Raw genomic sequence first — 127,309 nt, forward strand, 5'->3', positions numbered from 1 at the left:
GTTTTGTTTTAAAATGTTTGAGACTTTTTTTGACAGTATCAAGGTGATTTTTCAATCAAAAGTTCATAATCTAAATTGACCTTAGATATTGTGACTAACTGTCTGCTGTGATTTCAATTCCCTTTAGTTGCAAACTCCAGCCTTCAGGCATTGGAGGAGACCAAAACCAAACAGTGCAGTGTAGTGTTTGCAAATACTATTTGCCCCAGGTTGGGCTGATAGATGGTTGGTTTCCTCTGTGGGAGAAACTCAAGTTCAAATCCAGTCTGTCACATCAGCGCACCTTGCTCTATAGGCTGCATTATTCATTGCAATCTCTGCATTATTCATCTCACTTAGCATCACATTTTGTCACTTGGTTCATTTATAGAGAACCCCTTAAAGTTGCTGTAATCATAATAATAACAGTTATTACTATCTCATCCTTTTTTGGATATGAGGACTGAGGCCCCAGTGGACTCTCGCTGCCTCACCTACTCCTGTCTCTGTGGTTTTGAGGCGTTTGTGTGGCATGCTGGTTTTATCTCAGAGCTGTGACACCTGAACCAAGACTCTGACCTGGGGCCAAACAGTGCCTCCGGTGTCCCTCAGGGCACCACAACTGCTGTCAGCTCTGTGTTTGAACAGTACCTCTGCACAAACTACTGCTGAAATCTGTCTAGTGAAGACATCTTCATGACATTTAGCAAAAACAGAGGGAATTCAGTGATGCGTGGACTGAAAGCCACAACTGGTAGTGGACTATCTTGGTCGGGGTTACAAGGCAGTGTGCCAAGTGCATGAGCCATCTTTTGGCCAAGACTTGATGTTCATGGTCTCAGTGAGCAGCAGGCAGTCTCACCTGCCCTGGTTGTGGTGCTGCAAGCCTGGCACAGACTGAACAACACCAGACTGGAGGTCAGCCAGAGTAAGGTTTAACGAGACTGAAGCCACACCAAAGGCTGGCATATCTGTCCTCACTTCAGAGCACCTGTGCCACACTGTCAGCGTGATGAGAGCTGAAGTTGCCTCAAAACAGCCCTTCTTCCTGTAATTACTCCAACACTTGGTTTGTTATCACACAAATAATTTGCCTTCCTGAAACATTTGAAATATCTGCTTTTGTCTGAGCTGAGATGCCTTGAATGACAATACAGTGGTGTTTTATGTGTGAAGGTGCGATTTTTAATCAACAACACCAAATATTTCTTAATAATTGGCTTTAATCCCAGGAATATAAGCTATCTGTGTGGTCGGAAAACAACTCAGGAAGGATGGTGATTGAAATAAAGTCAGAAGAGTTGGGTGTTACTGCATGCCATGCCCCCCCCCCCCACCCTTCTTCTTTAAGGGAGAGAGTGCAAGAGGAAGTTACAGTTAGGCGCAAACACAAATGTCTGCCACAACTATGGCCGGTAAATACAGTGGTTACTGAGACTTAATCTGTGTATGAAGTGGACTTTGGAAGGAAGACAGTGTGCAGGAGAGTCTGGTCCCAATAACAATTGGTCTTGGATATATACCACTGTGTATATGGTACTGAAAGTCTGTGTGGTTTCCTCCCTCATCCTTAAGGAGTCCAGTTTATAGTGTAAGTCAGATGTGTGACAATATGTTCTAACATTAGATGAATGTGGGTCTAGATTAAAAATATGAATCGGTTAAAATAATTAATAATTTGAAGAATAAAATGATCCGATGCATAAAAACTGTGCGCAACAAGGGCGCACAGTGCGCGCAATGCACAGATATTAGTGCAGGTTTATTTTCACGTTTTTCTGAGGTTTGGCAGTATTGAGTAATGTCAAACCAAAAGGCTAACTCCGTTATGGTCGCTTAGATTTCTGTAGCCTGTGATTAACTTAAATGGTGCGAAGCTCTCCAAAGTTGTCTCCGTGCGTATATATAGGCTGTTAAACGGGAGAAACTACAGGTTGGAAGCTATTCTGACTTTAAATTCACAAATCTAATCATTTGTACAGTGAATACACTCTTCATAATGTGGATTCATTTATTTGGTGGAGACGAGGTCACAGCAAAATCATCCAACAAAGGCGTGCGCAGTGCGCGTCCACGAGCAGTTTTATTCTCCCGGGAAATGCATTCTGTGCGGAAAGTTATCCCAGACGCAGTTCAATTACCGCACACACACACACACACACACACACACACTGAAATCACTTCACCTGACTACACTGCTTCAGATTTGAGCCCCGCACTGAGCAAGTGCTCCTGTCTGTCCTGCCTTTCCTGTGAAATCTGGAAAATGGGAGGGTGAAAAAAAGACGGTTTATAATTGATGTTTTCCCATGGAACAGCCCCTCCTCCCCGCAACACAGGCTAACCCTCAGGTGGAAGAAATCTTTTAAGATTTTTTTGTGGGATAACATCAGGAGGGTTTGTCTAGGCGAGCCAATCAAATCCCTCCCCTGCTATAGATCGGTGCTATAATACAAAGCAGTAAAAGCGGTCGCCTCACACAAGCGGCTGCAGCTCGACTAGAGATCCCGTGGCTTTTAATTCCCTCACTACTTTTTTTAACCCTCCTTCGATGTGCCCCGTTATTACCATTTGTCTGACGCGTTCATTTCCGCACCTGCCACAGTAGAGACCAGGCGAAGGCGAAGTAGAGGAGGAGACAAGGACATTGCGAGAGCCGGGAGAGGCAGACGGTAGAGATAGCAGCGGCGACTCGTTTGAGATCTTAAAGGACAAAAAAAAATGCTGCTCTGGACCAGAATCGTATTGGTCGGTCTCATCTGCTTGTCCTTGGTGTCCTCTGGGATGGGATGCGGACCGGGCAGGGGCTACGGCAGGAGAAAACACCCGAAGAAGCTGACACCTCTTGCGTACAAGCAGTTCATCCCCAACGTGGCGGAGAAGACCCTCGGGGCAAGCGGCAGATACGAAGGCAAGATCACAAGAAACTCCGAGCGATTTAAAGAACTGACTCCCAATTATAACACAGACATCATATTCAAGGATGAGGAGAACACCGGTGCCGACAGGCTAATGACTCAGGTAAGGAGACAGAATAACCTTTTTTCTCCTACTGCCCGTCTCCTAACGCACCATCACTGCGCACTGCAACAACCTCCTTGTCAGACTGATTGCGCACCTTAAGTGAAGTCTGTTTTACCCGCTGCTGAACTCTTCACACTGAGCCTTTTAACTTCACTGTAAAAGCAGATGCGCTTTATGCACCAGCACGGGAGTTTTTCAAAGGCTGCAGGCTTGAAGCTAATGTAGAAATCCAGCGGGAGAAGTGATGTGCAGGCGGACAGTCAGGACACTCGGCCTTCATGATTGTGACAGTGTATTTAAAATATTAATGTGCCCCTCTCCTCATATCTATATTTGTATCTTTGTGAGGCTCTATTTGTTGTTTCACAGGCGCACACTCATGTCACATTACAATTCGTGGAGGCATCCAGTATTTGTTGCCTATTTACGCCTAACATTGCAGCTTGTTTTAAGCGCCTTTTCTTTATTCCAGCCCTGAATAGAGAGAGATGGGGATGCGCACCGCTTCAAACAGTCGGGCTTATTCAGGCATGGCGTGGCTCATTCAGACATTTTCTCGCACAGGCTGCTGTAATTTAGCCTCTCGCATGGTGTGCATCAGTGCATGAAAACAGTGACATGTCTTTGAGAGTGTTCTGAACACTATCAGGACTTCATAAATGGGTGGGACTCGGTCAATTATAGGAGCAAGGCGCACAGGGGGTGATGGTGCCTCACTTGCATGGATGATGACATCTTTTTTTTTAATACTCCATCCTCATGTAGGCAGTTAGTTATCAAAGCTCATAGCTCGGTCTGTGCAGATAAGACGAGGCTCACAATACATCGCAGTGATGGAGCCTTGGTTTCTTTCCAGGCTGCAGGATGCCGCGTCTCTTCAGCATGACTTTTAGCACTCAGATGCTGGTGAATTATTAAAAGCGCTTGGGTGATATTGGCTCAGTAATAATAAAATGCCGGTGGTGATGGTGGCGGTGGTGCTGGTGGCGATGAAGCCAAGGCGCGCGCCGGAGTCCCTGAACCCGTGCCTCGCACCATGCATGAGCACGAGCTCCGATGAAATATTCACTGTGCGTGCGGTCTCGGCGTCCCTCTCAGCCCTGCCCACATCTCCTCTGCCATACACCTATAGCTTCTCATACACACAGAGATCATGGAATTACAGGCGCGTGGGGATGCGATGCCCAAACTGGGGTTCAGGGACCCCCCGCGGATCCTCGAGGAGGCTCCAGGGCCACCGGCAAAAATGGGGGATAGTTCGATTTCATTATTTTATTCATATGTGAGGATACTGGGTAACATGTGTCTGCGAGGCTTTCAATCTGAGTAAAACACCCCACCTGCTGTATAAACAGCTGTGTTTACAGGTCTTTGTAAAATCATACAGAGGAGGCGGGAGTCCCTCAGATAAAATGTGATTATACGGGGCATCTGTGGCTGAAGTTAGTCTATTCAGGGGCCTCAAAATTACATGTTGGGAGCTGCTTTGTGTTTCACAGATTTATAAAAAAGGCTCAGTAGTTATGGCTTCTTTCTGGTTCATCGTCCGCTCTCCATTCAGCATCCAAGCGTTTACAGAAAACACGACAACCGGCTCCAAATGTGACACGTACATGAAAGGGCTTTTTCGGCACCCCTCACTGGGCCTGAAACGCAATTTGAACTTATGACCTTTGGTCAGCGGGCGGCCGCAGTAAGTTAAAACAGGTGAGATTGCTCTTATCGCACATGACATTGTAAAGCCATCAAATTAGGGCATGTACATTTAAAACAAGACTGTAGCTGTTTTGAAGGCTGCTCTGCCAGTGGCATTAAGCGTTATCACATGGGGATTTACGCTGTGCCAACGGGCTTTGCGCTGTTCCACGGCTTTACGCATGAACATTTTTACGCACGGAGTTTTACGCACGAATACAGTGGACTTGTTATGTTGCGTTTTAGAAAATAGATATATCCATACTTGAAACAAGGCGCGTACATGCAGTGGCTCCTTTAGGTGTGTGCAATAAATGAATTAATCAATCAGTTCACTGAGGTCCAGCCAAGACTATAATATTTGATACTTGAAGGAGCGCTCCAACAAGCATCTAGTCTCCTCACTATAAAGACACAGATGACTCCCAGGAAAGTTGCCAACAGAGGCGTTTAAAGACATTTACAGATAGTGTTTCCAGGAGTCACGGGGCCTGAGATGAACCAACATGATCTAATCCACAAATTATAGCTTCGTGTTCAAGTCATAAAATATTATTTGTATCAAAATAAATGGAGATTTTCTCTTGTGCTGCAGTGAGAATGTGCAGTCTTTACATTTCAACTTGTTTCCAGTGAAGTTTGGTTTGTTTCTAGATTTTTTTCTTGAGACAACTTAATAAATTTAAAGAAAATACAGGATTTCGTCTGTTAAATTACGTCATCCACACTGGCAAATGTTACTTTTCACGTTTAAGAAAAGCTCCAATACTCGATTTTTTGCAGCGTAGCTCTGTTAGGAGTCTGCAGTCTCTCCCCACAGTGCAAACGCGTCGGGAAAAAAAGATGAGCTGGCGGCTTGTTTGCACTGACAGGTAGCTGATAAGTGTTTCCTCTAACCAAATCATTTGTGAAAAGATTAAGAGGGAGGCTGTTGAACAACTTTACCCCGAGCACAAAGCGCCGGTCTAGGGCGCCCTGCTGGGCTTCACGGTGGCTGAGCAGAATTTGGCTTGATTTGCGGCACACGACCTAATGAATTAATAAATAGGTTAAGCTTTACGGCTCTTGACTCCGACAATCCCACTCAGAATGTGGGAGTTTTTTTTGGGGGGCCCGTTTTTTTATTCAACACATTCTACAAGTGTGATATCCTCATAAAACACCCACTGATATATGTGGAAGACCCTTTTTTCCTTTTTTGTTATACGAGTTTTGGGGTCTATGTGAACATTCCTGCTGTAGACACACACAAGCTGTCCATAAAGAGTAAAGGGACACACATAGACGCCTCTCTGTGCGCCCATACCATCCCTGGATATTTCACAAGTCTGTCAGTCAGCAGCCAAAACACCTCGATTTAAGGAGGCATGTCACGTTTCCAAGACTTTGCAGGAGAGGAATAATGAAAGTTTCCCTCCGCGGCTGGACTGAAAAGACTCTTTGTGATGTTTTATTTGACATATTGGTTGAGTGTCGAGAATAGTTGTCTTGGAGAAGGCCAAGCATCTTCATTGAGAGCGCGGAGAGGTTGGGGTGCGACGATTTATTTATAGGAGCGACTCCAGATATTTTAAGGCGGGCCAGCTGCTCCTGAAGATCACCTTCATATCATCTGCATATCAATTATTGATTTAAAGAAAACAGACAAGTTGCAACCAACAAAAGGACTCGCTCATTTCATGGCCTAATACAAACTCATGAATTTATAATGTATGCATGTTGTGTTCAACGCAACACTTTTTGATAGAAAGGGATGCTGTTCCAAGACCATAGACCCATATGTTATAGGCCAGTGAAGCGAATGCGGTGCCTTATCAATATTTCATCGGCAGCTTTCTTATCCGAGATGTGCCCTCTGACGCTGCTGCTCACTGAGAAATGTAAACTCAGAGATGCAGTTCAGTCCCAGTGTTTCATCTCAGCTGGGAGGAATCAGGGGAGTCAGGTGGGGATGGAGAGGAGAGGTGTGGGCGAGGCCTCAGTGAGTTTGTTATCACTCTAATGGGCAGCAGAGATCAAGCAAACAAACCAGATATCTACTAAGACGCGCAATTTCTGTGGGAAAGAGGGAAAAAAATGCCATGTGTGCTGTCTAATTTTTATTTCTCTTACCAAAAGATGATGTAATTTTGTCAATTTCGAGCACCTGCTCCTCTTGGCACTAGAAACTGTGTCAATATAAGAAAGGCTTTGGTGGCAAATGCTGCTCTAAAATCAGATTTTCCCACATTTTACACCCCTGGCACAGCCTATATATGTGCAAGCTTTGACCCAACAGGTGACTAATTGGTCTTATGTCTCCCCCCTTGCAGAGATGTAAAGACAAGTTGAACTCTCTGGCCATCTCAGTGATGAATCAGTGGCCCGGGGTGAAGCTGCGGGTCACCGAGGGCTGGGACGAAGACGGACACCACTTCGAGGAGTCGCTCCACTACGAGGGCAGAGCCGTGGACATCACCACCTCGGACAGAGACAAGAGCAAATACGGCACTCTGTCCAGGCTGGCGGTGGAAGCCGGATTCGACTGGGTCTACTATGAATCCAAAGCCCACATCCACTGCTCTGTGAAAGCAGGTACGGCTGCGAGATGAGAGCAAATATTGTGTCCAAGGAAAATCTGTCATGCGCACTGTGGTGAGAATAATCACCGGTGCGCGTTTCCCATCAGGCAAGATTGTAATCTAAATGAGCAGGTGCAGCCCTGCTTTATCTTTTAGGAAACTTTCCTTCAGCTGTTTGTGAATGAAACCTGAACTAGATTAGATGTGACGAAAGTGCCAAAAGACAGAAACAAAGAGGATGCTTATCAAGTGTCCAAAAACCTGATATGAGGGTCCAATCAGCTGCAACATTTAGAAGCTCCAAGACAGAAATGTAAGAGTTGAAATGCAACAAAATGTGTTTTAAGATCTGTTTATTCGTTTCGGTTGCAAAGCTATAAACTGCACGACTATCAATAAAACCAAAATTAGCATTTAGTTACCTTTTGATCACAAGAACGTGCAGTCAGACCTACTAAATCTGCCTCCTATCAGGGTATTAATCATCCATCCTGGCACCTGTTTTTGGCATTTTATATATTGTAAATATTGAATTGCACCTTTTATCTAGTTTTATATTTTGCACCCCTGTTATTTAATCTTTTGCATATTGCACTCTTCATATCTGCACTCTTACAACTTCATGCAGCTGCTGCGCATTAATTACCCTCGGGATTAATAAAGTTTTTTTTATCTTATCTTATCATTATTTGTCTAATTGGAATGCAGAGTATAGCCTAACCATTAATTCTGCATTATGAAACATATATCTGTAAACGATATGTGGGCAGATCCCAGCCTGTGGCGTTATGAGCATTTCTCATTCAGCTTATTTCTTGATCTTACATCGCCCCACACTGTCTCCTGGTGGGAACCACGACCATAATCTAACAAGACTCCTCTGTGTGACCTAGAAAAAGAAAATCATTTTGTTCTCTGGATTTTTTGCACACCGGTGGAGGGCAAAATAAAATGCTTGGAAGTTGTGACGTTTTTAGGTAATTAGGTGGAATTTTGGATAGGGTCATATAATGGAAAAAGCGAGAATAATTCATTGTTTAAGGTGTTTATTCGGATTTTATTTGTCTCAGCTTTTAGATTTAGTTTTTAATATTTAGGACAAGCTCTATTTTGGCTCATTTTTGGGGCTAAAATAATAGTACAGGCCTCCACTGAGCTAAAGGACACCTATGGCGCGTAGAAACCATTTCTTCACACTGATTGATGAACCGTGGCGCTTTGCCTTTAGCTCAGACTTTATTGATAAATCCCTTACTTATCATTCAACACACACGTTTTGAGATCACAGTATGGGCCAGGCCGACGTGTCATTAGAGGTCATGCGACTTTACCAAAAGGATTTGGCTGAACAATGTTGAATTGGTTGGGGTAAATCTGGTTTTCAGTTGTCACCTTATTTCATGCTGGGGAATCTTAAAAGAAGATTAAAAGCCCCCAAATTCTGAGTAGGAAACCCCCTTTTTTTTCCTCTGTGTGCAGGACAGTGTGATCCTAGAGACTGGTATGTGAAGAGCTCCACCAAGGCCAAAATTATTGTCATCAAGCCTGACAACAAAGCAGGGAGAGGTGGTAGAAAGAGGGGACATTGATGTTGCACAACAGAAAGCATTTAAGAGTCCGGGCCCTCATTTAAATTCAAATCTACAACTCGAGAGGCTTGGAAAAGTGGCTCCGCTGGGTAAATAGTAGTTGTGAGTCGCCTATTTGTGTGAATTGTCACATAGAGGTTTCTGCACCTGAGTAAATATGGGAAGAGTAGCTGGGAAAGGCGTAAGTGTTCTTTACCGAGAGTAGCTCGATCCACAAGCTGATTTAGAATAACAATGCCTGCTCTTTATTGGGTTTTTTAATTAAGAATAGATGAGCCAAGGCTTTCAGTTTTTCTCGTCTCAGACAACGTGGGCCAAGCCAATACGCATTTGGCTCGGAGGAGCAGACAGGCATCATTATGCAAAATGCATATGGCCCACCATGATGTGTGTAGGCAGGAAAAATACAAACACGAGCAAAAAAAGGAGGTTTTTGAATGGGCTTTTGACTGAGGAGACAGTCCTGAGCTGTATTGTCTCAAAGCAGCTGTGATTTATTATTTTGTAAGTCATAAAAGTGTTTAAATACTGGGACATTTTACGCGTCTTGAATGCGTTTAAAAATATTTTTCCAGGGGGGTTTACCACAGTGATAAACATGTAGTGATGGTTTAAAAGCTGCATATTGTATTTTAACAGCACAATCTCTCATTTTAACAGAGAACTCAGTGGCAGCAAAGTCAGGTGGCTGCTTCCCAGGATCCTCCACTGTCATCCTTCAGGATGGTACCAAGAAGGCGGTCAAAGACCTCCAAACCGGCGACAGGGTCCTGGCAGCAGATGACGATGGAAACCCGATTTACACCGACTTCATCATGTTCATAGATCAAGACTCTACAACCAGGAGGCTCTTCTATGTGATCGAAACCGACTCGGGAGAGAAAATCACTCTCACCGCCGCGCACCTCCTCTTCGTCGGCCACAACACCACAGAGGAGGAGCGCATGTCGGCGATCTTCGCCAGTGAAGTCCAGTCCGGACAGACGGTGTTCGTGTTTGACACCGAGCGAAGTCGACTCGAGCCTGTGAGCGTAAAACGGATTTACACGCAAGAGCACGAGGGCTCCTTTGCGCCGGTGACCGTGCAGGGAACCGTCGTGGTGGACCAGGTCCTTGCGTCCTGTTACGCAGTGATCGAAGACCACGACCTGGCGCACTGGGCCCTGGCACCCGTCAGGCTCGCCCACTGGGTGTCCTCGTTGCTTTTCAGTTCCCAGCCTCGAGTCAGTGCAAAGAACGACGGAGTGCACTGGTACTCCAAGATCCTTTATCAATTAGGAACATGGCTCTTGGACAGCCACTCGATCCATCCACTTGGGATGTCAGTATACCCGAGTTGAAAACTCAACCACAGGAGCAGAGTGAGACTTTTAAAATGTAGGACACACGAACTATTCAATAGATTAAAAAAAATAAAATAATAATAATAATTAAAAAACGAACGAACAAACAAACAAGACAAAGGCCCCAGCGGAGTTGGGATATTTATTTCAGTGACTTTTCCATGTGTCCCCTTTCAAAGAATGAATGGAGCCTTAAAAAGTTTCTCTTTGAATAATTTATTCTCATGTGAACTCGCTGCTGTCACACAAATGGATTCTGAAACGGTGTGAGCAGCAAATTGTGCATAATCTATTTTTGTATATCTCAAATGCAAAAAAAAAGACAGAAAAAATGAAGAAAAAAATGAAAAAGAAAAAATATCGCAAAGAGAAAGAAGACCATGTAGAGAGGAGCTAACTTTGACAGGTTGTAATGTTCATATGTGCATATATGTGCAACTGACTGTTATATTTTGGGGAGAACAAACTTCGCGGGGTTCCATAAATTATATTTTTATACACAGAATTGTAAATTAGATTTTGACAGATCGCTACCGAATCACATTTCGTTATTTGAAATAGTGTAAGATATGAGAATATATTTTAATTTAAATACAGTAGTTGGGAAAGTATTGGAAAAATCTTGTACTGCTTTGGTTTATTAAGAATTTTATTATTTTGGAAACTGTTCGTTTAAGTTGTCGGAGAGGGACAGATATTCTGCCTCATGTCTGCATTCTCTGCTTTTTTTTGTTTGTTTTTGTTGTGTTTCTATTTTTCTGTTTTCTTCTGAGAAAAATATTAAATGCAGATTCTGACAATTCAGTAACAGTTAAAGTAGTACTGAAACAGTTTCGTTAAATAAATTAATAAGTAACTCCTGTAAATGTACTAAAATGTATTTTTCTTTTCATATTTTGTAATAGGGAAATAGTTTTATAGAAATGACCTGCGGCAGATGCAAAGTTTGGATAGTCTATATAGCCAGACCATACCAGTTAACTTTCATAACAGGGCGATGCGTCAAAAATGTCTAGAGTTTATTATTTATATGTTTATTACAAAATGAGATAAAGAAAATCTTCAAACTTGGAGTTGTTACATGTGTTTGTCTGAGTGAACTTCACACAAAGAGGAACATTTGAAACATTATGACGGCCCAATTAAGTGTAATCCTGTAATGATATTTTCACTTTGGTCTGTTTGTGTTTTATAACAAACAAAGCATTCATTCTGGATGGTTATAATTAACACATAACAATTGTTTTACATGGTAATTCAATGAGCTTAGTCTTCTGGGAGAGCTATGGCAAATCACTTCGCCCTGTTTGCTACCTTTTACAAAATGGAGAAAATATTGCGCTTTGAACTACCTTTTGCATGCTTGCGAAATGTTGAGAGCCCATGTCAAATTTAACGAGGTTTGCCCTCCGCAAATAACTCCTAACTTGCAGACAAATTAAACAGAAGTGTGTTTGTTGGCCCTCAATGTGCTTCTCGGTGTCTGCTGGTTGGGGTCAGATTGCTCCATCAGTGACTGACAGTCCGGTCCAGAAGAAGAGACACAGTCATTGTCTAAATCACAGCTTAGTAAAACATTTGTCAGTCTTAACAAGTCGCTATAATCCTCCAGTATTTTCACAGGGACTTATAGTGTGCGTGGATCACTTGATAGTGAGGTTATAGTGATGTATTCTTGTCCTCTTGTGGTGTTAGGTGGCTGCATATATTTCTGAAATTGATTACAGCATCATTTTATCCCAGGAACTGTGTAATTAAGTTGTGTAAGTGCGACACCATGTGGTCAAACGGTGGTAGTGCTGATTGGCAATGCATGAAAATGCTGATATTCCACTGCAGGGAGTTAGAAATACTTTTATATGAAGTATGACACACAGAAAGAAGCAGCAAGTGCTATTTATGAGTTATGTAAATTCATTCAAGGGCAGATGTATGGGGCCACAGAGCAAACTGAAGTGGCCTCATATTTAGTTTTGATGCATCAAACTTAATAAATGTATTTGTAGTGAGAAGCAAAAGTACAAATGAATTCCCAAAACACATGAAACTACAAATGAATGTGAATCTATTATTATTCAATCAAAACCACAAAAATGATCCTTCGCCCAACTGATCAAGGGTAAAAGGGGCCACTGAACCTGAGTTTCTGAACACTGTAGCAACATGAGCAGGAATTCCATTTCCTTCTCCGAGGTCGCCCACATTGTGTTGTATTGTTGATACTGTGAGGTGGAAACTTTGGGGAGGGACAAAGCGGGCCCATCTCTGCCGGCGCTGTGACCTTGGGTCCCTGACAGATACAAAAGCGTCCGTGCAGGGCAGCATTCCTCAGAGCAGGTAAACAGAGCCTCCTCTAATCCCTCTGGGGGCCCTCAGTCTGCTGGAGCTCAACAACGGCTTTTACAAATGTTGACATTTGCAAACATGAACAGTCTGGCATTCTGGAAAACAAAACTCCCCGTTTCTAAGAGAGTGCTGCAAATGGCAGCGGCCTGTTCCTTTCCAGGCAACATTTACTCCTCTGTGGCAGCAACCAGCAGAGTGCTGAAGATGTAGAGGTGGTAAGTTGGAGGGAAATATATTTTACAGGGATCTGGTCCCACACATCTTCACTAGAGCCTGCTTTCATACTATCGGTAAACAGAGACCTGAACTATGCAAAACTCACCATAGATAGATGGACAAATTGCTAGAAAGATTATCTGGTAGGTAGTTGGACAGAAGTAAAGATGGATAGATCTTCCAAACATGATAATACATATTTTTACTCAAAGAAAAACAATCAGGGCTGCGGGATGGAGTAACAATGTATGACAATTAGAACTCTTCAATCAAATCAATCAGTATGAACTGTTCCTGCTCTCTATGAAGAAGACCAGTTGGAACCTTAAGTGTACATGCTCTCAAATCTCTTAGATTTAAACATCACAATCACAAGACTCAACATTTTGGTATTTTTTAAAAATGATTTCTCAGATACTGACCTTTAATTTCATGGGAAGATGACATGAAGTCAACAAAAAATACCTTGAGGGGGTTTCCAGATTAATTTTAGTGGTCGCAAGATAATTCATGGGATAGAAAAGGACAACATTGTTCTACGACACAAAATGTTCATCCCTTGCACTACACTGGATAAGGTCCTGAAAAGGTCAAAGTAACAGTCCAGCCAAGAGGTTTTATCACTCTTTGGTTGAACTGTTCACAACTAAAAATACCCTGAACCAGTGACGAGGGGTCCCAAGCAGATACCGGTGCATTTAAAGGGATCACCTCCTGAAAAATTAAGAATCACTGCTTCAGATGATACCCAGTTCGGTCTGACTAAAGGACCTTGGTGGGTTCGACATGAAAGGAAGTAGTTTTGACCTTCTTTGCAGACACTTTCAATTTCACAATAAAGACAAACTCAGTGCCATAACTGTGTTTATCAAAAAGTTTATTTTTCTCCAGTTTCTTCTCAATTTTAACACATTCCATCTCTTTAAGAATTATTCACTTTTTTAGAAAACATTTCTTTAGTAAATCACAGTGTACAGCTTAAGAACATGAAACATGATTGATATCGGAACTTTCCAACACAGAACATTATGTTTCATCATGTCATACATCAAATTGTGAAAACACACAACAGGATGGATTGTCAACAGTTTCAGCCAAAACTCGAGATTGGATTTTCATTCAGTCATTATTTGGTGCACCGTACTGTTCGGGATGAGGAAACCACTGTAGTGTCTTTTTTTTTTCTCAAAATCCAACCAAACAATGCATGTCAAGAAGCTGGGATGACCTTTGGTGCAGTGAAAGCCATAAAGCGGCTTTAGAGTTACGTGTCTGCTCTGTGAACCCGGCTGTCGTCACAGAGATGGAAACCTCCATCCAACTGGGCTAAAGAAACAATGGTAATCCAGGTAGGCCACCCTGCTTGATACAGAAGTCTTAAGTTCAACAACAGCAGCAGCATCGAGGAAAAGATGGGCGACTGTCAAATACATGTAAGTTAGAAGAACAGCCGTGGCAGGAAAAGCAGTAATGGAAGGAAATGTGGCAGACCAAGTGAATGCGACATCTATTTAGTGAGGGAAGTTAGCTCAAGTAAAATCTTCCTTCCAAGGCCGGACTCTGCATCACTGTAAAGGAACCGTGAGTGTTAAGTGAGTGAGTTAAAGCACGTAAAGTGACATAGAAGTATCGTGGTTTAAGCCGATCAATGGCTCCTCTCACCAGCACGCTGTTGAAAAATTAGTGTTAATACTAGAGCTCACGGTATTGTGTGCCCTACAGTGCCACCCAAAACCAAACTACAACCTCAAACAGCCCACTGTGATTCACCCAGGAGCACCACAAGTCAGTGTTTGACCATGCCAACAGTTTTGGATGCTTTTGCTCAACCAGTTTGTTCCTCTCATGTAATCGATACTTCGACTTTTAAGATCTAATGGTTTCATTAGAATCACAATTTTAAGCAACTGATTTCCTCAAAGATAAATACAAGGCAAATAAACACACTTAAAGGTGCTGTCTACTGGTACAAAAAATATTCACCTGGTGTATCGTAAACTTAAATAAAACAAGGTGCAGCTATTACTTGAACTCAATAAAGACAACAACTGGAGATGGCATACTTTATCTTCTTTGTTGTTTAGCACAACTTAAGGGGAATTAGCTTATAAAACCTGATTAAGAACTTTCAGTTTGGTGATGTGTCATACAACACCATACAACATGCAGCAAAAGAATTATTTTTCATACCAGCATGACAGCAAAGCCTTTGAGAAATCAGTCTTCAAAACAGTAGCAAGTAGGGGTGGGCGATATGGCCAAAACCTTCTATCACAATATATATAGTTTTCTATCACAGTAGCAGTATATGTAATGATAAATGGTCGAAAAATAACCATACTGAACTTCATCATGTCATTATTTTCTTCTTTTATTTAGAACTTCCATACAAACAAAAAACTGCCTCACATGAGACAACACTCCTTAACAAAACCAAATTTCTTTCAAAAGAGAAGGTTTAAGGTTCTTGAGAACAATAATTCTAAGTCTTACAGTTTTCTGGATTTACAACTTTGCTCTCCTCCTTCATGTCTGTCCAAATCACATTACCTTCGAAGCTAACAGATTTGCTAGATTGCAAGATCATGGGATAATCCCAAGTACACGGAACAGTCCAGCCCCTGATATGCCACAAAGCCTGCCATGAATAGCACCCATAGTTGACACAGTATTGCCAAAGTTCTACCAGTGGACACATTTCTACCGTTGCATGATAAATATACCATAATATCGCCCATCCCTAGTAGCAAGTGGTTTCAAATGATCTGCTAGGGTTTCCAAAGTTAACCTTAAATCCTTACATTAGAGGAACAAACTATAAACAACCCAACTCAAATTTCAGATGTTGGAGCTTTTCATAAGCACCTAAACACATCAAGGAACCAATAATATAAACCACATTATCATGCAACAATAACATAACTTTGACAAAAAGGAAAGCCAATTAGCTGCATGAGGTGGCCTGCCAATTTTAAGTAAACTGAGTAAGTGCTTCCATGAACTAAAACCAACAGCTGACTTTAAGGTGGGAAAAGTTGTAGTTATAATTTGCAAAGCAGTCAGTAGTAAATTAAAACACATTCATAACCCAATTTGTTGATTGCTGAAACATGCTAAACCCTTGGCATGGTCTTTAAAGTTTTCTTTGGGGGCTAGCAACCAGGCTGACGACAGCTTGTGACCTGAGGAGAAACAAAGAATGAAATCATTATTTCAGCTGGTCTGCAAAGTCTCAGCACCCCGGAACAGCAAATGGACCTGTTGGAATAAAAGTTTTAAGTTAGTGTTGTGTTGAACCCAACCCAGCTAGTGTTGCGGATCTGACCCATAGCTAGCATAAACATTGTGATGCTACCAGCCATAATGAAGGCTTATGCAAGCACAAGAAAGCCTCACAGAAACAGATGAGCCTTTCTCAATCAAATATTAAATACCCTACTGCAACCACATGAGCTGATGTGATTGAAAAAAGCATCCTGCTAGTTAAGTAGCCTGTTGTAAATCAGGCCATAGTTTAGCACCATTTTCCTCAATGAGAAATACTATGAGAAATAGAACAATATGTCCAAATGTTCAAGGTACATATTTGTACAAAATCCTTAAAATTAAGGTACAAAAAGATTCAATATGAATCTGCTCTGTCATTACAAGACCAGCTGTCTTGTAGCAATATAACTATCACTGGCATTGCCTGTACTTTTTCAAATCCACAGGATTTACCACAGCACTAAAAATCAAGTTAAACCCACAACACAAAAGACATTAAATGCACATTGTTAGGGAACAAAAATCTCTACATCAGTTCAACTCAAAACAAAAGGAACAAAACATGAAGAAGTCAGTTTAGAGCAACTGTACAACATACAAAAAAGACTTAAAACCAAGAAACCTCAAGTTTTACAAGAAGAAAAGAGAAAATTTAGGAGTTTAGATATCTTCAGACACCCCATCTGTCCCAATACTTCTGATACCTTAAGCATGTTGAGAACTGTGACCTTTACTGTCAAGAATCACGCATGTGAAGCTTCATTTAATACTGAGTGGATTCTGACTTATTTTAAGTAATAGCTAATTTAAGGGAAATACCACTAAATTTATGAATTTGATTCACACATGCAGTCAGAGACAGAGGCCAATAGCTACTTGTGAACATGAACAACTCTTGCCGAAGTCTTAAAATCAGAGAACAAAGGACTTAACCTGTGATGTCATCCACATGCACAGCCAGGAGTTGATTTACTAACAGCTGAATGTCTAAATGTTAACCCTCCAAATTATCTCTGTATTGGTCAAATCCAGTGTTTAAAATGCAGCTACATATACTTTGTCCATTGCGTCACCTCTAACATGTCAGGGCTGTAGGGAGCTGAACATTAGTATGACATCACAGTTAAATGGGCAGGACAAAAAGTCTTGTGTTTCTGGCTATGAAGCAAATAATCTGCCAAAATTCAGTGGCATCCCCCTAGATCTATATGAGGTAGAATTTCTTGCCATACAAAGTGTCTTAAGATATATGTGATATGTTGCAAGTTGAATACCCAGGGACTTACAGAGTATGTAAAGTATAAAATCATAAAATGCAGCACAAATAAGAGCGATTATTCATCGTAAAGGCACCGGACACATGGACATCACACACAACCACACATTTTTGGGCTAAAGTTTAACCGGCTTCACATACCTGCATGTTCACGGTATATTGGCCATGTTTTTATTTTTCCCTCAAAGTTTTTTGTCAAATCTCTTTTCTAAACAGAAAAATGGTCCAGTTATTGTTCATTCTGGCGCTAAATTAGAAACAAAACACTAGTAACTTGATTTATGTCTGGAGTCATCAGCATATCTTTACATATAAAAATGTTTAACTTGATACAATAGATAAGATTAACTCAAAAAAAAAAAAAAATTCAACAGGATAAATATTGAGAGAAGGTTCATGGCTACTTATGTACATGATCACTACATAGATAATGGTTGCCCCCTCCACTTCCTGTGTCACAGTCCTGTGAGTAATGTACAAAAGGTTCATGTCTGAACTTCAACTACGAGTAAACGACGCCTAAACATTTAAAAGAAGTTTCCGTGTATCAAACTTTAAACTCGCAATAGACAAAAATGTTGTCCGACAAAGAAAGAAAACAAAAATCATGGAATTATGGGAAAAGTAAATGAGCCTAACTTGCTCCATTTAGTTTAATAATGATGTCTCGTGAAATCAAACTGAGAGCCAGACAAGTAAGTATTTAGAAAACTTATGGATTTCAGTGATGTGGTCGCACTCCCCAAACAAGGGCACATGCTCAGAAAATTAAAATAAAATGATGCCTGGGAGATAGTACAAGTGTCACTTACAGTTTCTCACAGAAATGTATTTTCAGTAGGACTTCAATATCAATATGACTGATATGATATGAAGGATGTATTTAATATAATAAGGGGAATTAAAGTTATCGGGCAAAGTAATGAGGTGAATTTAACTTTTTTGCTTTACTGCCGAACATCTATGTTGTCAACTCAGTGTGATTGCAAATCGTTCAAAGTGCTATTCCAGGTACGCCATGCAGCTCAGTGATAAGGCACCAAATTATCTACTCATAGTCACACAGATTCGGATCACTTACACCTGAACGGAGGAAGCCTAATGTAAATCCCAGCAAAAATGTACAGAAATGTATCCTGGAGGAGAATTGTGAGTAATTCTCACTGACATAGCAAATATATAAATCTCAAAACAAAAAAGCTCAAAAAAACATTACATATACATTCCCTCAAAGCACACTCAATACAGATTAGAAACCTAAATCTAACTTCTCCATAATCAGACAACATGCAGCCTAAAAAAATAAACATCCAAAATGCAAGGAGGGGTAATCCAAAACGGATTCCAGGGAACAGTTAAAAGATCTAATAACACTTACAACAAGGAGCAATGCCAAACGCTCAACCTAAACAACACAATCTGTCCCAGACGCAGCACTGAAACTGAAAAGCGTCACAAAATCTACAAAAGAGTCACAGCATTAACAATTCCTAAAACCACTGAGAATTAAAAAAACTTTTATTTATTATCCGACATCTGATGCCAATATGGTCCCAGCCAGTCTAATGGTAAATCATCCATCTCTGTGCCTGTATGCAAGTTCTCCACTAGGTAGGGCCATTCACCCAAAAACTGCTTGCAGACTGTCCTCTGCCTAAAAGCGGGCTTGAGTTGGAAAAATGAAGCACCATTAGTGATGAAATACTGCCATCTACAGAGGGGCAGACACACTGCTATATGAGTAGACCACAGTCTGCCACAACCATTTCCTGCACCTTAGCCAAACAGCGAGTCGCAGATAATAATCAACTACAATGAAGTAGTCACATCAGAACTACAAAGTGTTCGTTTTGTTTTATAAATGAATCTAATTAAAGAGGGGAGCAACCATTATCCCATTATAAATTCTACTTAGTGTCCATGTAAGACGCACAAAACATTCTTCACAAACTACATCAAAGTAGGATTCACTGTCCAGTGTCTCTCCAGTGCCATTTTACAACAATGGACAATTGGTAGACAGAGTCAAACAATGGCATGCTTCGCAGCTACGGTCTTTATTGTCACTGTTCCAAGTTGAAAGAGATGAATGATGCTTCTGTGCAGAGTCGTCGACTGTGTGTGACCCCCAAAGGGCTGAAGAAAAACTCCTAAGCCAGGTTGGAGCTGTGCACGTGAGGCTCCCACGCTGGGACAAAGTGACTTCTTTTAACAGGACTCCCTGGCTCTATCACGCTCCTCATCCGTCAATCAGCGACACATCAATGTGCGACAAATCAATCATGTGCCTGTGTAGTAATTGTGATAATAATGTTTGAGCTGTTGTCTCAGGAGAAAGACACTAATAAACACTTATTTTGTGCTGCGTACAATCTGTACAACAGCGCAAATCCATGACCACCACTATGGCAAGATGTAGGCTACCAACCACAGTAATGTAATCAGTTAATTGGTATGTCTATAAAGATGATAAAAAGAGGGAGGAATATTGATTACCTGTGGAAGCTCATTTGAAAACTCGCTGCATGCTGGGGACTGGAAAATTTGGCGATTGCTTTCCTCTGCTGGGGCATCATTTTGAACATCTGCGATAAACAGAAATAGTAAAATACATATTGAGTACAGCTAGATTCTCCCCTTATCCACAAGAGGGAGTGGGGGTGGTGCAGGGAAATCCATTCATTCATTCACTTTCTCTACCTACCTAATAACTACGACAGAGGGCGCTATGGGATCACACTACGAAATGTCACCCCTTTGGTGGGTGCAAGAACATATCTATGTTTTAAGTTTTCATCATGATGCACATACAAATTTTGATACTCTTTATACAAACAAGATGCTTTGCACAAGCATATTAAATCAGAAGAAAGGTATTTGAATACAATAAATACGCAAGTATCAAGCTGCGATACCTACCTCGATGGGGCCAATAGACCTGAGAAGATTCTGCAGCTGAACGTCAGTTGTGGATGAGGAGAGGCCCTCTATGGACACAGTGCATCGTTCGCTCTCTGCTCCTCTTTGGCTCTGTCTGGTGGACACTGGACGACCTCGACCCATCGGACCACCCCCTCTACCTCGGCCCCGGCCTGACACGACAACCTACACCGACGCGAGAGAAATTGCCCACATGTGGTGAAAAAAATTCGGGGAAGGGTTAAGAGAAAGACGGCAGGCGAAAACACAGACTGAGCCTTTCGCTGCTTACACAGGCATGTTGATGTTTTAATCTTGCATCCAACCATGTGGAGAGGAGCTATACTGTTTCTCAGCACAAAGGAAAATTTAAAAACGCTATGTGTTTTCCTCTCGCACCTCTCAGACATGCCAAGCTTTCACATGATTGACTTATCATATTTCTACATAGAACATCAACGTCAGAACATGATGCATGTGGCATGGCATATCTTCATTTGTGCTTGAGAGTGAGAGGTATGTTTCTTCAGCTGCAGAGGAAGAGGAGGGGGAGGGAGAGACCCCGAAAAGAGAGAAGAGGAGGTAGAGGGAATATGTGTGTGTGTGTGTGTGTGTGTGTGTGTGTGTTGGGGGCGGGGGAGCATAAAGGGAGAGGAGCCATGCAAGCGTTATGGTGACTGCCTTACCCTGTCAGCGTCAGTGAGTATGGTAACTGTGACAGCAGCCTGGTGGTGACAGGCGTGCAGAGAGGCCAGGGGACCTTGTGTAGCCCCCCGTGTTACACTGCTTTCAGCTTGTCAATACTCCTGCACCTGGCATACTGTCCTGTCTTATTACCACTGCTGCTCGATTGGTAAGTCTACTGAATGCCAGGGTAGCGCCAGCGGCATGGGACAACTTTACAGGAGACATTTCAGCTTCTTTCATTTCAGAGCTGCCATTACCCACACTCTGCACTATTAATACACATATTTTGGGTGAGGCGGTTGCTGATGTCCAACACACAGAAGAAGGCATGAGCTCGTTTATGACATACCCTGTTTTGCTGCGGGTTGCCCATGACCCCTCGGCCAACCTGTGGTGTTCCGCCTGGTCCCTGTTGCTGCTGCCCTGTCATGGTAACCTTCCTTTGGTTGAGCGGCGTTGCCGGCCAGGTGCCTTGTTGCTGCACTGGGCTGCTGGCTGGCACTGGCCCCTTTCCACTCTGGATGGGGATGATGGAGGACAACATTTATTTAGCATCTCACACAAGATTCCAGCCTTTATCTCCATCTATATGCAGGCATCACAAACTCCTATTCACATTAAGCATTTAGGCAAAGTGTTTATGGAAAACAGGCAGCAATGCAAACCCTTATCTACAAAGCAAAGGGGAAAAGTGCCAGAAAAGTGGCGCTGGATCACTATCAGACATGCTGTGGGGAATAAAGATCAACCCAACAAGGTGATGGTCTCATTATCAAATAAAGTCACAGCTCAACTCTGTTGACATGCGGGGAAGAATTGAAGGTCGTCTCTTCCCCGACTCTGCGGAGAGATGTGACAGATCAATACAGGGGAAGAAAAGAGGCGATATCTCTGACCTGTCCCCAGTTGAGAGTAAATGGATTAATCCCTCCTATAGAAATCACAGCTCCTGATTGCACCCATCAAATGCTAAGCTGCATTACACTGGAACGACAGCAGCTCGATGTGTACCCCATCCCCCTCACACCCCCCCTCCTTCCCAGCTTTTGTGTCTTGCGCTGCTTTGTATTATCCCTGATGAAAATATAATTTGCCTCTTATCTGTGTGCCTAAGCCATACAAATCCAAATCCTCAAAAGTGGCAACTTTCTTACACAGGTATTATGTTGCTCCCCCCGTTCAACCAAAAAAGATTAATTACAAGGGTCTTGGATTGGCATTCTTTTGTTGCCTCGCACCTGAGAGATGGGTTGATGGAAAACAGCAAGCGAGGGATGACAGAGAGGAAGAGAGAGAGCAAGAAAAAAAAAGAAGGGAGGAGATAACATTGTCAAGCGCTCGTTGATGACAGCAGAACAATGTGGAAGAGGGAGCATCTCGGCAATCTTCTTTTCACTACAGCTATAGGCCTTAGCTGCTTCTTTCTGTTTCCATCTCTCTTTCTCCACCTCACATCCCACTCCCCTTTTTTCTCCAAGATGCCGTACATCAGATAGCTCTGCGCAGGTTTCGCACTGACACCCAGTTATCTTCATCTGCAGCCAGCCTGCGATTTTGGCTCTGTGGCTTGATCCTCTGGGATGGAGTCGGAAAGCGGCTTATTTCAAATACTATCACATCCCACCAACATGTCTCATCAGTGACAAGTATGAATGTTTAACATGCATGCCTTTGTGGTTTTTCAATAAAGATTAATGTGTAATTAAGGCCACAGCAGTAACTTATCAAGTGAGTATAAAATAGCCGGCAGTGGTTATTCTGGACTTGTTGGTGTTACTGTCATTCTTGTTTTACCATCTCCAGGCATCTATCTTTAAGAGAATACTCTTCTGCCCTTAAAAGAGGATATCAACCTTTAAGAGCAGTGATGAGGTGTCCCTAACTCTACGGATAAATGTCATACTGCTCTCTTTAATGCCTACAGCCTTTCTGTGTTCTAAAGGTAAAATGTGCATTAAGGCATTGTGTCTCAAATACCAGTTCCCAAAGCTTAAGAGCAGAAACTCTTAACAGATCAATTTTACCACAATGACACAGACATCACCTTGTCATTCCCATAGGTTAGATATCTTTTAGATTACAAAATAGACAGTGTGAGGGCAATCGGTGGCATTTCATTTTAAAAGTGTTTTCCCTTGTGGATAAAATCTGTTGAAGAGGATCAAATAAATGTCGGACCAAAACATAAAAGAAGGTGTTTGATAGAAATTAAATTCACATGCTCACCGCTCCTGAAAGTTTGACGACTCTGACTTTTTGTGGCACCTGCCCTTCAAAACTAGGATTCTTGGCCCGCTGCATCACAGTTCTTTTAGCCCCAAGTTTAGGTCCTTGAGTCTGAGCCTGAGCCTGGCCAGGGCCCACAGACGGGGTTACAGGTATGTTCTTTGGGGGGCCCTGATCAGGCTGGATCAGAGAACCAGGTCTGTTTAAGTTCTGCCCAGCACTGTTCCTTCGCTGTTGTTGTTGTTGCAGCTGCTGCCTATTTTGTTGAAGTGGTGGTTTCCACTGCTGGTTTGGACCAGGCCCAGGGGTCTGTTGCAGCTGAGTGCTACCTTTTACCATCTGCAGGCGTGTCTTGACATTGGGACGTGGTGTAGGGATCTGAGGACTGCCGTTGGGAGGGATGGGGGTGGCCTGATTAGGGTTGTTTAATGATTGATTTAATGATTGTTGTGCTCTCTGGGGCAACTGTCTCTGCTGCAGTGGCTGTGGCTGCAGCGGCTGTTTTTGTTCCTGTCGTTGCTGCTGTGGTTGTAGTGGTGGTGGTGGTGGTGGTTGTTGCTGGACAGGGTGTGGCATTTGCTGATTTTGTTGTGAGGGTTGAATCTGTGGAGGAGCTTGGCCTTGGCCCGGTGTCTGGGCGTTGAGTCTGTCCAGTAGCTCCTTCTTTCTGACGCCAGCCTGCATCTGCCGTCGCATCTCCTTTCTCTTCAGGATCTCCTCTCTCAGGCGCTTCTGCTCTTCCAACTTCAAACGGTACTGCCGGGTCTCTTCATCCTCATCGGGGTCCTGTGGCACAAAACATAAACTGCCTGTGACTGCCTGTAGGGGTGTTGTGAGCCACTGTGTCCTATTTGAACCATATTATATTGCCTGATACTCAGATGTAATCAAAGGCAAAACCCAAGAGAAAAATGCAACAGTATTGATCTGGTCTTTCCAATGAAATGAGACTGCTGTCATTAACAACCTTATGATTGGGCTTTTAATAAATGGGGGTCCTTCTCAGCACACTAATAAGCTTGGCCGAGGTTACAATTTCTGGGTCAATGGGAATTTAGCAGGAAAGAAATACTCACAGTTTACACTCCCACTTAAAAAAGATATTAAGAAAAAACATAATACACATTTATCTGAAAATTATTTGTCCATTGTGTTGCTATGACATTTTTCCATACCAATGTTTTTTTAACACAAGTGTTAAAATGCTGACCTGTGGTGCCGTGTTGGAGGGTGTGCTTGCGATTTCTTTGCTAACGACTGTCCTGCCTGCCTCTCCAGGCTGTGATTCGATCTTGGCAGCAACTTGGCCTCTTCCTCTGCCACCGTCAGGCACCAGCTGAGTGCTCTGCCCAGGACGCGCCCCCTGTGTTGCCTTGGCAACAGGCCTAACGTTGGCGGCGGGGCGGGCACTGTTCATGTTCGTGTTGCCAGGTGCTACGGGGAGCTCCCGGAGGTTGCTGTTGCGCTGTTGCATTTGCTTGGAGACAGGTGTGCTCTGATGAAAGGACAAAATACAAACATTTCATGTTGTATTTACAATCAATCTGATCTTAATATGTGCACCACATTTTAACAGGCTAGTTTTTGTTTATTGGGGAAAGATGCTGACAGAATACAGTAATCAGAATGACCCAATTTTGCTGCCTTTCATCAGTTTTAACAGAAAATAGATGAGCTGATATGTTAATCTCTCACCATCCTCTGCCTGTTGGACATGTTGCGCTGTTGGGGGTTCTGAGGGCGGGGCGTCATCTGCCTGGGGCTACCATGCGCCTGCTGTTGATGGAAGGGATTCTGTCCATGGTGCATCATGGGGCGAGGCTCACTGACATTTAGATGTTGCTGCTGATGATGGGCTAAGTCCTGCCTATGATGTTGCTGCTGCTGGTGCATGGGCTGATGGGGCGGCATGTCGTGATGTGGAAGTTGGTTGACAGGAGGGCCGTGCATTAAGCCCTGGGGAATCAGAGAATGAGAACAAACTACAGCATGAATAAACCAGCAATGTCAGAACTGTTATTTCTTTTCATTTTTTACAATAGCAATAGTATCACTTCTTATGAACACAAATCTCAACACTGAATCAGACAATTCCTGCATATAATTAACCTCCGGTATCCTCGAGTATCTACCAAGTAGTACAGCAATAGTGATTCAATCACTAGAGGGAGCTCTTGTCTATGTCTCCTGACAAAATGCCGAGGTGCCAAACAGACATGAGTCTTCTTCCTTTAACGCTTCAGTGGCAGTGAATATGATAACTAGACTAGTTTATTCATGTGTACAGTACTCTAGTCTAGTCATTGCTCTTGCCACAGCAATTTTAATAATCTAGAGCAAAGCAGATAAAAATTCATACATTCATGGCAAACAAAGCGTGTGAGTTGTCTGCCAGGCTCCTTTACAAAAAGCGTCACAGGTAAGAGGGGATGCTAGAAAAGAACATAACAACACTCTGATCGAATTACCATATTTAGGAAGCAAAGTCAAGAAACAATTGGGGAAGAACAAGAGAAATGGCACAAAACTGCTACACAACATACAGCACAAATACACAGACATCAACTGGTTAGAAAATCACTTACTCTTAGTCGTACCTGCATCCCAAACGGAACTTGTGGAGGGGGAAAAAGGTTCCCTTGCTGGCCAAACGGCTGCCGAGGGCCCATGAAGGGTCTGGGCTGGTTGGGGGGCCCACCTTGTTGATTCAAGCCGACCATCCCCTGATGACCTTGGTGGGGAGGGAGGTTGGGTCTTGGGGGTTCTCTCTGAAAAAGTCCTAGCGGACCCTGGCCCGGCTGGTTGAAGGCTGGTCCTGGGGGGCCAAAACCCATTTGGCCCTGGCTGGGCATCTGCTGCTGCTGATGGAGGTTGTGGCTGCTGTTCATCAGAGGAGTGGGGCCCTGGTGATCAAACATGTGCTGCCCTGGAAACCTCGCTGACTCTGTGTGCTCTGTGCCCACACGGGTAAGAGCAAACAATAACAACACAACAGAGATGTCAGTTTGTTTCCTTGTGAGCCAATTTCAATACATCAGTAACTTCCTCTCCAGATGTATAGTGTTACGGCGAGGGAAACAAAAACAGACAACTCTATCAAGGTGAAACGGTAAACAACAGTGTATTTAGTTCAGCATTAACACTGTGAATGGAAATCAGAAATACAGATGTTTAATGCAGTTTCCAAGGCTCATTCAGATGTATATATATACACATGCATTTAACATGAGTGCTGCTGATGGAGCAGCACCAGAAAGCTAGCAGCATACCCTGTAGGTATACCGCCAGAGGTGATGTCGAATAGGATTAAATATGCCAAGAGAGCTTTGTAACCCTCGTCCAAGGTGGGTGGGGGACTCACCTCCCATAAAGAGGGGTTCTCTGTCTTGGGGACCTTGAGGTGGCTGATTCCTAAAGGGCTCCATGTGATGAGGAGGCCGCTGGGGCTGACCGAAATTACCAGACATGTGCTGCTGGAAGTCTCCCGGTCCCTGGGAAAGCACAAAACTCATGAATTATAGGCCATACTGGGAACTCAATAATCACAAACAAATTAAACTAATGAAAAATGGGAATTTGTTGTGGAGTATTGCATCGGGCAGGGAGAGCTTGTAATTGAAAGGCTGGGGTCATTAAAAAGACGCAGAATCTTGAGTTGTAAACATCAATATGCATGCCAATATTAAAGAAACCCTTCGGCCTGAATTCGTGAGCAAACCTGCATTAATGCTACTTGGGGCTTTGTTGATAAAGCTTCTAAAAGCCTGTCTCTAACAAGGAAAGGGTATTTCAGGAGGGGATAAGTGCCCTCACCTTTGTTTCAACCGCTTCGTATGTTTGACAGCTTTCTACTCATTGCATGCACGCTACTCCCATCAATCTTCCAAGGAAAACTAGATAACAACCCTTTAATCCCTCCTTGGAATTCGAATCCCTCTCATAACTGTCTCCTTTATTCTTTTAAACATCCATCTCTGTTGAAAAATTAACCTGCTATTCAACACGTGGCACTTCCACAAATGGGCTGCTTGCCTCCTCCAAGCCTATTGTAAATTACTTAAGATGCTATCAAGGCTTAATCCATCTTTATTCCACTGCTGCGTGGCGGTATTTAGAGAGGAGAGGTGTTAGAAAGCTAGAAGGCCAGAGTCCCAAAAACTTGCTTAACAGAAAGTTAATCAAAGGGGCTTACACAGACAGGGGATCACAATGAGGGCGCAATCATACTGTTCTAAAAGGTCAGACAGGCAGGTTTGCACAATGAGGACTCTGGTGTCCATATAATACCTCTCAAATAACACAGCTCATCCTCTCGCTTTTAATCCTTGATAAACAGGCTGCGGGCTGCTCAGTATGTAACTGATGCTGGGATAGTTCTCAGCAGTGAGGGGATAACCGACACAAACAGAATGGAGAGGGGCCAAATGTCATAGTATTTAACAAAGAATGGAAATTTGAGTTTAAAGAGATGTTTTGTTGCTGGGTCTCGTGTTAACTTCTTAGGAGTTAATACCAATAAAAACTGTTGGCAACAAAGCATATTCTTTGTTTTTGGGATATGTTATTGTTCACAGGATTGTTTCAGAGCTGTGAGTGGCTGATACCATTACAAACATGCGACACAAGGAATAAAATATTTCTAAGAAAGGTGTATATAGGTAATAATAGCCCTTTTCCAGATAGTGTAGGTGGTGGCATCTTTATTTTGTGGTTAAACTGAATGTCATTATCTAAACAGATTATATATTCTAATACCTTTAATTGGTGCTGAGATTAATATTTCAAAACCAGTCTCCACCAGCAAAAATTTAATGCAGTAATACTAGAGGCTATGACCCCCCCATCCGCCCAGTCTTTTAACAATTAAATTTGATGGGATGATAATGTATGATAATCATGAGTAATCAGGTGCCCACTGGTAAATGGAATGTTGCCGGCTGGTATGTCACCTGCATTTCAAATTGTGTCCTTGGCAACAGCAGCCTAAACGCGATTGACAGCTGGGGAATCCAACATTATGCTATTCATCGGCCCAGTTGTCTGCATACCCTTCCAAGCCCACCTTCTACTGTCTGATAAGAGGCAAAACAGCTCCCTTCTACTGCGCTATCAATATCTAGCACAATCACAGACCTCAGGGAACAGGAATTGCACGATATTGACATTGAAGGTTGGAAAGGAGGTAAATAAAAATACAGTTTTCTTGACAAAGATTGACTCTATGTGAGGCTGGCTCATTTGGCAACAGGGTTGTAAATCCACATGAATGCAATTGGATGCAGCTATTTTCCAATGGCTGATTTGCATAAATCCATATAAAATGCACTTTCCAGGAGGATGTCAGTCAGTACGAGCACCACCTGATGCCTGGGCATCATTAACTAGAAGGACGGAGTAACTTAAAGCACTTTGGCCGTCTTGCTGTCGAGTCATTTCCCTCAATACAGTAATTACTTTAAAGGCATTTCCGTCATCCCTCTGATAGGTTCTTTGTGAGTGAAATAAAGGACCTTTTCTTACAGGAAATCACTGACTTAAGATCCCTTTTCTCTGACGTGAAATTCAGCCTTCGGAATATATGGTGCAAAAAGGCAAGAGGCTCACCCCAGCCCCATCAAACCACCAGCATGTTTCATTAATTCAAATACCGTTCAAAAAAGGTCTCCGTGCCTTTGGGACACAAACTTGTGGAAAGTGAATTTTAACTGGCAGTATATCCTGGTCTCACAATTCCATTATGTGCCAAGCTGGCTAGTCTGAGCCCCAGCCCATCCATGAAGAGTTGCTAACTAAGTCCCGCCACTGCAGCCTCGACCTCCAAAAGTCTACTGCCTAAAGCCCCTATCACGCATTTCCAGTTGTGCAGCCAGACGTATCGGTGTTTACAGATTTGCTTTAACAGTATTTGGCCAGGGCAGGCAGTCTAATTGCCGTAATGATATTGCCCTCACAAAAAGGGACGCTAACCGTGTGGAGAGGGAGAGAAAGTGTGGCGAAAGGGAGGGAGAGGAGCAGCTGCTACTCACAGGGAACCTCTGAGGACCCACAGCAGGTCTGGGCTGGCTCTGAGCAGGAGGCATCAAGGGCACTGCAATGAGAGAGACAGAGAGCAAGAGAGAAAGGGGGTGGGGGTGGATGGAGGAGGGGGAGAAAAATGAAAATGAGGGGCAGTAGGCACAGAGAGGGTGGTGATAGTCAAAAGGGAGGAGCCCATTAGACATCTCCATGCTAAAGGCTGTTACACAGATATACATGTTAAATTTTGTATCAGAGTCGCTCCTCACATCTTTACACAGCTGGACACGGACCAGGGAGCTCAAGAAAATATCAAATGCATGAGAATAATTTGCCAAATGCAACTGATAAAAATAAATAAGACATTTGCTGTTTGACAACATTCGGCACAATATAATTCGAAGAAATGGATTTTCATACTGCTTCAAAATAAGGGTTACTGTAATTGTATGTCAACATTTGCAACGGGAAAAAATTCAGTTGGAATCTATCACTTAAATGAATATATAAATAAATAAAAATACACAGGCATATATACAAACATATTATACACACACACATACACACACTTAATCATAACCACAGGCAATTCCTTATTTTCCAGAACACGTCTTCCTCTCAGGAGCAAAACCAAAATATCCATGCACACTTGCACAAAGTGACACATACACACACAAGCGCTAACATGCTTTGCTAACAAAATTTCAATCTTGGCCTGGACAGACAGGCCAGATAAACCCATCTCAGGGAATGAAATGGTGATGCCACCAGAAGAAAAATGGAGGATAAACCCATTACTGGCTGAGAGAGCTATTCACTTGTCATTCAACCAAACAACAAAATGACATTCTAATCCAGACACCTTTCAGGACAGTGTAAGGATAACTGCCAGACATCACATGCACCTCAGCTGAGCATCTTGCTGGTTAACTAGGGGTGCACGATTTTGGATAAAATGAAAATTATGATTTTCGTTTTCAGAATTTAAATTGTCAATTAAATAAATCTATTGCATTTTTATTTGTCTTCATGCAGACAGAACTAAAATGTGACAAATATGGGACTAGTACATCAACTTTGCACAAGACAAAGGGAACACTCATGTCATCTTAAACTGACCGATTGTAGCCAACTGCTTTACTTTAATGTTGAAGACCCAAAAAAAATAATATAAAACAGCACAGAAAATATCTGGATTTTCATCCCAGCCTTGAAAAAATGCATTCAATGTCATATTTTAATGAGCAGGCCTACAGAGATATTTTGGTGAATATACTATAAACGCACATATATTTCAATGGTTTGCAGTAACTAGTGAGAAATGTTGCTTCATATTATATGCTCGGATATGGCCTTTGAATCCAAAATCAAGTTATGATCCTTTCAAAATGTTTATAGCTCTTTATGTCTTATGATTTAAACTCAGTCTTATCATTCCTAGAGGCTATTTGTGTATCATTAGGAGAGCTTGGCTGGATGCAATACATCTCCTTGCTAATGCACAGGTGGCAATACTGCTGTCGTTTTTAAATGAGATTGCAAAATCAGTTTTAATACTATGAATGGGTCAGCACACATCAGAAAAATGCTGGAAACAAGGTAAAAATTTGTTGAAAGTGACAGAAGTTCAATAAAATGTCTGGTAAAAAGCACTTCAGTGATAGTGGATAAGCCTACCTTGTACAGAGGATGACGTGGGCCCTCTGAAATGGGGGTTAATGTGGATGTTTTTGGGCTGTGGAGGCTGCTGCTGGTGATGCTGAGGGAAATTAGGTGGCGGGGAGCTCATCATTCGTGGTGGCGGCTCCATCTGGGGCCGCAACGGCGGGGAGCGGTGAGCCATGTGCGGGGGGATGAGGGGCTGAAGGGGCTGCTGGACCAGCGGGCGCCCGTGGTCTTGGAAGGGAGGAGGTCCTCTTGGACGTGAAGGGTGGTGCTGCTGGGAGTGCATTTGCTGCTGATGAGGCTGATGAGGAAGAGGCATTCGGGAGGATGGCTGCTAATTGGAAAGAGATGGGGAAACGGAGAGGAGGGGAAAAACCAAAACAACCTGTCAAAACATATTTCTTTCTGGGAGGATTCTGATATCACTACTTGCAGCCATGGGATGACACACCAACAAGTCAATTCACAGGCAAGATGAAGATGGTATCCTAGGTAATTTAATGCAATGCTCCCTTGAAGAATTTGTAAAGTGACATAAAACTGATGGTAACCTTGGTGCGATCACTATATGTTTATTTAACTTGATCTACATCTATTTAGAAGGAGAGTCGATTATGTGCTAGCATCAGGATATATCTGCCAGGGATGCACCGACTGATAAATGAACAATAATTATATCATCAAGTGAAGTTTCAAATGAGTGCTTGATAACTGGCCAGCTTATCCATTAAAGCTATCATACAAACAAACAAACATGCCAATGACCAAATTAGTCGAGTGGTTAAACATACAGTATATTGTGAAAAGTAAACGCTCAGTAACAGCAGTCAGCAGAATGTTTGTAGTGTTGGCATGTCGTCCATCTGTCATTAAATATTCATTTCCAGCGTGAATATTTTGTTTTGAATTTTACAACTTATTACCATTGAATGAAAAACACAAAATAGTGCAAAGCTGGAGTGAAATGTCACACAGCCTTGAGGACAATTGCTCTAACACAATGGTATATTGCTGATTTATTATTCATGTACAATAGTTCTGTTTTTGTGCGCTTTTGTACAATGTAGCCTTGGTGAAATGCATAATTTCATTCAGTGATCAAATAAAAAAATAACATAAAAAATGGAAATGTGGTATCTTTAACGTCACAATTAACAGGGAGTGATTATGGCAACAACTAGACCTGGCCCAGTTCTGAAATCTGGTAACCTTCCACTGTTACTGAAGATCATCCCTACGTGTTCTTTTTATTTAGGTTGGAAGTGACTTTTCCCCTAGACCTTCAAAAGGTCTTGTATGAACTGATGAGCCATGTAAATCAAAGGATTAAATGCTTGGAGTGATATCTAATAATAAAAGCCCACAAGAAACTAAATCCTGGGCAAAGAACAAATTTAATTTCGTATAATACTGTCTAAATGGACTACTGCCAAATGATTTGCTATAATCCATATATCAACATAGATAGGGAAGAGCAGAGTGTTTTGACTTTTGTCATGCGTAAACGACCATAGCTTTGGAAGTCTTAGATATTGAAAAGAGCAGCGGCGAACAAAACACGTGAAGTACAAAGACACCCAGCCTTGTTGTGACTGTGACAAATACAGGAAGGTAAAGAGTCAAGCCATTTCAAATCATCTTATCCAGTGAAGCTCTTATGTGTTCTTTAGCTACTCTTCAACAGGAGTGGTTCAGTATTGAGTGATGCGATACGCAGTGTAGCCAAAAAGATTATCCCTTTAGTGTTCAGGTGGAGTGGTTTACCTGCATGCCCATGTTTCCCATCAGGGGGAGCCTCTGGTCATTCATTCTTCCTCTGTATCCTCCTCTAAAATCTCCCATTCCATAGGGTGGGAAGCCTCCTCTTCCTCTGCCGCCTCGCATTCCTCCTCGCATGCCTCGGCCTCCGTATCGGTTTTGTTTCTTTTGCCGTTCTTGTTCTTCAAATGCCATCAGAACTTGCTTAGCCTCCTCTGACAGTTCTAATGAGAGGTAGAGCAGGAAAACAGAGCACTCGACATTAATGTCAAGAAAAACATGGTAAAAAAAAATACAGATTTAAGTCCATAACCTTGACTGTTTATAAAGATGGATGGCATAACGGAGTCCAAAAAGTGAAGCCAAAACATCTGAATTGCCCCCCTGGTGGCTGGCTGCAGTACAGGTCATAAAAATCCATGCTAGTGAAAAGGGCCAAATAAAAATTCAAAGTACACATCAAATAAATGTTTCCCAAATATGGTCTCTGTCATTTAAGGTAGTTCTTTCCACGCTGATGCATGTTCAAGTATTCATTCTTTGGATTTTGATTGGTTTTAATAAGTTACTTGATGCTATAGTCAGGGGATATTACATCATGATTAACAGCTTTGTGTGCTCGCAATCAATGGCGCTGCTCGGGACTGGGTTGAATGGGTGTATGGCGTGATCCTGATACCACGGTTCCCATTTCTGATTGCTACTTCATAGAGTCTGGCTCCAAGTAATGTCACCAGCTTAAGACGGCAGCGCCGGTATCCTGGATATTTTGGCTTCATTTTTATGCAGCGGAAGAAAGTGGAGACGTGCTATCCATCTTTACATACATTCTATGCTTAACTGTAGTGTGAACCTATTACAGGGTGGAGCAAAAATTTAAGATGAGAAAATATTTGAGAATTCACTCTTGGTTGTTGCTTAACAAACGATAAATAACACCCAGCTAGGAGAATGTGTACCGAGTGTTTCAGGGATATCCCTCCTGCTACAGCCTGCGTTAGCCAACCGCACAACAGCGCCGTCCTTTCTTTCAGATTTGAACCGTAAACGACCAGACTCTTCATCTTCCTCGTCCTCCTCGTCTGATTCCTCCTTTGTTTCTTCTTCAGGCATGGCTTCATTTTCAACCTGAGGACATTTCCAGAGGTTAAAAACAAGACACAATTTTTACAATAGGCTCAACTTTGTGTGAATTCAGGTCAGTGTTAAACTTCGTGGTTTATAGTGCATCACAAAATCTCCTCCAAAGCTAAAGAAATAATCAGTTCATCTATTAGTTGATCAACAGAACTTTAAACACAAACAATTTTGGTAATAAATATATGGTTTAACATTGTGCCAAAATTACCAAGTTCCAGCTTCTTAAATGTGAATATTCACTGCTAGACCACATTGTGTTCTCATTTTATGCATTTGTATGTATTTTTTTTACTGATATTTCAATGTCTGTCTAAGTTACAACTAAAGCTGCCCCCTGAAAGTCAGAGATTTGAATCATCAGTCAGAGACCCCCTCAGTCGACTGAGATTGCTTCAAGTTGAGCAATCATTTTTTTGTTAGTTTGTTTGTTTTTCTTGCTAGTCAGAATGCTGTGCAGTGTACTTCTGGGGACATTTTCGTCCTCAGATTTTACTGTGGAGTTGAGTGCTCTTGACTTTGACGCTTTTTCTTCATTGCAGAGACTGGCGGACACGCAGGCAGTGGCCTGGAGGAAGAGAGGCTTTCCACCGTAAGGCCATGAGACAATATTATCTTCAATCTTCTGTTGAGAAGTGGTGAATTTACAGCCCACGGCAACGCAATACGACACAGTGTCTGACTTTTGTTTGATAACATTTCCAATCCATCGTTTGCAGTTAGCGGCATTCACCTAATATAGTAAACAAACTGTCACCCTGAACGTCCCGCTAAACCCCGTTCCAACCTTAAAACTTTGTATGGAGGAAAAAAAACAATCATTGAATATTTGTATTAAACAGCTAAATAAAGTTGTGTACAGCTCTAGTTTTGACTAATATGTTGCTACATTTATATGGTTTACACTTGAATAGTACTTTTTTTTTTTACCAAGTTGCTGGTGCATGATTTATTATTTTATTTATCAATAACAATTCAATACATTTATATCTATGTATTCATTTGTTTTGTTTTGACAAAGTTAGGAAACCAAAGTTTAAGTCAAGCTTGCTCTAGCCTTATACATAAACGAATGATCCAAGTCACACAATGAGGCATACAACTTATCAACACTGGTATCAGATCGGTTATCTTTATCAGCCGATAACCAGGGTATCGGTATCATGACTGAAAAATTCAGTTTGGTGCATCCCTAGTTTCAGTAGATTCTAAAAACAAACAAACAAACACAAAACGCGATCAAGTCATACCAACAAAAAGTGTAAAGTGTTACACAGAGGGTGTCGACGTACCTCCTCTGTGTCAAAGCCCTTGGCTGTGTCTTCCTCCTCCTCTTCCTGCTGCTCTTCTCCCCCTTCCTCCTCCTGCTCCTCCTCAGGGACTGCCTCCTGTTGGACTCCATGTTCACCCAGACGCCCATCAACATAGGAGGTTTGGTACTCATCATCCTTTAAAGATCAAATGGATAATATGTATTGATTGGTTAAAGAGGTAACAATGCTTCGTTGAGGATCAGCAATGGCCGACAGTATCTATGCCATTGCTGGAAAACAATTTCAAAGTCGATGTTGAAAATTAAAACATCTATTTATGCTATGTGATGCTGCGGATAATATATGTAAGCAAAATAGATAAATGAGTTCAACAGACACCAAGATTATATATTTTTAAATATGGGGGTGCATATTTTTATCTAATTTAGATGGCTAAAATAAATTCAAGTGGCCTTGATAATTACATATGCAATTTAAATGGACAGAAATTTTACATTTATAAACCTATAAATTTATGAAAAAATACAAAAATTATACAGAACATGAAGGCAAACATTAAAACGTTAGGGAGAGGATTTTGGGGAGACACTATGTAACCCCCCCCCAACCCAAATTACCATAACAGTGGGAGCAAGGCTTCATTACTATTCCTGACAGCATTTGAAATTCAATGAGATGTAAATGTTTGACATGATATACAGAAATGCAGGCACGGATAAAAGCACTCCTCCCCAGTTCAATGATGGTGAAAATATCATTGACTGACTCCTCGCAAATCACTCCGTTATTGGCTGCACTGTAGGTTCATGACTCCACGCCAAAAACATGCCGCAGACATAAACATTGTGGGAAACCTGTTTTTACTACTTCATGAGAAAATAACAGTTCAAGTCATGATGCAATCATTTCCAAATATACCTTTCATTCATTGCAACAACCTAACAAGCTCCTACAACTGGTATAGGAGTTGCTAGTGATTCAAACATTCTATCTGTACAACACCCTCTAACAAAAACTCACTGCTAAATAAGGTCAGACTGTAGGTCACACCATGGTGTTTGGTGTTGCGCTCCATTAACCTGCCAAACAGCAGCACATATTAATGCAGAAAGGGAAAAAAAAAAACACTCTCAGCAAACCAGATGGACGGACAGGCTGCCCCAAGGGAACACAACAGCTTAATCCTTTAAACTATTCCACATAGTACTCAATGAATACCATGGCGAGCAAAATGTCAAGGCCAGGTAGTTTAGTGACCTTGTGAACAGTTATTACACATAATACAAATACACACCTGCAGACATTTACCAAAATCCAAAATAGACGTCTATTTGTGCAGCGCACCCTCAGTAAGAAGGTCAACATCTTATCTTTGTTTGGAGAAAGGAGGTAGGCCAATATATCTCTGTCAGGTGCCAAACACCATCACACCTTGGTAAATGGACCATAACGGACATTTGCACATGGATCTGGTCTTATCTTTGATCCTCTTAGTCCTGGCTAAGAGGGAAAGGAAACGAATGAAAGGGAAACTCGCATCAATCATTAGAAAACTGTATGGGGTGTCCTCAGGAAGGTCAATAATCTTTTCACCTGCATGAGACTTTATCAGATCCAGTCTAAAGCCTGAGATAAAAGCCCCCGACATTAACCTCCGCCGATTGGCAGCACATCTCCCCGACACAAAGCAGCTTCTTACTCCCCCAAAGATACAGGGCCCAAGGTCACAATGGCACGGGGATTTGGAGGCGACAGCACAGCATTACCTCATGCCAAACAAGCTGTCAACACAAACTTTGTCAGCAAGATGGAGAAATTAACTGGCAGGAAGTGATAATGAATCTAATCCTCTCCTGCCCAAAAACGCCAACCAACATCTCCTTCTCCTGAATAGATTTTCAATCCTGACTGTCCCCTTAGCGAGACAAGAAAACTGATATTATCTCTTGGATACAATGGCGCTGGACAGAAAAGGGAGTGGGAGGAGGTGTAGGTGTAGGTGTAGGTGTGTGTGTGTGTGTGTGTGCGCGCGCACGTGCGCGCATCTGCAGGCTTTTACGTGTGAGTAAGCAAATGTGAGAACTCACTTGAAATTCACCATCTATGGGCTCATTGATTTGGATGTCTAACACTTCATCCTGGTAGCCATCGTCACCCTCAGCTACCTCTCCAGTGTAATCCATTTGGTCTTCAGGCATCTCTGAGTGGCCGTCTTGGTTGTATTCCTGCGTGTACTCCCCTCCCTGGTACCCCTCCTCCCCTCCATCCCCTTCTTCACAGCCCTCTGCGCCCAGGTTCACAACGTCATCTGTGTAGTCTGCTTCCTGCAAGTTGTCCTGCTGGTCATAGGATGTGCCCAAGCTGTATGTGGCATTGAGGCTCACATTCTGACCGCTGAAAACAAACAAATCATTGAGATTTTGCCGAAAACAGAAATGAATTATGATAGTTAAATCTGCAAAATCTGGAGCTTAACTTTGTCAGTTTATGACTGAATACATTACTTGAAAACATGGCACTTATGTCATAGCTTACCTCATATTTATATCTTCATCGTCACTTTGTAGAAGGTCATCATTCAGCTCTTCATCTGACCCTTCTGAGGGATTCTGAAACCAAAATAAATGACCATTACCGTGTGCTCTTTTGAAATTGCATTTCACTCTTGCTTAGTTGTGTGTAAGGTGTGGGGGCAGGGGACCACCTCCAACCCCAAAGGATGCACTATTCCCATGTGGTGAAGGCAATCTGGGCAGGTCAACACGGTTCTTTTTTGTCCACTGTACTTCCTCCTGCTTCACATCAACAATTCCCCCTGCAGAGGAGCCACCTGCTACAAGTCAACTGTTCCTTCTATTTTCTAAATGTTCTACCAACACCCAATGTTTTGGATATTATTTTCCGTTTCCTGCTTGAGGAGAACCCATACTGACACAGCCAACTGTTTTTTGGCACATAAAAATCAAAGTAAACAAAACAGCGAGATTTTGTTTTATCTTACCTTTTTACCTGACAGCCAGTCCTCTCCCAACAAATCCTCTTCCAAATCACTTTGAAGAAGAAAACACAACCAGTACCAGGTTAGCTGAGTCAGATAATGGTGCAGTGTTACATGTATTTACAGAGGGTGTTATTCTGCTGTAACACTTAATACAGCATTTGATACCACAGAGAAAAATTGACATTAAAGGCATAAAATGAATTTTCTTTTATTAAAGACAAATAAAACAAGGTTATAAAATTACGATGACTTGTTTTCCCGGTTAGCAGAAGAGAATAGCAGACTGTGATAAACAATAGCCCTTTTTACACTACCTGTTCAAGGCAGGTATATCGCGCCATTACGCTGCCTTGCCGTTCTGTATGTAAGGTACGAGTGCAGAATGGGGAGACAAAGACATCTCGCCTTTAAGTCGCCACAGAATGTAGTAACAACGCCAAAACGGTGTCTGTGTAAACAGGACAGGACCATGGGCAGGATGGGTGTGACATTTTGATGACATGCTATGTGTGCGACCCACCACAGGATATTTAAAAAGCATGTGAAACAGTTGGCAGTTAACTCAAAGAAGAAGAGCAGCAGTTGAAAATGTCCTCAAAAGGATGAGATCAGCCACCATGTAACAGAGATAGTAAATGATTGTTATTGCTATGTTATGCCATTGATATTGTTTATAAAATGCTGACGATGGGTATGTTATCTATGTCACACTGTAGGCAGACACTACTTGTGTTAAAAGTCACGCCCGTCATGCCTCTTTTGATTCCACCATGCTATGATGCTATTTAAAATCACACACTGGAGCAGAATGATGCCGCTGCAGTTTGATTCTATGTCAGCTGCAAAGGAAGGATAAAGACGGAACTTCATAGCAGCCCTATAGTGTGACATCTGTGTAAAAAGGGCTAATATCAATAAGAGAGCATGAGAAGGCGCTGCTGTTACAGGTATATCAGAACTGTGGAAAACTAATAACTAATTTCATAGTACAGTAATTATTTTTCTATAGGAAGAGATGAATATCATGCTCTTAATTGTGACTACTTTAACAGGCTGTGAATTACAAACACTACTGCTCTTTACTTATAGAGAAATTGGAACATGAGATGATTTACCTCTCTAGATCATCATCTTCGCCTCTCCTCCTGCGTGACCGCTCAGCACCAGGTTTGTCGAATTCATCAAAGTCAAAATCTGCAACAGAAAGGAAGTTTTGCTTACAGTGCAAGAACAGACTATGATAACAACATGTGCCATCCTCACAGGTTGATGTTACTCTGTCCTATTGGCCTGAACACTTTGATTTGTACAGGGACTATTAGTACACCAAGTTGTTGATTCAGATTGGCATGCCCCTCGTGCCAAGCTGAATCAACAACTTGTGCAGCAAGTACACAATATGCCATGTGCACCAACAGCATGGTACACACTAGAGACCAGTAAACACATCTCTCTTATGGCTTGTTATGGCTGAATCCAAATAGAAAGGTATTGTGCTATATTGCCTAAGGCAGTCCAAACATGAACCTAAAGTTCAGCCTGTGTTACAGTACAGTTGTGCAGGTCTAAGCGTTTAAAATTTTGCACTACCAGATATTTATCTATTGTTAGCTATCAACCTAATCCACAATAAGAAGTTGTTATCACAGCACCTGCCACACCTCCTGCTGTTGTTTGATCATCAGCTGATACAGATCAAAAACAATCCTTTTGGCCTCATGTGCCCCATGCATTCAGTTCTAATAGGTTTTCCCAGTCTTGCCAATACATAATATTTTGCACACTGGCTACACCAAAGGGAACACTGATACTGGGACAAAGATCAGAAAAAGAGCAACCCTGAATTCTCTTCGAGGAAAAAAATGGGAAGAATAACCAGAACGGCCACAGACATTAACAGTATACCATATAAAATGACCTACTATTGATTACTAAGACAAACTTTAACCATTTATATCCATGTATATCCTACTCCATTCACTTCAACAGAGTTATTGCAGAGAAACTGACTTTGGGATTTGATTCCTGAGTTCAGTTCCTGGGGCTGCTTGATCTGGGCATAGACCTTTTAACAGCACACATTTTGACTTATCATAGTTTGAAAAACACAAGTGTTACTACTACCAATAACAATGGCTTTATTCCAAGTGTCCCAAGAAAGATGTTGCATGGTTCTCGCATCAGGGTCTGAACACACGTGCAGGCAACAGGAAACCTCCACAATTACAAAATAAGGGTTGTGCCGTCTGAGCACTTCATGATTGGCTCCAAGGTGCAAAAACAACTTTTTTGTCCACCAGCCAAATGGTGAGTGAATATTCCAGTTTCACCAGCCATTCAATGACTACCTTAGTTTTTTTGGGCTGGTGAGTGAAGCAAATCTACCAGCCACTTTCTCATTTTACCAGCACCTGACTAGCGGATGGTGGTAATTTCATTGATTGGGTCTTGGTACCTTCAACTCAAACATTTTCTCATCTGCCACTTTTAAAAACCTGGCAATAATCAGATAACCAATAAGGGTGTAAATCACAAGTTTTAACACAATTCTTCAGTCAACAATACGATATTTGCTGATATTACAAAGTCTGCCATTAATGATGCGGCCTGTGATTGTTATGCAATGATATCAGTAAATATATTCCTTCCTTTTCCTGGCTGCATACCATTATCTGTCTGGTGCTAGGCACTAGCACTGACTGGATGTTTGGGAAGGGGGTGTGCTTGGATGGAAATATTGACACAGACTTGCCCAAAAAAACATTCAAAATAAATAATGATGACAACATGTAACAATGTCTTCATATTTCACTGACAATACTGGATCACTGATCAATGAATTGATATATCAATCCACACTGATGTATCATTACAACCCTATAACCAGTGAACACAATATTGACAAGAAAAACAAGGAAGCAAGTAGAAAACAACACACAAGCTGTACAGAGGCTAGACAAAGCCACTGTAAAAGGTTTTAACAGGAAACCACAGCATGCTGCTTTCCTGCTATTTTCTTTTCCTGTGTGCTTGTTGTGGATTTGCCAACAGTACCAGTGTGTACCAGATTGGGGCTTGCACAAGTATGGACACAATAACAGCTGTGGACACCATGCACACATCTGCAAAGGGGATTGTGCGCAGGACACACAATGACAGTTTAAACTATAAGTTACAGAGAGCCAGCATGCACAATACCAAGACCCGAGACCGAAGCAACTAAATAAAATAGAGCGATCACTATCTTTTTTTTTTTCATTTACACCTGCGCTTTTCTGCTGCCTCTGGAATATCAACATGTCTTCCACAATAAAAAAGCAGATTACTGACTGTAAGAAGAGATCAAGGATCAGGCCAAAGTATGTTGAAAACTGTTAGTCTAACATTTTAGTCTCTGCACTTGCAGCTTGGAGTTACTGAAGAACCACTCAGACATGAGAGGCTGATAAAGTGGTCCCATAACAAAAGCAGCTAGGGATATACGCCATTCTGTTGCATGAATTTTGAGGACAACAACTTGAGTGTCTGATATTTGCATCCACTTGGTAAACATCAGATGACCATACCATGCCAAATTTTGACATTCGGGTGATCAGTAACTGGTTAATTTATTATATGCATTTGAGAGAAAAGCCACTGCATGATGTAAATATTGTATTTTTTTCAAGCCAACAGTCTTAACATGTTGTAAATCACAGGCAGTGCACAGAAATGTTAGGTATATGGACATAGCTGTTTGTCACTGCCACTCTTGGTGAGCTAATGTGTTCACAGGCCTGGTGCATGTGTTTCACCACCTCAAGTTACCTGTACAGACTTAAAGTATAACTGACAGGCTATGTATCTTCTTATAGCCACTACAGTCCATTGATAACCAAAAACGACAAAGCAAATGTGGAATGAAAAACACCCCATTAACTGCGTCATATAGTGGTTCCCCTATACACACACATGCAGACCTGAGATCAGTCCCAACCGCGGCGACAAGGCCAGAAAATTAAATAAAGAAGAACACCGTACGTATAGCTAACAGCTATGTTACTTAGCACAGTTTTAAGTTGAAGCGGGTTGACTAATGGCACCAAGCATCCACCAAAGAACTGCGTGTTCTCTCTAAACGATCACCTTGTGCAGAATCGGATAGCTTCTATCAGCACTCCTGCGGCGGCTAACATTAGCTTACGATTAAACCCAAACACCTGATTTAAAGAGCCACGATTCCCTTTAAAACACCGCTTTGGCAACGTTAACACTTCCAAGAGCATCGTTAACATAATACAACAGCACGCTAGCATTACGTTACTAATGATCAATCATGTCCGTATAAAATCTTTGCTATCACTTAAACTAGCGTAAGATAACACGCAAGCTAGCTAGCTAAGTTAGCTAAATTGCATAACATATTTGCAAACGCTGCTGCTAACAACCTCAAGTCGGACATTAACGTTAGGTCTGAAAATTATTACGTTTAAGTTAGGCTGTGGCTTGGCTCTCAATAAATTTGGTTAGCTTTTGGGTAAGTCGATATATTTAATTGAATATAAACTCATAAATGTCACTAATTACGCTATCTGTAACGTTACCATAGTAATAACTTAACGGTAGCGTGCTAACGTTCGTTTTAGCTTTTTTTTTTCTGCATACAACCCAAGTGTTAAATGTTTGTTTAAGGTAAAGCTACATTAGTTGCAGTTATCTGACGTCTAAAATGTGGCCTACCGTCAATGTAGGAGTGTTTTCAAACCATTTTATCATTAGCTAGCTGTGTTAGCTAACTTAGCTACATAGCTAGCAAGCATTCTCGACAAAACCCGCTGACATTACTCACCCTGAGCGTTGGCTGACATGGTGCAAGGCGCGTCCCGCTTAGAGTCTGCCTACAAAACTGGAGTGTGCATTTAATCGTTAGTATTTCACCATTTTAACGGTACAATACGTGGGACTAGCAAGGGAACGGCTCCTATGCGGCAGTGATATCCATTCACGACCAGAATACAAACATGGCCGAGCTGTGTTTGCTGCGATGATGCATTGTGGGTGGGAAACACCAGCTCCCCCGATCGGTTTGCTGCACAAAGCGAGCTCCTTGGCAGGTCAGGTAAACACACTGGCTCATCAGTAAGTATCTGACGTGTATCTACCCTCCACAACGACATGAGTCCATTGCAAGTGTTTATTGTGGAAAATATGTGTGTTGTAGCTTACATTTAGATAGGCCATATTGTTGATTAAATATTGCCTGCATTGCCTTACCTGGCAAGAAGAAACTGACACCTATGATGACTAAGTCAATTCCTGCAAAAACTTAGAAATTCTAGTAGGCCCACAGGTGGATATATATTTGTGTGAGTATGTTTCTTAACCCCTGGGCTGAACTGGTATCACAACATATTTTTTGCATATACAGTAAATGCCTTGCACTCAAGTTTAGCATGGCCCTTGGTGTAATTGTGAGTACAGCCAGTGGCTTTATACAATATAGGATTTGCCTGATATTTTTGTCAACTCATTACTCTTCGTTTTGGTGAACTTGAGCTCAGCGGAGTGGGTGGATTCAAAGGTCTGAACCCCAGCAAATACAAGGTTATAAATACAAAGATCATTTAAAGAAATCATGGTTGCAATCTAATAATATGACAGCCATCTGCACATTCAGTATTACTTTGTTCTCTGGCTAGTTATTCTGTAGTCAGCTCAACCTCATTCAACTGCACAGTATGAAGTTGGGATCATCATCATGCAGGGTTGACTGGCACCATTTAGGGCTCATAGATGAGAAATATTGTAGGTTGTCCATACAGTGGGGTTTCTAAACTAGACAGTTTTTGTGTAGAGTTGTGTGGAGGTGACATGAGTTTGACACATCTGTATGGACATAACTCAGTCTAGTTCCACATTTACTAATAATAATAATAATAATAAAGCAATTTTATATAGCGCCTTTCAAGAAACCCAAGGTCGCTTCACAATTGCAAACAACCACAAAATCACACAGACAACCACAAAATCACATGACATGAACGAACAGAAAACACAACTAGCTGGCGAAAGCCAACAGGAAAAGGTGCCTCTTTAGAAGCAAGTTTAATTGCACAACAGATCTTTCCACGTAAACCCTAGAAACTGGTCGATTTAAAAAATATGGCAATGCTTGGTTGCAAGTTGTAGTACCATAGCAAGTATGCCATATGTAGAAATGCATGTCCTTGGTCAAATTGGCAATTCAAAATGGTGCTTAGTCTTTATTCAAGTCACTCCTTTGATTTTTCTTCCCTGTAAGGTCAAAGCCTTTTTATCTCTGAACAAGTTTTTTCCTCTTTCGTGCTTAAGTCTGGGAAAGTTGTTGTCTGAGTCTTCAGCTAGACTACAGCAGAATTCTAACCCCTAAATTCCTCCTGGGCTGACAAACGTCAACAAAGACCCTGAGAGACACCAAAGAGAGGTGAGCAGTGAACTGAAGCCTCATTGTATTGGCTCATTATGGGGTCCCGCAGTGAGGAAGAAGCTATTTTGTAGCACCACAAGGTCAATATCTGAAAGCCAGAGCGATGGAGGGGATCAGCCATGAGATTTTTAATTTGAGAAAGCGTAAAGGGGTTTTCCTAGTGAAAGACAGTGTGTGAATTCTAATGGACTGTGGGGATTGTACTGAAAAGATGTTGAGGTAGCAAATGTTTTCTTTGTCCTTAAAAGTAGTATGAAATTCAATGTATCCACAGTATCGCAAGCTCTCAGACACTTCCTTGTATGTCATGTGCTGTTATTCCTGCATTCAAGGTATCAGGCAAAATGTATAGTACTGTACAAGCTAAATCAAAAATAAAAACGACAAGGGCCCAGTGCCAGTGCAGCTCCTTTATAATATGCTTTGTAAACCTTTTAAGAGCATCATGTTTTAGCTTCCCAAGCTCACATTTTTCATGCTGTATGTACCTGCACCAGCTTATGTATCCGGTTTTCTCCTTTAATTGAATGCAGGTGCAATTCATATCAATATGTATTCCACAGCTTATTAAATATTCCCCCTAAACAGCTGTTTCCAAAGCTGTATGAGATATTTCTATGCTCCCTGGATTCACTTTCCCAGGAATTTTGATTTTACTTCCAAATAGATGTGAAAAGGGGAGCTGTCACACTCTATTATGGTGACTTCAATGATTCTGTGCCCTATCCAAATCCAGCGGTTTTCCATAACAATGCAAATTAAAGGGTGCAAAGCCGAAGGAGACAAGACTTGTTATTTTCCATCCAAAGGACAGAGGTTCTTTACAACAAACTTGTGTGTATGGCTTTAAATTTAATTCAAATGCCAACTTGGAAGTTGTTTTGTGCGAGACAATGAGTTTTTGCTGTCAATTCATGAGGGTCAGCAACTGTCTTGAGAAAGTAATACTGGAGCTGTGGAGTGTCTGGGCCTGCAATGGATTATTTTGTAAATGAAAGATTTAATCAGTTCATTTTTAAAATCATTATGAACCGTAGTTCAAGTTGGAGCAGTTTTTGTAATGAGGGTAGGTCAAGGGAATGTGCAGCCGCATGGGCCAGAACTATTATAATAATATCAGAATACAGTAAGATTTGCTTTTGGGAAATGTCTTCATGTATGGGAGACTGGGGTGTGAATCTCATATTTTTCACCGCACATTGGTCAAGGATTTGACCTTTCTATTCTGAGCGTCCTTTATGCAGAAAGTCAAGTTATTAATTTTGATATCGAAGGACAATCCTACATTGCTGTGCAGCATGTATTATGTACTGGACTTGTTCCAGTAATGTACAAAATATTACTGGACATTATAATTGCAAAGTGCTCATTCAATACATATTAGAGTTAAAAAGGTCTAACATAACATTTTTTGTACATCTGTATGCAATAAATTAGAAAATACATTTAAAATAAATACATATATTGTTTCGCTATTTGTGCAGATAAATAGATAGACACCTGGGCAGCATGCATCAGTGGAGAAATCCTGATATTCATAAAACCTATTTTATGCTTGGACCATTGCAGCTATTTCAGTCAACCTTATGTAGTCATGTGCAACAAAGTATAGGCAAAATGGGTGCAGTTGAACTGGTGGGTTTGATGAATTAAAACAAACAGCAAAGTGGCCAAAGGAAAATCTGTGTGTTTCTTTTATAACCTGAGGTGATATGCTTTTAAAATTGTATATTTAAAAACAATATTCTGATTATTTTAATTAATATGATTTAAGCCAAGTGATGTGGAATTAATTGCATAATTTATGCACATATCTGGGTTAATAATATGTCTTTGTAATAAATAATACCATGCATCTGCACTGAGTGAATAGGCTGCAGTCAGTGACCCACATCTCAGTGCAATGAACTGCTTAACTCAGACTGTTGTTTTATTCAGTGCACTGTCAACAGACTGGTGAGGAGGAGGAGGGGGCGGGGTTTATACCTATCAGCCCACTGTGATTGGATACGAGATTCGGCTCCTCTCCGCCATTGGCTGCTCGCGCTGCCACTCTGGATATATTATCGCCGCTTCCCGCGCCATTCGGCGTGCACGCGCAAGCCAAGCAGGCACGTACCCGCTTGGAGACTGTCTGGAGTCTGTCTGAAATTGATAAAATTGGAGATGGAGTTTTTACATCTGTTTGCACATTTACAAGGAAGCCGCCTGTTGGGAATGGGAATTTTTGTTGCACTCCTCCTCAAATGCCTTCGCCCGCGAGCCGCCACGCTTAGCCCCAAAATATTTTTGAGATAAACGCTGTGAAAGTTTTTTCCTCCTGCAGTCTATCAGCAGACAGCTCTTTATGCACAGGTAGGTAACGCAGGCGCCTGAGAGCAAGTTGGCTAACACACAGTGGATACTGCAGCATTACACATACGCCAACAAATATGTTTATTTGTGACCGTTAGCCGAGCGTTTTTGTTCATAACACGGGTTGCTAGCTTAAAATATAAATTATCCTTTTATACCGTAACAAACTGTAAGTGCTCCGGTTAATTCTTGCTGTTAAAATAAGGCGTATGTTGCGCATTTTCTTATTTAATACGACTCCCAAACAGTAGCTATTTTGTTTTGGAGACTTGACCTCATTCACACTACTTCAGGAGGATGCGCAGGTGACGCACCTTTGAGGCACGTGAGGTTGTTGATTAACCCCACGCGCGCTTAAGCTACCTGTTACTCAACAGGCACCTGAGGGGGGATACCTGCCTGCTGGGCTCATCAATGCTCTGTTTAACCCTTTCAGTTATACCACCTTAATTTATCACAGCACCAAACAATACCTATTATCACACGTGCAGATAACACATCTAGACTAATCGGTGTGGCCCTGAGGTGACGTTATATGAATATGAACCCTGTATGAAATGCTTCTCTCTCTTCCTGCCCTTGTGTATGCTCTGCAGGGGATCAGCCGTCAGCCCTGGAGTTCAAGAGGAGTGCACCATCCGGAAGGCAGCCTGCACCAGCTCAGAAAGGTTGGTAGAGACAGGGATAGTGTGTTGGAGTGATGTAGGGGGATGCTGCATGGGTTTATAGGTTGTGTCAGATGGTTGCATTTATTAATTTGTCATGATTACATCTCCAAACAACAATTTTGAAAACATTTTGCTTGAACTTAAAATGTTTCAACTTCTCCTAAGTAGCCTCAAACTACAACAAAACATTTTTCCACACAGAAATGTCTGCTGCCTTTCACACTTAATTTAAATCTATAGCTATGACACACATATTTAAATGTAATTTTAAATCAGGCTGCATTGCCACTGTACATTGTTTTTACACATTCTCCATGGTTGAACCCATTTAATATATTTGGAAATGTTGCAACTTTCACCATGCGAACAAAGCTTTTTTTAAGAGCTTAATCGTCTTATGAATTCCCAACCAAATTTCTGACCTTTTGTGTGTCTTGTTCATTGATTAAAAATAAGTTAAATAGCCTACACAGTGTCAGTGTGCAACAGCCCATATGTACCTGAACTGCTGCTTGCTCAGACCCGTCTAGACGCTTTTGCTCTGTCACTGCAGTTTTTCGGCAGACAGTGCAGTCATATGACTCGGGGAGCCTTTTCCTCCCTCCTCCCAGTGTCTGCTCTTTTGGGGCAAGATGGCTGCTATAGCATTGTTGTTGTCCATGACGTATATGAATTGATGTGAACAGACAAAACATGGGAGACATGGGGATACATTACACTTCAATGAAAGAGGCCACAACAGCTCCAGCTCATATTGCACACACAAGGAAGTGAACTCTTTGAGTGTTTTTTTTTTAACCTAAATTTGTTTGCGTTTAGCTGATTGCATGATTATTTAATGGCTAGTTTACATCGTTGGGTCAACACAACTCAGTAGCTGGACAGTCCAAATGTTATTATATAATTCTTGATTTCATGGACATGCATTCGACTTGTTTTTCTACCACCGCGTGTCTGTCTGTTGTTTGGAGGCTTGGTAGCCATTTTGTCTGATTCATCACTGCCAATTGGTGCCAAAGGATTCCAGGGTATCCCCAGATTTGTTGGGAGCAGCCATAATGAGCCTGCACATTATTTAAATGTTTGCAGTGGCTTCTGATTTGGACATATTTGTATTCTGAATACAGTATTTTGCAACTATAGATACGTACAGTAGGTTTCTCTATGAAAATTGCAATATCTAAAATAAAATTTAGTCTATTACCCATAACTCAGCATTTTTTTACATGTGGCGAAGCACATTGTGAAGGCAATGGTGCAAACGAGTATCATTGTATGCAATGTGAAAGTATTGTAAGCAACTGCAAAAACAGTTTATATCTTTGTTTAAGTGATTATAAGTGGTGGATTTTAGACGAATTACTGCCAGTCACTGGATTTAGATCGCATTTTTCAGCAAAAGGAAATGGGAATTTTAACAGGTTACATTTTAGATATTATTATTTACGTCTGTGTTACTTTAGCCTTGACTAAGCACTATAATAATAGCCAGTGAAACTTAGATTAATATCATAATTTCTACCACAAAAACGCTATGCAAGATGATGAAAGATAAGCCTCTTATGTTCACCAAAAGTTCAGTTTTATAAACTGTAACCTCTCACTCAGTGCATTTGTTGAACGTCACTTTTTTATATTAATTGTTTCCACCTTAAAAAAGTCATATACTCTGCCAAGCATCGAGATGTGTGTTTTAAAAAGTCAAAGCACTTTGTTCACAGTCCAGTTGCTCACTGATGGAGAGTACAGACATATTAACTTTGGCCTCTCAAAGTGCTCCCAGCCTCATTCTGACATCACAAGTTACTTTCACCCAGTGAGTGTGTGATGTTTATCTGTTTGCCATATCAGTGACCAGCCTGGACAGATCTCTTCATTCTCACCTTCTCAGTGCATACTCGTCTGCTGTCAGACAGCTCCTTTAGTCTTGTCTCATCATATTCCTTTAATGGTTTTTGAGTGCTTGTTGATTATGTTTTATGTTGTACAGAAGCACTTAAAGAATGCAGTGTCTTTGCAGGGCCTGTCCCAAACTTGATCCAGTGTCTGACAAAAAAATGATTGGAATTGCAATCAGGAAGGTAAGAAGAAATGGAAAGTGGAGTTTTAGGGTCATGCATGTTTCTTGGGGTAACTTGTTGCAATTTCGAATTGTAGTCTCTGAAATATGTATTAGCACATTATGCCGTTTTGACTATGTGGCTTTCAGCATTGTTTTAAAAACATAAAATGATGATTATCCATCAAAAAAATCAGTTTTTAGTTTTGCATGTAGTTTATCAGATGTTGGTGATCATATGTTATTTGCAGCGATACTGAGTGGATGAGGATTTGCGTGCACATTATACATTAATTGATACTACGTTTAAATAATTCCTGATTTATGTGGTTTGAATAAATATATATATATATATATATATATATATATATATATATATATATATATATATATATATATATATATATATATATATATAAAATCTATTTAAAGTAAATGCAAGAAGAACTACAGCTTGTGTTTTTTTTTTTTTACAACCATAAACTACTTTTAATTATTAGTTGCTTTGAAATCATTTCAGCCATTCTTGGGACCTATGCAGCATAGTATTTAGTTATATATTTTCACTTTATGACTGCATATTTAGCTTGAATGTGTTATAAGCTAACTCTACAAAACTAAAATTAAATGCCTGTGCTTTAGTTTTGTTTTTGTTTTTTTCTGTTTTTTATTTACCCTGTGTGTGACAGCATAATGTGTATCCAGACTATTACCAAGCCACACAGTTGTTTGATGCTGCTTTTTATTCCTTCATCCCCACAGGAGCTCCATGGTTTCCTGCAGCCTGTCATGCCTTCATGCCTTCGACGCTGGACTGTGTCCACCCAAATGGTAAGATCTGTGTTGACCTGTTCATTAAAGCACATTTGGGCACGTAAAAGTTGAGAAAAGCTATTCCTGGAATGCTTTAAGGTGCTGCAGTGAGTGAATGCGATTGCCTGGGGGAAATATCAGTCGGCTGCACAGGCCAGTATTTACAGAGGTTGAGCTCTGGCTTGCAATGCCAGTTCTACATGATGTGATGATGAGAAATGGCTAATCAAATTCAGTGCTGTCATTCACTCGTCAGTAGCAGCAGTCATTTTTTATTAACACTGATTTGTGATCTCTTCATAAGATAATCATGGATATGGATCTCGTAACTTTCACTTGAGGCTTAGCCGGAAAATGCTGATGCAAGAGGGGCTCTGAATCTTCATCCTGTTTTTCTATTGGCTCATTGTCTCCACCCACAGTGCAGTCACGAGGTCTAACATCATGATGATGTCTGGAGAAAACAGGCTTTCATCTGGGCTCTAATGCTGCCTGAGCTATAATGAAAAGATTTCTTGGGTTATTTCTGTGCACATACAGAGTAGAATTTGAGCTTGTTTCAAAGCATTGCTCCATGCAACAGCAGCACCTGCCATTGTCTGTTGTAAAACGGCGGGTTGTTTATCTCACCAGCCTCTGCTGCGTAATGACGCAGTTTCCTTTGACATTGGTGTGGCATATTTTAAATCAAGGCCTTCACTGTATTTTAAGGAGTCTCCTGGCAGCCTGCCAAAACATGGATCCATTTGCCTGTGCCCTCCTAAGAGCACAACTGCACAGCTGTGACCCTTAGCTGGTCCTAGCCATCGATAACTCCAAGCCAGCGGCGTCCATTTTAGGTTTAGGCAGTGGCGAAAGAGATGAACTATAATGTAGCTTGTGGAAAAGGAAATCTGAACTCGCAGCGTAAATCCAGTCATAAAATGGCATGATTTTTGTGGAGTAAACAAACTTTTCAGTGGTACAAATTTGCAAAGAATGCAGAACAAACGGCACATGTGAAAAATACTTGCATCATATTTTGTTTTATGGTTTATAGATTTACTTTTCGTCAGATGCAGCGCGGTTAATTTTTATTTATTTGAGCATTTTGATTTTAACATGAAATTTTTATTTTTTAATTTTCATTCTGTTTAAACAGTCTCATAAATGCTTTAGATGGAATATTTAATATTGCTAAAAATGCACGTTCATAAGGACTTAAATAAAATTTTGAAGCAGAAATTAAATTCAACGCGTATAGTAATATAAATATAATATTAACAGTATAATGTAAAATAACATGCTGCGCAAATGTTGTGCTTTTTATTTATATTTTTCATCGCAAAAATGATCCAAGCCTCATTTAAACATAAAGTGATGAGTAACAAATGCAATTTACTTTGATTAAAAAAATATTTTCAAAAGCAGTGAAAACATTATGATACGTGAAATTTTCACCAGCTGAATATTTAAAGCATTTTGTGTTCTCGACGAAGTGAAATTGTTTTACAGTAAACACAATTTACAGTAAAATAAAAGACATCAAAAGAAGGTGCACACATTAAATAAACTGCTGTTTTATTTAAACCAGATCAGACGTTGTAAACATTTAGTACAAAATTAGTTTTTCGGTACTTCACCTGGAGTAATAAACGACATTAAAATGTTTAGCAGCTATTTTATGTCTGATTTGTACGATTTTATATTATGCATATATTTCGAAATTATCTCAGCTTTGCTGTTTTTTTACAATTATGTCTGTATATATTAAATGTAATAAAATCTTTTACGCTTTTATGTATATTACGCTTACTGGGAATTAAAAAACGTATTTTAAGTGACATAAAATCCTGTATTATTTTACATTTGTAGACGCCTCTTAGTCTTAAAATGTATTTTTATATCGTCATGATAAAGTTGCACAGGATTTACAACAAATGGACTTTAAATTTAAAATCAGCTCACTGCAGCATTTATTTTAAAGCACTGTATATTGTGATGTAACTGCTGACTGACTCATTGAAAGGTTTAGGTGACCTTTGCCCTCTTAAATACTTGTTTTCGTGCACTGTTAAGAGCTGGTGTGAAAGCCAGACTGTGTTCTGATGCCACGTAACACAACAGTGGCTGTCAGTAACATATTAAGCTGGGCCTCTGCTTTGGTGCCATGAAAATAGAGAGAAAAGGCACTTTGAGTTTGTGCATGTGTTGGAGGCAGGTCAGAATCACCAAACCTGTAGATTAATGTCAGATTGAGTATTTTTTATTTTTTTATTTTATTAATTTAAACCTGTTGACCTTTGTGGATTGTGTAAAATAAGTTTACCATATTGCAAGCTGGCAGTGTGAACATGCTCACTCAAACTAGCATCTTAAAACTGTAATCGTGTTAAATAGATATCATATCGATACATCAGTTCACCTCAAATGCTTCTGATGATATGCCAGATTGTTTTTTGTTGTTTGGATCTATTTTTTTCTGCCGATTAGTCACAGCTGAGTGTGTCTCCTTTATACTGTATTCATAATGCCCTAATATTAGAATAATAACATGAGACTTGTTTACGGGGCGGTTTTTGCAAACAAACTCTGCTCAAACACCATTTTTGAGGTTTGCAATTGATCTTGGGCCACCAGTGAGATCTTTGCCTGCAGATAGCAGACCTTTGTTTATCATTAAAACAGCCACAACACACACCCCACTCACTGACTGCAGAGGTTTTGGATTTCAGGTGCAACCACAACATCAATATCAACGTCACATGAATATTAGAGCCTCATTAGGAGAGGGAAATTGCAAATGAAATTGCACAGTGCTCTATGCGTTTGTTGTCGATTGTTAAAACACTTACTTTTGAGCTGTGTGAAAGGTAAGTAAATAAGTTGATTCCTCTGACTGCAGTGTTGTGTGACCGCCGTGTGTTTGCCTGCATTTGTTTCCCCACTGTTTGTGACCCAGCCAGTCTTTAAGATGTGCACATGCAGCATGTCCGTTCCCACTCAGCTGCGTAGCATTGACAGCTTCAGCAATACTTCCTGTTTTAATTTGACTGCAAATCCACCAGTGACTTTGAAATGGAGTGTGCTCATCTATAACACCCTCATAAACGGTACAAAGAAGGCGGTGCAAGGCTCCATGCCTGCTTAAACTGAACAGCAGCCTGAACAAGCACTTACTTTCTGGGAAAGAAACTTTTGGCCTGAGATGAACTTCTGCTTTTTTACTTAACTCTTAACTTTCACTGAGTTCTCAGCACATACCGCTGGATGGAGACCTTGCAAATGAAGAGTTGTTACTTCAGTCTAAGTTACGGTTTTCCAACAAAACAGCTGCAGACATGCATTTAACATACTGTACAGTGCTTTATGAAGATTGTATTGTTCTAGAATAGCATAGTAAAATAATCTAATGCATGTATCTTTGGACTTAATTGTCTTTTTTTTTCATCTTTTACACCAAAGCTGATGGAAAAAAACCCACAGTGGTTACCGTTGGTGAGAATGAGTCAATTCACTGTCAGTTATCCAGCCCAAATCTACCTTCCTCTCAGTCGGGGTTTTAAGCAGGCGAGATCCTGCTCAGCTGTGGTGTGAAAGGTTGAACATAAAGTACATAGTGTCCTTGTAACACTATAGTTACTCTTTAGAGCTTAAACAATACAGAGCTGGTAGTTCAAAAAAGGAAAAACATTCTAAAAAATGATAAATCAGCAGATATTTGTAATTTTCTACACATTTTTAATCAAGGATTGATCAAATTCGGTTATCAAATATATGGCACAGTTGAACAAAAATGTCATTTTCCAACCAGAGTGAGTGCAAACATCTGGTCAGACTGTAATATGGCACTCTGAGAACCATATAGTAAAACAATATGTGTACATTTTTAATTGGCTCACCAATTATTTTAGCTTTTTTTGAATGCTTACATGTTGAATTTATTTTATATACTGACTAAAGAGAAACTATAAAGTCCTACATGTTTTGCCCTCAGATGAATCTCAGGTGCGAAAATAAAATTGCAGCGACTACTTTTAATGATGCAACAACCCAGTTTAGCAATAAGAGGTACAATAAGGACGTCTGCAGGTCCTTTAAAGTCTTAAAATGTCCTCAGTTAAATTATACAAATATTAGGCCTTAAAGGTCGTTAAATAGGCTTGAATTTGAATTTGTGACACAAACATTACATGCCACAAACATTTAAGGTCCACATTTCTGATGCTACAGATTATAAACTTACCACTGAACCTAATACTGTGTTTTTACTACTTTTACGTACCTGTTGGCAAAATGTGGATTTACTCAAGTCACTCTTATATTTATATTCCTACATAAAATGTACCTTTGCACAGGATCACATCAATACTTACATGTAACGCTTGAATGAGAAGATGATTTATCCAAAAATCTGTGTAAAATTTTGTTAAAAATGCTTAAAAATTGGTTAAAAAACATTAAATGTATGTGTCTGATACCTGTAGACACCCTATAGGTACAATTTAAAGTTGTGCACTTGGTTTTGTGTAAACACTGACAATATGTGACTGATAATTTTGTGTATATATACACAAAATATATCCGTACAAGGGTGTTTGTCTGTGAAAGTTATTTTTCGTTTCTCTGTCTTTATGCAACGAATATGTAAAAAAGTACTCCAACACGCCTCAGCATTAAAATTGGCCCAGTTCAGGAGCTTTACCAACTTTACCAAGAGCTTTTTCCAAGTTGGATATGTGAGACTTGAGGGTGTGCTTGCATTTTTCCCTAATTGGGGCTTATTTAAACACACCTGGACACACCTTCCACTTTGCCATTTGACCTTTAGTGAATTAAGACGCCTAGGCAGAGTTAGAGTTCGTCAACCCCGCGGTACATCATAGCGAGGGAAGGCTGCACCATGACTAATTAGTAAATCTCACTTCTCTCTAAGGTGAAAAAAATGATTTCCTTTGCAGGGAGACTGGGGGTTGATGAGTAAATACCCACCTGCTCCAAGTTGCAGTAACCTAATAAGTCTCCCTGGACTTTGAAAGTGAATATTTCATATTTCACTGATCTCTAACAGCTTTTCTGCATGTCTCATATTTGACTCTCCATAAGCCATCTAAGATGGGTAAAGGGGAAACACAGACTGCAGGGTCTCTTCCCTGCCACACAATGGCGTGGAAAGGTCAGGCCTAATGAAGTCGGGGGTGTGACCCCTAGTATTCAGTGACTTTGCATGGGCCCCCATCTTACCGCTGCAACCATGCCGGTTAATCCCTTTTTGATCCTAATTGATAGGCATTAACATGATCCTTATCCAGGAGCTGTGTTTTGTCTTCCACAGCCCTTCTCTCTGGGTGTCAGTGACACAAAGTGTGAAAGCGTTAAACCAAATGTGAAATTGATATTTTTCATGTTTGTGTGCTTAAAATGTGGCTGTGTTTCTAAACACTCACACAAAAATGCCCAGTGTTCAGTGTTTGCCCTTTGAGGCTCTTAACAGGACTTAGCACATGACCTTTAGAATCCAACTGTGATGTGAATGGTACCAGCCCATTTCCACTTTGTTTTCCTTGGAGTCCTTTTATCTTCATTGCCAGGTGATTACTGCCTTTAACTGTTAACTAATTACCCTCTTCAAGACTTTAAGTCAGGACCCATATCACTTTTATGAAAGTGCAGATGGTGCATGATCCCCGGCTCCCAAGAGCTTTATCTGAGTAACTTCTTCTGTTTACATTCTCTGATCGTCATACTGCAAACTCCCTAACCCTTAATTGAACTGGCAATTTATTTTAGTTATCAGTGTTTACTGACTCTAATGAAACCTTTTAATTTCTTCTTACAGCGGACCTGTTATTAGTTATGTTTCACTCTTGCAATTAGAAGTAGTTGTCCACTTTACTTAAATATATTAGACCTTTCGTGTTGCTACATCTATGGTATAGGGATGAGCAGTCTCTGACTCTTATAGAAAATATTTACACAATGAGATTTTTGATAAATAATCGTCTGTAATGTAAATATATTGACTAAATGGGTAAAGGCAAACAATAGAACGGTTAGAAAAATAAATTACCTCACTTTAATGCGGCCTTCAAAACCAGGAAAAGACAACACTTAACGTATTATGATATCCAAAATCTAAGACGATGATATCTATTCTCATAACATGGTAATGACATATATTTCTATTTTCTTTGTTTAAAATTCACCCTGTAACCTGTAATTGTGTAACTATGCCACTTGGCTCATAAGAAACTTTTCTTTCGTTTCTTTTCATTCATTTTAACAAATTATTTCATCATGAAATGCCTGAAACTGAATCTAGTCTGAGTGGTGAGTGAGTGGCAATAATGCAAGAGATAAATAATTAATAATTCAGGCTGTTTAGAAACACTTCATAAAATGAAGTTTGCACAAACTCAACTCTGTGTATTTTTTAACAAACCAGTTACACAGAAATCGTTTGATTTGTTGCGATGTGACTGCTGCTTGTTTTGGTAAAATATGAAGGTTCCATCAGAAATTAAGGAATAACTCGGATTATTGGGGTGAGCACAGTGAGGTTTGAGCCATGCTGGACCTAAATCTTATGATCAGTTCGTTTGATCTGAACAGTTTTGTATAATACAAAAATGTGTAGCGCTTGAGGACAACTTTCTACTTTTAAAAACCGTAGAAATTCAACAACAAATGATTTAAGTTAACAATAACCTTGTAATATTGAGCCATGTTCAGTCTTAGAATTCTAACTACATTGAGGGACAGGTCTGATATACCTTCTTCATTCATTCACACACTTAACAGTGAAAGCTTGACACCCTGCAGAGGGTTGCAGATGAACGGATGGTTGTGAATTCCCCTCCCCATACTTCCAAGATTACAGCCAGGCAGGTTGTGGAGTTTTATGTTTGTTTATAGCCAAAACACAGTATTAATAAGTAATAAGTGTTAGCATAAAAGTCAAAATAATGACGATTACTTCTTATAGGGTATGCTATAAAGTAAAAAAAAAAGTAAAATTGTAGCCCTTGCAATATTTTAAGAACTTTTTTAATGCAGACTGAGCACATTAATTGACCCAAAGCATGTTTTTTCTGTGGGTCCAAGAGATGTGCCATTTTTAAACGGGTTTGACTCGTCTGTCTACATATGATATTCAGGTGTAATTCTTAACTGCAACATGATTTTCTCAGATGTTATGAAATATTTTTATACTATCGAATTAGCCTTAAATGAGTAAATACTGCAGGCTGTTAATGAGCATTATTCATATTTAGATATACCCTTGAACTGGTGCAAAGCCACAGTAACTTTTGGTATATATCTCTTGCCTTATTTAAGACGTCTAGACATTGTTTCTGTCAGTTTCCTCATAAATGCATTTATCTAAAAATAAATAAATCAGCAGGTTTTCTAAGCCTTTATATGGCCAACCACATGTGTGATCTTTTTTTTTCTCTCAGCACTCTCAAACCTGCACAATTAAGAAGCATGTCTCTCCCTTGTGCTCAGCAGTGTGCAACAGCCCACTTTAGCTGGAAAATGCCAGGTGTCGTGTTGGTTCTTGTTGGTTTCACACAGCGACTCGAGTCCCTCCCTGGAACGCAGTTCTGAGGTCTCCATAGGATTGAGTGTTATTTCCAGCTTGTTTGTTGCAGTGAATAATGAGTACTCTGTAAGGCCTGATGACATAATTTGGAGATTGCTATGGAAAAATAACTAATTATAGAGCTATGAAACTACAGATTGGGACTACGCTTGTGTACTTCACTTGACTGGCACCACCTGCCCTCTATATGTCACACTCACTTCACTTATCCCAGAGTTGTGAAGCCGAGCTGGTGTCTGCCAGTTATGTGCAACCCCCAGCAGACACACACGCAAAGAGTCAGTAGTGGGTTTGACTGGATAATGCTTTTGTTATTTAGATTTTTATTTACCCACAAACAAAAGATTAGAAGTAGATGACGTACAGGATTGTGGAATAAGGGTTCAGTAGTAGCAACAGGAGGAGAAGTCCCTCCGGTGCTGCTGCGTTCACTGAGACAGTAGGAAAGTTGAGAAAGTCAGAGCATTGGAGAGAAAGTTCTGGAAATATTGTGTTTGTTTCAGGCGCGTAGCAGTGCATGTGGCTCACTGGATGGTATTTGTCAGATACTGCAGCTTGACCTGCAGCTGGAAGAGTTCTAGTTTTCTTGCATTTTGTCTAAAATATTTCAGTAGAATGTTTTGGGAATAGACATTTAGCAAGGCAGGAAGATGGTGTATGATCATATGCAGTGCTGTATGAGGAGCTTGCCTCAGTTCTGGCTCTGGTTGTGAATCTCTTCCCTCTGCTTTATTTTTTTTTTTTCCTCCACAGTACCTGCTTGAAAAAGTGGTAAAGTAGTTCATGAATATAAAACAGTTTTGTGTTTGTAAGATCGCCTGGGCAAGTTTTAAAGTTTTACAATTCCAGCGTTGCACTTATATAACAAGTTCAAATACATTAGGTGATTTTCTAAATAAAATTCAGCTGTGGGGATAAAAGAGCTGCAACTAACGATTATTTTCATAAGCAATAAATCTGTAGATTGTTGTCTTGAGTAATCGATTAATTGTTTAGTCTATAAAATGACAGAAAATAGTAAAAATATTCATCCTTGTTTCTCAAAGTCCAAGCTGATGTCTTTAAATGTCTCATCTTGTCAGTCCAAACCCCAAATTATTCAGTTTAATATGATATAAAACAGAAAAAAGCAGAAAATCTTCATATTTGCAGACTGAAAGCATCGTCTGCCATTTTTGCATTAAACGTTGCCTTAACATTCATCGATTATTTTACTGTCGATCGACTAGTCGTCGCAGCCTTGGTGGACAACAGGTGATGCCCATAGTGTGTGTCTGACTGCCACACATTTAAAATCATACTTAACGTCTGCACAGTCTACAAGTAAATTGTAATTTTGCAGCATTTTCACCCCCACAAACACTCTGGCTCCAGCTGCCTTGGAATTTTGTATTCTCTCCTGGTTTACAAACCTTTTTTCTGCTTTTTTTTTTTTATCAATAATTGCAAGGCCAAAAAGTACTTCTTGAGAAAACAAAGAACAAAGAAAAGCAACATCAGCCACATCATGTTTGTGTGTGTGTGTTAGAGGTTTGACTTCCAGTGCTAAAGGAACCAAAGCAGGTGCAAGTGTGCAGCATCATTACAAAGAACAGCCAACATGGCTGACAACTGACTGTCCAAGCCACGCTCGTGTGCGTCAAACGCTTGATGAGTGCAAGTCAATACAGCAAGTCTGGAGTAGTACAGAGCAGTTATGTGCCTCATCTCTGAAGTTTGGAACTTATTTTCCTCTTGAGCGTTATCCCAAGAACAACAGATGGATCACATCACCTCACCTGCTTCAGTTTCTTCTCTCCATATTATTGTTATATGAACTCTTCTCCTAGAAATGACACAGATGAAGAAATCAGATGTAAAATACTTGCAGGATGTTGCTGCATCACAGCAGGGATGAGAAGAGCTTGTCGTCATGTGTGAAGTAGGTCTTTTAAGACATTGAAGTCTGCAGTAATTTCCACTCTTCTCAGGATATAGCTGTCAAACGTCACACCAGCAGACTGTCATTCAGTTCATATTTTATGAACTGGCTTATTTATTTGTGCCATTTGACCATTTTCAGCAACTTAGATGTGCATCCTTGAGTGTGTTACTGCTCTTCTTTTGCTTATTTGCTTCTTTTCAAGCATTTCACTTTCATTATAACTTATTTATATGGATTAAAATCAGACAACTGAAAGTTTTGAGCCTGGATGTGGTTTTATAATGAAGAATGGAGCAAGTAAAGCAGGAAGAGAAAGGCAGATAATTAGGACCTGTAGATAATGAAAAGTTCGAAGGCAAACGGTTCACCAAAATTTGCTATGTCAGACCTGGGATACTGTATATTTAACGCTGAAGTAAAATTTAAGAGGATATTAAAATTACATGAAATTTTAGCACTTAAAATCAGCTTTACATAATTTCTCTGGAGTTTAAAGCTAATAAGAGAAAAATCGTCTTTAGGTGCACGAGTGTTACCTTGGATGTTCTGTGTGTCCTAGTTCTACCAGTAATATTCATACATCTCATGATTCATTAAAACGTCAATTTGTTCTGGCAATACCATTAATTTGGATTTCATAAAGCCCCCAAATCTACATTCAAAGTTTGGATGACAGGTCTATCTGAAACCTTGAACACGTATATTCATTTAAATCTGAATTATTTGCTGTAGCTGGTTATATTTACTGTAATTTAAAGAGAGTTTAAAGAGATGACCAGGCTTTCTATCATGGTTAGTGGACAGAGTAGCACATTTGCTAGACAAACCTGAGTATGCCTTGGATTTGTGGCTGTTGTTTTAGAGGTAGTTTTGTGCCTCATCGTTGTATGGCTTGTGCCAAGAGCTGAATTCAGATTTCCGGCTTCCTTGTGAAATCAGTTTTCAAAACAAAGCCGGTCCCACATGGGCAGGCTACTCAATCTAACTTTACTTCTCAATGCCGCACATTCACCTTTCTCCTGACAAAACCATTCAAGATCAAGGGCAGCATCACCTTTGCCACTAATGAGGTTGTTTATTTACCAAATTTCCTTGTGGACTGTGAGAGAAAAACAAGCCATGCATAGCAGAGCATATAATCAGCATTAGCAAAACAGAGCTCCAAATGCTCTGAGTTATACATTTTGTGACAGTAGAACGGCGCGTAGCTCACCTGAAGTACCTGCATGTCGAACATGGAAACCTTTTAAAGAGGCTGCTGAAGTGAACAGACCACGTTATTATAACCTCAAGTCGAGCTGGATTTTAAATTGGACATAATCTTCGAAAGAAAGACTGGTGATTAGCACTTTTAAGGCTTTTAGTTTAAATGTGCTAGATTCTCATTTTGATATCATTTGCTGCTTTTTATTCGTCTCATGTCAGATTTTCAAAATCCCAGATGATTATGTCAGAATACCACAACTTTAACAGCGACAATGCCTAAGTGCCCAGACCACACATCAATTATCTTATGCTAGCTAGTTACAGAGAAAGACAAGATAGCAATGAACGCTACATGAAAATAATCTCAACGCTAAAGTTACTTCATCACATTTGCCAACAATGTAAGAAATGCTGCTAATATAATGTGGAGTGTCAGTTAGAAGCATTTTCCAGCTATAATAGAGGTCTAATAATCAGCACTTTGGATTTCTGGGAGTTTTCGGGGCAACATGAGCTGCAATTAGGCCAAATAATCTGTGCCCAAACAGCAGCTGCATGGCTTGAAAAAAGCCCCAAAATGATTTGATATGTGAAAGGACCAGCCAAAAGTCATGACGCCATGTGCAAAACACTGACACACAGCTTGGACAAAGTGGACTGGGCTCAAGGTTAAACTAACCAATAGGGATGTGACAGACATGCAGCATTCAGGCTATGTGAGGCTGCAAATGCTGCTCATTGGCAGTCGACCTAATGTGGCACACCTGTGTAGCAGCAGTGTACTAAATTTAAAGTTAAAAATCCGTTTGGCCACCACAGACTTTGGCTTTTTTAGTTCTGGTTATGCCTAATGCATTATGTCTTCAATTATTTACCTATTTTATCGACTGCATTGTATTAAAAACTCAAAACTATCACATAAATTAGTGTTTTTCTTCTCATTTCCATCACAAATCTATCCACAGGGTCCACGGTGCTACAACACAGATTAGTTTAAACTCATGAAGAGCCTGTGGGCATTGATAGTTTGTAATAATAATGATGTATGTGTGGCACAGTTCTGTATTTGGTGCACAGCAGAATTCCATTTCTGCATAAATCCATCAATGATTTGCAGACCTGCTCATCAGAGCCCATGTACACTGCTTTATTTGCTGATTTAGATTGGGTTCCAATCTCTGTGTAAATGTGTGAGGCTTTACTGTATGTTTGCTTATCTGTCCAGCCATCCCATCTATTCAAACAGCGTTCCTTTCATTTAAGGCTGTGTGCTGGCTGGGCTTTTTTTTTTTTTTTTCCTGGGACCTTTTCTGTTATTTTGGGACCAGATGGCGAGGGGCACGGAAGCGCCTCTTTTGTCCGGGCGCCCCAGTGAAAAGAGGCTGTCCTCCCTAATGTAATCAGCGGCACCGGAAGGGTCCATTTTGGGCTGTGAAAGAAGACAATCGGGTCTGGACACGTCTAGATTACAGAAACGCAGAGTTCATCTCCTGACCCTGCCCCCTTTGACCAAGGCCCTGGCATGGAGGATCCTCATCTTTGATCAGTGGAGGGTGGAGGTGCTGATCCGACCTCACGAGAGCCAAAGGCCACCCCCCCCCCCTCCACCCTGTTTACCCTGCACTTGGCTGCTGCTGACACCTCCTTCCGGAAAGAGCCAGGGGGTGGTGGGTTGGTTTGGGCATGGGGGGGATACCATGACCTGTCTAGACACCGTTGCTTGTTGCCCTGGTGTTGCCAAGGGGACATAATGAACTTTGACCTCAAATGTAGTTGGTTAGGAGCCACTCTGGTCATCTAAGGAAGACATTTTTTTTCTTTTTAATTTTCAGGGTTGGGGGTGGGGAAATGAGGCGGGGGTACGGATGTGACCCACATAATACACAATCTGCTTTGAGGGACCACATGCATGACTTTGTTGGCAAAAACTTACCTTTTTTTATTTTAATAATTGGGTGACATTTTCAGTTAGGTCACAGGACGCCAGAGACCAGCTGTCAGTTCCTTTGCCTTTCACCTCAGAAACGACAATTTTACTTTCCTAAGATTTTTTTTGTTTATTTGCTTTAGTTCATCCGATCACGGTGACACTCTTGAACGGAGGACTGATTTAGTTATTTTTTTATTTGTGACATGTACAGGAAGTCATGCTGTTCTTGGTTTAAGATGGTTTTTTGATTTTGATACATTTTTTGGATGTTTTATTTCTCATGCACAGTAAGTAATCTTTGAATTTGGTGTTTATCCTTTTAAATCTTACATTCAACAGGCAGTTTGTAGCTAAAATGAAGAAAAATATTCCTGCGTTTACATGTATTTTTTAGCATGGCTGAGTAAGACTCATCTTCCTGAGCTGTTTTTATGTTGAGCCTTGTTCAGCCAAGGCAGTTTTCTACCTTTGCAGTAATTATACATTCTATTTTTTCTTATTTTATCTTCATGAAATTGTGATTTTTGCTATTTCAATAAGTGAAGGTAAAGTGTAGCGTATGTGCAGCCCTTTTCCACATGCACCTTTCTTATAATTTGTGCTTAAACATATTGGATTTACTGAAAAAATTAGAAAATATTATAAATGTAAGATTAAGGGCAGTGCAGTGCAATAAACAATAGCATAATATTTGTAAAAAACCAAATGGACACCTACGCGATGTACAGTATTGATGTACACAGAATATTTTTAATTTAAATGTGCAGATGTTACAAATGCAATGTGTCTAGTAGTGTAGGTTTTGCAAAAAATTAGGGTGAATTTGTCTGCAAATGTTTTTAAATTTTCAGAAAAACATAATTAGTATGTGTATTCTCTGATAGAAATGTTTCGCCGTGCATGCAGTAAGATGTTACTCTTATTTACCACACGTCATACTTCGCCCTACACCTAGAGTCTCTGGTTTTGGCCTGCACCACAACATAGCCCAAAGTGTGAATTGGCTTTGATGTTGAGGCTGTTCTCAGGAGTGGGTGTAGTGATTCCACCATCATGGCCGCCACTACCAACCCCGCCCTCTCGCCTGCCACTCAGGAACAGTTAAAATGGCAGCATGCAGCAAAATGAGTGAGAGGGAGAAAGGGAGAGACGCCCACTACTGTGAGCTAAGGCACGGTTGACTGAGCCGCAGCTCGCCTTGTGTGCCAACTCAAACTGAGATGATTATTTTTGGTGTATTCGGCCGTCTGAGAACAATGTAGAATCTGAAGAAGTCTAGACAGGTAGATTGGGCTGAAAGCAGTGAGGGTTAACCTCTTTTGTCAGCGCTTTATCCAAAATGAATAGTTGGTGATAGTGCTCTGTTTCCAGCCACAATTTGTCCAGATGTAGAGCTAAATGCCGCCCAGATATTCTCCCTTTAAAAGGCTGAATGTTAAAAACACAAAATCCATCCAAACAGAATTCGGGAAAACACGAGCACACTATTTTCGTAGCACAAATGCAGCCAAATAGGAAAACATCTATGCTAAATATGCTTTGTTGGATGCACTGCAACCATTACTACAATATAACGGAAACATATTTTGAACTCTTCACCCAGGTCTTTGGCCGGCTGCCATTTTATTCTCCAAATTATCGGTTGCAGTCTGGCACGGCGAATGGGCACTCACTGATTATCACAGGATTTTCTGCTCTGTAGCATCTAAGATATAAAAACAAGCTTTATTATTCATATACTGTATGTGTGCCTTAGTTGTAATGTGCCTTAGATTTGGTCGTCAACGTTTGGTTGTTGCATCATCTGTATTCTGAAGTGGTCCAGTACAGTATTTCAGTGACTATATTCATTTTTAATGTAGAAAGAACAAAGTGCTGTGATCAGTGATCATTGAAACCCTTTGCTCTTAGTCAAACAGCTCTATGTGTGCGCTTATTATGTCATCTACTTAATACCAATTAAAGGCTATACGCTACACCAACCCAACGCTGTTTCAATGAGCTAGAGACCCATTTAGAATGGATCACAGAGCGCAGATGTGTGTATGCAGTCTCAATAAAGCATCTGAAATTAAGTATTACACCCAATCATTTCAAACCTTTGCAGGTCTGGCTGCCACTTCATAACAACTCTATTGCAAGGCATCCCACATCCCAACTGCAGTGTGGAGAATTTTAAGGTAAATGTCCAAATCTTCTATTTTTGGGTCTCCCTACTCACACTGAATGACATTTTATTATTGGCTCTTGGTGTGAATGTGTGTTTTTCCCCTTCCCTCCACAGTGTAGAGAGCTGGTGGTGGACTAGGAGGAAGATGTCATGGTTTTTTGGTGATGATGTTGCTGCTGTTGATGCAGCGTCGAGCTCTCACTTTGTGCCTCTGTCAGTTATGATGCGTAACCACAAAGTGAGTGACAGGCCAGTCCCCAGGGAGAGCAGGGGGCCTGAGGTGAGTCAGATGTATCCTTGACCCTGTCGAGCTGTGTCAGCAAGCAACACAAACTCTGTAACAAAGGCCGGAGATGGCATGACTGTACATTGTACATCTTAATTTAGTATATAGAAGGAGACTGTAAGCTTCACCAAGAAGCACAACCAACTCGACGGTTTCTCTTCAAGAGATCTTGTTTTTGTTGCATAAATTCCCGCAACTTATGAATAATGAAATCATAATGCAGCATATCACATTACAGCTCATACCTTTGATACCCATGCGTGCTTTTGTTTCCTCCAGAGTACTGAGTGTTTTTAGAACCTGTCTCAAACATGAACATGGTCCTGATTTTGGTAGATATTCAACTTTGTTTACTTCAGTGCATTACAGTACAGAATTAAACACCCAATGCCACTTTAGGACTTATAAAAAGATGTCACAGAAACGTGTTATTTTTGGAAAAGGCAAGTCTTGTTTTAAAAGTGTGTTTATTATGAAAGTTTTGCCTTGGTGCGTACACGTTTTAGTTCAATTTAGCTTATATTTTAAGTTGCAACACTGTTAGAGTTGTAGGGGAATGAGGAAAGTAAAATTTTCGGTACTAAATTTATTGGGAATTTGAGAAAACCTTCATTAGGAATTTTACTGTACTTGATAAAAGGCCGAACAGGCAAAGATTCGTTAGTGTTCAACTCCAAACCTACTTCAACCCTTGTTACAGTACTCGAAGGTGATCCAACGTTACAGAGAGTGTATTGTGGTATTACAATGGAAATATGTTATGCTTTTTAAAATGAATAGCTAATCAGTGTTTAATAAAACTTTCTTCTAATCCAAATGATTAAGACACCTGTGAAGAAATTTTGGGATGCAATGTAATGTCAGTTTTATTCATACATTACTCATCTTGCTTTTGATTTGCCATATCATACATAATATCTTGGAGAGTGTGATGCATTTTACACGAACTATAGTCTCATTACTGGCTTTATTGTTATGTTTAACACTGAAACAATTAGTTGATTAGTCAAAAAGTAAATTAACCTACAACAATTCTGATAAGCAGTAAGTTTAAGTCATTAATCGAGCAAAAATGCCAAACTTTTAGCTTCTAAACTGTGAAGACTTGCTGCTCTTCTCTGTTTTATGCCATTGTAAATTTTTATTTTTGATCGCTGGTAAGACAAAACAAAAAATTTGAATATGCAATCTGATCTTCTGGAAAAATCGCGATGAGTATTTTTAAGTATTTTTTGTCATTTTATAGACTAAACGATCAATCGACTAATGATCAATGTAGAGAACAACCTAATCAGTGATGAGAATAATCATCAGTTGCAGCTCTTTTGTTAAGTGTGAACAGGAAGTTAAAAATGACAATGAACTGATGATGTTTTTATTGTTTCGTTTCGTGAGGAAGATGTGCTTCATTTGTGAAAAAGGTAACATATCAGCATATCATGAAAGTTGGTGTTAATTTTCAGCTTCAAAAGCACTTGATGTGATCTCTTGTAACAGAATTAGCAGAGTAACAGCAGTTTAATTTCACCAAAGCAGCAGTCAGAGTCATAGTAAATAAAAGTGTAACAGAAACAACTGATGCAACCTGTGTCAAAATAAGCAGATTTTTATATGAACAAAAACTCTTTATACTCTCATATGTCCCGTAATGCTCTCTTATTACGGTTACCACATTTTGACCCCCCAAAAATCCGTTCATGACACATCCACGATTCAGTCAGTGAAACCAGAAGTTCTGTTGGTCAAAGCATGTTATAAACAACTTTGTGGAATTTATTGCCAAAGATTCCACGTTTTAATTTATTCCCCAAAGCAGGAAACATCCGCTAAAGCACCCAGATATGATCGCTATATGGGAAAAAGGCACACAGAGATTTGTTTTTCCTGAATTTCGTTAAGCGAACAAAGGGAATCTTTATTGAAAAGTCTTGCATCTCTTTTCAAGGGTCGCTCAAACACGGGTGTGTGAAATGAGAGTTGCCTGGGTGTGACTTTTCCAGAAAGCATCCGCTTGCTATTGTCTGCCTAGTCAACTTCTGCAGGCCCCAGTGCCCTGACTTCCATACATGAGAGATCAAGGGTTACCAAGGTGCTTTTGAGAACGGAGGGCTCAATGTGAGAGGGGACAAACCAGTCCACAAAATACTCATTTCCTTTGCATGTTAGGTGCCCTAGTGGGGATTCAGACGGGGTCACTGACACAGCCACTGGAGTTTTTTTTTTTTTCTCCCCTCCATCGTTGTTCTTAATGAAAACTGTTGCTCGCCTTTTCACTGGCTTGCTACTGCTATCTGCTGCCTGTACAGTATGTGGCTCGATAATGTGCTGAGTTTGCCCAAAAGAAAGTTTGTTCAGACTCTGGCTGTTTATCCGGTGCCAGACAGAGGCACCTCATGTAGAAAAGGTAAAAGTAATTCTGTCCACCTCTCATTCTTGCCAGAAAGTTCAGTCACTGAGCCACAGCATTAACTTGTATTCTAACAAGATTAAAATATATTCGTCCTGGGGATTAGCATAGTTAGGTGTCCTTTTGCCTCTTTTTTTCCTGCACTGGTGCAGTGACAGTGGGCTTTGATCTGTGTTGCGAGGCAAGAGTCCTGGCTTGGACCTAGCCATTCGAGTGCCAAGTGTGAAATTGGCCTGATGTCATCCCCATTCTTCACCTTTTACATCTTTCACCACTTTAATTATGTTTCCGCCACAAAGCCTAGGCACCTCTGAGCAGATTCCACTCTGGCCGTAGGAAGCATTTAGAAACTGGGTAAATGACACAGTAGGGGAGGGGGAGGATGGTAGGAGAGGTCATAGCAGGATGGGGCCCTTTTGTGTTTAGAGGTAGACATTGATACTTTCCTGATGTATCCTGTGCTCACTTCCATTTTTACAGCATGAGAACTTTGTGAAATTGTCAGCACAAAATAACTTTTATTCCAGGCATTTTTTACAACTTCTGCATCTTGCTCCAGAGGTGTTTATTTCTCAGTGTTTTCCACCCAGATAACTGATGATTTCCACTGTCATATATTATGTTTTTACTGCAATTTAAGACTTTCCTGTTACATGGAGCGATTAGAGGCCCAAACATGGACCACGTCTGGTCACTCGACCACCTGAATCTCACTTTTGGCGATCAGACAAATTATTCTCCGATAAAAAGCTTTTGTTCCAGCAGAATGTGCCCATGCAGCCGTACAGCTCCAGCTATTGTTCATGCATTGGTGTCCCTATCTGAACTTCGGGGAGCTCCTCTGCCGGTGAATATTTTGATGAAGGTTCCTATTGATGCGCTGAATGAAGGACCAAAACAACAGGGGTATGTGTGCATGTGAGGAGGAACAGAAATGAATGAAGTGTGTGGGGATGTGTGCGTGCCAGGCAAGAATAAAATAAAACCAAGTGATAGTAAGATGTGTGTAAGTGTGTGTGTGTGAGGGAGGGAGAGAGTATGAGTTAGCGAGTGAGAAAGCTGTGTGTGGAGAATGGGTTACTGAGGGGCGGGAGGGGGGAAACCAGCCACCTGCAGCCATGACAGGCTTTGACCTTCATTGCTCTCTCTCCCTCTCTCTAGTGTCTCTCCCCTCCCTCCCTCCCCTCTCTCTCACTCTCTCCTTTCGACTCCCATTTCTGCCTTGTGATAGAAGCACAGGCTCCTTTCAGAAGCGGCGAGGAAGACTGACCGTCGTGAAGACAGTGCTGGGAGCAGCCCTATCTGCTCTAATGCTAGTCACTGGCCGTTAGACATGGCGTTCAAAGACTAGCGGTGCAAGTATGGAAATGCAGATAAGGCATTGTTGAGGAAACATGCCTGGGAATTGTTCAAGGCTTTCCCTTGCATAATGTTTGGATGCTTTCGCAAATGTTTTAATCTCAGAACCCATGAATTTGATCCTCAATGAATGTGATGCAGAGCTGCCCATAGAATGAGGGGGTGTTTGCATGGAGAGGATTGTCTTGCTATGAAAATTAATAATGTTTGTGATTGCATTTGTGGATATTTGACATCTGGCAACATTTCTTTACAACTATTTTTGTGTGTATTTCTCTTTTCTGGCGAGTAATGCATTTGTTTTTTGTAGATAATAATGCCTGCAGAAGCTCAGCATTGAGTCGCTGCTTCAGCCAGGCCTCAGTTATTTTTTCTTCTGTGTTTTAATGACAATACATATCACGTAAAGATGCCAGAGACTTGCTTGTGTATAATCTTCAAGGTTTATTTACTCTTCTTTTGCAGTTTTTCAGGAGGCAGTTAATTACACAATTAATACATGATACAAATTATGTACATTTATACCAAAGAATACTCCCAACATAAAATAAAAAATAGCATTGTATTCTACAACTCTGTGTTGTAATTTTATTTAAACATGTTCATATATAGATAGATATACGCTGATGAGTAAATTCATAATGTCGTACCAGCAGTTTTTCATAAAGGCATTAAACTTGAATAGTCTGCATTTGAAGTAATACTGCTTCTCTGATTCGGCACAGTTCTGTTTCATAAAAAGTTCACACTTGAACTTTTAAGGCAAAGTGTGTTTCTGTTTGGTGGATTTTAATTCACACACACTTTTTGCAGATACACAACAAAAACACTTTGAAAGGCAAAAAGTCCACAATTTGGTATGGATACAGTCTAAAACTTAGCTCGATCATACTCCTGTCAATAAAGACCAAAGTTTATAAACACAGTTATTTGCCCAAGTACAACAAATTGCAGCTTTCATGCAAAGGCCCCATAAACTATTTTTCATTCACAAAAAAAAAACAAAACAAAAGAAAACAAAAAGAAGTTATTGCAAGATAAACAAGCAGTGTAAACACCTCAGATATCTACTCTAAAGCAACACTGGTCATTGGATAGATTTTTTTTCTCAATATAATCTATATAAATACACATATGAAGTCCTTTCAACAACGATAAGAGATTTCCAACATTTGTAATACAGTCACTGACGGATTTGCCTTCTTTTTATGATAAATGGATATGTAATAAAACTGTATATAGAGAAAGATTTAACAAGAACATCCAATAACCTGCTTTTATAGTCTATATAATCCAGAGTGCGCAGAATGGTTGCCATCATTGTCTTTATGCTACAGAGTTGTTCTGTGACTTTATAGGCAGCATTATAGCCTTCAATTCAGTTAGCTACAAAAAACAGATTCATATTGCTAGTTAAAAACTATAATAGCTGCACTGATGCATTGGTATAACGAAGGGAATACGCACATATTTTAAAGGCTATGAGACGACCACATGCATATAAGCGAGGCCCTAACTTAGCTTTTTAGTTCAGTGGCGTGTTAGACAAAAAAAAGTCACTTCTAATAAACAGTTCCTGTGGTTTTTCTTTTTTAAAAAACGTATCAAAATTCATTGTCTGCCCAATTAGCTCTGCAACTGACACTCAAGAAAAACATTTCCTCTGTCCGCTTCTTTTTTTTTTGTTTACATTAAAACAACCAAGGAAACCGACAAGCATGGAAATAAAACTCGTGTTAGCATTTATTTAAATTCACAGTAGCCTGGATGCAGCAGAAAAATATTCTTTGGACTTCAGTTGGTTCACTTTCACTGACAGATGGAAACGTCAAGTGCCAGTTATAGTTCAGTGTAAAATGATGACAATCATGGGTAGCCTATAGAAAAATGGTGGGTGTAAGCGTTTGTACCTCCTGGTGGGGTGATGCGGGGGGGGGGCGACAAACAATGAAAACATACCTTTATACAACATCTTTTTATAGACGTGATATTGCAGAAATATCTCTCTTTTTTTAATCAATTTATGCTGGTATACTCTATACACTGGCCCTTTATTCGATGAAATTATTGCATTGTAGGCTTGACAAAACCTCCCATAGAACGAAAAATCACTATAATATTCCTATAGGAAGCTATAGAGACTTATAAATATTCCTGTAGGGACTCTTTGCAGTCCAGTGAGCTTTCTTTTTTTTTTTTTTTTTAAATTTCCTGTATGTATCTGTGTGGGTCAGCTTTATAGTGATAGTAATAGAGCTTTGTGGTATTTTTATCTGCTGTGGCAACTTTAAATATTCCTGTACTGTAGGTAGAGTTTTGCGGTGATATCTCTATAAAAATCTATCAGACTACTATAGGTTCTTTTTCGTCAGGAGGCTGCTGTGACTTCTCTGGAAATCAATCGCTGTCTGATTTTTCGTCTTTCGACGAGATGGTGGCGTGATTGTACAGTCCTTGTGCCATCAGGTGCAAGGCCAGGCTGTTTTTTGCGCCAGTGGCCTTCTTGATTTTGGCCCTCTTGTTCTGAAACCAGATCTTGATCTGGGACTCGTTCAGGCCCAGCTCCTGCGCCAGGTTCTGCCGCCTCTGCTCGGTCAGATAGCGATTTGTCTGAAACTCCGATTTTAGTCTTTGCAGCTGCTCTGCTGTGAAGGCCGTCCGTGGTCGCTTGTCCTCTTTGCTGGTCGTTTTCTTCTTTGGTTTGCGAGATCTTGGCCCTGCAGTGTGGGGGGTATATGGGGGTGAGGGGGGGTCACAGACAAACATATATTGGTTTGTTAGTATCCAAACATGCTCATAAATATGCGCAAAGAAAACATGGGTGATAATCAGGGAAACGGCATATTAACAACTTTATAAATGAAAAAACAAAGAATTTTAAGCTTCCTCATTAAAATACTAACCCCACGTAACACTAGTATTCTGATATACCTCTTCACATTTAGGATAACGCCAACATATTTACGCAAAGCTCGTGCGTAAAGTCTGTTTTCCATATGTTAAACATACTTCATCTGCAAAATCGAGAAGTAAGTAAACAAATGTTTCATCAGACATATGTTGCCATAAAGTGACCGTGTCTTTAGAAGGTTTTTGCATTTAAAAAAAATCACAAAATTAAGTTCTATTGTTCCCCTCACATCTTTTTTGTAAACTTGTAAAAAATGAGGAGCACTGGTTGTAAAATGTTGACACGTCCACTGGAAAAAAAACACACACCCAAGAATCAAAACCTCCCCTCCCTCCCTGTTTCTATGCCTCTTCCTCGCTTACACACATATACGTACATGTGTACACACACACACACACACACACACACACACACACACACACACAACGCTGACACTGTCTGTAGTAATAAGGAATTATTAACCAATAGGACAACACTTGGAAAAAAACATCACTGACACATCTCAGCCACTGTTTGGAAATACAGGATACAGTTCAATGCAGCTACTTTGCATTTTTTGTTTTCGTGGGCCTCTCGAGGAGCTCCTCAGTGGGCAAACGTGAAGAGAATGTGAGCAGCGCACATTAGATACACGTTAATTTTCCATCTGGATAGAGGCCTGTTTAGTTGAGCTTCGCACTTGTGTGTTTGGCTCCCTCCTCCAAACAGTGTGGAAAACATTAATGAAACCACATAACACAGGCCGAACCTTTATACTGATGAATCAGCGTGTGTGTGTGAGAGAGAGTGTGTGTGTGTTTCTTTTTTTTTTTCAAGCAGCCCATATAAAAACTGTGCAGCTCTACAACTCGTAGTAGTCGCCTACGCCACTCCATACAGCGTTACATAATGCATGAGAACAAGTTGTACTCCACTTTTCATACACTCTAAGAAAAAATACACCTGATGTAAACTTTTCTGCAGACTGGCAACTTACAGGTTTTGTTTCCTTATAATTAAAGATAAGAAATAATACAGAAAAACCTTCACCACTGGCTGGTAGAAACAGAAGCTATGGGAGCGTCCATTGTGAAATCAGATGCATATTTAATTCATCCCAAACACAACTCGCCTAACGCTTCTGAGCAGCAAAACAGCTACACCAATTATTATTTTGCAGACCTGCAGATTTTCTGGATGCAGCCTGTCACCGCGCTGATGTTTACTATATGTAGGACCCCAGTATTATCATATTCATAACCTGAGGAAATATACAAGAGACTGTCTGCATGGGAACATTTTAGTGCAGAAAATATCTGTGCGTAATGGTTGCGTAAAAAGGGTTTTTGTGTATTTTGGAGAGGAGTTAACATATGCAGAATTAAGTTAAGTTTTGCAGCTTAAAAGAAATATTTTTTCTTTCTTGTTTGCATTTAAAATAGGCCCACTCTCACCAAAAAGCCCCTTTTTAATTTGGTTTTATGTGGTAGCCTATTTTTCCTGCGTTGTGCAAAGACACGCTGATCGTGCAGCTACTCTACCTCAAGATGTCTGCATTAATTATTATATTTTTAAAAATCTAAATTGATTTATCTTCAGTAAAATGTCATCTTGCGCTGCGCAGCACGCTTCGCTACAGCCTACTCTACTTCGGAGAAGTCGGTCAAGGCATCCGGGGTCAGTGTTACGGGGTATTTCAGGTTACCGGGAATACGGTATAGAGTAAAACGCATGCACGGTGCCACCAACCTGAAGAAGGCCTGTCCGAGTATCTGGTGCAGTACACCCAGGCTGGCCACAGCATGGGCTGAGGGTGGGATGGGTTTGAGCTGGCTTGGGAACTGTCTGAGTCTGAGCTTAGGCACTGGTCTCCGCTCTCCCCGCGGGGTTTCAGCGGCTCCTCGGCGGCTATAGCGGGCTTCTTGGTCCCGGTAACCGTGTGTGGAGTGGAGGTCCCCTCCGCCGGCACCGTGTTCCCCACCGGCTCGGTCTGAGGGGCGTCGGGGCTGCTGTGGCTCTCCCGCGATGCCACGCTGTTCTCTTCGCGGTTTGCGCCCCCGTCCTTTTTCCGTCCGAAATCCGGCCGCAGGATGTTGTCGATGAAGAAATTGGTGACCCGGTGAGGGATCTGCAGGTTCCCCGGCGCCTGTAAGAGGGGAAGGATGGCTCTGTTGGATTCATCCGCCGACTCCTGCCGCTCCACCACATCTCTGTTGCCGTGATCATTTTCTTCCATACTGATTCACTTTCCCCGCTTTACTCTCTTTAACCCCTTTATCGCTCTCTCCGCTGCAATAAAATTCGCAAAGAACTTCAGGGGAAATTAAAATTGCAGGAAAAAAAGCTGCACGCTTGAAATAAATAAAAAAAATAAAACTCAAATACTAGTGAGTGCCTTGGACACCATGCAAAGCCTTGCGGTAGTGTCCTCTGAGAAAAGCATACTTTTTTGACATATATTCCCTCAACCTCGGGTTACAACTGAGAGCGCACAGCTAAAACATGTGCCATTTGCGCACCGTCCAATTTAGTGTTATCCGATTTCAGTGTGCTCAGTAATGCCTACACCTAAACTAAACTAAGGGTAAATAAAGAGGCTCCTAAACTGATGCTCTAATACTCTCACTCTGGAGTTTTGTTCTTATTTTCAATACGAGCCCCCCGAGTGACGTTTTCCCACCGTCCTCCCAGACACGTGCCTTGCACCAATAGGATGGCAGAAACCAGGCCACGTGACGCAGACTCCAGCGCAGTCCACAAACGCCCATCCTCGCCTTAGTAAAGGGAAAGAGTCCTGGACTGACGGAGGGAGAAGCCTAATTTAAATCCAGTGCATGCTCACAGATACCCCCCAATAATTAATCTGTGTTTATGAAACTGTAACTTAATTTTTTGGAGTTTTAGTTTGCAGAAGGGGAAACACGATGCACACCAGCTTGTCTGTGTTTATTAAAAACAATGGGAGATTGAAGCATCGGCTGTCAAAGTAGGTTGTGGGGACCCCCGGGGTTCCTCGCTTGCAGGGCAGGGAGGGATTCCCAGTAAAACAAGAAATGGTACATTTTTACGACATTTTAATGCACTATAACACATTTTCGGTGCACATAAGTTGCATTCACGACACTTTAGGACACCCTTAGTGCAATACAGTTTGATTTAAAAAACAATAACAACCAAAAATCTTCTCATTTAAACGCAAATTAGACAAAAATCCTTGCGTAAAGGGTAAAATAGACCAATGTGGATGCATTTGGGGATCCGTGACGTGCAAATCTTTGTGCAACATGTGTTAAAATATCATCTGAAAATACACCTTTGTAGACAACACTGAAAACACCATTATTAGCATGAACACTACACAATATTTGCATTAAATGTCATTATAGCACCTGTAAGGTTAGCTGGAGTCAGAGTAAGTTAAAGTCAGATTGTCCTGGCCAAGGTTAAATGCGTAAAACAGAGCAGCTGCATGTCTGTATGCTCATATTTAGAGCTAAAGCTGGAGTAACTGTATTTTGTTGTATTTAAATTAAATCTAAAAACATGCATCTTTATTTTAAACCATAGCAGCAACGCATTTACTGTTTTATCTTGTAATGTAACCACTTTATTTGCAGGATGTGCCTAATGTGACGTGTTGCTTTCAGTCGAGTCATAATTGGCAACAAAATGCATCAAAACTGAAATGTGACAGCCAAAGAGTTCCCCCCCCTGTCTGGCTCTCAAAACGCGCAGAGATGTGCCTTAAGTATTTTTGATGTTCTCATGTTCGCCTGTCGTGACGCTGCGGTCGACCAAGAACTGGGTCCATATCCCTTTAAAAGAAATCAGTGATGCAAACAAACTGTTTTGTGCACGGTGCTCAGGATACTGAGTCGCGCCAAAGACAAAACTTTGAGTAACTTTGCTGACCAGGGCTAAGTTTGCTTTTTCTCCTCCCAGGACGCCACCGGGCTGCAGGGATGGCGCAGCCGGTTCTCCGCTGGCGTTTGAACCGGGGCTGCGCGTAAAAGAAAAAAGGGGGCATCGAGGAGGACCAGAGGAGCAGCAAGACTCAGACTGAGTGAGGAGCCTTTGAACAATTCAGTTAGGGAAGTCAGACAGCTGCTTTCTTTTTATTATAACAAGCATCTGTTGTCTTTGTTTTAGTTTTTTGGGGAGTGGGAGTAACTTGGATCCATATTTCTAAAGCGCACACAGGACGTTGCTGTATAATGTGATTATTTTATGACAGATTGTTCAGATTTATTTAAGCTGTGGTGACGTTTGTCATAAAAATATGTGCTTTTTGGATGCTGTGGAGGTTGCAACAATAACCTGCTGCCCAAAACTGTTTAATTTAAACTCGAGTCTGGTATTGTCCTACGGGAAACACTCTATCCTTGACTTTTCACTTGTTAAACACAGGCTTTGTGCAAATTGCAAAGCAATTATTGTGAAGTCTTACTAGCTAAAATATTTGTTTGGGGTTAATCTTGGGTTTGCGTCCAAACGCGTATGGACACCTCATATGCGCACAAATTCACAAAATACCACATCACAGGCTTTAGGCTGACCTCTTGATAGTATTCCACTTTTCAAAGAGAATTCTTGCCTTCTGACATTGCTGCATTTTAAACAGTGTTATCCCCCAAAATCTACCTGAACACCCTTTTCTCCTCTCTCACATGGCCCCCATATCACAAAGGGCCCATCCAGGCTCTCCCGTCGGCTGCTGAAGTGAAAGTTGGGAGTGAAAGATGTAATTAGACAGGCCACTCTCATGCTGCGATTGTTTCTTACTTGTGAGGGGAAGCGCAGATTAATGTTGAGCGCTAAATAAGCAGCAGACAATGGAGGCACAGACAGGCCGCTACCGCCTGGGCTTGGCCTCTAACCTCACAGCAAAACACTCATGTCTGGAGGAAATGACACCATTTCAGCCTCTGAATTATAATACAAGCCTGTGTGCACTGCAGAAAACACACTAAAACACACCATCTATGCTTCTAATAAGCCACAGAATTGTATTTTTCTTTAAAAACTAACACATCTGGCTCTTATTCCACTTGTTTCTATTTTGAAGCGACGTTTTAAAACAAAAAAATGAGAATGATGGTTGCGGATCGGGATTTTACGCACAAGGATACCCTTTACAAGAAATGCTCCAAATAGGTGAAAGAGCAGTGTGCAGGAGTCATCTCACCCCACTGCAGCTTTTAGCAGCAAAACATGCTTTTTAATACTCAAAACTAGACCATGTGTATTTTTTGCAGTGTATACCGTACAGCACATAATCCTACTATTGTGGGGTTTTGATTCACCATTGTCTGGTGACTTTTACTGGCTTGTTTTGCTGTGTGGTGGTAAAATGTGTCCTGTTTTAGCAGAATGTTTACTCACTGATGATTTCTGTAGTTTGACATATGAGCTAGACTAACTTTTACTGGTTAGAGATGAAAACACGTTGTAGGACAGTTTGTCCTGGTTGGTGAAGGGTTAAAATAGTGTAGCATCCAATTTATTCGCATATTACCATTGTTTTTATCTCATTTTCGCAAGAAAAGTCAGGAAATAATCAACTTATATGAAGCTTTTAGTAAGTCTGTTTTTAAAAAAATATTCTTTAATATTGTGTCTGACTTTTTTTTTTGGTGGCATGCTTGCTTTGTAGTTTTATTGTCTTCCTCTTCATCGGCTATGTTGCTTTAGAAAGTGAAGCCCCCTCATATTTAGTCTTTGGATGTTTGTTTCTTAAAATATTGATTAACACAGTTGGGAAAATGGGATTTTAAAAGGAAGCTTTTATGATGGTAGCTCACCCTTGGACATAATTTTTTTGTTTTGTATCCAGGCCTGTCCAGACGCGGTGAAACTGATACATGAATGCACAGTATTTTTTATTTTTCTTGCCTGTATCATGATCAAAAACTGATGTTAAAACGTGCACACACGTGCTTAATAAGCAGGCCTCAGTTTTCTGTATTACAGACGTGTGTAGTTTTTATCCAAGGTGACTTTAAAACCTGTGCATGTGCAGGTTTTCCACATTGTGATAAAACATTATCCAGTGTTCCAACGGGCTTGTAGTTAAAGACGAGGCGACTATTATAAACCAGTTCCTGATTATTTAAAATGTCTGCCATCCTCAACACAAATGTTTCATATTCTTATTTGCTCTCATTTCCAGAGCACTCTGTCACGTAACAAATAAGCCGCCAGCAGCTGGGTCAAATCGATGATATGAAGTTTTGGGAAATTCCTGTTATCATTGCTTGTATTTGCCAACACTCGAGCACATTATCAGCAACGCAGCCTGTTATTATGGCTATTTTAAAGGTGTAAACTGCCTCATAGTTAAAGCATAGCTTGTATAAAGTGAGTATTTATCATGAATACATTCTGTTCTTGTTCAGGGAAGCAGGAAATATTGATTATTGCACATGTCAGGTTGTGCTAAATTAGTAAATGCTTCAGATTCTCATGTCTTTTCTCTTGTTTGTTTCAAGAAGCACCAGAAAGTGTGTTGTACTTTGCATTGAAGGGTTAATATTCCCTATTTTTGATTTAAAAAAAATGCTGTTCGAACGTCTGATTTTGTTTCCATGCAGCCTATAAATCCAGCAACTGGGTCTATTTCATATTCACTTATAGCTCCACACCTCCTCCCCCTCCTCCTCCCCCTCCTCCTCGCGCTCACACATATATACACACCCCTCCTACTACTATAATAAATCGCATGCATTGTGCGCATGTGCCCTGTCCTTGAGTTCCTATAACCTATTTTTTTCCTCTGTATTTTCCTTGGTAGGATTGTCTTACACGTCACCAGCGCTCAGTACTATGGAGTACTACAAAAGGTGACGCGCAGAAGGAGGATTTGTGAATGGACGCCGTGATGTGTGCCAGCTCACAGATCAGAGGGTGGTGGGACCTCTGCAGATGCACCCTGAGCCCCCTCCAACCCCACCCCTACCCCAGCAACACCCCCCCTCCTCCTCCTCCTCTTCCTCCCCTCCCTCTCCCGGCCACCATCCCTCCCTCCAGATGAATGGGGGTCTCTAAAAGATATCAGCTCTGTCACCATGCAGGGGTCGGACCAAATCCTCCAGCTTCCTGTGCCTTTCAAAACCTGAAAGCAAGTCTCTCCTATTTGATGATCCTGTATGATTTTTTTTGTTGTGCTTTTGTGGGCCTGGAAGCTCGCTGCCCCCTGTTTTTTTTTTGTTTTTTTTTTTTTCATCCCGGGTCAGCCAAGAGCATGGCAGCCGAATTAGACAAGATTAGAAGCGGGCCTAATTGCGTATAGTCTCTACTGCAAAAAGTCAAATGAGTTTAGAAAGAAAACTGAAATAAATTGTAGGATTTGGTGAGATAGTTCCACCTGTTTCCAAAGCTCCATTGTTTTCCAGGAATTTTCCAGAACGTGTAGTGTGTTGAGTGTTGGAGAAAAGTGCAGATCACAAGAAATTTAAGTGGAAAAATATAAATTTGGGTTAAAAACAAATGCAGTAAAATGATCGAATTGGTGCATTTGTGCCACTTGTGTTAAGATATGGATATTTTTGGTGCGTAAAACACGAACCCATGCGTCATTTACTGCTCATATGTTAAAGCTAATTTGGATTAACTCATAAACTGCTTCTTATTCTTCTTTAAAAGCTACAACATGATATAAAACTGAAGATTGGCTTTTTAGTTTTAAGGAAAACATGTAGTGAGGCTGTGCTCCTCAAAGTCAGATTAATTTATTTTTGCCTCTGCTGCCAAACAGCCTTCCAGATATGCTTTACCCCACTATTTATTCATCATACATCACCGTATGTAGATGATGTCTATATAATTTTTGCCTTGGTGTGGATGTGTTTACAGAGGAATCCTCTGGAGTCGCCACGCAGCGGACTTTGGGGCTGCTGGATCTTCTGGTTTCAGCCCTTTATAGGTTTTAATAACTCTTAATCCGTCTGATCGGTCTGGCGTAGATAAGTCTCATTTGAATTGGGATTGTTCTTCAGGAGCGGCTCGTATTTCTCCACAGAAGTCTCAAACAGAAGCTTAGCACAAACAACTGCACCACCCTGAGCGCAATTAAGGCCTCAGCTAAATTGGATGAAAGCTAATTGAATGCAGCTGAGCTCCCATCAGCAAACTCCTGAACGCTTCACTAATGTGAGGAAGATGTTCGGCGGGTAGTCTGTGATTTTTCCACGTTTTTTAATATTTCTTAAAGTGCCCAAAAAAGTGAAACAAAACAGCAGCACTCCTGTTTGAATTTCCACTTTATTCTGGAAGTAGAAAATATATTTTTAAAAAGTTTTCTTATCTCTCATAAAAGGAAAAATAGGTGAGGAAAAGTTCCTGCAGTGTTGGATGTAGAGTAAGAAACTTGTAAACTAGACCAACATAAAACTGTGGCAAGTTTTGAACATTTAATATTGATTTTTGGGTTTGCCCAAGTGGAAAATATAGTTTTAACAAAGTTGGTGAGCAGGTAGGTGTGTGAATCCTAAAAAATGTGAGCTAAGAGCCCGAGTTGGTCCCCGTGAGGTTTTATTCAATTTCTCAATTTTTAATTGCAAAAAAGGGAATTTGAAATCAAACTTCAAGGCTAAAATAACACACCATCCAGCTCTGACTAAAAAATAAAACAAAAATACATAGATAGACACACCCCAAAATATATCACAGTTTCAAGAGTAAACGCAACATAAAAATAATTTGGTTTTTATGGGAAATTCATGCCAAACGTGAATTGCTTTAAACCTATCCTCTGGGTTTAAATAATTTCACAATAAAATGAATAAGGTGTGCAGTGATTTTAAAACAGCCAGCCCTGAATTGTTACTTTAAGGCTTCATTAAAGGAAATAAAGGGTTACAAAAAAGAAAGAAACATATGCGCAAGGAACAGGACGCGTAAAGACGCTTAGTCATATGGAGCAGAAACATCCTCTCTCAGACCTAAAGCCTGTAACTCTGAATTAAGGTTTCACTGTTATTACCACGTCTAAATAAACATATAAAAGTCATTTGGCTGATGAGTTTTTATTTTATTTCTTAATAATATCCCCACAAGCCCCAAAGTGTCATGTTGGTGATACTCAACTGGTGTCAGGCCCGCAGTGTTTTCCACCTACTGTAGTTTTCCAGCTGCTCGCCTGGACTTTCCACGTCTTACTTGTGACCTGCACGTGGTGCCTATTTCCGTAAGGTTAATGGGTTTACATTCTCCGTCATACAGAACAAATTAGGGGGGGGGTGCGTGCAAGAGGGACAAGAGGGGTGTGTGTATGACTGGAAATGCTGCTCAACAGATCTTAAAGAAAAGCCAGTGTAATGTAAAAGTCTACCTGATGCTCACTGACCCCCGCTAACCCCCTTAAAGTTTTTGCTCCTTTGCGGGGCACCCAGGATGCTTCACGGGCTTTGGATCGTCCAAATGCCTCGTGCACCTGTCTCGAGGTCCCTATACGTGCGTTTATGAGCAAGGAGGAACAAGTGGGAGGGAGACAGGTGGAAAGCACTTGCTGCGGGATGAAGTGTTATCTGAGAGCAGGTTTACGCGTGCAGACAGAACAGTGGGATATCAGGTCACCACACCAAAATGTGTAATATTTTGAGTTTATTTCGTTTAAAGATCATGTAAATATCCTACAAATCAAAGGTGGAAGAGCATGTGGAAGCAGGGGTGCATTTTTAGGAAGTGTGTGTTAAAAGATAAGCCTGGATACACACGTGTGGAAACTAGTAGAAGACATTTATTTTAACAAAACTGACATTTTTTAACATGAATTAATGCAGGAAAGGCGCAGATTGGTGCGTAAAAATCAGTGTTTGATGCTCAAAATTTCCAAATGTTTCATAAATGTCCCTCCAAATTTTGAAAAGGAAACTAAATCTGAACAACTTTTAAAGTAGCTCAAACTTGCAGCCCTGCAACCTGTGGCCCACCATAAGGAATTATACACAGACATACATTTACAAATGTCAAACCAGCACTCCAGCTGTGATCATATCACAGCACAGATTTTTAAAAGTTAGGCATTAAAATGAAAAGTTGTCACAGAGAAAATGCCCAGCATGCCTTCGAGCTTTTCCCTCCCGTTTATTTCTGATTTCAGATCGGAGTTCACTCTAAATGTGCGAAACAATTCATGTTATGCCTCCGTGTCCAGCTTGCAACTTTAATTATAGTGGAAGGAGGTCAGTCATAAGCGGGTTTCCGACCCCTCTCCCTGTGTGGCATCGCGCCCTGCGCCGTTTCCAACTCGCCAAAATAGTGCTGGACTCCCCTGAAAGCGCCATGTGCGACTGAGTCCCTTTCACCCCGCGTGCACCTGAGTTGTTTTTACCCCCCTAGCCGCGGATATGTTGTGAATTTGTCACTTATCAGTGGGCGGGCTGTCAAAGGCCATTTTAGGCGCAATAACTTTCCCAGATGGATTTAGCCTTGCCAACTTTTTGCGCGTCTCTCAGCAGCCGAGATGAATAGGCTGCGTGCCTGTTGCTCCACAGAAATGTCTCTTACGCCTACTAATGAAGACTAATTAAAACATGACAAACATCGACCTTTAGTGCATCCTAAACAGGGCTGCGAGCACGATTGGGATTATGCAAATGAGGCCTCCATTCTTTGACAATATTCAATGTGGTGACATATTTCAGAGGTGTAGATTTCTCCTCTGTATATCCACACAACAGGTGTCTGCTTTTCATTTTTAGGAGTCTGAATGATTGAATGCTTCTTTTTCATATTTGATATTTTGATAAATATGTGTTTCATTTACACAATTTAAACCCCCAGATTTACACATAATCTTAATCAGTGAGATAATTAGCTGGATCCAGATTGACAGAGCATCTCCTCATATTTAATTCTTTTATATTTTAGAGGAAACTGAAGATGGATATTGACCTGAGGTTGTAAATTTTTAGCCTACTGTCTGCGAGTTTTGCACAAAAATGCAGAGTTTTTTTGTTGTTGTCTGCCTCTCAGGATAGATCATGCAATGGAAATGCTCAGCTTGATTTATTCCATTACCTTTTATTCAGTTCTTATTATTACCCTGGTCGATTTACAGAGTCTGATCCGGGCTGTAAGATGCACTGGGTGTGTTTAATTTACACTGGGAAGGATTTGTTTGGATGGCATGCATAATGTGCCATCACCTGAGATTTAGGCTGTCATTTTATTATTGTCCTGCGGAGGAAGAGGAGGAATCAACAGGAATGGCACACAAGGCTGAGCATGCTGACTGAACTGATAAATCCCACTGAGACACTGAACTGTTGTTTACACTGTTAAAGACGATGCTGCATCTGTAGCCTAGTTCCTGTGTTTTTTATGTAGATGTTCTGCTATTATTCCTTTGATTTAGCCCCCAAAGCAGTGGAAGAGTGGCCACAAAAAAAGGGCTGGAAACAGGCACACAAATGAGCAAATGAAGAAAAGGTGTGGAGGCATAATAGCACCCTCAGATAGGGGTACGTAGAGAAGGTGGAGTGCAGCCTGAGACTGCCATTTGAATGGGATCTGAGAGGTAATTTGAGCTAAAATGGAGTCCACTTCTGAGCCACTCACTCAGCCCCCCATGGCATCCACTGTAATTCATTATTCCTGGCCGGCACTGGGAGAGGCAATGAGTGAGGGCAGAGGACAGGAGTGGACCCAGCTCTGGTGTAATGAAGACTCAGTAGACCTAAACCACTCTCACACACACACACACAGCATGCACGCACACATACACACACTCAATCTTTCATTATATATCACAGAGAGCAGGACATTAATGCCACTGAAGACCTTTTGGCAGAGAAATAAGAGTGTGCAATGATTTTCTCCACACTCAATCCATTTCATTGACCTTTTCTATCATGCATGTGACTCGACCCCGCTCACTGCAGTGTGGATAAATATTCCAAGAATAATCTTCCTGCCACTGTTTAATAAATTATCTTTTTGAATCTGAATTTTTATGATCATCAGTGGGTTTGAGAGGCTTTAAGGAAAATCTGTATTAAAAAAAAAATACTAAAATGATTTGGAGAAGTTTTCTCCCTCTCTCGTATTCAGCATTTGCATACTTGAGCATGCATTTTTAAACACACAGAGATTTTTTAATCTCAGATCAATTAAATTCTGTCTGTGTGTTTTGTCTAAAGGCTCAGGAGATTCATGTTATCTACTGTACATTTAGTCTTAATTAAAACACTAGATGTATTTAGGTTAAACCCTCGGCATTGTTAGATCAGGCCCTGCAAGACATGTGCTGTTCTGTGTCCCTCCACTAGGGGTCCACAGAGGTCACGGTAATAATGTCCAGACAAGCTGAGAGGATAAATACTGTCATCTGGTGGTAACAAAAGCCATCACTGCTGAGCAGACGGTGCTGTTATCTCACAGTTTACTTCTCCAGAGTAACCTGTCCGGTCCTCTGCTCTGCAACAGGTCTCTGTGCCACCTGAATGCACGCAACACTAGTCACAAGATGTGTGTGTGAAAGCACCTGGGAGACTTTTAAATGTGTGTGACAGGAGCCTGACACTGCTGAGGGGCTCTATCTATCTATCTATCCATCTATCTATCTATCTATCTATCTATCTATCTATCTATCTATCTATCTATCTGTCTTTGCTCTCTGGTGTTTCTGTCTTTCTGACCTTTCTTTGTCGTGTTTTTTTTTTAAAGTTTTTTTTTATTTATTTTTTGCTCTATCTTTTTGGTTTTTCTTTCTTACTTTTTAGTCTTTCATTTATTTATTTCTTTGTTTTTTTTAATTTTCTTTTTTCTTACTTTTTTTTGTCTGTTTTTGGTCTGTCTTTCTTTTTTTGCTTACTTTTTGGTCTTTTATTTCTTTATTTTTGGTTGTCTTTGTTTTTTTGTTTTTTTCTTTTTACTTTTTTTGTCCTTGTTTTTGGTCTATATTTCTTTATTTATTTCTTTTTTTACTTTTTGGTCTTCCTTAATGTCTTACTTACTGGTCTTTTATTTCTTTCTTTTCAGTTGTCTTTCTTTTTTGTTTTTCTTTTTTTTTCTTATTTTTGCCGTTGTTTTTGGTCTTATATTTAGATCCTTTTGTTTTTATTCTTACGTAGTTTAGTTTGGTCATTTTCCAACTTATAAAATGCATATATATATATATATATATATATATATATATATATATATATATAGGTAGATAGACAATACATAAGACTTTCTTTCTTTCTTTCTTTCTTTTCTAAACCCATGAGCCATTAAATCTAAAGGCATTTCTTTATTTTTACCTAAGGTAACAGTTTCATACAGCTGTACAGGAATACTGACTTTGTATTGATGCTCTGATGTTTTCCTTTTCTGGCTGTGTCAATTGTAAATGTAAATGAAATCATAAAGAAAATGTAAAACATTTAAATCACAGGAAAAGTATTGTAGTCTAGTGTTGAGTATTAAAAAGTTTTCTGTGAACACCACACTTCTTACCCACACACATCAATAATGTATACACTTGTGTGGCTTTAGCTAACAGTCTGTTAAGTGATTCCTTCTTTTTCTGAGATATTGCCACATCAAAAAAAAATTCTCCAAACTGAATCCACTGGGGGAAGTGCTGAACTAATCCCCCAAAAAGACACAATTTTCCACTTATTTCATGAAAGACATGATTTCCCCTAAGTAGCACATACACAGTATTCTGTATCAGCCTGTCCCATCCCTGCATCAAAGCTGTGCGACTCTCAAACCCAGAACTTCATGTTTTTATGGCTGTGTCACTCTAAATGTTATACACATTTGTGTCTGACAAATTTGGGGTCTCTTCTGGAATATGAAATAAACTCCTGTGGATTTGAACAATGTTTGTCTGCACAGCGTGAGTGTACACTGACTGACCCACTGGTGGGCCTCTGCTTGTTATCTTGCAGTGACTTTTACAGAGGGCAGGTAGTGTATAGCCTGGTATATTTGGAGACTTGTTAAGTGTTAACATGGCTGTCTTCATGTTTACTGGCAGTCGACTTGATGCACCAAATTAGAGGCTCAATAGCCGCAATTTCAAAGACATAATCCAAACACAAAGGTGCTGCGAGGAGATGAAATTGAACAGTCTACCAGGAGAATCTATAGATGGCTCAAATCAATAGATCAGATGGGCCCGGGCCTGTCTCCTCGCCTTGAAGGAAGGACAGAGAGAGTTAGAGGAAGAGAAGGAGGAAGGAGGGGGGGTTCTTTTGGCAATAAGGAGGCACTCTAATGGAGTCTTTCAGTTTGCTGTGGCTGGAAATGAAAGGAGGTTGAAGCCCAGCCAATTATTTGGCCTGAGAAGAGGAGGAGACTGAAAGAGGAAGGAGAGAGAAGAAGTGGCGTGTGGCGTTGGATCGTTGGCCTGTCAGACAGAGAGGGAGATAGATAGATAAATAAATAGATAGAGAGAGCGATAGAGAGCAGATACATAGATGTATAGAGAGCCTCCCAGAACGAGGGGTTCATTCAGAGCAGCTCACAGATATTGGCCCCACTCCCAGAAATTTCCCCCAGAGCAAAAGGTTAACTGTCAGTCCCCCGCTAGGTATAAATAGAAGTCTGCCCTCCAGAAAGGCATGTTCAGAGAGGGGGTAGACAGAGGAAGGAGGGGAGCCCAGTTCCTCATGATCCCAGTGACACACAGGGGTGGGGTGGTTTCAGGGGTTTTTTTGGGGAGGAGGAGGGAGAGGGGAAGATGCAGTGGAAGACATTATAATGGCTCCAGAGACTGACAGAGGCCACGGACAAAAGAGTGTCCTCATCTATTCAACTTGGCCGTGACAGCAGACACAACAAATGCCATCAGCAGCACCCCAGAAAGCTCCGGTGCAATTGAGCTGCGGCTGCGTTTGACACCCCCCTCAAAAAATAATCAGAGAGCCATTGTTTTACTGAAGCTGCTGAGACGTGTAATTAGGCTAGTGTCTGGTAATCAAAGCAGAGTGAGTAGATGAAGCTCTGTTGCATTATGGATGTTGGTATCAGGTGTATATCACTGGATGGGAAGCTTTTAGTCGGTTATTTCAACATGTCAGTAAACTAGTTTTACCTCCCTTCACCCAGATTTGTGAGCAGTGACCACACAAATATCCTTATCAGGTGTTTTTATTTTTCACTTAAATCCATGGTAGCAAAAATGATACACGGCTAAAATATCAGACACACAAAAACTCTAAAACATCGAAACAAAAAGGTGCTTCACCACCTCCAAAAAAATAAAGCTTCCTCTTCAGTTTAACACACCTGAATGTCAGCAGATTCAACCTGAAGTGATCTGCCACAAAAACACATTAAAAAAAATAAAATTCCTTCGACGATGCAACTAATTTTTTTTTTCTACACACACAGTTTGACACAATATTTTTTTTTATGTCGTCATTGGTTTTGACTCTGAAGGCATGTAATCTCTGACACCAATCCTGCTCACAGAAAAGAAAGATGTTATTGCTTTTTTTTGAAGTATCCACACCGCATATACAACAAGTTATCTTTTTTGTTTAGCCACTGTCAGAAATAATAAGAAATAAATAAGGAGGAATAATCGGCTCATGTATATTCTGATTGCACTTAATCCTCTAGACCCCCAAACGCTAACTAACATACTGTAGGTCTAGCAATAATACCTGTCTGATCACATAGGAAAGCCATTATACACAAGCAATAATGTCATTATGTTTGTACAAATGATAAAACTAAACTGTTATAGTGACAAAAGCACTACATTCTATAATACACAGGCAATCACAGATTGCAAATCTTAAGTAATAATGTCCCGCCCTCTCCTTTAACTGCTGTATGTTCCCAAACTTTTAACACTAGCTTGAATTTGGAGTGGGAAATGTGTACGATCACAAAGACATTTAACACCTGGTCACAAATTAGACAGAATCACTGTAGGACTAGATCAGTACTGGTGGTACATTCTTAAAAAACACGGCCCACTGTGGTGGCTGTCTTTTGCTCAGCTAATAAAAAATACACAAAATGTGCACATACAGTACTGGCATTTTTTTTTTTTCGATTCAGACTTTGACGTCTTCCTTTTGCCTACTTTCTTACTAAACAATCCTCTGTATGTTTGTCTTGCACTTGTTAGACACAGACAAAACAACGTATTGAAGGTCTCAGGGTAGTTTTCCAAAAACAGAAAATGTGAACTGGCAGACAGATAAATGAGGAACCTAAATACTTAGCATTTTCACTTGTGGTATACCTAATGTCGTCATATATACAAGTGACCATCAGCCAGTACAAACTAATTGGCACTCCTGTACATACTTCTTATCTCTCTTCATTCTATCTGCCATCCTCTAATGTGTCATTTTAAAGGTACAGTGTGTAGGATTTAGTGGCATCTAGCAGTAAGGGTCGCAGATAGCAAACAAGCTGAAACTTCTTCCAATATGATTCCTTCAGTGATAATTGTTCAGGAGTTTTTTTTTGTTATTGTTTTTTTTTTTTTTTAATCGGGGGTCGAATTATCTGCAGAGGTCTCCTCCTCTACAAAAACACATGCAAGGGGTCTCATTTATGAACATTGCGTACGCACAAAATGAGGCCTGAAAATAGCGTACGTGACCACAACCATGCAAAAGTTGTGATCTATAAAAGAAGACTTGATGGGAGAAACTTTGACCCATGTTTACGAACATTTTGGAGACGGGAAATTGGCGACACAGATGGTGAAACTGTCGAATATCTTTTGGCTTTTGTCTGTATGTACGTGTCTAGTATGGATCCTACACGCTCTTTTATAAATGCGACCCTAGAGGTGATTAAAAGCAGTAAAAACACTGAATAAAGCTGTTTCACGTATTTAAATAATCAGTGTTTTCTGACACCGCCCGTCGTGAAGGGCTGCTAACTATGGTGGCCAATACTAAAATGCGAAAGGCCCCATCTTGAGCCAGCGTTTGTCCGTTCTGGGCTACTGTGGAAACATGGCGGACCCCGCCACCATGAACCCACTCCCTATGTACTGTAGATATAAACAGCTCGTTCTAAGCCACCAAAGAACACATACAGTACATTCCATTTCTGCCAATATAGCGCCCTAAATTCGACACACTGGACCTTTAAAACAAAAGTTCAGCTTAAGATGAGAGGATGGCTACCACTCATGTCTTTACAGCACATATAGACCAACACATTTCCCCTTCTGCTGGCTTTAGCAAAAAATTTACCATACAGATGTGACAGTGGCATTAATCTTCCCATCTCAATCTCTAGAGAAAAAGAAACTCCCTAACTATTCCTTCCAAATCGGGAGGCGTCATTCATTTGCAAACTCAGGCTACATTTGGTTTGGGGTCATTCAAAACTTACAAAATAAATACTTAATTTGGTTTGACTGGGAACATACATCTCCCCTGCGCCTCAGTGATGCAACTGAAGCTGCTGAATACATTTCTACTGTACGTGAGAGTGAAGACATTTTTTTTGCCCACTCATACAACATTTCCCTTTTTATGATCATAATATATTCAGGCTAAAAACAACACAAAAACAGTCTTTCCTGTTAAGACCAGGACGCATCCACACTAAAGCACACGCGCACGCTTCCACTCCATAAACTGCAGGAAAGACAGGAACTTCCAGCATGAAAATAAAATCAGTTCACTTCAAAAAAAAACAACAACAAAGAAAAAAAGAGAAGGCAAACACTGTCAATCCCGTCTAGTGAGAAGGAAGTCTTAATGCTAATGGAGTAGCGCAGAGGTGGGAGGGAGAGGTTGTTTGGCCACGAGGAGGTGCAGAGGACATGGCACGTTAGATGAGGGGATTTTCTGACCCGCACTTTGTTATGAGAACAAGGATAAAGTCAAAACAGAGTCCTTTTTCTCCTGTTATTCTCCTCGCTCTTTGTACTTGTCCGTCTTTACATTGGCTGTCCTTCGCCTGGTTTTCTGTTCTGTTCAGTCCATGTGGGGTTTCTCGACGCCACCCTGAGGGGACACAAAGAACAAGGCCGTTGTTAATAACATATTAATCAATGAATAACAGAATATCCGGAGTTACAAGCTGCTTACAGCTGATACAAAGCAGTTCAAAGTGAGTGTCTTTATTGTGCTAACACCTTTATTATGAAAGCAGTCAGGTAGATTTATGATCGTTACAGTGAACAAAGCACGATACAGAAATGCCATCAATCTATTGTCGTGTTCTGATGACAGGGGAACTGACTCTGGGAAACTTATCAGCCTCAGGTGACTCATTTTTAAGATATGAATCACACATGAATGCATCAGTTTCAGTTTCCAGTGAACTCAAAACTGACGGTTGAACTGAACCCTGTGGACAGTTTCCAGCTTTATTCAAGCAATCAGTCGCTTTTAAGTAAAGGTGGACCAGTTTCTGCTTTATGAACGAAACAGGGCAACTTTAAAGGTATAGTTGGTAGATTTTATAAAAAAAAAGACCTGTCGTATTTGCTAAAACTTTAACTATATCCTGATAGTAGTACACAAGACAGAGAAATCTGTAAAAAAAAAAATCCTATTTCTCCGCCTCCTCCTTGTCCTCCTAATGGTATTTGCAAGAATCTACAGCGTCTGAATGAAACAACCAATCAGAGCCGAGGACACCACAGATGTTTTCAGACACATATTTTAGTACAGTGGTTCCCAACTGGTCCAACCACAAGATCCAGATTTCTCCGTAGTTATTAGTCCAAGGTCCCACAGTAACACATTCAGCGTCATATTTGCATTTAGCCATGTCCTCAAGCTAGTTTACTGTCTCTGTACAGTGTCTGTCCGATAGCCACTCACTCCACAGCAGGAAATGGCATTTCAAAATGAAAGCTCTGTGCCAGCAATTCACTGTTCTTCAAAATAAAGTTGTTTTTTTTTGTTTTGTTTTTTTACAAACTTGACAAGTTTGCAAGTTACTAGCGGTGCATTCAGTTTGGACCGCGACCCACTAGTTGGGAACCACTGTTTTAGTGTACGGTTTAGCTGTAAATTTAAAAAAGTTTGGGACCCGGCCAGCGATGGTGCTTGGTTTATGCCTGACTAATTCCAACATATTGGCCGGGTCACAGACTTTCTTAATTTACAGCTAAACAGTACACTAAAATACGTTTCTGAAAACATGTGAGGTGAGAAATAGGCAATGCAGTGACAGAATCTTGAGTTATATTTGATCAGCACTACCTTGTTTGACCGCAATTTACAGTGTGATTGACATGATTGACAGCTGCATTAGAGACTCCACGGCTCTGACTGGTTGTTTTAATTCATGCGGGGTGGATGCCTGCAAATAGCATTAGAAGCATTACAAGGAGGAACATGATTTTTTGGTTTCATCAAATGTGACAAATTGTATATTTTTAAAAGTGACCAGCTACAGGTTTAAGTGTCATGATTAAGTTTAAAAAAAGGAAATGTTTCTTTCACTTCCCATTTTTTGGAATTTTTTCCCAAATAGAAACTGGACATTTTGTACAATAAGGGAACAAAGAACTGCTTGCATGCATAGCGCTATTTTCTTATTGCTCATTTTACCTGTTACAAGACACTTTGACTGTCAGTGTGTTTGCCCACGATTTCAAAACTACATGTCTGACTGTAACCTTTCAAATAAGATGCTAAAATGATTAGCCATTCAGCTTTAAAGCCACTCTAAGCAGTACAACAGCGAAGCTTGTTCTTTATTCTGCATGGTTAATGCTCCAAAACAGATTGTTTCACTGTAACTGGCTTTACCCCAAAATAAAAGAGGGAAAACAAGCCCCCAATAAACACTTTTAGGAAACAAAGTCTCATGTTCCTCCTGATCCCTCTCATAAATGAACCACTGGAGCGAAAGAGAGAAAAACAAAACCACGAGTGCCAACTTGTGCCAACATTCCTCAGGCCCCATCACAAACAAAAACAACAAGTAGCAAATGACCCTCTGGTCAGCCGAGTCCTGACTGGCTCTGTGTCCTGCCACGACTGTGAAAAACAACAGCCCTTAATCTGCTTTCACGCTTTCACTTGAGTCAAACTGAGGGAGTGACGGGACTCTTACTTTACAGACAGAATGAGGTGAGGCTTCTGGGCACAGGCTTAATGGAGACATCAAAGCTGACTTGATGGGATAATTATGAAGGAAGGGGGGCATCCAGTGCACTTTGCACAACTTTAAACCATTCTGACAATGTTATCGGCTGTTGTGGTTCAGTTTAATAATTGGAAATAAAGCATGTGCGGTGCAGAGGAGTCTTTTGAAGTCTGTTCCACAATTTAGACAGAGTGCAGAGGAGTTCAACTGATACAGATTTTAGGGACAGTTTGTGTAAATATGACAGGCCGATCATTTTAAAAACATCACACAGAATCACAGATGTTTATTTGTGAATTATAATCTCGACAAACTGAATAAAAAGCCTCTGGATTAGGATGACTGTAAACATTCTAGTGAAAATGGTTTAGCCGCAGTTTAAAGGAAAGTAAAAATGCCGAAATGTGACTTCCTGTTTAACTTTTAGATGTTACACATACAGAACTTCAAGCTAATAAATGTAGTGAAATAACAAATATATAATGAATGCAATCGTCTTTCTCAAAAATTCCAAGGTAACTGTATGACGAGATTTTTAAGAGTACAAAAAAAACCTAGAAGACATAAGAGGTGGGACCAGTCAACAAGTAAGTCTCAAGTCTTTGCACTCAAGTCTCAAGTCAAGTCCTAAGTCCTAAACATTGTGTTTTGAGTCCTAAACCAGTCACAATGCATTCTTAACCAAATTATGAATGCTTTTTAAAGTATGTATTTATTTTGGAAGATGTCATGTCTCTATGTGAAATTTTTGACTTCCACATTTTGCATACTGTTTGTTTTTTATTGACCACCATGTAATGTTGTACGCGGATGACATTAACTTTGGTATCATCTTTTCCAGCTGGTGCTCAGTTACGTAACCTTAGTTCTTCCCAGTTCTCTCCTGCAACTTGATTTGATGTTAGATTGGTTCAAACAAAGTGGATCTAAGGAATTAAGTGTCACTAAGTGTCGACTTGCTGGGAATGAAAAGTGTTAGTGTTAGATGATTGAGGAAATTAAGGGAAAGGAATTGATTCGTGGCACACTTTTAAAATAACATACTTTTTAGTTTTTGGGCTCGGGGGACGGTATCAAGTATTTTAAAGTCAAAAGGACCAAGTCCAAGTGAAGTCACAAGTCATTGGTGTTAAAGTCCAAGTCGAGTTGTGAGTCTTCTTTAATTTCATCAATAGTCATCAAATTTGTGATGACGTCCACACCTCTGGCAGACAGTATGATGAATGCTAAACCTTGAGACCTAAAGCTCCATGTTGTCCCTAGAACACTTGGATTGTATTGCACGAGTTGTTCGGATTAATATATCAACTTTGTTCCCATGTTTGTACCTAAAGAAAATGGCGTCTGGTCATGTTGTTCTTGAGAAGGGTGACACATAGCAAAGAGAGTGACTATAATTGAGAGATTAAAAAGTCAGACGCTATATACAGATGTAATTTTCTGCATAAACATTTTTTCACAAGGAACCCCTAACTCTGGTTATTAAAGAATTGTGACCAAGATGTGTAAAGTGGGACATTTTATAGTTGAAAAATACACTTGTTCGTGGCTTGTAACTCAAATACAAATCTTTGACCCTTTAGTTAAAAAATGACATATCATAAATAGTTGCAGACTTTACCATGGCAAGTTGGCGTCCGATGTTTCCCACGGTAACACCGCCTGAGAAGAATATGCATGGAAGCCAGGAGCGTACATACAAGAAGTCTGGAGATGTATACCTGAAAAAGAAGAAAAGCCAAAATGATTAAATCATTCTTTATAATGTAGAGCAGGTTTACTGATGCTGTTCTGTAGCAGCTCCTGACCTCTAACCTGTTCGGAGGGTGTCAAAATAAACCACAATTCCCTCTAGCGCTAAATAAGATGTCGCCTGACAATCAAAGCACAATAACAAACACTTTGACTCCTGCTAACAAAAAAGGCATCTTAAAAGACAACGCTCAAGACAGATCTGTGCAAACAAAACCTGTCATGCTAGAAAACACTCTCATCTCTGCTCCCTCTTTTCTCAGCATGAGCTGCAGCTGCCTTTTGAACCTCTCCTCCTGAACAACAGTCCCTTTTAACAGCTGTGTATTTTTGATGATGTGCCACTGAAGCCAGTAGGAGGGCCTCTTTAATTGGGCTCCCAGAGACAAGGGGACTTCTCAAAATATAACTCGACACTTCAATTGTTATCTGTCATGTCTTTTTTGATGGAATCTAACAGGTGGAAGTGCCTTCAACTACTTTGTCTACTTCACTCACATCAGGGTGGGGTTTACTGTCACGGTTATATAATTAACACTTACACCAACACAGTTGTTGTTGTGGGTGTAACATGAAACCAGAAATTAGTGATGACTCAGCACTGGTGATTAATCATTGTAGACAGTGCCAGTCTTGTTTCCTCAAATGCAAAAACCTGGACAACTTCTGTTCTGCTTGTACTTGAGCCAAGTGTTATTACAGAAAAAGGACTTACTGGTAGACTCCGTTGTAGACCAGCAGCTGTGTGAACACAGTAGCGAGGACAGCAGTGGTGAGTCCCAAACCAAAGCCGCTCCTGGACCGGTCGAACGTCCACCACAGGCCCAAGGACAAGGCTGCCAGCGTTAGGGAGAGCTGCACATTATTGTCGAAGTCTAGTTTCTGTGTTATTGGTGAGTTAAGGATAAAATCAAACAGCATGAGACTGCCGTGGGATTAATTCATACTCAAATATTTGCACGACCTGCAGAAGTGTCGTCACTCTTAATGGTAAAGCAGGACATCCTGGTGCTTTAAATACTGCCTGAACTAGAGACAGAACAGCACACTGTCCCCACACTTTTACAAGGTGAGTCATTAAAGGATACAACACTGGCGTGGTTGATGCCTACGAACACGGCGATGCACCTCATGACGCTGGCCCACTCCCTCTTGAACTTGTGCGGCTCTCCCAAATGGCTGTCGAGGCAGGGATACAGCAGGCCGACAACAGCTGTGGAAAGGAACAAACAGACCCGAATTACACGAGATAAGCAGAAACTGTGTGAAACGCCAGTGGGCAAATCCTGTCACGGTGCTGCTGTGTGGGATTATTTTTATTTGCTGAACATGCGCTTCCATAATTAGCCTCATTTAGGCACCTGCATACACTTAAAACTAATACATTTTTGTTTTTTAATTTAGAAGATTTTCCTTTGTCTTGTTTGTTTGATTCTTCTTTGATAGTTCTTGGTTTTATGTGATGTTGTTCACCCTATTTTATATTGTCATTTCAATAAAAAGCACAAGGTAATGACCCAAAAATATTCAGTTTACTATCCCATAAGTAACACACAAGGAAGTCTTGACAATTTAGAAACTAGAACCAGGTGCTGTTTTGCATTTTTTCTGTTTAAATGACTGAATTAATGGGAAGGAAATATAATTGTTCATGTATTTCACTGTAAACTAAAAACAGGAAGCATTTAGTTTACACAAAAAGACCTTAAAAAGGTTCCTACACGACACTTAAAGGCATTAATTTGGCACAGACTAATGTCAACAGGCTGTAAAATCATGAAGCTACACCTCACTTTCGTTTGTGTTCTGCCCTGCAGCACATGAGAGGAGGAGCCGACGAGAAATGATGTGCTCCCCCCACCCACTTCCTGGTTCCTGGCCTTAAAGGCACCGCCCCCTCAGCTCACCCGTTATGACACTAGCCAATGAGCGCGCCGCTCGCCTCGCATCCGGCTGTTGCGGCCAATCAGAGCTCGAGCAGCGCCACCATCTGTGCCGAGTCAGTGTTTTTTATTTTTTTCAAGAGACTGCCACACAAAACCACCAAGACTTGTGCGGCATTAGATAAGAAGGCTTGTATAATAGCCAGCAATGACAAATTCAGACGGTGACTCATTAACACATGATCATACAGTAGCAGTCATAGAAAATGATTGTTTTCTGGCTTAAATGGTTTAAAAATCGCACTATTTTTGAGCGTAGTGTGATGTGGCATGTATATTAACATCACATACATGACTATTACAGTTTCACCACCCATACATGATTCTTTACGTACATTATTATCATTAATTTTAACTTTAAATGGACAAAAACATAGCAGCACTGTAACCCCTCCCCTCACTACATTCCTTTGTCCCAAACTTAGCAGCCAAGCTACTGATAACCAGGGTCAAACCAATCTCCACAACTATTGATAACCCACCAATTGACCTTTTATTCCTCCAACCACTTTGTACTCACCGGCTCCTGTACCGCAGCAAGGAGGGATCCACCAGGCAGAGGAGAACAAAGTTGTCATCACCTCCTCAGGAAACAGGGTGACATTTCTTTGTATCTGCAGCAAGTTGAGCACCAGGGCGAGAAACGCACCCACGGTGAAGAGGACCAGACCCCTCCGGATCAGGTTGGCCGTCCGGACGTCGTGCAGAGAGCCGTAGGCATTGCTGAGCACCGAGGTGATGATGGACATCATCTCTTCGGCTTTGGATGCTAACCAGTTGGCCCCAGATGAGTGTTTAGTTTCGACCCTTGGTGCACAGGAGCAGCTCCAGCAGTGGTCCTCCAGTCTGGGCATTTGGCACTTTGAGGCTGGAGGAGAAATGGATACAGTTTAGATACATGGCTGCATGATTAAAGATAAGTTATGGTGAGATCAGGTTGTGATCCTTACCTTGATCTCCAGACGTCTTCAGTGTCTGGTCCAAAGAGAAAGCTCCGCTCCTGATCATTCGCACCTCAGCTGATGCTCGATCCCCTCCTGCTCGTTAACAACAAGGACTGCAATCACGTTGTTTGTTCACATCATCGTTAGCAGACCCACATACACACACACACACACACAGAGTAAGAGAGGGAAACACAGTGCTGCTCCATTCCACAGCACAGAGCTCATACCAGCGACGAGAGCTTCCTCTGCAGAAAACAATCACAGCTGTGTCGGGTGAGAATCGGCAGCCAATCAGAGCGCGGCGGCTGATATGACGTGGCGCCACCCCACCGCCCCCTCGTCCGGGACAGATGCACAAACCAGGAGGCTGCTGGGGAGCTGAAGTGAAAGTGGAAACAGAGAACTACTTTAAATGCCAGCCAAACATATGAAACTGTGAAGAGCATTTGAATAGCTGCAGCAAAAAGCAAGGATGCAGTGTGGTGCAAGATCAAAACTGGAAATGAGCAAACATAATAAAAGCAGATGATAAGTTTAGCAATGAAATCAGCTCCATGGTGCACCATTATGAGATGAAAAAAATGTGTTTACCAGTATAAAAGCAGAATTCCTCTTAAATAAATGCTCCAACTTTTGCAGATCTTGTCCAAACCAGCAGGCTGCACCTCCACATACTACTCCCAATCTCCTGCACAGGTACCTTATATAGGCAGCCTTGGGAAATGGGACAAACAGCACAACCTTTTTTTCCCCTTGTTGACAAAAAGTTGAATTATGGGTCATGTTAGAGGAGGTGGGGCCTGCAAGGAGGAGTATGCAGGGAAGGGCATGTAGGCCAGCTGCACGTCAGTCAGAGATAATGTGAATGGGAAAAGGTTCACTGCACGGATGACACAGTCTTTCAAGGAACCACAACAACATGGAAACATGTTTTGCAACAACCTGCGTGACCCAGCCAGGAGCATATAGGGCAGAGCGATAACAAGCCTCCACCCGCTGCATACGTGCGGTAAAAAACATACATCTATAGGTGCATGTTTTGCTTTTCACTGAGCCTGAGGACATGCACAGAGGGAGATAGTTCCTTTTTGAGAGATTAATAACACTTATCTCAATTTCAACTGTCAGAAAGTCCCAGACTAAGTCATATTTACTTAACATCAGCTGCTGGCACTTTGCACAAAGTAATACCATGGATGAATCATCTTTTTTCATGCAAATTGGCTTGCAAAATTAAGCGATGCCTCATGACCTAAAGCAAATTTGGTAAACAAAAACAGAAAGCATATCAATCAGATAGCATTTCTTTTCAATTACGTTTAATTAAAACCTTTTTTTTGGTGTAATTATTTGTGCCACTGATGTCCCCGGGTGTAATATTCATTGGGTTTTTTTGGCAATTATGTGGTGCCAAAATGCAGAACCAGAAATGCGATCAAATGAGGATGCAATGTGGGGAGTGGTTTTAAGTGTCAGTATTTAGCCAGTATTTGGCTTCAAAGCGCTAACCCAACTGCTGAATTTATCTCTTCTTTTATTTCTTGTACTTTACTGCCATTGACAGACATTAACAGGCAATTAAAATTACAGAGCAACAACACACTGAGATTGGGCTACACTTTACATACATGCACATATAGGTGAAATACCACTGTTCAGGGATAGAGCACACACACATCTACCTATAATACCTACCAAAAAAAGTACATCAAAACAATAAGATAAAAACAGACAGTTTTAGTTGTAGCTGAGCAGCAATGTGTTTCATCATGTAAACATATTTGACTTTTTTGGAATTGTCATAGGAGGATTAACCTTCATTTAATTAATGGTAATTATTTTCCTTGCAACTATCAACAAAATATGCCGTATGTAATGCAGGTATGTTGTAAACAGGTGTACAGATGATGCTTGATTTGATGTGCCTTGTTAACAAAACGATACCCCAAATTACTGGGAATACTGAAGGAAAAACATCTTATAACTATAACTATGAAAACACACATAGCAGCATGGCTCTAGGGATGCCAATGTCAGTCTGTCGGTACAATATTTCGGTTCAGAGTGAGATATCTCAGCAACTATTCAAAAGATTCTTCATTAAATTTTGCGCAGACATTCGTAGCTCCTAGAAAACGCTGTACTCCTTGTGTAGTGCTCATTGGGAAATGCTAGCATGCCAGCGTGCCAAACTGAGACAGTGAACATAGTAAACCTGCTCAGCATTAGCATGTTAGCATTTTCATTGTGAGCATGTTTGCATTTAGCTCAAAGCCTGGCTGTAGTGATGGGATTTCTCGTTCACTTGTGAGAGCCAGTTCTTCGGCTCTCGTTCACTTTGAAGAGCCGGTTCAAAGATGCAATTCATTTGTTTTTTGTTTTGTTTTTTTTGGTTCTGTGTGTGTGTGTGGGGGAGGTGTTAGTGGATCCAACGACAAATCGCATTGCAGATTTATCGCATCATGTGATCTGGATATTGTAATGGGGACCCAGAATAGACTCCGCAGATATGAAGTTTGGTGTAGCCATAGCAACGCCCTTTATAATCAACAAGCCTGTCACTACAAGCAAGTGCTAGCAGATACTGGGTTAGCTTCCTACTGTTAGTTTCTAACCGAGTGGGGACATCAATACGACGTGAATAAAGTGTCATGGTCGCACACACAAACATTCACAAAACAGTCCAGAACATATCCCGTTCGTACCAGAATAACCAACAACCTCCCCCTATCCCAGAACACCACCAAAATGCTCTCAACAACAAGTATATAGTCTAAATTCAGACTTGTTCCAGCGTGTCCAAACTGCATGCCGGGTAACATGCAAACCAGACAAACAAAGAATTTAGGAATTGGCTAGTTCACTCTAAAGAGCCGGTTCACTAGTTCACTTCAAAGACCCAGTTCAAAGACCCGGCTCATTCGCAAACGTCACATCACTACCCAGCTGTGTCTACAGTCTCCCAGAGCCGCTAGCATGACTGTGAAGCCCAATCACCAGAACAAATGTTGGCGTTGTACGTTTCTGCAAACTAGGAATATGTTACATTTGGATGTTTTATATGTAGTGAAAATGTTAAATTTTACATTCTTTATGTTTTGTTTTTATTATTTTCTTGCAACATTGTGGTTAACATGTGGTCAGGTTTAGGCAAAGAAAACACTTGGTTATGGTTAGGAAAAGATCATGTTTTGGCTTAAAATACCTGGTAGCCATCACCACAGCCCCCACTGGAAATGCTCTGACATTACACACAACTCAGCACATCGAACAGTGGGCTGGTGCTTGGCACCATCTCGCCAAGGATTCATGCCATCCACCATCCCATCCTCCTCCTCTGGATGAGAAGCTCAGCTTGTAAACGTGCAATCTGAGCTACGGCACTTCAGAAATGTTGATATGATACATATGAAATGTACAAACGTAATGTATTTATGGTTTGCTGAAACATAATCTCGGAGCCCATCGGCTGTCTTCTTATGATGACAAGCCTCTGAGGATAATGGCCAATACTTTAGGAGATCCGGTGTAGCCAGCAGATATCCAAGCTAAAGCCTCCTCTTTCATCTTCACTGATCCTTTACAGCAGTGGTTCCCAACTGGTCCAACCACGGGGTCCAGATTTCTCCTTAGTCATTAGTTCAAGGTCCACACAGTTTAATATATTCAGTGTCATACTTGCATTTGAACATGTCATTGAGCTACTTTGCTGTCTCTGTCAAGCAGCTGTCCATTAATCGCTCACTCTACAGCAGGAAACAGCACTTCAAAATAAAGATTCTGTGCCAACTGACTCTTCGCTAAGCCCCACCCCCCTTAGTTACTGTTGCCACGTCCGTCAAGCTTTCGCTCCTAGCATAAGAAATATGGAGTTTTCAGCGATATCAGTGAGAGATATTCCAAAGGAAATAACATCAAATTTCTGGAAAAACTGTTCTGAGATATCAGAGAGAAGCCAACAGAAAGGTCTTCAATATGCATGTGAAAGCTATATTCACAATATCATCTGCTGGCGGAGTATAAATCAGGACAACATTAAAATAGAGGGAAAAGTTCACCAGTCGCAATGGAAGTGTCAGGCACCCCACGTCTTGACACTTCACGTGAAGGACAAAGAATGTTCTTGTACAGCAGGTAAGTCAATATATGGTTTAAATTTAAGTTGTTGAGTTATGTTCCCTCCTTGGGGCAGACAAAGGGAGAGCAGCTAGCACACAAAGCTAGCGTTAGCTAATGTTAGTTAGCATCTTAACTTGGAACAAACGTAGGTGTTTTTATTGATCTTTGCTGGATTCAGCTGTTGGTGTGGTCTTCCACACTGTTTTAGCCATATATTCCTTGGGTCTTGGGCATGTGGAAGGGGAAAAATTCAACACCACCTTCGACACTTTTTGGGTATCAGGTGTTGGACATGAAGGTAACGTTACCATATGCATGCCGCTTCGGCAAATTAGCTTCTATTGAAAGCTTGACGGACCTCTCAGTTGCTACACACGGTTGCTAACGTAGGATTGGACAGTGACTGATTAAGGGAGAGACTTAGCAAAGGGTCAATTGCGGTCCATTTTGAAAGGACCCATGACCCACTTTTGGACTGTGACCCACCAGTTGGGAACCACTGCTTTACAGTTTGACCAGCAACCTGAAACAGGCTCAGACAGCATTTCGGTTAATCTCTTTAAACAGATATTTGCATATGAATACAGACAAATAAGAAAAAAGATAATAAAAAGAATTTCAGCCAAGGCTTCCTGCCTCTTTTGCTTTCTACACAGACTGTGATCGGTCAGTGCTACTCAGACTACCAATGGAAACCACACACTTCTGATACCAAAATCTTGTACCCTTGCGTACAGAGTCTACATACATATGCAGATATCTGTTTGTAGATTAGCAGAAACTTACAGTGCCAACATTTTCTTCTGGTGACTGGGCTGAGCTGTAGACCCTTACTTACAAACAGTGAAGGCAAAAAGCTTCTTTATTCCAGAGACTTTCAAGTTATTAAGCATGTCATCACACAATTTAAAGATAAAGGAGATGTTTTAGTCCCACTAGAGCAGTTTCAGAATGAGTTTTTTAATGTTAGTATTACATATGGATATATGAGTCACCTTATAGGTATTACAGTTTCCAGGCAGTGCATTCAAATTGACTGAGTTTAAATTGGTTCCACTTCAATAGAATGAGAAAATGCCATTTCTAAAATGGCAGTGATAACTGAATGGTTAAATATAAATGTCACAGCTGCACTCCATTGGAGCCGTTTCACTATTTTGTACCAAACAAGTCAAGCATGAAAGTATATTGAGGGTTGAAAAGTTTGCATTTGTCCCCCCGTCTCATTTCCGAGTGCTTAGAGTGGTGTTGGTGTGTGCAGAAGGCTTGAACAAATACAGCATGTCTTATTGGATGAGAAAACTGTCAAAGAGGAAATTCCGCTTTTTAACCATCTGAACAGGTTTCTTTTTCTTCCTCACCCATTTCATAGCTTTTTTTAAAGGATGCTTTGATATAAGGGCACACATCCTCACTCATGACCTCTTTACAAACACTGCGTTGTGGTCCTAAACCAACATTTGGAGAAATTCACTTTGCTGCAATCCATAGATAATGACATCAGTCATATTCACTCTCTCCTAATTTCAGTGGTCCATGTGGTTAATGCAGATAAATCGCCAGAGCTTCACAGTTTCTCAAAGGGGGGGAAAGGAGGTCAGAATGAGAAGGGTGTACCTACGATACAGAGAGCTCTCCAAGGCCCAAAACTACACCACTACACCACAGTAATCCAGCAATAGTATTCTTTCTGCCTCAGGACAAAATGAGTGTGTTGAAGGGCTGTGTATGGAAAGGAGTGTGTGTACGTTCCCCAAATGAATAAGTTTCTCTCTATGTAATTCTCTGCAATCCAGGTGCCTGAGGATAAAAGCCTACAGCAGTGAGTGTGTGTGGGGGTGTCAGTGTGTGTAATCTTAATCTACTAAGAAAGTGAAAGTGTACTGTTGGAAGTGTGTGACCTGAGATGACTTCCACACACGAGGACACACTGAATATCTTATTATATTTAAGTAAATGGAAAACAAGTTAAATAGTGAAAAATAGAGAGATTCTGCGTGAATGTAGATCCCTATTTTAGCTTCTAGTGTTTCCACTGACAGAAACATTTGAATTAATGTTCAGGCTGAAATTACAAGTCCTATGTTAGCTAATGCGGGGCCATAATAACCATGAAAATGACTCGGCATATAGCAAACAGCTCCTAGCAACCGGCAGAGCTGGCGCTGGCGTTGAGGAGGTCTCAGCCACATCAGATAGATAAAGCAGGATGCTACGACACTTCAAATGAATAGCAGATCAAGCGTGTCATAGATTATGCTGTTAGACTGGGAGGGATTGAATTATAGCTAAAGGAAAAGCCTGCTGGTAAATTGATCTATCAAACTTGCGCTTGACAATTTGTTTCCTCAATCCCGTGTGAAATTATGAAGGGAAACATCCTAATCCGTCCTCTCTGAGAGTTGATTAAGACGAGAACGGTTTCAGCTTCATCTATTTCAGGTGTCAAAAACCATTGCGTTTCTAAGCACTAAGATACTGCACATTTTGAGAGCCTTTTGAATCGTCTAACCCGTTAATAAAGACAGTATTTTCATGTGAAAGCACCATCGGTAATTGCAGCATCCACCCGTTTCATGACTAGATAAATAATCCGCAGTTTGCTTAAAATTCTCAAACCCTGCCTTCTTCCTTTTTCCAATACCACTGCTTCAATTCATTCCAGGCACTCTGGATACACACAACCTTTTCAGTATCTCTCTCGCTGTGCCATGAAAGATGAAAGGGGATTCTGGGGTACAGAGTGTATCAAGCAGCTTAACAAAGGGTTCCATAAAGGCCCTGACTCTACAGCCCGAGGGCGTGGCACCAGGATGCAATCTCCCAGCCCCTTTGTTCTTCAGCGTTCAGCACCAGAATTGTTTCAGAGCAGCTCACCTTTTTTTTTCATCGCCAGATCCAACACTTACTCCTGCACAGCATGCCTATTTTCTGAGTGTATTATGCCAAAAAAGAGAGAACATGTTGGGTTTTAAGGGTGATAAACACATCCTGAGTCAGAGCAACAAGCCAAACAAACTCTGCTATTCAGGGAATAAAAATGTTTCTATCTCAGAGGCTGTGACTTGCATTCAACGAGGTTGTTTAAAAGAATAGTTCAACATGTTGGGAAAAATATGCTGCTTATTCACCTTTCTTGCCGAGAGCAACATTAAAAGATTGATGCCATTGTTATGTATGTATGGTAAGTATGCCACTGGTTTGCTTAGCACAGCATAAAGATAGGAAACAGGGGTTAAGCTGTATGATGGAGAGCATGACAGCTAGCCTTAAAATGAAGCCAAAATATCTCCGTCGCCTCCTGGTGGCTGGCTGCAGCACAGGTCATAGACCCTGCCCTCTACATGTTAGCAGATGGGACATGGGCCAAAGATGGTTTCTTTCATTTTAGGTTGTTCTTATCATGCTGATGTGTTCAAGTGTTCATTTTCTGTTGGGTTTCATTTTAAATAGTTAGTGTGATGTCATGATTGACAGCTGTATTTGTCAAATGATGTGCTCGCAATCAATGGAGTTGTTCGCATTTGGGTTGGACGGGTGTATGAATGGGAACTTGAGACTGTGGCTCCACTCCCCAATCACTACTCACATATTCTGGTTCCAAATGACATCACCAGCGAAAGATGGCAGGAATATTTTGGCTTCAATTTTGTACAGTGGGAGGAAGTGCAGACACGTTGTCCATCTTTATATATAATTTAAACTGCCTCCCTGTGCTGCATGTAAGGTAAGATAGCAGATCAGGGGGACAGAATTGTCTCACCTTAAATCTACCATGGGAGGTAGTAACAGCACCACAACAGTGTATGTATAAACAGGACAGTCTGTGGGATGGGCTCTTGGGTTGCACGGGTGTGATGCTTTGACAACATGTTATGTGTGCAACCGACTGCAAGAGATTTAAAAAGTAGCAGTTAGCGGCTAACTCAAAGAAGGAGAACAGTGGCCTAAACGTCTGCAAATTGGGAAAACAATGAGGTTTGGAAGCTCCTTACCCTTCGAGCAGAAGACCAGATCAGCCCCCACATAACACGGACAGTAAATGATTTTTATTGACATGTTAATGCCATTGTTGTTGTTTAGAGAGCACTACCAACGTGTATGTTACATGTCACACTAGAGGCCGACGCTGATGTGTTACATGTCATGCCTCTTTTGGTTCCGCAAAGCCACGATGCAGTGTATAACCACACACTGGAGCGACATGATGCTCCATGATCCATTGGTTCTGTGTAAAAATGCAAAGGAGGCATAAAGAAGGGCATTTGTGGTGGCCCTATAGTGTCATCTCTAAGGGTTTATGTGGGACAGTTGGCCTGGCTCTGTCCTAACGGAACAAATCTGCCTACCAGCACCTCCAAAGTTCACAAATTAACAAATGAAATTTAATCTGCACATTTCAGCAGAATGATTTTATTACCTTTGGACAAAGCCAGGCTCGCTGTTTTCCCCTGTTTCCAGTATATATGCTAAGTCTCATCTTACTCTCTGCAAAAAAAAGCTATTAAGGGTATTTCCCAAATTGCCAAACTTCCCCTTTAAAGGGAATGTACGTTCATTTTTAAAATTCCATCTTACATAAATGTTATTCTTGTGGTCTAAGCAGTCCAAAAATATTAGTAAACATGATAAGCTCTCTTCCAAATCCAAAAGTTATAGTGCTAAAATTCAAACTGTGATGTCATCAAATGTAAAGCCTGGAGCTGCTCCATAGACAGTGAATTGAGAAAGCTGTTATAGCTGACACTGAGAGCACCCAGGGGAATGTTTTGAGTATATGGGAACATTTTCTGTTTCAGGACTGAGAACATTACATTAGGATAAAGCTAATTTTGGGTATAAAAACAGTAAACATTATGGTGGTCCACAAAATCAGGCTTCCATTCATTGTCCAGGGAGCAGCTCCTGACTTTTTAGCCTATGACATCACATGTTTAAGACTTAGTTCTCTGGTTTCTGGCTTAAAGAGAGAGAGAGAGAGAGAGGGAGAGAGAGAGAGAGAGTAACTAATGTTCACAAATATTAATTAAACTTTCCTAGGCCATGAAAATTACATAATGGAATTCTTAATTTGGGTGGTGTTCCCCTTTAAGTTGACACACAGCCCTCACAGCGTGTCAGTAATGATAAACTGCCACTTGCTCTTATCATGTGTGAGCTTCCCAGTGCTGAGCTTATTGCTGCCGTTGACCTTTTAATAGCTATTTCACTTTAAAGGAAAACACTTGAGTTTGTTATCTGTCTTCCAAGGAAATTGCACCAAGGTGATAAGCACTGGGCTGCTGACTGTATTTTTAATCAGGCTACCTTATGTTTTTTTATGCACCCTGGTAAACAGATGAGTCAACACCGCAGACTGAAACTTCCCACAGTGTTGAATCAACACTTCTTTATCACAAAAACTTAACAATACAAGCCCTAAAAAGGTGCTATTTTGTTTTAGGGCTATTGTACTGGACTGCTGTAGATTACCAGGTGTTTGTGATTCTGCTCCCGTCTGCTTGTATGTGGCATATTTACACAAAAGCTCTATTCAAGTCAGCCACACTAGAAGTGCCATGAACAGCACAGTTCCAACAGCCAATCAGCATCCTAAATGATCCCCATCTGTCTGCTCAGGTGTCATTCTTGACCAATCATAGCCGCTCCCCCAGCAGGCACGTCCATGCATGTGAGAGTGAGAGAGATAGTGAGAGTGCTAGACAGTTTGTTTAAAGTTGGACAATGCTCCTAAAACTCAGCCCACATTTTTCTGCAGTGTTGTACAGTGGTGATTAATTTGGTAAATTTGAACAAGTTTCTCCTCCAAGCCGAACAGCACAGAGACAGAATTTAATGGTGATGTAATCCTCGGACAAATCCTGGAGCTGCTTCACAGACAGTGACTAATAGGACAGCTCACTCTGACAGCACCCATCCATGGTGACTTTACTGGGATTTGGACACATGACTAATGGCTAATAAAACTGTCTTCAACAAAAACTCTGTCCGTCATTGACTCCAAAACTCCAGAAAATTTCACCTTTTATTGCCATTAAATATAGGGACACTGACCTTCCTGTGCAACAGCATAATTCAGTTTATGGGAGTAGTTCAACATTTTAGGAAATAGGCTTATTTGCTTTGCTCAACCTGATCTTACTCCCAGCCTGTCAAATACTGATGATTGGTCAGTGGCTCATCAGCGTCAGACACTGACGGCATTGATTAGCCAACTTTAGTGGCAATATGTGATACTACGCGTGACGGCATTTGTTGACTCTCCGGACAACTATCATAGTATAAAGAGCGAGAAAGTCCACAAAGGGGAGGAGGGAGGTGGATAGGTCAAATAAACTGGACTTTCGACTGGGAGCCTGCTGTCCATGTCTTGTGTGAAATCACAAGTCAGTTGAGTTATTTTAATAATGACGTGGCATATATCATGTGACAAATGCCATGTGATGCGATATTATTTAAGTATAAAATGTACTTATTTTAAGCCAGTAAGATTTTTTGCTCTCAACCTAACCACATGCTTTTGCTGCCTAAACCCAAGAAAGTAGATTAAACCTGACAATTAAGTTCTTCACCGACATTTGGAATTTTATTTTGAAAAAGAGTATATGCATTTAAGAAGTAGAAGCTGTACATTTCCTGTGAAAATGAAAGTTTATTTTGAAAAGAGAAGACGCAAGTAATGAGTGTAAATTGACATGCCGTCCCTGAGGATCCAAAGCTAATGCTGGAAGGATACCTTTGATGTGACGAGCCACTGAGCAAGCGTCAGTATACTTGCATAAAACCAAAAAACAAATAAACATATTTTTTGAAATGTCAAGCTATTCCTTAAAGGAGCAGTGTGTATTTAAAGGGATTCAGTGGCATCTAGTGGTGAGGATTACAAACTGCACACAGCTGAAATTTCTCCTGGTTAGAATTCTTTCAGTGTTCAGCGTTCAGAAGGTTTTTACCAGAAGCCCAATTAACCACAGAGGTCTCTTCCTCTCAAAAACAAACAGACCAGGTGATTAAAACCAATAAAACACTGAACAAAGCAATGTCACGCAACAAATCAATGTTTTTCCTATGCTGTCTGACATGTCAGAGACAGGCTGCTAGCCCAGCACCTGCTAATGTGTGCTTACATTTTTACTCTGATAATTTAAGATCCAGATGTTCAGGAGGTTTTTACTGGGAGTCGACTTCTCCGCAGAGGTCTCTTCCACTCCAAGCAAATGACCTAGCAGGTCATTTAAACCGGTAAACACTGAATAAAGCAGTTTCACGCTATGAAAATGAAAGTTTTTTCCGATGCTCTTGACACAGAGGGGCTGCTAACTACAGTTTTCGACGTAAAAACACAAATGGCCCTATCTAGAGCCAGTGTTTGTTTTGTAAGTTGTGGGCTACTGTAGAAACATGGTGGTGCAACATGGAGATCTCCATGGATGAGGATCCGGTACTTATGTCAGGGGTTGGCAACCTTAACTATCAAAAAAGCCATTCTTGACCAAACTAATTTTAAAAAATCTGGGGCCGCAAAAAATATGTGAGGTTTATATGATGGTAACACAGCCTATTAATTCTAAATTAGCCTATCAACATTATTAATAGGTCTAAATGAGCACTGCAGTGGGCTCTATGGGATTATTCGGTACTTTAACTTTGCAGCAGCACTGGTGGTAAAAGCAAACAAACCTGTCCACACCCCATTACATACTTTATTTTCTTATTTTTCAAGAGTTTTCCTTCTTTGGATTTAGAATCCTTAACATTTTTCTTATTTTTCTCATTGGGTGTCAAGGCTACATATTTTTTACAGCTGGAACTTCTTTAGGTTTACAGTTGTAATAAATTAAATTAAACTGTTAAACTATTAACTATTATTCATTTACATATAGACTAAAGAAAACATACTTACTATGTTATATTTAATTCCATTTCTGCCAGTATATCCCCCTAAATCCTACACACTCGCCCTTTAGCTGTCCACATTTAATGCAATAGCAGTAATGTCAGTTCTGTTTAAAGCTTAGTTTTCCCTTTATGGACATTTTTAATGGCACTAACATCCTCCACTGAAGCTGTTATAGCGGTTATACTGAATAAGCATGAAATGTTTACAGCCATTCTATTTGCCAAGCACCTTTTTAAAGTGCATCAGTTGCGATCACACCACCTTAACCTGAGGCAGCCTCTACCTGAACTGTCACTGGCTCTAGTTTAATGTTTAACACAGTGGCCTCATATCAGTGGAAGCTCTGAACACCCTGTTGCCAAAGAGGGTTAGTGTGGGAAAAAAATATGCAAAAGTTAAAAAGTAAACTTGCCTTGTTTACTGTTCTCATACAATTTCCACTTGACCCTGTTATTTACAGAAATGCCAACAGCATTTTTACTTTGCTCAGACAGACTGGTATACTTTTGAAAAGTATGTTGGGGCTTTGATGGAAATATAATAGAATACCCATATGAATTAAGTATTTCAGCTTAAAGTTTATGCAAAAAAACATGTAAAACTTGTACAAGTTGTACAGTAAATAGAAAATAGTTAAACACAGATGTGATTTCTGAACATTTTTCTTAAAAAGTGAAGCTAAAAAATTCAACTGAGTAAAGTTACACCAGAAAATGAATTCAAGCACGTAGTACCCTGCTGTTTCTCAGCCCAAAACCTTGATTTCACCATTTGATTACGCCACTTCTGTCAGCCAGAGCCTTGCTGACATCATGTGATTATCAAAGTCACAGGATTGGCTGGAGAGATTTGAACATCGTGCCCCCCTACAACTGTCCTACCATTGTCCTTGTTGGCCTGCCCTGCACTTGACACAGATGAAGCCTTGACGCATCGCAGGCATGTGATTTTCTTTTGTTTTGAATCGTGTCTTCAGCCTTGCATCAGGGCACTGCTTTTCAAGTAAGTCCACAGTGGGGGAGCCGAGTTTGAAGCAACCATATTTTAAGGTCCATCACGAAGCATGAAAGATTTTCTTTTCCATTTGTTTGCTTTGGCAAACTGCATTTTCAGAAGGACGTCGTGGCTCTTGAATAAAAAACAATTATTGATTTCTAAAGCAAAAAATATGAAAAGTAGTACTCAGCTCTGGTTGTGAATGGGTATTTTGTTTGGACACAAAGGGCTGAGTGAGTGTAGTTCAAAGAACTCGCTCAGCTTTTGAATAGACGTGCTCAAAGATGATACTGAATCCTAATTTATAGAGGAGAATCACATCTAAAAGACACCTATTTGACTGTCCTCTATGAAATGCAACACTAAATACAATAAATTAGCTTCAGTATTTTTCAAGATAGCTCATAATTAAACACAAACACAGTATATTATTAACACAGCATAATAAAAACTGTCATTACTTGTGTCAAAAAATGTCCTCTCCTTGTCATAAAAGCTATTAAAGTAATAAACTGCTGATTAATATGACGCGGTATCATTATATCATCATTATGACTCTGACTGGGTACAAGCTTGAGCTATTTGAACTTTAATTCTTCAGCGTGACTTCATCATTAATCAGAGTTATTAGGGCACATTCATTTAAAAACACTTCCCCTTATGAGGTCACAATGTGATTTATGTATGACCGCATTTTTAACCTCATTCATTACATTTTAACTAGTCCCTTTATCACTGTCTACAGTGTTCTTATCCATACATACATGTTGTTATTGTACTTTTTATCACTGATAGGGCTGCAGTTATTGCTGGGTTGCTATTGGTCAGAGGGAGGCAGCTTGTGTGGCTGATCTCTGATAAGTTATAATAGTGATAGTGCTGGGGCATGCATGACTTTATCAGGGAGATAAAAGAAACAACACACAGGACTTTATCTGGGAAAAACATAGCTCCAAATATATGGTGTTTTATGGTGGAGTTTTTATCAAATAATGGCATTTTCAGTCATGGATAATGTAGGTCTGCTTGGTTTGACACATGCAGCAGTGCAGTGTCCTCCCAGTGGTGGAATCAGGTAAAACACAGATTCAGCTTCTTGCACCAGAATAACCAGCAGATGGCGTCCACATAACAGTCAATACAGGACTACATGAACCTGGGGTTTCATTCTAAGATGCTTTAGAAGTCTTCTAACCACATGATCAAGCTTTAGGCTGTGGGATCATATGTTTACACCTGTTTCAGACCGGGGTGGAGGTGAGAAAATATGTCACCTTCTTAGCATGTTAGTTGGTAGTCTAAATTGAGAATTAAGTCAGGTGACGTACTTCCTTCCCATGACTTCCATAGATGCAAGACTGTGTTGCTATGGCACCAGAAAAAAAAACCCATGTCCTTCAGCTTGCAGTCATTCATAAAAGAAAAATGTAAACTTTGACAGTAATTTGAATTTGACACCTAGAGCACACTCCCCAAGACTCGCAGACATCTAATACACCAGCTAATTAAACATTCGCATGCTTGCTGCTGTACCATAAATTGGAAATTAGAGTGGCAAAGAAGGTCACTTAGGGACGTTCATTTTCCAAAAGTTGTTTATTTCTTCAGTGTAAGTGGAAGCAGACATTTTCAAGTTTGAGCCGAGATCTCCCTGGGCTCATTTTAAAGATTCCAGCAGGGTCCACTGAGGCGACAGACATATTTGTCGATAACAGCTCGTCTGGTGGCCAGAGGGGTCGAAGGAAAGTGACTCTCCATTCCAGTGCTGGCTCCAGAGTGTATATTACCTGTGAATGCATTTCTCTTGACAGGGATACCATGTTTAAAGGCACCATCATACAGCCCACTGTTGTTGTTAAAGTCTAACCTTTTCCTTGCATGTTGTTTTAGTCGATACAACTTTATGTTTACATGAATCCTCACTCAGTGTGCCACATGGGGAAATAAGATGTGTCCTCTTTTTCTCTTGCAGCTATGCAGCCACATTCAGGCTGTTGTTGCAGAAGCAGGTAAATTGTTTTCTACTTAGTCCGTCATTATCATCCTTTTAGAGGTACTTGTTCCTCGTAGATCTATTACAGTTGGCGGTTTACAGAGCACATTTAAATCAGGAAACAAGCAAAATGCTAATAGGCGCCGGCTATCCAGTAATTGCAGGCAATTATTACCAAAGTTCTCTTTTCATTTAATTGCAGATAATGAAATCACGAGATAGTGAAACAAGGATGATAATTTCAGTGAATATACATATCAAAAACCCTACTTTGACTGTCAAGTGGGTCTGCTTGACGTCACCACACCACACTGAGTAGGATAATATCCCATCTCAACATGACCAGACTGGCCAGCTGAATATCATACTTGTGAGCATCTAAAAATATTCGGTCTTTTTGTATTTTTCCATCAGCTCCAACATAAATCCTCACATGACCTCTATAGAAGCTCATTTACATTTTCATGCTGGGCGCAAAAAATGAAACATCTCATAACCGAGAGCGTCACATTTTTCTTTATGTTTCATTGATGGGTCAGTTCAGCCAAACCGCGGCGAGACTCTGAAAAGGGAACGACTTTCATCAGCACCCGAGAGCTTGTGAGTCGAGCCGAGGAGAATCTCTTTTGGTTAGTAAAGCCCCGAAGGTGGAACCAAATCCAGCAAGTCAAATAGGGTCTCAGATGTGTTACGTTTGACGATCACTTGAGGCAGCTGAATGTACATGACGAGAAAATGTACCAGCCAAGGCTCAGTTACACTATGTGTGTGTGCGCAGCCTGTCATTAATCATCATGAGCAAACAGAGGGAAAAATGAGCTGAGAAATGTCATCAGTGCCTCATATGGGAGCGCATATTATCAAGGTCCTTGAGTAACAAGTTTGAGGGAAAATGACTGATAGTGCTTTAATAGATTAAAAAGATATAAATTATAATCAACTTGGAGGTTATTAACAGATTGGGGAAACTGTGTGAAAGAATTCATTGCAAAATTAAATATGAAGTCCTGCAGGATTCTCATGCTCTACTAATTAAAACCTCTCAGTCAGAGGTTTGACAGTGTTTCTCTCCACATGTCAATTGTGTTTCCTCAAAGCAAGCCGGGTGCTGTTCTGAGAGTTACATCAGTGCCAAGGAGGTCAGCTCCGGCAGGATGTAAACAGACATCCTGTGCTAAAGTTTTATGAACACTTTCACTGAACTAAGAGGCCTTGCAGTTGATACTTCTGTGCTTTAAAAATAAGTGATTTTGTTGTAATTGACAAGGTCAGTGTGCTCAGCAAAGATTGATTAACAAATCTGTTCATCGCTAACCTGCACAATCACATTGGCCTCAACAGTCACATTAATTATTTTATTGCCTTTGTCATTATTTTCAGTATGCATGACTCATAACAGAGTATATTGTTAGAGGATGTGCATATACAGTGGAAAATGGTCCAGAATATTTTTTATATAAACTTCATTCTTCAATTATGGTCCATTATGGTCTGGAAACTTTTACAAAATCTAAAACACATTTAGAGAAATGCACTGATACTATATTTTTTTAGTAATATAACACTGTCATTGTCATTTCCATTACCATCACAATAAACAAAGTGATAGAAATGACATTTTATCACATATTAAAAAAAAAAAAATCACAATATGTTAGCTTGCTTTTAGCATTAGTATACACAACATACACAATACAAAATGTTGTTTTTCTTATTATTTGTGTTTTCAAAGGAAATATGAGCTCTTTGGAAATGACAGCCAAGAAACATGTTCTTGATTTAATATAACTTCACCATTATTTCTTCGTATTTTAGTTCTCTCCATAGAGCTAACAGTCCTCCAGCCATGTGTTGGCGCATGGAAGGGCAGAGAGATTTCCTCTCTCTGCCTCAGGCTTTCCTCATAGGCAAGTGGAAGGGCGGAGAGGTTTACTCTCTCTATGTTAAGCTTTTCATGCAGGCACTTGGAAGGGTGGACAGGTGTGCTCTCTCCACCTTTGGCTTTCCATGTAGGCACATGGAAGGGCAGGGAGGTTTGCTCTATCTGCCCAAGGCTTTCCTTGTTTGTGGGAGGAAGGGCAGAGAGGTGTGCTCTCTCCACCTTAGGCTTTTCACATAGGCACATGGAAGGGCAGAGAGGTCTCCACCTTAGGCTTTCCACATAGGTGCGTAGATAGGTTGGCGAGGTGTGCTCTCTCCACTTTAGGCTTTCTGCGTAGGCCCAAGGAAAGGCAGAGAGGCCCCAGAACAGAGCCATACCACCAAATATATTACTGCAAATGGAAATAAATTTTCTTTGACTAAAGTGTTCCTGACTGAACTATTGTTGTGGACTCCAAGTACACAAACTCAAAAAACCAAACCAAACCACCACCAACAACAACAACAGCAAAACTCTCCCTGAATTTAACTCCCAGGTAACTCCAAGGACAGCTGTCCTTTTTTAATGAAAAAAGACGTAAATACTAATTTATCTTACAACACATGACATTTCATTAAAATGGGTGTTTATGTGTCATTTGCATCAGACGTTAATGTTAGATCTATATTAAAATTCAAAATTAAGCAGGGCTTAATGTCCAGGATCTGCATCAGGGACAAAAGCAAGCAGAGCATAGGTAAAAGACCACCTTTTATAAAAAATAAAAATAATGACTGATCTGTTATTTATTTTGTATGTTTCTTTTGATGTCAAGTAATTGTAACAAAAATTTTTTTTATTTTTGTTTGTCTTATTGTTGACAGGGACACAATAATCACGATAGTTGAAGAATCACCCCTTAATACATTTGTACAACGTAGTAAAATCTTCCTCATTATGTTTGACAGCTACACACTGCACACACAGGGAGCAACGGCATCTTCAGCAAGGAAAACACAGGTGTAACTGATAACATTAACGATGGCTCTGTTCCATTTAAGCATCTCAGTATGACAGTGAGAAAGCAGGAACAACACCAGGGTCCTGGAGCTGCGTCACCTGAATGAAACGCAGCACTTGTTCATGTTATTTATTACCCCTGTGCTTTTTACTGCAATGACATGTTGAAATGTCATGATGTGGAAAAGGTCCGTTTAGGCTGACCAGAATGTAGCAATAAACAAGTCTTTGTGATGGGGTGATCTGAGCTATATTAAGCCCCTACACTCTCATAATCCACCCACGCAGGTGCTTTCACGTATGTTGCCTAATTAGAACTCTTTTTAAGACTGTGTGTGCATGTACAGCTCCCACACTTTCCTGTTTTGATGCACGGTTAGGGCAGGATGTTTTACACTCTTATCATTGTTAGTTTGGTAGCATCACATAACTCTAATCAGCCTTAATAATGCTGTATTCACACAATGGTGACAGAATGGGCAGAACAAGAAAACCTTCCTGTTATTCTGACTTACAGCCACGTGATTTAAAGGGGTTACATTGTCAGATGTTCTTATTTAACGTGGCCAAAGTTTTAAATAGTGAGGTAACTGTAAAAGTAATCTTTGTCAGCAAAAACCTCAGGCTCTGTTTCCAACAGATTTTTCTACTTCTGAGACAAGCTAACGTCAGCTTGTGACAGATTTCTTTATATGGTTATCTTGAAGGCATGCTACTGCAAGTGTTCACATAAAGTAGCATGCTAGCATACATGCTAAAGTCAGGGAAGTATGAAATCTTGGTTGTCAATGTTGTTATATTCTCCCCAATTTTGGATCATATTCCCCCTAGAACACTTTCAGTTGTTAAGAATTTGGTCTAGAAGGTTTTATTTGTGCTTTTTCATGATAGAAAGTGCAGCTATAGTCTGTTACAGTCATTCCCCGGCTGCAGTGATGGTGCAGAGACACTGAGAGCGCAAATAGAGTGCCGATTTCGTCACATATCTAGGTTTGGTTATGGGCTTTCCACGTCCAGATACGACGTGAAAGGTTCCCTGGGGGCATTCGTTGTGGACGTTCTGTGGTGCCATGTCAAGTTCTACCTGTTACATGCATTGTCTTTTTTCAAAATACACTTCGGTTTTCACAGCAAATTTACTGTTTACATACAGTCTCTTTCAAAATGAATGCACTACGTTGGTAAAACACCGCAAATTGACATTTTTGACATAACAACTAATGCACATGATTGGGTTTAGGAAAAAAGAACAAGGTTTGGCTTTATAAATTTACGGGATGCGACCACCGCTCTCCTGGGTGAAGATTGCTGTTTGTTGGACCCATCCACCACCTCTCTTGCCAGTTCTTCTTAGACTTTAGTCACTTGAGCTTTCGTGTGTGTCCCACCGCGTTTCCCCCTGACACTGCCAAGTGCCATTTAACTATAATTGCAATCACGCCAACGTTAAAGGACAGCTTTTTCGTCAGTGTCTGATTTTTTCATTGGACTTTGGATTGATTGCAGAAAATAAGCTCTGTGGCAAACAAACATTTATGATACTGACATGTTTTGCTTGGCAAGATAATCTTAACAAATGCACACCATTTTTATGATTTTGGAAGTATAAATGTAATTATAGATGCTGTGCAGCGATGGGTCGGGTCCAGGCATTTTTAGGCAATTCTGAGCAACAAGCAGAAGAATTTGAAGACATTTAGCAACACAATCTGCTTTTTGCATCAGCTGAGGCTTGAACTCACAACCTCTGAGACTAAGAATCAATTTCTATTTCACTGAGCTAATTAGTCAATGACAGTTAATGTGTAGCTTCACAAATTGACTAAGCCAGACGTGCAGGTTTAGCAGCCGTCCATGCATGGAAAAGCAGATTTCAAACCAATGTAAAAAAATTCAGTTATCGAAACAAAAATCTGAAAATACACATATTGCATCTAGACAGCATGGAGATGTTGGTAATTTATTTTAACAATGATTGATTTGCTTCATAAGTGAAAAACTGATGTTTAACAGATTTTCTAGCAGAAAAAAAGACTTGAAGATGCTGCACAGTGATCAGTCACGCTCAGGCAATTTTAAGCAATAAGCTGGAGCACAAGAAGATGTTTACATTACAATGTGGATTCTGCACCAGTTGAGGCTCAAATCCACAACCTCTAGAACCTAAGACGGTCATCTACCGCTCTGAGCTAATTGGCAAGTAGCAGCTTAACAGTGGCTTCACAAATTGAGTAAGCCTTTCACTGTTGTGTAGGAAAGCAGCCATCCGTGCATGGAAAGGCAGATTTGAAACCACTGTAAAAAATTCAGTTATTAAGACAAAAATCTGAAAATACACATATTGCATCTAGACAGCATGGAGATGGTGGTAATTTGTTTGTAACAATGATTGATTTGCTCCATAATTGAAAAACTGATATTTAAAATTGCCATTTTCACATTGACTCCAATTGTTCACATTAGACCAAAATTCAAAATGCTGTCAAAAATTCAGTTTTTGAGATAAAATTCTGAAATTTGCCAAACATCATCTACCATGACTCTAGAATTTTGTCATTTTTTTGTCATGAACATTGAAGATTTATTTAGCAAGAATTTGCATGTATATGTTTACAGTACCGTTTACAGTCAAACATTTTGATGCACTGTAGGCTCAATTTTTGATAAATCAAAAATCTGAGAAACTTAGTTTTTGTATGACAGTCTGAAGATGCTCTGTAGCAAGTTTGGTGTCAATTGAGCAAAAATTGTGGGAGGAGATAGGTTTAAGAAGTATTACAGTTTTTGAAAAAAACAGAGTGAGGAACTTCATAATTATTAATAGGTTTAAATGTACAAAAGTTTCTTCAGTATTGGGGCTACAGTTTGATGAAAGTTGTGAAGTTGTAGCACGCATGGTTGATTTGTTATGAATGAGTTTTGAACTTTAGACGCTTGCTGTAGCGCCACCATCAGGACTATTGGCTTGAGTTTACAGCTGAGGATATCTGGCATGAGCCTGGACCTTTGTGCAAAGTTTTCACCCATGGGAAGTATGATTTCCTCGGAAGAAGAAAGAAGGAAGAAGAAGAAGAAGAAGAAGAAGAAGAAGAAGAATACCTAGGATTATAATAGTGTCCTGGCAGCTTAGCTGCCCGGACCCTAATTAAAGGAAGTAAAAAGCTAACATTAGGCTATAAACTAACTACGCCATGGTTGTATGACACAACATCGCCACCACAACGAGGCTGTAAAGCTGTGTACGGTGTGATGATGCTATGTAGTCGCAGGGGTCCATGTCATTGGTCCGACAACCCATTGGTTTGACATCCCATTAGTCTGACTGTCCACGGTGCTAAACGGCTCGCGGCGGGCGTATGGTGCGCCACGACCGGCTCTGGGTCAGCTGGGAAAGGCTTGAGGCGGAGCAGGCTCACAGCTTATGTGTTTTCACTTTCTTTTTCATTTTAACCCTCACCATGATCTTTTCCTGACCCTAACCAAGTGGTTTTTGTGCCTAAACCTAACCAGACCTTAACCACAGGGCATCATGATGATTTCGGAATGGACTTCAGAACAATGGGTTTAATATGGTCAGAACAATGGGATGTCGAACCAATGGGCTGTCGGACCAATGGGCAGTTCACTAGTCGCAGTTAGCCACTTGTTAGCAACTGTCTTTTTTAAGACACTGAAAGGCTTTAAAAATCACAAGTGGGGTACTTACTGATGTATTTTATGTCGTAGAGCAAAACATAAAAAGCTTGTGTGAACCGCAGACCTTATTTCAGACATCTAACCAAAAAAAATTATTTAAAAAACCCACCGACTTCAAGATGAGGAAACAGGGAGTGCAACAATGCTAACTCATTTTCGTGTTTTAACCCAAAACACAAGTATGAATCTGAAAATGGGGATAATAGGTCCCCTTTAAATAGCCCAAATAAGCTACTTTGTGGTGTTAAATTTTGGGAACAGTTCGTTCGCAAGTCAAACCAAATACAAGTGCATAGTTTTCTTGAATCTTGATCTAATTTCCCTGCCAGCCTCCTGCAGGGGTGGCTCTCCTTCTATGTCTGTGGTTTGTTGACAGCATTTTACAATTTGCATCTTCTGAGCCATTTTCATTCGATTGTCCTGAAAAATTCAAACAATGGAACAATAAACGTGATGTCTACTTTCTGTTACCAATCCCCGCGATGCAACATGCTGCTTTTTATAGATGGGAAAATTATAGCCATGAGACAGTACACCCCCACCTGTCAGTAATGACACAAAATGATGATGATCCATAAATGTATGAAATCCTAGTTTACCGCTCGCTATGGAGAAATCTGTTGAACAAGGGTATGATTTTGGGCACAGCACGTTTATTGTGGCCGATAAGGCCTTAGCCGACCTTTTTCAGGACAGACATTTTGACTTCCAGGAATCACCATGGACCTATACGAAAGATACAGAGATACAGAAAGGGTAAAGGTGTATGCTACCACACTGTGGCAAGGTGCAAGAACTCAGGAGAGCAAAGGGAGATGTCAATCAATCACATTTGCACCAGTAAGGCCACACAGTTCTGAGAAGAGGTGTAATTGGGAAAAAGTGTGGGTGGGCATCAAATTAATAAGTTTTTTTGTTTTATAGTCTGATTTTTTTTAGGACAAGAAAATGAATAGTACAGAATAGAAGAACAGGACCTGTAGGACTAAGCAAGGTGGTTGGAAAAATTGATCCAGAGATAAATCAATGCTCCCTCATATGCCGGCAACAGGCCTCATAGATTTGTCTGAAACTCCCAAATGGCAAAACCAGGTTAAGATGTCAGAGTTCACACAAAAGAACACTCTCTATCTCGATATTTGCACTTGCATGATTGTGTGTTCATGATGTAAGACATCACACTCCTCAGATGAAACACTTCAACACATCACCTCAGCAAATAATACCAGTTTTCATTCCCATATGTTGCCCTCTGCGTCTCACACCGCCCTTAACCTCGAAAAACAAGATGCTTACAAATAAGACCTGAGAAATGAGTCTTGGCGTGTTAGGGTCCCTTCTGGATAGGAGGTGCAGTCCTGTTTCCCTCGGCGAGCCAGCCAACCCTGACACACACCGCCCAGACACTGACAGGTGCAGAAACGTTCTACTTTTGATCTCTCCACAGAGTGCCCTGCTATGATTATCTCAAGCTTGCTTGCCTTTGATTCATTTGCTGCTGCACTGTGGAATCCATCTATTTTAGTCCATCTATTGCGTGGTTTTTCTTGTGTTTTGAGATGATTGTGGTGGAGAGCAGACAGGCACAGCAAGTATTAAAGAGGAGTACACCTACACTTTCCATGCAAAGAAATATATTGTGGGTAGTATAAATAACCGTTTGTGTGAGCACTTGCGACCAGTGTTGTGTCTGAGTGGGTAAATGTAAAGGTATTGAAACAAAAACATTCAGTTGAGGCAACTTCATCTTCACAACTGAACAACTTAACGACTCAAGGCCATAGCCACAGACTCAATATTGAGGAGGACCAAATCTGAACCCCCACCCCAACCCTTCAAAAAAACATTTGAAATTGAAAGCTTGTTCTGTATAGATAAATTACACATGCAGGGCAGCAGAAATGACACTTAACTCAAACTTCACGTGGGCTATCTGACAAATATAATGTATTAAAAACATTAATGATAGCATGATAGCTAACGTTAGTGATGGCTGATTGATTAGCACTTGCAAATCAGCCAATTTTCACCAAAAAGGTTTGTTGCCAATCCATACAATTACTGACACTTATGTGGAAAATATTATTTTTTTCCACAATCATAGTTCCAGTGCAAAATGGTGCATTGATGTCAAGCGTCGGCCTCTGCAGCACCATTTGGGCAAACCACATGCACGACTACAAACGCATTCTCAACCCAATTTGTCAAAAATCACGGCTTTGTCAGTGGACTTTCACACCTAAATATTATACTAGGGTGTCAATTTACACTACATGAACTGTCTAATTGATTTCTGTTCGCTTGCTGTCTTGCGGGCCTGCACGGCGGAGTGATACTGGCCAGAAAATAGTCCCAATTGATAGCAAGGTCTGACGTAATGCGGGGATGTTTTAAAATTATTGAAATAGTCTAACAAAACACATGCATACTTTTTTATAGCTTAAAACCTTTTGGTTACGTGTCCCCCTTATATCTTAAGAACTACTTTTTCTCCGGTAAGCTACGGGCGATTTCTCAGAGCAGGAGGCTCGTTGACAGTAGTGACACCATCAGAGCTACAGATGGTCAGCGTTTCACACAACTTCATGTCCAAAAACCTGAACTATCCCTTTAAGTATGAGTAGTTGGCCTCATAGTAATACTGATTTGTTTTATTTATTTATTTACTTTTTGTTATGATTACATTTGCTAATAATTATTTCTGACAGCAGTGCCTGACATCATAGCATTTTTTTTTATTTATCTATATTTTTTATTATGGGAGCATTTTGAGCATATTTTAATATTTAATATGTCTCCATGATATATATATTGTAATTACTGCCTTAGAGCAACTGCATGTGTTTGGCTTCATTTGAAACATTTAAATTAGAGGAGGTGGCACTATAAGACTGCATATGTGGACTTCAGATTCATTCAAGAGTTGTAGTAAAATGATATTTGTTTGCAAACATCATTTTTAGCAAGCACCTGATTTTCTTGAACCACAGAAAATGTAGGTCAGTGAAGGCAGAGAAAAACAATATTGCATCGATATGTTTTTATTGATTGTGTTGACCGAGAGGTGAAAATGTCTCGCAGTGTTCTGAATTTACAAACAGCAGATTTTGTCTATTTCTGGCACCTGAATCATCATCTGGTGTGAAGCGAGTAAACATTTGGATTTTTGGAGATGTGAGGAAGAACCAAACAGAGCCAAATCCACAGAGGAGGCACTGAGCTGGTCTTTGCTTTTTGTGGATTGTATTGTATTTGTGCTGGTGGCAGTGACGAGGGCTGTGTGTGTGTGTGTGTGTGTGTGTGTGTGTGTGTGATGTTTTGCCCCTGAGTCAGACAGCACAGAAGTCATACTGCCATACAGATGGGATTTCTATCCTCAGTGCCTCCAGAATTTGCACACACATACCTACGAGTACAACACTTAACACCGAATAACAATTTAAAACACATCCTGCTGAGTTACTTTGTCAGCAAAGTTAAAGCTTTATTATACCACTTCCCTCTGTGATAATGTATTCTGTAACAACATGCACAACCTGTTATGTAGACTATTATTTATTTACTACGCTTTCACTTGCACAGCCAAGAGAATAACTCCAGAAGCTTTTGTGAAAATATTATAAGCAAGGAGTAAAATCAAAAATATAAGCAGTGCTTCATGATACAGGCGAGTCTGCCGTGTCAGTATTTCCAGCTTCTGGTAAAGATCGATAATTGCCCTGCAGTTAATCACATCAAACGGCCTCATTAGAGCTGGCACAGATATTGGCTACGCTCTGGTGTGAATCTCTTTGCATCTTCAGTCTCTACTGAGTTTTTAGGTGCCAAAGAAATATCTCGAGAAATACCTCTATATATTCTGCAACAATTTTTGAGTTGTATTTCTCAAAAAATGATTTTTTTTTTTTTTTTTTTTTTTTTGGTAATTTCTGATCTGTGAGTTGTGAAACTGGCAGCTAAAGTATGTCTTTTTAAACGTCAGTTGTAGGAAGTTGTCGTGAGTATCCTGTCTTTTCATCTTCAAATGTTTTATCTTGTCTCATGTTGTTCTGCTCACAATACTTCGGCTGTTTGCAGTGAGGCAAAAAGCTTCTTCAGCAGGCCAAATGAAAGACTCTTTTCTGTGAGCAGAAGCAGAAAACACTCACCACGAAACCTTTCTGTATTCATCTTTGTATCAAAGAAATTCTGCCACGTTCAGGGTCTGTGATTTTTATATATATATATATATATATATATATATATCTTTTTCAACAATTTCCAAAATGAAATGGCTAGACAATACCAGATGTTAACCAGAGCACCGTGATAGTATTTCAGATTGTGTCATCAAACATTTATCATTTTGGCTCTTTGTATATATAAAATGGAGCAGAAAGTAAAATTCAATTTCTTCACAGGGAGTTTGCTTGTTCGGGCTTTACTCTGTCCAGTGGATGCATTTCTTCTCTTGACTCCGATCATTTAAAATGACTGCATGTCCCCCTCCACCCTCTGAAGCACATCCTCCATCAGCTGAATGTGCTTGCTGTAATGTGCTTATGTTTGTGCCAAAAACTTTTGTCTTCACTCCTTTACTCTTACTTAAACAAATCACTTTACCACAAACGCACAGCAAAATCTCAATTAAGAGCCTAGTCCCAATTACACGCCCAGTCCCTTTTACTAGCCCGGTGTGGCTACACATTTTGACAAATACAGGCCTGTCTCAATTAGAGGCCTGGTCTGCCAAGCAAATCATTTCTATAGAAGCTCTTTGGATGTATAAAACTAGGCTGTTGGCTACCCACTGGAGCTAACCTGAGATAGCTTTAAGATTGCACATACAAATCTAAATATTTAAACTTTTGTCAATATGGAGATGCTACACAGCATTTGCTCAGTTAGATTCTCCACAATTCAGTGGTTCAATTCATTTTACTGAGACCATGACTGCAAGAGAAGACCCTCATTCATTCATGACAAAAAAATGTGACTCCTTTCCTCTAAAGTTGTCATAAAGTCAGAACATGTGTCCATTCCTCAATTTCCCGATAAGTTATTCATATTGCTTTAGTCTGTAAGGGTTCACTGATCAAAAGAATTAAAATGTTTTTTCTTAAAAATGAATCCAAGTTGTGAATATTGTTTTAACAGGATAAAGTGGTGTCGTGTCAGTATGTCATGTGCAGTAATCCTTGTGTGCTGTTCAAAGAGCGTCATAACTCTTTGTCTTTCTGATGCTTTGTCTGTCGGAGCTAGATTAAATGAATTTGTAACTGATATGTTATTTGAAGTACTATTCATAGTGCTTCAAATAAACAATGTGATCATTTTTCCCATAATTGCTGAAAAGGTTTTGTGTAAAAGGAGTTAAAGGCCTCTCCCATATAGACGTCTTTCCCAAATATAAGCCTGTTGATGTCAGTGATTTAAGCAAATAATAGCCTGTGCTACTAATTTAAGTCTTACGGTAATCATTTAAGTCACATCTGATAGATTTGACAGGAATTTAAGATCAGTCTACAGAAATGGGAGCAGCTCTGTGAGGCATTACTTTGGCACAGCAGTGCTATGAACTTAACGCTAACAACAGTATGCTAACATGCTCACAATTGCTGTGCCCAAAATCACATACTATGCATCATATGTGAGCTATTGTTAAACATACTTTGTGTAAATTAACAGTTGTATGTATATTTTTGGTCACACTGAGCAATAATTACATCACTTCCAAAGGGCCTCCTTGCAGTTTGGAGACGCATTACCGAGGTAACCCTTGCCAACCTCAGCTCTATCAGAAATTAAAAATTATTTTGAAAATACATTACGACTAACAAAGACAAATCTTATACTTGCACTTAAAGCATTCTTGACGTTACAGAGCTGTCTTGTTGGTCGCTGTCAGTTATGAAGGTGTCGTCTCCTGCTTTGGATTGTGGGATACTGATGCTGGAATAGTGTTGAGTATTTTCTTAGAGAAGCAAATTCCCTCCCCTTCCAGTGGACCACCGTGGGCCCTTATTTCAGAAAAAATGTTTGAGAGTTACTGGCAAGAGACAAATAGTTTTTTTATCCTGTTGGAACTGTGTAATGAATTACACACATAATGTTTCTTAATTTAAAAGAAATTTTTTCAAGTAAAAACTACATACCGTGGCGACACAGACCTCCTGTCTATTTTTGTAAGCTGACACCATTTCCCCCAGTGGAAACGAAGCTTTTATTGACTTTAATTTTATAGGTAAGAAACAATAAATTGTGAAGACAATAATGCCTCCACAAAATAGCATTTTAAGTCTCATGTGTGATTTATCTTTGCTTCATATGAGCAGAGGAAATCTTTGCTATTTGCTAGGCTAATTTATACAATGTAAAATGCCATAGGCTTGTGCTAATAATGTTAGCATGTTGTATTTGTTTGAAAAACATGTTTAGTATAAGACAGTTGTTTTGTCGGTGAATCTTGTGAGTTGTAATGGAGCTGAATTTTGTAACTTTACCTTTGTTAAATGTTGTTGTCCCTGGCCTCATATGAATAGTGTAAAAGTCCACTAGCTGCTAGGCTAATTTATACAATGGAAAATGCTATAGGAGTGTGCTAAAAACATTAGCATGTTGTATTTGTGGGAAAAATGTGTCCAGATAAAGACAAATTCTTTGTCTGTGAATGCTACAAATTATGGTGAAGCTGATTTGTGTACTTGTGTTTGAAATCGTCGCTATTAAGCCATGTTTAAAGTTTTTTTTTGAACCAACTAAACTTTACAGCACTTCACAGATACCCTGACGCCGACTACTGTTTTGGACGTCTCTCTGCATAGAGCTGACATACAAGTATAAATCCTGCTTTACACATCATATGTAGTGTTTTTGGATTACGTATTTTTATGTAATACATCTAATGTTTAAAAGGTTTTATGACAAACTACTGGTTTCGTACTAAGGTTTCTGAGTCAAACTAAAATATCTTACATATTGTTTTAGCATGGTTAATAGCATGTTTGCATGGAATTTTGGACGCAACCCGTGACAATGCTGAGGATTAGCGTTCTAGTCCAGAATATCAGCATGCTAACATTTGCTATTTTGTGCTTAACACAAAATACATTTGAGGCTGATCGGAGTGTCACTTGTTTTGCAGGTATTATTTAAAGTATTGGACAAATGAAAATTTTGATGTGATGAGGGTACTGGTTGGTTGAGGGATGACCAAAGTTATTACAGCTCATCCTGTGGGGAACATGAATGTCATGGAAATGGCATCCATCCAATAGTTGTTGAGACATTAATTTTGAAACTACAAACAGCAGCCTCACTGTGGTGCTAAGGGAAGGTGAAGGGATCACTGAAGCCATTAGGATAGATGCTCTTGAAACTATCACGACCCATTAATCATATAACATGAATATTAAAATCATTTGACTTGTTTGGTACATTTCTATGTCTTTTTCTTTTGCAAATATGAGAAAATATTTTTGACTCCTTTGGATCCTTAAGCCCATAGCTCACACAGTAAATAGCGCTGTTGCAGATTTATCCTCAATTCAATAAATCACTTGCTCCAACAGAGCCAGAGTATCAGATGAAAGCATTTCACCGCAGTCATGCAGCGACTCCCTGACACAGCACAAGACACTCAAATCTGCTTTTGCATTTCACACATTAAAATATTTTCACATGCTACAGACCCCATTGTGAGGTGTAACAAAAAAAGAAAAAAAGAAGAAGTGTAACAGATGAGATGGCTCACTGGATTTAAGTGGAATTTATTGGTGGGAACATGGCACTCGGATGCTAATTAAGATCGCTGGCTACAGAGGAGGCGGCAATGTGGGAACCATTATCTGTAAATGAAGTGAGACAGAACAACCCATTCAGCAAACGGTGTCAGTGACATGCCAATTCACCTTGTTTCACCTTGGGCAAAACACACACACACACACACACACACACACACACACACACGCACACACTGATCTATCTATCTATCTATCTATCTATCTATCTATCTATCTATCTATCCAGAAATTGCATCAATTCATGAAAAGCTGATTTTCTTGACCTTACATCACCTGCTCTCTTCATTTTTAACATCCCACTGTGCTCAGCGGGGAATCAAATTTGTCTTGCCACCTTAAAGAAATAAATCAATACTGATAAATAATGATGAGTCCTACAATTACACACACACACATACACACACATACACAGAGACATACACACACGGGTGACCGTGACTGATAATGCAGCAGACTCTGGAGACAAACGCATGAATCCACATATGGTGCTCTAAATTACATCGTGAATCTCAATTAAGCTACACAGCTGGGGTGTTTTAGTCATGCAACACACCATGTTGCACTTTTTTGAACTTTTCGGGGAGCAGCGTTGGCAGATGAGTGAAGCCCTGAGAGATGTACACTTCTGCAGCGATATGTTAATGGCAATCGGTCAGTGAGGTGGATTCGTTACCGGGTGGAAAGTGTCAAGTGGCATGTTGGGGGAAGGAGCGCTTTAGGATGCCTGCTTTTATGTTGCTCTCATGGGGACAGTTGCATTGTCTTCAACACACATGAAGTATGGACATCTCTGGGAATTCATTTCAAATGCTCTACATGAGCTTATTAAGGGGGGAAGAAAAAGACACAGAGGATGTGGCTTCTCTGATAATTTGTACCACTGTCAACACTGTCAGTGGGAGCTGCCATGAAGTAGGGCTTGGAAGTGAAAATGCACAGAAGGAAAACAGGATCTGTGAGAGCATTAATGTTAATTAGGCTTGTAATGCTGAAGACAACATCCTAATATAGCTTATTTATACCCATTTAGCATTATATATGGGAGAAGTGTATTCGAGGCTAGTCATATAAATACATCTGTGAGAGAATAATGAGCGTTCGGTTCATCAGTGGGGTTAATCTCGTATTCACAAGTACCAGAGGCTCACACTGTGCCAAAGCGATAATGCATGCCAGGAGGTTTAGCATATATCTCTCTGGA

The 127,309-nt window shown here is 40.5% G+C and overlaps 4 protein-coding genes and 1 long non-coding RNA gene across 12 annotated transcripts; 2 read left to right on the forward strand and 3 right to left on the reverse strand.

The window, feature by feature from the left end:
- The first annotated feature begins 2,562 nt into the window (after positions 1-2,562).
- On the forward strand, positions 2,563-10,266 carry shha (sonic hedgehog signaling molecule a). Its single transcript, XM_033638359.2, has 3 exons — positions 2,563-3,000; positions 7,011-7,272; positions 9,509-10,266. The coding sequence occupies exons 1-3, from the start codon at positions 2,701-2,703 to the stop codon at positions 10,186-10,188; spliced, it is 1,242 nt and encodes a 413-aa protein (XP_033494250.2). The 5' UTR covers positions 2,563-2,700; the 3' UTR covers positions 10,189-10,266.
- An 8,459-nt stretch (positions 10,267-18,725) lies between these two features.
- On the reverse strand, positions 18,726-42,971 carry rbm33a (RNA binding motif protein 33a). Of its 4 annotated transcripts, none has more exons than XM_078162694.1 (19): positions 42,807-42,971; positions 39,094-39,172; positions 37,979-38,027; positions 37,513-37,586; positions 37,065-37,371; positions 34,996-35,151; positions 33,526-33,694; positions 32,573-32,790; positions 30,821-31,139; positions 29,155-29,216; positions 26,490-26,619; positions 25,726-26,081; positions 24,824-25,084; positions 24,339-24,623; positions 23,129-23,914; positions 21,252-21,419; positions 20,216-20,401; positions 19,793-19,881; positions 18,726-19,584 (listed from the first exon to the last, which is right to left on the reverse strand). In XM_078162694.1, the coding sequence occupies exons 1-19, from the start codon at positions 42,823-42,825 to the stop codon at positions 19,536-19,538; spliced, it is 3,762 nt and encodes a 1,253-aa protein (XP_078018820.1). In that variant the 5' UTR covers positions 42,826-42,971; the 3' UTR covers positions 18,726-19,535. The 4 variants fall into 4 exon arrangements, with proteins under 4 accessions (XP_078018820.1, XP_033494104.2, XP_033494105.2 ...); XM_033638213.2 differs by having other exon boundaries at positions 25,714-26,081; XM_033638214.2 differs by having other exon boundaries at positions 30,821-31,142.
- Positions 42,972-46,509: 3,538 nt separating this feature from the next.
- LOC117264762 (uncharacterized) lies at positions 46,510-81,082 on the forward strand. Of its 5 annotated transcripts, none has more exons than XR_013488229.1 (8): positions 46,510-46,778; positions 47,375-47,446; positions 49,456-49,527; positions 50,268-50,336; positions 65,071-65,143; positions 65,248-65,413; positions 76,018-76,138; positions 78,866-81,082. It is a non-coding gene; the product is annotated as an uncharacterized LOC117264762 (long non-coding RNA). The 5 variants fall into 5 exon arrangements; XR_004502359.2 differs by having other exon boundaries at positions 49,467-49,527; XR_004502360.2 differs by lacking the exon at positions 76,018-76,138 and having other exon boundaries at positions 49,467-49,527.
- On the reverse strand, positions 69,610-74,922 carry en2a (engrailed homeobox 2a). The gene is made up of 2 exons (XM_033638980.2): positions 73,825-74,922; positions 69,610-71,902 (listed from the first exon to the last, which is right to left on the reverse strand). The coding sequence occupies exons 1-2, from the start codon at positions 74,309-74,311 to the stop codon at positions 71,583-71,585; spliced, it is 807 nt and encodes a 268-aa protein (XP_033494871.1). The 5' UTR covers positions 74,312-74,922; the 3' UTR covers positions 69,610-71,582.
- A 6,061-nt stretch (positions 81,083-87,143) lies between the features above and the next one.
- insig1 (insulin induced gene 1) lies at positions 87,144-97,488 on the reverse strand. The gene is made up of 8 exons (XM_033639066.2): positions 97,334-97,488; positions 96,970-97,120; positions 96,746-96,832; positions 96,316-96,663; positions 94,941-95,065; positions 94,568-94,734; positions 93,722-93,821; positions 87,144-89,999 (listed from the first exon to the last, which is right to left on the reverse strand). Exons 3-8 carry the CDS (start codon positions 96,801-96,803, stop codon positions 89,970-89,972), a joined length of 828 nt encoding a protein of 275 aa, XP_033494957.1. The 5' UTR covers positions 96,804-96,832; positions 96,970-97,120; positions 97,334-97,488; the 3' UTR covers positions 87,144-89,969.
- Positions 97,489-127,309: the final 29,821 nt, after the last annotated feature.

This window comes from Epinephelus lanceolatus, chromosome 20 (genome assembly GCF_041903045.1).
Source record: "Epinephelus lanceolatus isolate andai-2023 chromosome 20, ASM4190304v1, whole genome shotgun sequence".
NCBI classification, from domain to species: Eukaryota; Metazoa; Chordata; class Actinopteri; order Perciformes; family Serranidae; genus Epinephelus; species Epinephelus lanceolatus.

Coding starts and splice junctions, on each gene's coding strand:
- insig1 (XM_033639066.2), bottom strand. CDS start 96,803: ATGATCAGGAGCGGAGCTTTCTCTTTGGACCAGACACTGAAGACGTCT. Junction 94,735..94,940: donor GCATCAACCACGCCAGTGTT/GTATCCTTTAAT, acceptor CCAATAACACAG/AAACTAGACTTCGACAATAA. Junction 93,822..94,567: donor GTCTACAACGGAGTCTACCA/GTAAGTCCTTTT, acceptor CTTCTTTTTCAG/GTATACATCTCCAGACTTCT.
- rbm33a (XM_033638212.2), bottom strand. Junction 35,152..37,064: donor CCATAGATGGTGAATTTCAA/GTGAGTTCTCAC, acceptor TGATCTTTAAAG/GATGATGAGTACCAAACCTC. Junction 29,217..30,820: donor CACGTCATCCTCTGTACAAG/GTAGGCTTATCC, acceptor CTCTCATTGCAG/TGCCCTTGATGCCTCCTGCT.
- en2a (XM_033638980.2), bottom strand. CDS start 74,311: ATGGAAGAAAATGATCACGGCAACAGAGATGTGGTGGAGCGGCAGGAG. Junction 71,903..73,824: donor CTCGGACAGGCCTTCTTCAG/GTTGGTGGCACC, acceptor CCCACACTGCAG/GGCCAAGATCTCGCAAACCA.
- shha (XM_033638359.2), top strand. CDS start 2,701: ATGCTGCTCTGGACCAGAATCGTATTGGTCGGTCTCATCTGCTTGTCC. Junction 3,001..7,010: donor CCGACAGGCTAATGACTCAG/GTAAGGAGACAG, acceptor CCCCCCTTGCAG/AGATGTAAAGACAAGTTGAA. Junction 7,273..9,508: donor CCACTGCTCTGTGAAAGCAG/GTACGGCTGCGA, acceptor TCATTTTAACAG/AGAACTCAGTGGCAGCAAAG.